Source organism: Oryzias latipes, chromosome 17, assembly GCF_053564925.1.
Source record: "Oryzias latipes strain Hd-rR chromosome 17, Olatipes_Hd-rR_3.1".
Taxonomy (NCBI): domain Eukaryota; kingdom Metazoa; phylum Chordata; class Actinopteri; order Beloniformes; family Adrianichthyidae; genus Oryzias; species Oryzias latipes.
Genome location: NC_136253.1, coordinates 26,083,452 through 26,227,630, shown reverse-complemented (window position 1 = coordinate 26,227,630; position 144,179 = coordinate 26,083,452). Strand labels below are relative to the sequence as shown.

At 40.2% G+C, this 144,179-nt stretch overlaps 1 protein-coding gene and 1 long non-coding RNA gene across 5 annotated transcripts; one reads left to right on the top strand and one right to left on the bottom strand.

Annotated features, from left to right (window-relative positions):
• Positions 1 to 16,333: 16,333 nt before the first annotated feature.
• LOC101168815 (uncharacterized) lies at positions 16,334 to 17,439 on the bottom strand. Its single transcript, XR_910443.4, has 3 exons — positions 17,248 to 17,439; positions 17,044 to 17,161; positions 16,334 to 16,718 (listed from the first exon to the last, which is right to left on the bottom strand). It is a non-coding gene; the product is annotated as an uncharacterized LOC101168815 (long non-coding RNA).
• Positions 17,440 to 39,609: 22,170 nt separating this feature from the next.
• On the top strand, positions 39,610 to 130,604 carry epha4b (eph receptor A4b). 4 transcript variants are annotated; one of them, XM_020710990.2, is made up of 20 exons: positions 39,610 to 39,796; positions 55,942 to 56,006; positions 63,319 to 63,519; positions 64,352 to 64,459; positions 64,551 to 64,902; positions 90,030 to 90,185; positions 93,012 to 93,347; positions 94,250 to 94,362; positions 96,960 to 97,122; positions 99,014 to 99,122; positions 107,874 to 107,951; positions 112,123 to 112,190; positions 112,917 to 113,042; positions 113,338 to 113,523; positions 121,473 to 121,534; positions 123,997 to 124,206; positions 125,247 to 125,396; positions 125,485 to 125,678; positions 126,479 to 126,616; positions 126,773 to 130,604. In XM_020710990.2, exons 1-20 carry the CDS (start codon positions 39,691 to 39,693, stop codon positions 126,870 to 126,872), a joined length of 3,021 nt encoding a protein of 1,006 aa, XP_020566649.1. In that variant the 5' UTR covers positions 39,610 to 39,690; the 3' UTR covers positions 126,873 to 130,604. The 4 variants fall into 4 exon arrangements, with proteins under 4 accessions (XP_020566649.1, XP_020566648.1, XP_078791779.1 ...); XM_020710989.2 differs by having other exon boundaries at positions 126,476 to 126,616; XM_078935653.1 differs by lacking the exon at positions 107,874 to 107,951.
• Positions 130,605 to 144,179: the final 13,575 nt, after the last annotated feature.

Below are 144,179 nucleotides of genomic sequence, written 5' to 3'. Positions count from 1 at the left end.
AGATATTTCTGTTGTTTTACTTACTTATTGAATGCTCTTTTTCAACAGAGATGTTGCTGGTGACACCTAAATAACACTCGCTCTTCGACGTAACGAAACGCCTCAACTATTTATGCGATCCACATGAATCAGCTGATTCTGACATGCCTTTGCACTGAAATGCAACACATTACTTACATGAGGTGGTGGATAACAGAGCAAAGACACTTTTCTCCGCAATAAAATCGACTGATTTAAGTTGGTTGCTCAAGTCGCATATCAGAGTACGGCTGCTTTTCTACGCTTCAGTATTAGCTGGAATTACATTCATTGCGTTGAAGAGTTACGGTAGTTCAAAGAGGGTGTGTTATTTAGGTGATGCTAACAACATTTCCCATGTTGAAGATCCACTCACATGGATTCTGAAATGGAGAAAAGCTGCCTTGTGCTGACATGAAACCCTTTACAGTATTAAAGTGCTCACGCAATCCACGTCAATGAGCGAATTCGGTCCCAGAGAAAAAAAGACACAAAATAAAGCTGGAAATTGCTTATCTGGGCATTTCTTTTTCAAATTGTCGTTAAACGGGAGCATGTGAAAATATAGCATTTTTAAAAGGCCACCCACGAGCTCAAAAAGTACAGCTGGATAGCTCTAAAACTACATGACATTTTGTCGCACCACTACTGTTAGGTTGGGGCTAAGCTAGTGGGGGAGCGTGTGAACAGAGCTTTCAGCAACGCCTTTAAAATACCGGTAGATCAAAAGGTGATCAGAGTGGGACTTAAGCAAAATATAAAAAAACAATTAACATTTTTTCAGACTGATCTGGTCATACATGTTTGCTAGAAGAACAGCTCACAGCTGTTGATGTGTCTCTTTATTCAGTTTTTATCATTGTTTGAAGCCCCTCCAGTGAGGTTAGTCAGGGTCTGAGGCCAGAATGAAAATGGCCACAGGGTTTCACATCGTCAAACAAGGAAGTAAAAGTACCTAATATGGCACAGAGCAGTAGCATTTAATAAAGTCCGTACCAAAACTTGCTTCTCGATTTGTTAACACTGCTGAGGGCTTTTGTTTTGTCAGTTTTGTACACGCCTGAACTTGAGTGTGACTTTTTAAAAGTATCTGGAAGGACACTTTGTGAACCCACCTGTGAAAGCCCCTATACCTCAAACATGCAAAATCATGATTGTTCAACAACACATGTTTTTGCAAGACATGCAAGTGTTTAGTTCTTTAGAATTTCTGAGGTAGCAGAAATGAGTACAGGAGCATCAGATGCACAGGAAAGCACTCACCTCAAAAGCCTAGGCGGAAGCTTCCGTGTTAGAAAGTGAAAAGCACAGTGGAGCGGCGGTTTGCTGACAGCATCATTGAGAGTGGTTGCTGCTGTTTGTTTAGTATTTTACAACTTTTTTTCTACATCCTAAATTGCAAGTTACCCTTTCCTTAAGTGGTGCTAACACTTAATCAAAGTTTACTCTTAAAGGGGTGGGCAGTGACCTCCTTTTCTGTTTCCTTATATGAGTAAGATGAGGCGACAAAGAGCCATCAGACTTTTACGTTCCGCTCAAGCCATGTTAAAATCCTATTAATAGCATTTTCTAACCTCACTAAAACTCACATTCATTTTGATATTGCAAATCAAAGTCTTCAAAACCAGGTCAATAATCCTGTCCCACCTGTGGAAAAATTAGTGACACAACCAGACCACAAACAAAGACAAAATGGGGGCAAAGAGTCAACTTTAGCTTCTGTGGGAGGAAGTTCCAGATTCTTGTCTTTTCACTTGTGAGTCTTTTTGGTGGGTGCTGCAACAAAAAATCTAAACTATGTCAGTGGTCTTATATAAGACGTGCAGGAAAGATTGCAGATCATACTGCATAAGGTGGCAACAATGTCAGGTATGACTTTCTTCTCCCTTTTTTTGGTGGCTGTGCTGCTGTCTCAAGTTTCAACTCAAGGTAAGAAAAACATTGAAACTTTTAATGCAATTTATTTGCCCTTTTAATTTTATTAAATGACAATTGTGGCAACAAATAAATAACACTTGTCACTGTTTTTGTTTAAAGGAGGAATTTCAAGTTGCTGTTTAAAGATTTCACGCACCCAAGTTCATCGAGACTTTTTGAAGAAGTACTATGTCCAGTATCCACCATCCTGCTCCAAACATGCAGTGGTGTAAGTTTGAAATACCTATCCTACTTCAATTCTTTTACAAAGTTTCTATTTTAGCATTTTTGACAGAAAATGTTATTATCTGGGTGTGTGATTTGTTCTCCGTGTTTGACCTGTGGCTCGGGGGAGCAGTAAGATGCAAACACAGCCACACTCAGGAATCATTTGGTGGTTTCTTTCCTCAATCCGAACTCTTAATGCGGAGTCCCAGTTTAAGACTCTTTAGTATGACTCAAGTATGGATTTGAACCCACGACCTACCAGCCTCAGGGTGGACACTCTAGGCCACTAAGTTGATAAATCAGTAATTAGTAGTAGACACAGCTATGATTGATTTTAAAATGCTCACTAGATTAAGAAAGCAATCTTTAAACTGTGTTATTTCTGTGTTTTAACAGGTTTACCACAATCAAAAATGTCAGAATCTGTGCCAACCCTAACTCACTCTGGACGCTCACCAGTATGGCCTATCTGGATGGAAAGAACTGGCAAAATGCCACAAAAATATGATCTTGTGGTGATTTTGAAGGGTTTCAAATGAAATGTACATATTTCTGGCAGAAGAACAAGAAAGCATATTATATGTATAGCTGTGATTTTGCATTCACACCTTGGGTTGCTGTGGTAACAGCTAAAAGCTAATCATAATAATAAAAGTCACACGGTTTTTTATTGTAAAAATATAAATAACTTTTTTGTGTGTTAACTGACATTAATGAATGCTTGCAAATCAGCATGTGACTGTGCTTCAGCTGCAGTCTGTTTAATTTTAGTTTCAGATCTGAAGGAAACAGGGAGAAACCTGCAACCTCAGAACTCAGCACTCCATTCCCACTGATAACTAACCACTGAAAAATGTGACGACATGTGACAGCTGCTTACTGACTTATGTGAGCGTGAGAAAAGATTGATCTGATTAAAAAGGACAGAAGCGACAAAGAACAAATCACTTTCACTACAGGGAATTTAAAAACAAATACATTTGGAATTGTACTTGAAGTGTTTGACGCCTAAATTTATTTCCAGCTATGAAGACAAAATGTTTTTGCTTTCATGTAGATAGATGAAGCTAAATTTGGACCAGAAGTTGTTCGATGCCTATTTGCATCGAGAGACGTTATAAGGGTTAAGTAAACTGAGTAATCTGACAAAACATCCTTTGACAAATAAAGGTAAAAATGAAGTTCTTTGCATTTTTTTTATAGTTTCCAGGATTTGCTGAGTGTTTTGCAGTTTTGCCATGACATGTTTGGACAAATTCATGTTTTGATTTTAAGATGTTTGGCTGTAAATAAATCCCCTACATGATAAGCCGCTTGCTGTATTTTTAATGTCTATTCGATGTGTAACAACCTTACCTTATCAAGATTCATTAAAATTCATAAAAATTGTAATCTCTAATAGTCCGAGACAAGTGTTACAAGCAAATGTGTATAAACAAATGTGTGCATGTGGATGTACTGCTACCTTTCTTCTAAAAACATTGTAGGCGCTTTTGTCTTTTATTATTGTTAACTGTTTAAAATCATATTATGCACAAACCTTACAGTTGTAAAAAGATGCTACTTTAGATGTCTTTTTTTTTACCATTGTGTAAAATGACTAAAAAAATAAATAAAGAAAACAGGCTGTGCAAAGAAATGTTCGTGACCTAAATCTGCACTCTAACCAAACCACAACTCCTTCATGCAAAAAAGGTCATTTGCTGATGGAATGATAATCCCTCAGTTCAAAATGCAGTGCTGTGTCACTCCATTGCAAGTCCTTTTGGAAGCGTTTACCCATTCTTGTGGCCACCATGTTCCCCTTCAAATGTGTGGTGGGCTGTGTGTCGACTGGGTGGAAGTTTTCAGTTAGTGTTTCCAACATATGGGGGCAACAACTCGATGATGTGTAATGTTCTAAAAAAAGGTATATAAAAAAAGTGCGTGGGTTATAAGAGAAAGTACCGTTTGCTCTCGGAGCGTTGTAGCTGGAGGAGGTGTGTGGAGAGTGTGTGAGGCGGTACAAAATTTACTTGAACCTCAGCGTAATGGGTTTTTCCCACCCGGGTGGCCTACCCTCAGCTATTCAGATGAGTGTGATGGTGAACTTTTAAGTGCAAAAATGAAAAATGGCTTACGCTGTGGTGAAGTATACTGTATGTACAAACCTATAGTGCACACTTAGAAACAAAAGTATTTAATTCTCACCTCTAGATTAAAATTCAACTAGTAGTAGCTAATAAATTGTGGAAGGAATCAAATATTGCACTTCATCAAAGGTCCACTAAAGGCAGGTTTCAACGAGGAACAGTTTTCCATTGACTCCCATAATAAAAGGTCACGATTTAAACTAAATTTAAACTTATGTGTAGTCTAGGTTCAATACAGTTTTGATGTATTTTGCTTTATTTATTCTTTATGGCAACATTTTTTTAATCAGTCATTTTTAATTACATTACAGCTCTAATTTGTGTGTATTTAGGAGTTAGTGGGTCCAACTCTTCCCACTCAGTGGAGTGACATTCCCTGTCCTAATGATTAGATTCCATCTGTATGGACTGTGTGGTTGAGGCACTTTAACTTGAGCTTTAGCCCTATTATGAGAGTCTTTTGACTACCATTACTTTTAAACCGTTTACACAATTAACATAATTTCAGTGGACTCTGAAGTGAAGAAAAGTAGCCTTGCACTGATATGCAACACTTAACAAAAAAGGTGTGCTTACACAATTGAAATCAGCTGATTCTGTCACAGAGAAAAGTGGCGTTGTGCCAAATTGCAACACCTTTTGTTAGCAATGTGTTGCATATCACTGCAAAGCAGATATGAAAAGCCTCTTTTCTCCACATAAGAATCAGTTTATTCACGTAGCTCGCATAGATGGTTGAAAAGTTACTGTATGTCAAAGAGCAAATGTTGTTTAGTTGTCGCCAGTGACATCTCCTGGTCTACAATGACACAGTTGATTGAAGCAGATGTGCTGCAGAAAAAAAATAGAATGCAATGACACTAAAGTACCAGAAGTGAGAAATACTTGTTTCTGGCTCTTGACTTTGCACATGGCCAAATAAACTTATCCAGAAATTACTCTGCGTTTGAAGCCCTTATAATGTGTTATAATTGACTTTTTTTTTTATAACATTTGCTTTTCTAACTATCGTCTTGATGTGACTTATACATTACTTGTTTTGCTGCAGCGTCTGCATGATGTACCCACTCACTGAGATATCTCTCAATTTCATCATTATCTACCAAATGCTTCAGCTAGTTTCCTTCCTGCACACTTGTTGAATGTTTTTTAATGTTTAGAACCGTCTTTAAAAAAAGAAAGTAACTAAAATCCAAAGGTCAGCTCCTACTTTTAACAAAAGAGTGGGTTTTAATGAGTTCAGGAATTCTAATTAAAATTTGGTTTATAAAAAGACTCTTCAGAATAAAAAAGGTTACTTTGGATTTTTTCTCAAGATGACAATGCAATTTGTAAAAAGTGTTTTAACCTTCACTATTTGCTAAAAAATAGTTCATCAGGAATCTTGGATGGTTTTAGAATAAAATGTCAAAAATTGTAAGTAATTAGTAATTAAGCTAGACCAGGGATCTATTTTCACACATGATGAAAAGTCTTGGAAAAAAAAGTTTCCAAATAATGGACACTCAAAATGATTTGGTAAAAATATTTATTCAAATGGTGCAGAAAGATACAAATTATGAGTTTTAACAGATTTCATATGTATACTATAGAGAAACCATCAATTTATGTAAAAAATAAAATGAACATTTTAAACAGTTTTTGTTGTAATAATTTAATGATCTTTTTGAGTTTTTTTTTTCCATTTTCCTTTTCACTTATTTTTATCTATAAATCTTTGTTCTACTCTTTTACAGTGGTTAGCTTGCTGATTGTATCAACATGCATAGTGCTGGTGTTATGAGACTTCTTGGTTCAGCTTCTTCTTTTTCATTTTTGTTTTTACTTTCATGCAGTTTCTCCACAAACCTATGTATTTGGAAGCTCCAGTTCTCATTCTGGATTATGCCAGTGTCACTGTGGATGCTGCTGTTGCTGGACCAGGTCCTGGGAGAGCTGGTGTGCACGCTGCAGGTTCCAATTCGGAGGCTGCTGTCATTTTTTTTAAGGTTTCATTTCCGATGTAGCATTTCCTTATACAGATTCTGTAGGTGTTGGTGTGAATATTGTATGTTTTGGTGTAGGTGATGTGGATCTGGCAGGAGTAGATGGGGATGCTCCAGGGGCAGATGGGGATGCTCCAGGTGCAGATGGGGATGCTCCAGGTGCAGATGGGGATGCTTCAGGTGCAGATGGGGATGCTCCAGGTGCAGATGGGGATGCTCCAGGTGCAGATGGGGATGCTCCAGGGGCAGATGGGGATGCTCCAGGTGCTAAAAGGGATGTGGCTGTTGCAGGTGTCAGTGTGGGAGTGGCAGATATCAGTGAGGATGCTGGAGATGTCATCCGTTGGGCTTTAGGTCTCAGTGTAGATAGCAAATGCATTGCTGCAGAAACTGCCCCAGGCTTTTGTGTGGATGGCCTGTGTGTCAGTGCAGACTTTGTTGGTGCTATTCCACTTTCTATTCTCATGTTCTGTCTTTCTACCAGAGCACTCTTCTGCAAATCCAGCTTCTTCATTGTATTTTTTGTCCACTTGTTGTTTGGATCAGAACAAATAGTTTTTCCCCGTACAGTTTTAAACCTGCAATTGAACATGGGTCATTAGCAGCACATTCGTACCCTGTTTTTTTTTTTACTTTTTTCTGTTTTCAGCCAGTAGGATTTGTCAATTTGGCCTATACAGTTTGAGAATGTTAGGGTTGCTAAGAAAATATAATTAATCAAATGTCAAATAATATAGTTCAAGAGAACAGAGGAGCATGAAGTTCAAGATTCAATATCATCTTTCTTTAACAGTCGATAGGCCTCACAAACATTGTAAAAACTAGTCAAGCAGACATATTTCAGAGATAACAGGGATAATATTAGAATGCTATTTCTAGTTCATGTTAAGTGCATTTAGAAATGTGATACAATAAAAGAAATGTAAGATCTGTAAAAGTACCTACTTTATTACTCGGACAGAACATTTGGTCTCTTCTTGAATGGTGTAGCTCTTAATGAGGCTGATATTCACTTTTGTGTCATACCACCTAAGACATTCACACCCCTTCATAGGTCCAATGACTATAAAGATCACAGAAAGGCAAATCAATAACAAACACTATTTTCTTTGCTCTGACAATTATAGAAATCAGTTTTTTTATACTTACATGCATGAACCAAATTCATCCAAGTGGTGCAAAAGAAAAATGTGGCTGAAAGCAGACCAAAATGCATCTTCAGAATCCCACTTGTTAGCTTGAATGATCGTAAAGGCAGAGTGAACACGGCTCTTTTTTCTTACAAATGCCAAGTTGTGTGTGCGCTTTCAAGCTGATGATACCCTCTGTGCTTTTCTGAGGTTTGAGTTTTCATGTCAACTGATATACAAGTTAGCCCACCCTTTTCTCCCCCTCCTCACCATATTCTCACCACAACCAGTGATGCAGTTGCCAGTGGGAGGGGGGAAGGGAAGGAAATAATGTGATCATCTTTCCACATGACAAAGAGACAACGTATTCATCACAAGCCTACCTATAATATAAATCTGGAAAGCATAAATCTGTATCTGTAAGCTTGGATGCTGCAAGTTTACCTGATTTTTTTAAGTATCTATTTTAAAAAAAAAGATCTGACTTAATATTAAATGGAGATTTTTAAACCTAAAATAATAAATTGGACACTTTTTGTATTCTTCCAATTCAATGAAAAATAAGTAAAAACATAATGTTAATGTGTGCTTTTCAGCTTATTCCAAGTATTGCTTAAAAACTAAAAATTCTATATAAAAATAGATGCTGTTTTCCGTATAGACTACGGTGATGGAACACGGTGAGAGGTACTGAACTCTGTTTCACTGTGCCCTTGATCATTGTACCTTTCTATTAGCACAGATATTGCGACTAATGCCAGATTTACACTGGTCTGTCTGTGGTGTGTCTCCTTTGTTTTGCGTGGGGAGTCCCTCTCCTCACGCAACTTACAGCTTATGTTGTCTCAGTTGGGTCTCCGTCTGTTCCCCTGGCTTTTGGAGGACTGGTTTGTACTGTCACCTCCACGCCATCAGAATCAAAACATTTGCAATCAGGCCCCATGCCCTCTTCTTCCTCACAGAGTTCTTGTAACTTTAGTCGATCATGGCGAAAATGGGTGACGGTGTTATCCACGGTGTTATCGCATAGGCACATCCCCTAAAATACAGTATGATATAATATTTGAGAAAGTTTTATTTTGAAAATACAAAAAAAAGTTTTTAATTTTTTTTATTTTTTGAACCCATACCGGTTTCCCATTTTTCCACCTTTTTGCAGCGCAATCAAAATTGTCAATGGACTGGAAATAGATCTCTTGCGTAAAGTTTGCGTTGCATTGTGGAGGGATGGACATCAGTGCAAACATGACAGAGGCGATGTAAACATTCTGATTGACTAATGGACGTTCTTGTTTTTTGTGTAAACGCAACGCAATAGAGACACAATGCAGATGAACCAGTGTAAATCAATCTTTAGTCTGGCTCTACGAAGAATCATGCCGCAGGACCTCAGATCGCGTCTTTAGATTTACTTAACTTTGAAACTTGACACCCCTGACCCGTGAATCACGTCCGGTGTGAATGCAGCTTTAGAAGGAAGAAAAGTTTGATATGAGTATAGCTGTTTACTATTACATAGCAAGCAATTAAAGCGTGTGCCGGTGCATTTGCATTGGTCAAGTATTTAGAGCTGAAATCGGATAAAACATGTTTTTATATAGTTTTATCCAGTCCCTTTGGATCGAATTAACTAAAAAAGTGCCAAGATGTTCATCAAAATGCACGATTGAGAAACAGAGGCCTACCACCTTTATAATTGGTATATTCATTGCAGGGATTTGAGTGTTTTCTTTTCTTTTCTCCTGGCTTTCTCTAAAAGCAACGTTTAAATCTGGTTGTGTTTCTCTCCACTCAACTCTGTCCTAATGTACAATTCATGTATGTGTCATGTTTACATAGAGGTATTTAAATAACTTTTAACTAATGAAACTTGGTGAAGGTTGGCCTACTTTCATGGCACATGTCTGGAAAAAAAATCTAATTGCTTGAACAAAAATGGTGGAAAAAAATAATAAAAACACAATAGCAAACTGCAAAAAAAAACAAAAAAACATTAAAAATAAGTGAAAGAAAATGATTGTTTGGGTTTCCAATACTTTTTACAGCTGATAAAAGAGAATATTGCAATGCAAGTTAAAAAGGTCAGCTGTAGAAAGTTATGTCCACTATGCTGAGCTACACAAAACCTGCAACACCTGCAACAAAGTTTTACATTTTCTAAGAAGAGAGGAAACAAGTCCACAAGCAAGCACTGCCCTCAGTTGCACTTGATCAGGATGTGGTAACTGACGCACAAGTAGGCTAGTGGCAACAAATAAAAACAAACTGTAAAAAAAGTACCCTCTTGATGTCATGTGGTATGAGCAAACTAAATGTCTCATCGCAGTTTGATTCAAGTGATAAAACGTTTTAGATTTGTATGTCTTTGGCTGCTTGCCTTGCTATTTATATGTTTTTATTTTTGTTTAATCGTCTGATTGTGTATTAAATATTAATAAAAATAAAAAAAAACTTTAAAAGAAAAAGTATATATAACTAGAAGGAGCTGCATTTCCAGAAGAAAATGCAGGGTTGAATGCTGTACTGCTGAATGAAAGCTAAATTTGCTGAAGAAATGTCTGAACTGTACTGGAAAAACCTTGAAAAGTTAAATGATCAAAGTCCTAGTAGGAATAAGCTGAAAAAGGTGAACATTGTAATAGTAGAATGTCTAAAATAGGTCAAAATTTGTAGAAGGAGTTAAGCATTAAAGCTGAAATTGTTGAAAAAATGGCTGAACTGTTGAAAATTTGAAGATGTTGCTAAAATGGCTAAAAGTGCTAGCATTGGAATCAGCATCATCAACCGACTCAAAAAACACATTGTTTGAGAGTATCATATTGGTAAAAGCTACATGTCTAAGTTGATAGAAAATCCACTTTTTTCAAAATGGCGGCTTTTCTATTAATTCTATCTCCATAGCAACCATTTTATGTTTAGGTCGCCTGGGGATGACGAACCAATCGACGTCAGTTTCAGACAAATCAGAAAAAGTAAACCTTTGGACGTCCATAGCAACGAAGTTTGTTTGCTAACCACGCCCACATTCCTTATAAGTCCAGATCCAGTGAATTTCAATATGTTCAGTTCCAGCCATGGATGAAGTTAAATGCAATATTTGCTTCAGATTTGGTCAAAAAATGGCCACCAAACAGTAGGTTGTGTCGACATCCCATAATGATTTCTAAACCTATTTTATAGTACAAAGCCTTGTGATCAATTTAACGTTTGAACGGTATCTCTAGCTAAAGGCATGTTGAAGTTACAATGGTTGAAAGAACCAAAGGTTTTCAAGGATTCTCAATGTATTTAAATGGAGCGAAAATCTTGGAAAATCCTGTAATATCTTGAAAAGTTCAAAGATTTGAAGGACCAAAAGTAATAGCCGAAAGGAATAAGCTGAAGGAGTTGAACACTGAAATAGTAGAATGATTGAAATAGGTGAAAGTTTGAAGAAGTTTAAAATTGCCTCACATTTTGGCAAAAAATGGCCGCCAAACTGTAGGTGGTGTTGCCATCCCATAATAATTTTGAGTCTTATATTGAAGTCCAAAACCTTGTGAACATTTCAATGTTTGAACGGTGTCTCTAGCCAAAAGAATGTTAAAGTTACAATTGTTTAAAGAAGCAAAGGTGTGGCCAATGGAGCAAAAATATTGTAAAATCCGGGAATAACCGGGACTATCTGGAAAAGTTCAAGGATTTGAAGGACAAAATGTCATAGCTGGAATAAGATGAAAGAGCTGAACATTTTAATAGTTGAATGGTTAAAATAGGTGAAAAATTGTAGAAGAAGTTTAACTGTGAACTTCTGCACGAAAAATTCTTCATGTATTTCAATGGAGAAAAAATCATGGAAAATCCTGGAATATCTTAAAAAGTTCAAGGATTTGAAAAACCAAAAGTCATAGCAGTAATAAGCTGAAAGAGCTGAACAGTTTAATAGTTGAATGGTTAAAATAGGTTGAAAATTGTAGAAGGAGTTAAGTGCCGAAAAACGGCGGAAGATAGCGTAAGAGGAAAACAAAGGGTTGAATGCTATACAGCATTCAACCAAATATGTATAACGCCAATGGGAGGGCAAGCCCCTGCATGGGATTTACCACCAGACCATAACTGAAGTGGCTGGTATGAAGAAGTCCTACTAATCGCTAGAAGGGGCTGGTGTAAAGGACAACACTAAAGCACTCATCTTGGCAGTTCTGGAACAAGCCCTGAGCACCACAGCGTTAAGCCTCAGATCCACCATCCAGACAAGAGGCAATGTGTTTACTGTGAAAAGAGCCACCTGAAACAATCCAGCGCATAACTGCAGGGTGCAAGATGCTAGCAGGGAAACTATACACAGAGTGCCACAACCAAGTGGCTGGAATAATATACTGGAACGTGAGTGCAGAATATGAACTGGAAACCCCAAATTCAAAATGGGAGACACCACTATACCAGCACAGAGTAGGCAACACCAGTGGTCACTCACTTGAGCGCAGGACATGTGTTCACTGCATTTGCCCATCCCTTAAAAGTGATCTGGGCACAATCTCACCGTCACCCTGGCCCCACTTGATAGCTTAACCCCGAATCCAAACTTTGTGTCAACCAGGGGTCATGTTTGCAGTGTTCCCTACATTTCTAACAAAATATTTGCAGTGAAAGAAAGACCAAAAGTACAAACAAGATTGGAAGGCGTACATTTCAAGGCACACTTCATCTTTTCCTTTACTTACTCCAAGAGTCATGACCTTAGAATCAGAACAAAGACAGAAAATGGCAGAGGGACCAGTACACCTGGATTGGAGCGATTTGGAAGTTTAGACCACTACATAGCAAAACTACAAGTCTACATTTCCAACATTCTTATGAATAGGCTTGTTTTTTTTTAATATAACATAACCAGAATAAAGTAATATTTCAAATTGTCCATTTTGAACAAGACATATTATATGCTAATTTCTTAAAGAACATACCTTTTAAACACATGATTTTATTTAAAATGTAAAAAAAGAAGCACATAATTTTTTTGTGCTTTGTGATGATTTTATGATTTAGCTGAATTAACTTCAGAAACCATCTGTTCAGTCTGTTTTGGAGATTTCATTGAGCTCAAATCCAGAATATCCTTAACAGTTTGTTCATGAATCATGAGATACGTTGTTAGCCCAGTAGAAAAATCTGAACAGAAAAATTATTTTATATTAAACCAACAAAATAAAATATCAAATTGTATCTCATATATTATAAAGGCAGAAGTGCAAACATTTTAATCAGTGGATGTTAACAAACAATAAGATACCAACACAAATTGCAAAGAACAATTACTTGCAGGAGTGTTATCTTGCAAAGCATGTATTTGTGTGTTATCTCTATTCGAATATGATCTGACGTTGTCAGAAGATGTTTGTGCTTTCACAGAGATAGCTATCTCTATATGTTATCGGTTACTGACTTTCTCTTTTTGCATTTGTGTCTCTTTGTTAATACTCTGAGCAGTCTTTTGAATTTCTTGGCCAATTTAATCCAGATTACAATTTCTTCCTCCCTTGAATAATAGAAAGCCCCCTGATATATTTTGGGTAATAACAAAGATGTCTTGCTGAATAACATATTTTGACATATCATATACAACGGATACTATATTTCATAGCTTGGCTGACTTTATTATTAATTGGCTGTGAACTATGGAAGAGGTGAAGGTTGTAGAAAATTCCAAATAACATTTTATCAATGAATGCTCGCTTAAAAAAGACATTTCCTGAGAATGCAAGTAAAAAGTATGGCAGAACGAAATGTCATACACAAAGTGTTGTACAACATAAACTCATGGCCATGTTATTAGATACACCTTATTGGGTTGGACCCCCCCCCTTTGCCTTCAGACCTGTCTTAGGCCGTATTCAGATCGGAAAATTCCTCTGAGTCCACTTTGTTTGGTCTGGATTGAGTCCCGAACCTTGCATTTGGTCTGTATTCAGACTGCTGTCAGGGGACTTCCCTGTTCCAGACTAAGGCTAGCAAACAAAACCATGTCACGAAAGACATTTTCAGTCATTGGCAAGAAATTACGATGGAGGAGCACAGAAACTAGTGACAGAAATTACGGAAGACCTGCACTTTGCAATCCTTGTCGGAATGTTTATATTTCACTGACCAATTTTGAATGTCTGTATCAGCGTCAGCTACAACACTTTTTACTGCTACTTTAGTCCGGCAGGGGAAATAATGACAAGACATTGGCGAAGAAGGTATGCTATATATGTCTATGACATATTGTCAGAAAAACAGTGAGAACCGATGTGTATCATGTTAAAAGTTGTTTGAGCTTTCATTCATCTAACCACATTTCAGTAAGTTGCTGGGTCTCATCGTTGTGGAGTTTCGGCTTTGTTTCTAAGAGAATTCTGTCAAAGAACTACAAGGTAGCTTTTAGAATGACATCTCACCAGTCTGGCCACTCTCCTCTGACCTCTGGCATCAACAAGGCATTTCCACCCACAGAACCACCGCTCACTGGATCTTTTTCCTTTTTCTGACCATTTTCTGTAATCAGCTCATCTGCCTTGTTCAAAGTCACTTCAATCACTTTTCTAGCCCCTTCTGATGCATGGTTTTTACTGCAGCAGACTCTCTTGATCGTGCCTACATACCTAAATACACTGAGTTGCTACCATTTGATTGGCTGATTAGAAATTTGCGTCAACGAGCAGTTGGACATGTGTGCTTAATAAAAAGGCCAGTGAGTGTAAAGTAAATCATTTTACCTAATATATTGAATGCATCAAAATAGCCAGCCAGTTTGTGTTTTAACTCAGATCAAGATAATTGATTCTGGGCTGCATGGTGGCACAGCGGTTAGCCTCTTGCCTCTCAGGGAGAAGGACCTGGTTTGAATTCCAGCTACAACCTTTCTGTGTGGAGTTTGCATGTTCTCCCTGTGCATGTGTGGGTTAACTCTGGGCACCCCGGCTTCCTCACGCAGTCCAAAAACATGCTTCATAGGTTAACTGGTTACTCTAAAGTGTCAGCAGGTGTGCATGTGTGATTGTGGCCCTGCGACAGGCTGACAACATGTCCTTGGTGTACCTTGCCTTCGCCTAACAGTAGCCGGGAAAGGCTACAGCAACCCTATGACCCCAAAAGGGTCAAGGCAGGTTAAGAAAATGGAGAGATACAGTAGATCATTGATTCTGATATTTAACCTTTATATGTCATTTGATTTTCCAGCCACAGAACTTTTCATTCCCTTTTTATGGTTTTGTTTTAAATCACTGAACTCTTACTATGACTTAAAACTCAGTCATACAGCTTGTTCATTGCGTAAAAATGCTTTTTCTGTAACCTTTCTGTCTTTTTTTTTAACTTCAGTGTCACCTTTGGTGATAGAAATAAATACAAAATTAAGAAGAAAAAAAAGGTTTTACAGAATCCTCAAACATTGATTCTAATGTTCCAGAACATCAGTAAACTGTTGTGTGAATGCACAGTGAGTCAGCATCCTTGTCATCATCATTATTTCCACTATCATAGCATTATTTTTGTCTGGATGGATCTATTGAGACTGTAAGGGCTATTGAAGCTTTGTGAGCCCAATTTAATTCACACGCCAATGGCAAACAGTAAAATTCTTTAAACTTTAAATGAAAACTGTGCTTTTATAAAATTACTTTGAGTGCAGAGTGTACTTATAAGCCTCTGAAAATAAATTGACATAACGATTCCGTTCGTTATCTTTCTTGCCAGGTATTTTTCTAGCAATTGTCATTGTTTTTGTCACTAGTAAACGCATTCGTTATGACAAACATCTTTTTCATGAATTTCTTTTCAGAGATAGTTACCATGTACAATCTACGAGATAGAAATGTGAGCTGGTTTTCAGCCTGCAAGTTTTTTGTTCTGAAATCCACTCAGACACAGCAGCTATGAACAAATCTTTATGTTCACCAGAATAGTTTCTTTCACATGATTTCCACATGAGAGGTGTTTAAGACACTTTTATGTGTCTGATTATTCCACTCGAAACACATCCACCTTCAGGATGGAGGCGGAGGTGAGACAATGCCTTTCAAATCTCAGCTGGTTTCAGAATGCACTTGGTGTTGATTCTGGAACAAGAATTATTTTGAAAATAGACAAAAAACAATTGCTAAAAAACATTTATTAAACGCAAACAGTATGTTATAAAATCATTTTTTTGTCTGGCACACATTTCAAAATCTCTCTCTATATTTTTATAAATACATTAACATATATGTTTAGGTGCTTTGAGTATCAGCATATATATTGTAACTTTACATTCTTAAACTCAGGTTTGTGTCCTTTTGATGTATCAAAGTAAGTTTTTTTTTTTTTTTTTTTTTTTTTTTTTTTTTTTTTTTTTAACTTGTCCTGTCCAACAGCTAGGCAAACAGATGAGAGCTGAGGGCCTCTTGTGTTGGACATATTTTATTCTAACAAGAGGGGTTATTCATCTTCAGACAAACCAAAGGTATGTCTGAATAAACCCCTTTTGTAATTGAGGCCAAACTTTATTAATTTCAATCATGTTTGAAAATCTTTGGTGTTGGACCGGACGGAAAAGGAAAGAGGGGAACAAGAGAGAGGGACGTTAGAGAGAGGGGGGGGTAGGAGGGTGATAATAGGAGGGGAAGGGGGGTAAGACCATGAAGCAGCATAGAGCAGGCAGGTTTACTGGTTGTTTATCGTTACGGTACGGTTCAAATGTAGTACAAAAAGGGCGGGGCCTGTTCACACACACTCAAATATTATCAACACACCTGCTAGCCGCAGAAATGTCCACATGTCAACATGCACACAAAACTTATCAAAGTAAGTTTTAATTGGGTAACATTTGTTTGCAGCGAAAAATCGTTTGTAACTGTTTTCTGGCCTTGTTTTTTTTCTGCCATTCCTTCATTCTTCCTTTGTTTTTTCTTCCATTCCTGCCTTGTCGTCCGCTCTTTCTATGTCTTCTATTTCCTCTGTTTTGTTCTTTCTGTTTTTTTTGGCATGAGCTTAGAGTCTGAGCTGATGATGGCGCTGCTGTTGGTTTCAGAGTGGACGCTTCAGATGTTGCCGCTGCTGCCTCTGTTGTTGTTTCTGTTGGTGCCACTGTGGACACTGAAGGGGTGGATGTGGACACTGAAGGGATGGCTGTGGACACTGTCTGTGGGGTCAGCGTTGGGTTCATTGTAGATGCTGCTGGAGTTTTGTTATGTTCTGCTTCTTTTCTCTGCGCCTCCATCTTGGCTTTCTTTACATCCAAGGTCCTCATCCCTTCTTTTGTCCAACTGGAGTTTGGGTCAGAGCAAAGTATCTTTCCTTTGACTGTTGTAAATCTGCAATGAATTTTGAGATGTTAGTGGTGTACAGCACAATGTAAAAATACTTTTTGGCTTTACGCTCCAAGACATTTTCAGCATGAAACAAAGCTATTTTTACCCGCTTAACAATTTCCGCTACACTAAAATTGAAAACGTTTTCATCAGGTTTGAATTTGTTAGCTATTTAGATTAAAAGAAGAAATAGTAGCCCACGAGAAGCCTGCCGGAGTGGACTTCCAAACCAAAAAAGACCAAACTCTCAACATCTTCTTGTAACTTAAAGTGCAGTTTTAAAAAGAGAATCTAAAAAACTTAAACCAAAAAAACGTAAAATACTTACATTACTACTCTTACATTACAGATGCTTTCTTCTTGAATGGTGTAGCTGACCAGTTTTGTTTTAGGAATTTGCGTGTCTCTTGGCCTGACACATTTACAGTCATGCACATGTCCATGGACTAAAAACGATGAAAAATAAAACAGTTAGTTTAACAGTAACAAATAGGAGGCGAGACATTCTTAACCTTTTTTTTGTAGGACTTACCTGCTTGGATGGAATTCATCCATGCAATAACACACAGAAGTGTTGATGAAAGCAGGGTGAACTGCATCCTTTTAAATCCTCCTCAGTCTGAAGTTTAGAATCCTTCAGTCCTCACTCGGATCACCTGGTGTATGAAATCTCCTTCTGAATGAGTCCTGAATCAATGAAGAATTTCTGGCATGGCAGACAGGTTGAATCTGTTCTTCACGCTGAAGGTGTCTACGCTGTTCTGAGCTTTCAGATGTTCATCTCTGCTCTTAATAAATGCAAGCCCCTCTGCCTCTCCCCCCCCTCAACCAAACCTTGTCACAAGAAGCACAACCATTGCGGTTTCAGAGTGGGGAAAGGAAACTCTGAATTTATCCCCCTACAAGCTCTCACCACAAGCCTGCCCACAATGCAACAAGTGCAGACACAAAGACGTCTTACTACATACATTTACAAAGACTGTCATTTTCCGCCATGACATTTACAACTTACTTAAAATTTTAAAGTTTTCAAAGTTAGCAAAGCATCAAATAAAAAAAAGTTTAAACTGTAGTTGAATGTATTTAATCTTCCAGGAAATCAGTTTAATTAAACGATTTAAGTCGGTGCATCCATGGTTTGGACAGTGTGGTGGAGAAAAGCCTGAAAATACAAACCTGCTTGTCTTTTCCCCATTTTCTGATTATGCAAACCAAATTTGCTTAAAAACAAAAAGCAACATTTGAGCAAATGTCACCATCTGACTCCATATATATTTACTGAATTTACATCAGGAATGTGAAAGATTTAAATATACTCAAGTTAGTTAGTTCATGGTAATTAACTTTGGGGGGTTTCAGATGTTTGCAACCTTCTCTTTTGGAATTAGTCAAAGTCCTCATGGGTTTTTCTGCTGTTAAATGAGACCACTGCTTACAGAAAGCAGTGGGCTTGAAAAAAATACATACAGATCTCAGTTCAAGGTGAGAAAAAACAAAAATGGAGGGACTTCAGAGTATAGATACTAAAAAGTAACAATGGAATATTTAAACAGCTACTAATGAATCTCAACCTAAGTTCAGAGCACCCTTGGCGACACATGTCAAAGCGCCCATTTCCAATAAAAAGTCTATGTAAACACACATAAACACGTGTTTCGGGCTTCTGCTGTCAAAGCATTCATGTTCAAGTGTAGCTACGCATGTTTCAACGGACATTTCAGGGCACTACGTACAAAACGTTTGGTCATTTAACACGCAGTGAAAGCTAAACCCTTCGGTAATGACATATAGATGGTGGCCCTTGATCCATTGTGCCCATCCAGAATTATATGTCACTAAGCCTCTCATGAAAGAAAAAGCCTGGAGCAAGATTTGTGAGATTTGCACTGCCTCGACATTTTGCACCAATCCTCTTCCAGCTGTAGGTGGCGGACTTGCACGAGTAAACAGTAAAAAAAGAAATAGAAGAGGAAGCTCCTTCGTGCCCGTCCAGTGTGAACACCATGGACCTAATGCGTATTAAAGAACCGGCGGAAACTCCTGGTGAAGCTCGGGAGCGCTGTGCCTCAAGTCTGACGGTAGGGCTCAATGTTAACAGAGACGTGCGTTCAAAACCAGCAGGGGGCAGACGTGAGCTGACAGCTGCTTTGTAGCTACACTGGTGCCGTAGAAACAGACTATAAGGTTGTCTTTCTCCATTGAAAGGGAGAAACTTATATAAACTTAAGGAAAATAAGGAAGACTTTCCAACAGATCATAGAACTATTTGTAGAGAAGGGTTGACACTTGGACTCAAAAAGTAAGGCCAAACATTTTTTTCAATGTTTGTTTTTTAAAAATAAGTTGGGAGTAAGTGGAAAAAATGTAAGTAAAATAATTTATTTATGATAATTTTCACAGACAATATTTGATAACTGATTAAAGCACCAGAATTTGAAGTTGGAAAATTACCAGAAATAATTACTGAGGGTCAAATGTCTGCTGAACACATCTGTATACTTTCATTTGTTTACAGTATATATGAATAATTTATACACAAGAAGAGTGTTCTATCCATGTCTAGAAAAGAAATATTCTCTGTAGGACAAATATGTTCTTGTGTGTATTTTATAAGGTGTTAGCTGCCGTTGGATGAAAGGTGAAATATTTAGTTCTTTCCTTGTAAATGTGACTCCAGAGGAGTCAGTGCCTCATCAGCCCTTGACCTCACCGCACGTCACTGTTGCTTTCACTGTCACAGTGACAGCCAAATCCCATACACCTGATAAGAAAGCATGCAAAAAGACAGAAGCAAACACACCCACAATAACATTCCAGTAGTTGAGCTTTGTTTTAGCAAAACCTCCAATCCATCCATCCATCTGTAATTCTTTACCCTAGATAGAGGTTTGGATCCTTTCCCAGGAATCACAGGTCGAAGGCAGGCTTCCCCCTGGATAGGATTGGTCACCACTGCATTGCAGGACCTTTGATCTCCATGAAAGACTTATCATTATCATTTATTAACCCTGACTGTTCCTGAAAGGAAATAGGTCTGATCATTAATCCATCACTTATTACTTTTTTTCCGGGGGAGCTGGTGGATTATTGCATTATAACTCAGAACCCTGTGTTCCTGAAGTGTACAACTAAAAAGAATTGTCATTTTGTGTGTTTTTATTGACTCAAAAAGGAACAAAAAGAAAAAATGTGGAGTTTAAGGGAAATGTGAAATACTGAAAAAACCTGTTTAATACATGCAATCATAAAAAGAACGACTGCAGTTAGTGTTACAGAGTATTTTAACTCAGATTGTAACACTACTCTCAGAGCATGCAGGAAAAAGAATACGGAAAACCAGCCCCCCCAGCAAACCACGCATTGCTATGACACTTTTACAAACACATACCACAACATGAGTCACACACACCAAAAACTCTCCCTGGCATTCTTCACCACTTCATTAAAAGTGATTCCGGGGTCGTAGAGTCAGATTGACTCAGAGAAACTGCGCACTAACCTCGAATGGGTTAACACTGCTTAAAATACACAGCGCACCTACAAGCAAAGCCGCAATTGTCACAATACAAATGACACTATCAATTGGAGGAGTGTCTCGTCTGGTGGAAACGTTTGGTTGCTGTGCTTTTCCAGTTTGAAGACATTTTTCTAACGGGTCAGTTTAATTTCTCTCACGTGAACTGCTGTGGGAAAGTTTTGTCATGTCCACCCCCCTCAATCAGTTGTCATGAGTGGAAAAAAATAAATACTTCAAACTGCTAGAAAGAAGTTTATTTTTGGTGAAAATCAGATCTCGAACTAAGAGAGTCATCCAGAAATTGTTTCTATTTGTAACCAGCCGCTAATGTTTTTTTTGGGAACTGTAACTTTTGGTACTTTCAGAGTTTGCTTAAACTTTAGGAAAAAGAAGATTAGGTTTTGGCTACCACACACTAGCCCATTAGTGGTGTTCAGGTGATAAGTGTGCTCTTCTTGTGCACCTGTTGCGTGCTCCTTATGTCCACTATGACTTTTAGAAATGAGGAAGTTAGACAATCTGATCACACTTTGTGTGGATGTCCTACGGGGGTCTTACTTGCACCAAGCTTGCACATCCCATGCACGCAGTCAGAAAGGAGTCAGTATGTGCACCTTACTGATAACTAGAGTGTAGCACAGGGGTCGGGAACCTATGGCTTGCGAGCCATATATGGCTCTTTTGATGGTCACATGTGGCTCGCAGACAAATCTATAATTATACTTTTTTTTTCATTTAGACCAGTCCTTCTCGGGCGCGATGCGATGCCAGAGGTCAGTTTACTATTATTTCACAGAGTTTGTACCAGCCGGAAACCTGTGAATTGCTGTGCCTAAAACTGCGCACTCCCGTCTCTGAGAAAGAGCGCACAGTTGCGGGGACGGGATGTGTGAGGAAGAAAGCAGAGAGTGGGGGGTGGGGGTTGTGGGGACAGGCAGCAGGTGAATCGCGCAGGGATTGTAAAAAGGTTCCCGACCCCTGGTGTAGCACAAGGACACCCATTACTGTAGATTAGTTAGACAAGCAGGTGCACGTCAGAATGGTGAGATCTGCAAACAACTGACAACTTTGCTGCTGAGTCAGTGGTAGGTAAGTGTAATAGAGTTGATTACCAGACATACAAGATTCACTCAGGGGAAAGACCACATCCCAAGACCACAGTCACCTGCAGCTTGTCCTTCTACAACTTCGTTTTGTAAGAAAAGGATCTTATTACTGTAGATACACTAGAAAAAGAAGGTCTCATCCTATCTGTTCACAGCTGCAGTCACATTCTGTCCAGGAAACCCTGCAACCCACTGCATGGGACGGTATTCTCGTCATTGGCAGCTGGTCTAGTTTTTATTAACCCCATTTGGGATCACATACAGGCTAATGTCATGTCAATAACAGCTGCTTTGCGCTCACAGGCTGTTTAATAACAATCTTTTAAAATGTTGATGTTTTAACAATTTGTTGCATATCCAATATGTATGTTTGTATGTTTTTTAGTTGATTTGATTTGATTTGAAATTGTTTAAATTGTTGAAATTGTTTATTTCAAGCAATCACGCAAAAACGCACAAACAATAAGCATTCATAGTCATTTAAAGACGTATCAAACTTAGGATGATTAGATATTAAATCAAAGACTGCTTGAAAGGGAGTGGAAGGAAGCAAACTTAAATAATACCGTCCCTTTTCTACATAAATTATCATTATGAATCATTATGAATTATCATTATCCAGTTCATAACTTTTCATCTGATATCAATGCCTTACCAACCCAGTTTCAGGTCATTACGTATGCCGGCAGGCAATACGTGTCCGTTCGTTGTTGTACTCAAAGTTGCACAATTTCCCAATTAATGCAGTATTCAATAATGCTACCATTCCTTCATTTTCTTCTGTTTAACACCCCTTTTTGATAATTTATGTGTGTCCTCCTCACCAACAGTGTCAAATACTTGACCCCAGTAAGATAAAGTTTTTTTGTGTTTTGTTTATTCAAAGTTATCACCTTTAGGTTTGAAGCAGACAGAAGTCTGAGAGGATTTTCTAAAGCTTGGCCCCTGGTGTGAGCCAAGTGTGCCGTCTGTCAGGAGTTTGGAAAATGGAGGCACCACAAGTCTGAACTCTCATATAGAGCAGATCACTGTTGGAGGGTTTTAAAGGTGGAGATGTGTTTGGAGAAGTAGAGATATTTTTTCATTTGCAACAAAAGAGCCATGTATGCCGATCAATAAACTGACCTTTCTTGAGCCGATTGCATGATATTCTGCTTCATATATAAGACCAAGTCTTGAATCTAGTCCATCACTCCCTTGGGGGGGGGGTTGTCATGGGGTTGCTGGAGCCTATCCCAACCACTGTTTGATGGAGGCGGGGTACACTCTGCACCAGTCGTGTACTACTTTTTTTGTACTGGTCGCCAGTTCATCTATTCCAAAACATAAAAAAAAATAAAAAAAAATAAAAACTTGGACATTGTTGTGATCAAATTCAACAGAGAAGCTTGGGCAGAAGGAAAATCCAAAACCCCTGAACAGTTCCAGACAAGCAGGTGCACGTCAGGATGGTGAGATCTGCAAACAACTGACAACTTTGCTGCTGAGTCAGTGGTAGGTAAGTGTAATAGAGTTGATTACCAGACATACAAGATTCACTCAGGGGAAAGACCACATCCCAAGACCACAGTCACCTGCAGCTTGTCCTTCTACAACTTCGTTTTGTAAGAAAAGGATCTTATTACTGTAGATACACTAGAAAAAGAAGGTCTCATCCTATCTGTTCACAGCTGCAGTCACATTCTGTCCAGGAAACCCTGCAACCCACTGCATGGGACGGTATTCTCGTCATTGGCAGCTGGTCTAGTTTTTATTAACCCCATTTGGGATCACATACAGGCTAATGTCATGTCAATAACAGCTGCTTTGCGCTCACAGGCTGTTTAATAACAATCTTTTAAAATGTTGATGTTTTAACAATTTGTTGCATATCCAATAAGTATGTTTGTATGTTTTTTAGTTGATTTGATTTGATTTGAAATTGTTTATTTCAAGCAATCACGGAATAATGCACAAACAATAAGCATTCATAGTCATTTAAAGACGTATCAAACTTAGGATGATTAGATATTAAATCAAAGACTGCTTGAAAGGGAGTGGAAGGAAGCAAACTTAAATAATCCCGTCCCTGTTTTACATGAATTATCATTATCCAGTTCATAACTTTTCATCTGATATCAATGCCTTACCAACCCAGTTTCAGGTCATTACGTATGCCAGCAGGCAATACGTGTCCGTTCGTTGTTGTACTCAAAGTTGCACAATTTCCCAATTAATGCAGTATTCAATAATGCTACCATTCCTTCATTTTCTTCTGTTTAACACCCCTTTTTGATAATTTATGTGTGTCCTCCTCACCAACAGTGTCAAATACTTGACCCCAGTAAGATAAAGTTTTTTTGTGTTTTGTTTATTCAAAGTTATCACCTTTAGGTTTGAAGCAGACAGAAGTCTGAGAGGATTTTCTAAAGCTTGGCCCCTGGTGTGAGCCAAGTGTGCCGTCTGTCAGGAGTTTGGAAAATGGAGGCACCACAAGTCTGAACTCTCCTATAGAGCAGATCACTGTTGGAGGGTTTTAAAGGTGCAGATGTGTTTGGAGAAGTAGAGATGTGTTTTCATTTGCAACAAAAGAGCCATGTATGCCGATCAATAAACTGACCTTTCTTGAGCCGATTGCATGATATTCTGCTTCATCTCCATCTCTCTGGTTGGAGTTATACTCAGTTTCAGCTGCATGTAAGCAGACCTTTTTCCCACATTTGCTTGACTCTAGGACTTGGTTACATTCCTTTACAATTACAACTGTATTTTTACTTCAAAGATGCACGCAAGAACACAAACTGGCATGCAGAAACAGTTTGCAAATAGTTTAAATTAAGTAATTAAGGTTTATCCTCGACCAATGGTTGTCCCTGATTTATTCCCCAGTGATTCCCTGCATGAATATTGTATAATTAAGGTCGCTGCCAGGAGGTGATATGAAACGCCTTTTGGTCCTGAGAAATGTCATTTACTTTCCAAATAATGTTTCAATTACCTAAGTAATGCCCAATTCATTACTAGAAACCAGCGGAATTGAAATTAAAATGACCCAATGCCCTGGTATCAGTCTCATATTGACCCCTTTCTAATAAAGCTCCAATTGTGGATCAACCGTCCATTTAGGAAAAATGTCAATAATCGACCAAAAGGGGGGACTTATTATCATACCCATTAACATAGACATTGCTTTGTTGGCTCTGGGGTGATTTGAATGTCTGTAAGAGTGACCGACCTGCTCCTGCGCCTCCGGCTCACGGTCCAGAGGACACAGAAGCGCATAGACTCTGATCAATAAGCACTTTAATTATAGCGGCCCCTTCGGCACGGGGCTCTTCACGGTTGGAAGATGCGCGATGCCACAGCTGATCCAGCAAGATCATTTCAGCCGTACTGGGTTTTTTATCGCCTCAGTAATCTGTCTCTGTCCAAAGTCATCAATGACAGCAAAGTGTCCACTCTTCTTCGTAAATTTAGAAAAATAGACCCATTAGAAGGAGTTGAAAGTTCACTTTTTTGTGTGTTCATTAAAATGTCCTTTTTATTCTTTCCTTAAAGACCCACTACATAGAAAATCAGATTTTTGATGTCTTTAACATGTTCTAGTGGCATTCAACTCATGATGGAAGATTAAATTGTGTTTCTGAGTATTTCTTTATTCAAGTTGTTGTGAAGCAAGAGCAGACAGAAAAAGAAAAACAGTTGGATAAAGCTTGTAGCCGTGACCCAGGTGCTACAGTTGACGGACCAAAATCCGCCTGCTCCGCTCCCTTCTAACACTTGCAGACAAAAAAAAACATGTACATCTTTGTTTTCCTCGTCTATGCATCTGGCTAAAACTGTATGGCTGAATAGCTCCAATACTGCTCGCACCCGTAGTGTCTTTTTGGGTTTGTGAGGGGATCTAAGCTAGTGGGAGAGAGTGTAAACAAAAGGATGTTGGGCTGTGAGGGCAGGTGTACTCATTGGCAACAGTTCCGCCCACAACTCAGAGTCAAATTTTCAATGAACTCTTACCACTCTGCAGGAAATGCGTCTTTGAAAACGACTCAGGTTTTTGATTTTGCCCAAAAAAACCAACTTAATCCTAATTAAAAGACCACTGGGAATGCTTTTACGTTTTAACATCCTAAATGTGGGATGTATTTATAAACAATTTTTTTTCGTTTTTGTGGATATTTTCTGCAAATAAGAATTAATTTGGCATCAGAAAAAAAGAATCAGTAATGCAGTAACAACAAAATTATGAACCTTTTGGGGAGCAACAGTTTTGCTCCATATCTCCAGTTTGGTTAATTTCAACATTTTTTTAGAATCAAAGGATTGGCATGGTTTAAGACTTTCTCTATCACTTAATTTTGGGGATTCTTATATTCAAACAAATTGTGTAAAGCTCTGTATCAGCCGTAAACACCGTGTTCTCCGATGTACTCATCTGTAAATACAGATAAATAACATTTCCTTTTTCTCTATGAATTCATCAGACCAGTCAAAGGAAAGTCAAAAGGAAGTTTGAGTCGTTTTTTTTTGTTGACTTTACTCTTTGGTTCATTATAATAACACAGTTTATTATATACAATGTCAGAGACAAAAAATGTAGTAATCCAACTACATATTTTGTTATTAATATAACTAATTAATATAACTCAGACTTTTACTAAGTCTTGTGTCAAGAAGAGTCTTTTCAGTCTTGTGTGACACCAGTTTCTCTTGAGTGACTCGAGGATCCGGTAAGCAACGCCTTTTGGTGAAAATGTCCTGCTGGTGCACTAGATGGCAGACTTTCCCTGCAACAAATAAAGTCTGGTCTCAGCCAAACTTTGAGAGAGTCATCCAAATTCAAGAAAAGTAGTTCAGAGAAGCGGGAATACAATGATTGCCCCCCCCACCCCACCCCAGGTTATAGCTACATTATTCTGCTCTTCCCTGCAAAAAAGTAGCTGTTGAATAATTTAGATGTCTGTTTTAAAAACATAAACTCAGCTTCTGTCTTGTTCTCAATAGATGTTGGGATGGGATGATCTTGTTTTCTCGTGCTCATTTACAGCAAACTGATGAGATCTCTGTTTTTGTTCATTTTCAGGGATAGTCTAGCTTTGCTTTTTCTGTATGTTCTCTAGTAAACATTGGTTTAGGGTTTACCTTCATCACATGATGAGCTCTTTCCTCCCCCCATCCTTCCAGCACCATTGCTTTCTTGTCTTTCTGCCCACATAACCTCCCTCACCCCAAAATTTTCTCCTTTTAGCCCTCTCATCCCCATGTGACATCCCACCATTTGCTCCTCTGGTGGGTTAAGCAGGGTCATTTAGCAGCTTTAATCCCGAGATGTATGTGTGTGTGTGTTCATGAGAAAGCTTCATTCCTCCTGCTCGAGAGAGATTATTCCAAGTTCCTGACCTCCGGTGCTGAGAGGGGCCTGTGTTTGGAAACAGAGGCACTTGTCTTTGTCTCTTCGACCTAGCAGGGAAGCTCTGCCAGAGGCCTCTCCCTCCAGGCCGGTCACAGCCGTGCTCGGCCTGCTCCGGAGCTGCTGCTCCGTCTTCTGATCTTCGCTACGGTTGCTTGAATATTAATATGCCTCTGCTGGGCAGACAGCTGGCTGACTGGGCTAACAGTTCCCGCTTTTGCACACACGCCTACACACAAACCCCAGGATGAATTTGGCTTTCAAGCAAAAACATTGATCCAGAGTCCCCTTTCTGTGAGTCAATCTGGCACCAATAGCCATTCAAGTGTATCTGCTTGATCTGATCTTTTCCGATAAGAGAAATCCGTCCCAGGGTATGTTTGTGCGTGTGCAGTTGTGTGGAGATATTGATTGTTGAGTGACTTGCAGTATAGATCCCAAACAGCTGTTCGGAGTTTAAATAAGGCCTGTAGCATATCATTAAATCACTATGATGAAGTCGAAGGAGGCTCAAGAACACAGTTTGTCTTTTTTATGCTGCTGAGGAAAGTGAATTTTGATCGTTATGTTTCTGGTGACAAACTCACCTGACTATCACGCTATACTTTCATGTACTTGGTTATTTGTTACACCAGAGTCAGGAAAGCTCAGCTGCACGTTGTTTGTGTACCCTAAAGGTATGTCATGTCACTCTAGCCCTTTCATTTAACTTTAACTTTCATGATCTCAAAACTTTTTAGTGAATTGAAGTTCGGTTTTGTTTTTTTCAAGTTTTTTTTTCTTGGAACAGAATGAGACACAGTTTTGAACTGTTTCCATGAAACTTGGAGAAAAACAAAAATTGACCGAAAATACAATCCTACAGTTTTTTTTCTTCTTATGCACTGTTCTTTTTAGTTTAGTCTTCTTTCTTGTCGATTTTATTTCAATAAAATTTTTTAAAGAACTTTTTAAAAATATTATTTTGTTTATTTTTAATATTAAAATAAAACAAATGCATTTTAATTCAATTCAATCTTAGTTAAATGTGACACAGGTTCCTGATAACAGGTAATTGTTTTTATTCAGTCATATTCCTTATCGTCTAGTCTATAAACAGGAAAAACTACTTATGTCCATCCATCCATGTTCATAACCACTTTGTCTTAGTGAGGGTCACAGGGTTGCATGACCCTACCCAGCTACTATCGGGCAAAGGTTCACCTTGGACAGTCCAGTCTGTGAAAGGGCTACACAAACTCATTCTGACACCTGAGAGACAATTCAGAGTCATCAATTAACTTATTATGAATGGATTTGAACTGTAGGAAGCTGGAGTGCCTGGACAAAACCCACGCATGAAAGGTCCAAGCCAGGATTTGAATCAGCCCCTACAATCTAAGTAAAATAAGATTTCAGCATAACAATCTTGAGCAGTGTGATCATCTTCCTGCTGTATAGAATGATTGGAGAAAAACAAAGAGAAATGGCAACGCACAGAACTACCAGACCATGAATCTATTCCTTCCAAAAGATGCACATTGTCTTTAAACTACAATATATTTAAGCAGGGTTGTTTGGTCTCACAAGTACATTGTTTGTTTGTATAGTCTGCATATTTTGGTAGCTGAAAAAACTCACCTGGAAGTTAATCTAGCAAACTGCCCAACTCAGGGTTCTCAATTCACTTGCAACAAAACTAGTCCAGGTGTAGATGGAGCTCTGAAAGATCATTCGAAGAACCAAATAGCAAAAGACAAAGAAATAGAGCATTTAAATAAAGGCTGTGCATGTTGAGAGAAGAGCTAAGACAAGCTTACAAGCCTGAATCAAGCATAGGTTAAAGATGTCTTCTGGAATTGTGTGAACATCCATGTACCTATAAATGTAACAGTTTCTTCTTGTAATGCATCTTTTACCAACTCCTTTGTATGAGATTAAAACACACACAAACACACACACACACCCATATGTAAAAAACGCCCCTTTCACCCTCCGCGGGTGGTTTCTCCTCCAAGCTCGGGTCCTCTACCAGAGGCCTGGGAGCTAAATATACATATATATACCTATATATATATATACATATGTATACCTTTTAAATATATTAAACATCTACACCTGACAGTAATTATTATAAAGTTCCACCAACTTCTTGCTTTATAATGCTTAAGATTTGACCCCCCCCCCTCCCCCCGCCTTCTAACATTCCTCTCTTTTCATCCCCTCTCCTCTTTTCTGTCTGGTCCAACAAAAAACTGTTACAAACATATTTAGTTCAAATTTAAAAAGAGGTTTTTTCAAATACATACTTTGTGCGTCAGAAGATTCATAACCCCATGTTGTAACAGTAAAATACATCCAACACATGAGGCTCAGCTCCAATCTGTTTGCCTAACTGTTGTACAGAACAAGTTAGAAAAAAAAGAACGTGATCGAAACAAGTGTATATATACACATATGAGTTTCTCCCTCTCAGACGTCCTTTGTCTGTTTCTACGGCACCAGTGTAGCTACAAAGCAGCTGTCAGCTCACGTCTGCCCCCTGCTGGTGAGGCATGCCTCAACTAAAGCTTTGTCTGCGGGCCTACAGCAGTATTTTCAGTGCACGTCTCTATTCACATTGAGCCATCAGACATCAGACATGAGGCACAGCGCTCCAGAGCCTCACCTGGAGTTTCCACTCCATCTGTGATTGGGCAACACTGAAATGCAGCAATTTTAACCTCAGAAACTGTGGAAAACGTGTCGAGTCAACTGTAAATGTATATTTAACAAAGATCAGTGGAAAATAATATTTACCTTATTTACCTTTCTAGTTTATCACGATCATGACAGGTGAGGCTACGCCTCACTTGCCTCACCTGACCGCACATCACTGGTATGTGGCTGTATTGCTCAGTCCAAGGTTGGTGACATATGTAGCAGAAAAGGCATCAAGAACAATCACAACCACCACAATATTTGGTCAGAGAATCGTCCTTCAAAAAGATATTGACCCAAATCACAAACCCCAGCCAAGTCAGAACTATCTAATGACATGAAAAGTAGTAACATGAACAACACGAAAAGTGGTCAGCCAGTCTTCAGACTTGAACGCCATTGGACTAACTTGGGATGAACAGAACAGTAAAGTGAAAGAGCAAACTACAAGGTAAAACATTTATGGGAACTTTTGCAGAAGACTGAGAGATAACTTTCCACAGAACATTTCATTTTCTGTATTTTCTATTAAAAAAATAATGCAGGACTGTGGTAAATCTGTATGAGTTTAACATTTTGATCTATAAAGTCTTTTTTTCAGTATTTCTTTCAGTAACTACTATTGTTTTGTTTTTGCAGTACCCTTCCATTTCAGATGCCAAACAACACTTTACACTGAAAACTTTTCAATGAGAAAAAAAAAAAAAAAAAACTAGGAACGTCTGCACGTTTCAGTGGCATTTACGTAGCGTGTCAGTGTGCATAAAAAAAGGAACTGCTGACAAATCAGTCTCACTCCACTCTGCCAGTGACAAAATGGGTTGGAACAGACAAGTGAAGTGCTTTCTTATAAATTGACTGTATCTACTTCCTGTGTCAAAGGACTGAATCATTCCTGTGCATTATAGTTCTTAACCAGCAAAATACAGGAGTAACTTCATGTGATAAAAATTGAGGAGCATTTTCGCTGTTGGTGTAAACAGTAATATCTAAAAAGAGAAATGAAGCAACAAAGTACTTGCAGAAACCTTGAAAAGCTGAGGCCAAAACTGTTATGTACTGATGCACATTTTTTAGCTGAAAAGCTCTAACCTTCCACTTTATATCATTGAGATCTTCTCCAGTAATTCCAGAAAAAATGCCAAGGTTACCGCAGAGCTCCTGAGGCTTTCCACTTTTCCCATTCACTCATGCAGTGCAGACATGTGAATGAATGCAGGAGCCAGCACACACCTCATCCACACTCACAAGCATGCACACATTTCATGAGTTACAGTATGCAATGCAGTCACAGTGCTGACAGACAAGTGTTTTCATCATCTACAGCGGAATTGTTGAAAAAGTGTTACAAAGCAAGCAGAGGTGAGTAGTTGTAAAAGTGAAAAAACAAAAGGCATAGATGGTGAAAAGAAAAAGACAGCGGATGATAAATGACATGAAGCAGAGGAGAAAACAGATACATGGATGGAGTCTTCCTGTCAATCAGATTATAAGTCAATCATTTGACAGAGAATTGCTTTGACCTGAAACTTGGCAGATCACATTCACTCTCACTCACACAGGAACCTCCACAGAGGCACTTAGAGGATTTCCACGCAGCTACATGGAGATAAATGTGTCTCACTCACATCCAGTCTGGTGTTAAGTGCACGTATTAAGGAGTATCAGCATTCATGTATGTGCCCCGTTCGTGTGTGCGCACGTGTGTGTTTGTGTGTCTGGGTGTAAGTAAGTGACTGAGTAATGAGTGGGTGATGGATGGACGATAATGTACATTTGCACACTCTCACGAGGGACGAAAGTGCTCAGACGTCTGGTCTGGCTCACACTCTGTAAACTTTGTGGGATCAAACAGTTTTTTTTTTCCATTGAAAACTTTAATATTCTCATCCTTTACATATGTACACTCCCTTTACATTTGTTAACATCTTTATGCTCATCTGAAACCTTTGGTTTTCTTTCTGTATCTGCCTGTTTCACATCTGATGTCTGCTTCTTAGTAATGGAGCTAATTTGTTTAGCTCACATAGAGTGCCTGTCCATTAGTGCCGGCCTGTTTGTGCCAGGGGAAATGGTGACAAATCATACCAACATGTGAATCTAGCCTGCATGTGTAACTGATTTTTATCTGCAAAGGAAAGCCTATACTTTATTAGAATGATGATGCTTGTAGGAAAAACTTGCTTGATTCCAGCTTGTAGTAAATTGCTGGCTGAAAGGTTTTTGTCATGTAAAATTAAAGTTTTTAACTTGCAGTTGTTTTTTTTAGTGGCTGCCTCTCCCCACACTTGAATAACACTAGTCGACTGGTTCATGTCATTTGTACTTTTTCCTCCTGTGACCAGAAACAACTGAATGTCACTTTGAGACTGAAACAGATTTCACTGGGAATGTTTATGTTTGTTGTTCTTTAAACTTTTCACCAAAAAGTTGCATTCTGGGAGGAAGTACATTCAAAGTAGAAATGTAGAGTTAGAGTTTTTTACAGTACGCCATTAAGTTTGAAACATTTTTTTGGGAAAAATCCAGGTCTTGGTGCGTCAAATTCAAGCAAAGGCCAGCCCAGCTTTCCATGAACCTGGGTTTACAACAAACGCTATTTGCACATCAGGGGCATGCAGTTTCAATAAAAAAAATACAAACGGGATCAGAGTTCCTTTATATGTTGGGCGGGGTCTGGCAGCAGCACGTTTTGGTTGTTGCGCCCCAATTTACATAGTATGGCGCATTGAAAGTTCAAAAATCTTAACTTTGGCATAGAAGACACGTCGCATAAACCCGTGACGTGTTATAGACGTGATCAGTGGGTGGAGTCTAAAACCAACATGGAGAAGAATCTGATTATTCTACCCCTAAACTTTATTTGATTGTTTTTCTAATTTTATTCTTGTTTTTACTTTTTCCCTCTTCTGACTAAAACGGGATAGCAAGTCATCAAACTGGGTCTCAGAGATAGAGACATACTGCTGAAAGTGTCCATCATTCAGATGCAGCTGTAGATGGTGAATGGTAAAATACTCGTAAAGCGCCTTTCAACCTTCCTCGATGGCCCAAAGCGCTTTACACTTTCTATTAACATAAACAGGATGAGTTACTCCATCTGCAGCTGCTCACTGTCCAAAAAAACTCAGCTGTGATGTCTGAGAATGATCTAAGCACCACTGAGGTTGTAATTGTGCGCCTCTTTTAGTGTTTGTGTGTTTATTGGTTTGTCCTGCAGCAACATGGGTAAGTAACGGCACGTGAATTGTGAGAAATGAAAATTAGAAGTCACTCCATGAAACATAGATCATCTGTCCAACAGCATCGATTCACAACCTGTAAATATCGTTTGACCGTTGATGGTGCTTGACAGATTTATAAGATTGCGAAATATGGCATAAATTATACTAATACCATCAAAAGACACTGCCGTTTGAAAGTTGCACTTATGGTGAGTCACCACCAAACTAAAGAATCAAAGCCCAAAGCTCAACTTCGACTTTTGTGGTGAGTCTTTGAGAATTATCTACAACTGCGTCCAAACCTCAATGACCTAAGGAAAAAAACTGTGAAGAATGGTCCAACTTTCCCACACATTTATGAAACGGATACTTTCATCAAAAATTCTACAACTGTTTCACGAAGTTATACAGTGTTTAACAAACCATGCCTTTGTGTGGACCTTGTTTTTGTTGTATAAAGAAAAAAAATATTCGTCTAACACAAAAAGTTGGTACAAAAAAGCCCTGCTGTGGTTTTTTTTATCATCTGTTTTTTTTTTTTATAAAACACAAATATTGTTTTAATCAAAACTGCATTTATGCTGCAATTAAGCATTGCTTAGGAATGTCTTTTGTTTCTGTGTCAATGTCAAATGACCCACCGTGGTACAAGCTGCTACCAAAAAATTGTAACACACAGATTACTTGAATAAAAGTATTGCTTTACTTTGCAATGTTTCTGTCTCATAATCATAGTACTGGGACTCTTGTATTATTTAAATCACTTAATTTAAAACTCTTGTTTGTAAAATAAAAATAGACAAAAGAACATAATCAAAAGTGACAAAAGTACTGCAAAGTATTTTCTTTGTGGTCTAACCCTTGCATGGCAACTCTGCCACCATCAGTGTAACTTTGAGTCTTCATGGGTGAATGGGACTTGTGAATGTATGGTGGTGCTTATGATCTTAATGAAGGTATAAAAGTGTTATTCATAAGTGTACATCCTTTACCATGTATCGTTACCTTTCGAATTTCAGCAGCCTTCTTTCACCTCCACATCAAGTCCACGTTGTAGCTTTTGTCCTTGACCACACTCCAAGCCAAAGTCCACATTACCAACCCTGTGTCTGCCATTGACATGCTCTTAGATCGAATATATGAAGTGTTCTCTGGTGGAATCTCCAATTCTTCTTTTAGAAATTAGTTCAGACTGACATCCTCATAAAGGACTATAAGTTGTTACACTCTAGATCCGACTTCTACTGCTCTGTTTTTGCCACTATCTGAAGACAGGAAGTGAGCAGCATTTGTTGTTGTTATTGTCTGAATCCTTTTAAATACCCTTTAATATTGCTCCATTTTTGTATTTAGTTTACCCATCATTCAGTCCATGAACCTTACTCTGAGTTTACGAGGAAAAACAGTCTCATCTATTGTAGTCTGCCCACATTTATCCTCAATAACTTTCCTTGTGCCTTTATAGACTTCATTCTCTCAGAGAGATCTCAGCCGTGCTCATCTTCTCTATAATCAACCATTAAGTGCAATACATTAGGCCATACATATGATACTTGTTTCAGTATTATTTAGGCTGTCTACAAATAGCCTCCAAGAGAAATACATTAAAAAAATGAGCTTTGCTATTAACAGTTTCACCTCAACCTGGTCATCTGTTGTTGCACATGAACAAAGGAACACAAAATACTACTTAAGAGTCATTAAAAATGCTTTATACTACTTTGTTTGAGCAAAAATGTATCTGTTACTTTGATTCAGCAATGGGATGGCTATGGTGCAGAGGTAGATCAGAAGATTGGTGGTTCAGTTCCCATCTTGCCCGTATGTCTAAGTGTTCTTAAACACTGAACCCCACATTACTCCTGGGGGTTATAGGTTGATGCCAGTGTAAGGCGGCAGAGTTGCAACCAGTTTGTGAGTGTGCATGGGTGAATGAGACTGTGACTGTAAAGTACATTGGGCCTTCAAAGAAGGTGGAAAAGTGCTATATGAGTATTCATCATTAATAATATGCATGCTTTTCTAATGAGTTACTCCCAACATTGATCTCCACACAGAACAAAAAAGAACAAGAAAGGTAGAAGTAAGAAGGACTTCTAATCTCAGGGACATTCATCCCAGGTCAAAGCCATTAAACAAGAAAACATAAAAACAGATGCTCTGACTCACTCACATGAGTGGTTGAATAATCCAAACCTTCACTTTCAGCTAAAGACCCACTGCAATAAAAGGCGTGTTCACATGGTCTAGTAGCATTTTTTTTGTCGAAAAGCACATGTATGAAACCTGTAGAAAATTAGGCTTAACATTGCATTTCTGAATGTCTTTCTTCAATTCGTTGTGAATCAGGAGCACACGAAAAAATGCAGTTGGAAAAAGCTTGTAGTTGTGACGCAGGTGCTACAGTCAGCGAGCCACAATCTCCCTGCTCTGCTCCAACATCCACTTGGAGAAAAATAGATCCATGTATGTCTTTGTTTTTCTCATCTGATCTGGCTTCTGGCTCAAAACTGTGCAGCTGTGTTGCTCCAATAATGCTCATCATTTTTGTTGCATGCATTTTTGTTAAGTTGGAGTTGTGAGGGGCTGTAAGCAGGCTGTAGACAGATGGATTATGTGAAAAGGCAAGCTTACTCGACATGACACCAATGGTCTTTTCCACAACTTAGAGGTAACTTTTTAATGAACCACTGCTGGTCTGCAGAAGCTATGTCCCGGAAAATGACACTTTTTTTTAATTTGAGCTAAAAATGACAAAATCATATTTAACCCTAGAGTTCTATCACTGAGAGATTTTCACCTGAGCAAAACTATTTACATGAATTTCAATGTCACATGTCAAAGAGTTTGTGCCTTCACCAGGGATGTGTGAAGGCACAAACTCCCACTCTCACATTGTCTCAGATGTCCCAGGAATGGGTGGACCAAAGACAAACTTCAGTATCATTTTATTATTTTTTAGGATTTTTTTTCTCTCAATTTCCTAATATTTCTGTAATTTTTGATCATGTTCTTAGGAACTTCCTATGTTTGTCTTTGTCATTTTGTTTCACATACCACAGTTGGAAATAAAAGAAAAACATTCTAATTTATCATGTGTTGATATGTTTTGATCTAATTTTCATGACAATTACTTGTTTTGGGTGTGTTATATCGAGTAAAAATTACCCGGCAAAAGTGATAGTGTGATTTTTTATAGCAAAAGTGTTCTAGGGTTAAAAGACTACTGGGAACGCCTGGTTTAGGCTTTGCCATTTCTCCCACTCTCTATTTCTGTCTGTATTTGCTGTAACTTCTCTTTACAGCCGCATTCTTACTTGAATCCTTTTTTATTTTGTGATGCTTCTTTCATGTAATTTGACAGAAACAAATCAATGTTACAACTCAGTGCAATTCTTTCTAATTTTCTAAACCAAAGATGATTTAATCTTAAATTAAATGTAATTAACATTTAATTCACCTCACAGTGGTGAATCTGCATGCTTCCCTGTCTCTCCCCGTTTAGTAAACTCGAGTGGAAACATGATACACCATGGCAAAGTCAGTTTCCATTGATTGCTAAATGTTTGAGCAGGACACAACTGAGAAGGCACTGACTTCTCTTTCCCAGCACACCTGCAGTAAACATCCTTTCATGTGAGCTCAGGAATGATTCCATACAGCATCCAGTTTTCCCATAAATAAGCACTTCTTGTGCCTTTTCAATGAGTATATTGTTGTAGAGCTGTTTGAAACTGTTCCGCTACCAAAGAAAACACCTGCTCAGCAAGAGCCCCGATAAGAAAACACTAGGAGCAGTGTGAATGTCCTCCTCACTCGCCGTGTCTTTTCGTTTCTCTGTCCGTTTGCCTCTCTGTCTGCTGAGCTGGCGTCAGTCTCAAGGAGAGCTTCTTCGCTTTCCTTTTCTCCATTTTGCGGGCAGAGCTGGCGGACAGCAGATTTCCCTCCATGAATGGCTGTTTTTATTTCTCTCCTCCTCCCTTTATTCCTCACCCTCTTCCTCCCTCTATCTCTGTGGGTGAAAGGCTGTCTGGGCTGAGTTAAAAGGGTTTTCGGGGGCTATAAAGACCTGATGCTGAGATGTTTTGGCAAAAGTCTATTTGTGAACTTATAGATCTGGAACAATGGGTCGTGACTAAGCTCAGGTTCTGCGAACTGGAACTAGCTGCTGCGATTTAAGCATATTCAGATATGATTTTGGAGACGGGTTGTGTTTATGCATGTCGGGAACTCAGCTGCCTCAGAATGGGGGATGATGAAGGAGCTCTTGACTCGTGCGTGCAGTCAAGACAGCGATACAGACGGGGGCAGGGAAAGCTTTGTGCACCAGCCCTTTCCCACACTCCCTTTCACCTTTTGTTGGGAGGAAAAACCTGGTCTCTCCTACATGACGAATTGCTCAGCCTGTCTGACTGAGTCGGTGGAAAATGAGACTAGAGTACAGGGCTGGTCTGTCTGTGTGTCAATCCATGGGTTGGCATGGAATCTGTTTCTTTCTCATGAAACTTGCAGTTGTAAGACTGCCATCAGCATGGAGTAAGAGTTGTTGGTTGTATTGCTTCAAGCTCTGAATGTACAGATCTCACAGTGGATAAGCCAAACGCTGCCACACACACTAATGTAGATGCTTATATGCACACCCATGCCTCTGCCTAAATGCCAGCACCAAGCTGTTGCCCATAAAGCGTTCAGCCTGTCACAATAGAGACATTACCACATGAGTGAGTGGCTCTGAATGGGGGTGAGGGTGTGTGTATACAGAGTGTGGTGACTGAGGGGGAGTTCCTGGCAAGGCAGACGACCCTGTCATCACCTCTGCCCCATGTCAAACAAGTGAACGGCACCAGCGGCACACACACATGCACACGCACTTGAACAAACTCCTGCTGCACTTCCAAAACTTTGTAACTGTCCTTTATTTTGGCAGAGAGAGAAGATCTGGCTTTTAGATGCAAAGTTTTTATTTATGTAAAAGGGGAATAAAAAAAAGACTGACGAGCCAGCCGGTTGCTGAATGGCTGACCCAGCCAGGCCAGGAAGGGTTAGAGCCGGGAATGAAGAGGTCAGAGGGGGGGAAAGGGGTTTAAAAAAAGGAAGAGGGCTGGGGGAGATTTAATACTTTCATGTGGATTTCTTAAATAATGTGAATGGTGCAGAATTAGCATAAATGCATTAGAAGACACAAATTGCAGATCTTTATATTAAGCTGCTGCCATTCAGCCCTGTTTGCAAATTGTCGCTGGATTCGTTTAGATGAGATTTTATTATGCAAAACTGGACGTTTTTGTGTGTTTGTGAACATGCATGTGTGTGGTGGAGGAAGTGACACGGGTTTAAGAGGCCATGTCAGCCTGTCTCTGCAGGAATGCATGACAGCAATGTTTTGTCATTGTGTTGATGGTGCAGTGTCCTGACAGCAAGAGAAGAAGAAGAAGGAATGAGCTAAAGGAAAGAAACAAACTAGTTTTTTCTTCTTCTTACATACCAAAGAGAGGAAATTAGGTCATCCAAGTAAAGCCATTACAAAGAACAAATCGTCATCATAATTGGAGCTTTAAAAACATGTGGAGGTGGCTGCTTTATGTGCACACACACACATAAACTCAAACCTGGAACATGTTTCTGCAAGTACACACATGGGTGGGAGGGGGTTAAACTGGATTTCAGCATAAATCAGAAAATGTTTGACAGTTTTATGGCTCTTTCAGGAGCCTCATTTGAGACAGAAGCGTGATAGAAGAACGTTTCTCGTGGCAAATATAATTGTGGTCACGATCTCACCATAAATCATACTGTGGTTACAACAGATTTGCCTGCTGGAAAGGCGAAAACTCCAGTGCATCAGGTGAAACCCGGGGATCCCTGCACACATTTTCTCATTAGGTTTCTTGGCTTCCTCGCCAGAAAAATTGTCAAACTAGACATGAGGATTTGGCTGACCCTATTCAGAGTAAAAAAAAAAAAAAAATAGGTTAAATGTTTCCTAAAAGTGTTCCATATTTTTTTCTTGCTTTTTTTTAAACACAAACTAAAAAGTTTACTCTTCCTCACACCTTTCATGAAGCAAGTTCTACCTCTTGTTAATTCATACATTAGCAGCACATTCATAAAAAAACAACACAGCCCCACACAAACATGGATGAATAAATCTCCATAAAGTGTCAGCTTCAAATCTGTTGTGCATGTCAGCTATGTCTGCTGCTGTTGGCATCCAAAGGAACAGTATCAACAACTGGAATAATAAAAAAAAAAAAAAGAAAAAAAAAACAGTGGAGCAGGAGGCGAGGCGGAGCAGTAATTGCCATGTGTCATGTCACTTATCAAAATAATTGACAGTGTTTTCTACAGTGAGAGGGAAGCTTTTACCCTGGTGTTACTCTGCAGATCCATAACGCTGGATCTCCTAATGAGACTGCCTTTATTGAGGTTTGTTCTGGCAAACAGTTCTGGTTCTGGTTATTTTCAGTTCTGAACAGAATTGGCCTGAATATTTCACCTGGGTATTCTGGCAGGATTTCATCTGACAGCTGACAGTATAGGCAGCCTTGAAGAGGAAAAAAATCAAAGTGAGTGAAACTCAAAACTCCTTCAACATCAACAGATAGATAGATACATATTTAATTAAAACTTTGTTTGGGTCCAGATCATCTTATGGAACATATTTTTTTACATTTAGGCCTGTACCTGACACTTAACAAAGGTTTACAGGTTTACAAATAAAAGTTTTTTTATTTGTAAACGTGATATATATTTCCCATCAAAGTAATGGATTTAACTGTAGCAATAAAGTCCCATAGAAGTTTTGTTTGAAGCTTTAACATATCCGTTTAATTTGAGCATCATAGTGGTATTTTCAGAACAGCTGTGGAACTGATCCCCACGGGCCTGAGCGCGGCGGATGATCGACAGGACCGTGCTGATTGTGGACCCTCCTTCTGCGCGTCTCCTCTCTCTCCTCTCCTCCTGCCCTCCCGTCTTGCTCTCCCCTTCTCTCTTCAATCGCAAAGCTGCGCTCACCGACTCGACAGGGATGCAGCGAGGGCGCAGCGCAGCCTGAAAGATGGCACCACAACGCGTCCCGTGGATCTATATGTTCCTTGCCCTCGTGCTTCTTTTGCACGCGTTGTCGCCATCGGGAGCCTTACGGAATTACCCGGAGAATGAAGGTGGGTGTGACAGGAGTTAGAAGGGAGTTAAGGATCTGTGTAGGGTGATGGGAAGCCTGACACTGACGCGCTCCTTCCCCGGCACGAGGATGGAGCGCGCTCCATCCTCGTGCCGGGCAAAGGAGCGCAGCGGTCAGACTCCCGTTAAGTGTCTGGCTCAGTTATGAATCATGTAGGAGGAAAAGCGAACACAGAGAGGAGGGAAAGTGTCACGTTTTTTCTCTCTCTCCCGAGCCTAGACTGGCATTAAAATTGCATTAAACACACTGAGAGACAGACAGAGAGTCGAGCTGCACTTTTTTGACTTGATTCCAAATTGATGCGCTCTCCTTTAAAGCGCTCTAACTTATTAAGATTATGCCAAAAGAGCATTGGCATCTCTGTCATAATCTCTCTTAATTATTGAAATCTTCATTATTATACTCAGAGCAATGCTGTTTTTTTTTCCTGCTGCAGTCTCCGTCTGCAAATGACGAGCAGCAATTACAGTAAATTTGTCACACGCTGCTGCAGAGCCTCTCTCAGTTATTATATTAACATCGATGCTCAGCCTGAAATTAGCCAATGCATTTGCTTACTAACTACTCCTGACTGCTCATTGGGCTGAGTTTTATGACTTGGGCTGTTTAATGGGAAGTTAAACATGTACTTAAGTGCAGAATCCTGGGCACAAGTGAAATTTAAAAATCACCCAAGTTGGGGAATTCAATTGAGGAGAGTTTTGCTGTACTTGCTGTCTGTCAGTTTGACTGAAGATGATGGTTTTCTATTTTGTCTGACTGTCATTTTCCAAGTCATGATGTGCAGTTTTGATCTTTGCCAATTTTCTGTCTCTGATCCTTTTTCTTTCTTAGTCCTACACTCTCTTAGTCTCACACATCAACCTGCAAAACTCTAAGCCTGCGTAGGATACATTTAACAGTCAAATGATTCAGTGACAGGCCCTGCAAAGGAATACTGGAGACTCTTGTATCTCTCTGACTGAACAGAGTATACCTCTCTGTGAATGCATGTGACAGCACAGAGAAGTCCACGCAGAACAAAGACTCTGGAGGCTCCAATAGGTAGCTAAAACTAGAGGTTTTCCGCACGAGAATGCATGTGAGGGAGACACCAACACAGCGCTGTAATATTCATTGGAAGTGGCAGGAATGATGAAACCAACTGGAAGGCAAAGGAAACTCCTGGTGATCTAGATAAATGCAGAGAGGCTTGTCAGCCGCTGTGATTGTTTTGCGTGCGTTTGGATCCTAAGAGGTAACTGATAGGCCAGAGGTTCCCTCGTTCATGGAGGCCTTTTAGTTAATGCTGAGGGTAGAGCTTGTATTACTTCTTTAATCAACTGTGCTGTTACAAACTTCTTTAAAAGTCTGCTCATCTTCCACGCTGTGTGTGCACATTGTCTAGCATCACAGTAATTCAATTAAGCCATTTTTCTAGCCTCTGCTCTACTTTGACCCTCTAACCTGCGAGGTTCCCTGCTGTGACCAAACGCTTAGCAGAGGAACTGCATTTCTTTATCCCTGTGGGTGTGTGTGTCAGTGTGTGCTGTTGTACCTTGTGTTTGTCTATGAGTGTGCAAATTCTCCTCCCACGTATCTTTACATTTTTTTTTTAGGAAATCCCCCCTCTGCGTCTGGCAGAAACAAGCCCATGTTAAAAGGAAATTCAAGCACACTGTCCCTGATAATGTCTGAAGGGAAGCAGAATATTTCTGTTGAACTGTCAAAAAAATCTTTTAAAATCAGAGTTATTGATCCACTCAAAGAAATAAGAAAATCTGAAATTCATGATGAAATGGCTGAGCTAAATGTTTTAACAAAATTTCTTTTGCAAACCTTTACATTTCATGATGGATTCATAAAGTTAAGAAAATCTCTAAATATTTTGTCAACAGTAAACAAACAAACAAGAAAAAGAACTGATGTATTCCAATCCACCAGCAGAGGGAGCCCAACTCAACCCCTCTCAGTATCAGGCGGGAACATTGCTGTAATGGAAGGGTGGACGTTCACAGGGCTCCCCTTTTCTGTTGGAGATTTCACATCCTTGTTTCCCCTCTAACACAGTGTAACGGTAGCGTTTCTGAATGGTTGCTTTTTTTTTTTAGCTTTATGCTGTGTGCCTGCCCAGGATCATGTTGGAAAAGGGAGCAGACTATTTGTGTCCCTCCTCTCTACAGCTAAATTTATTCTGTAAATCCTAGAAAATAGGAAGTTTTAGCATTTTTTTTTGAAATTTTCCTGGAAGAACACTCATAAGAAGCAAAAACTGAACGGATTTGTGGGTTTTCTACATGAAACCAAACCTAAAAGTGTTTGAAAATACAAGTAAATGTGGAAACAAATAACACAACATGGACAAAAAGTGGTATTCAGTGGAAATTTATAGCTTTTTATTGAACTGCCTAAGGGTGTGTCAGGGGGGAAATTGCTCCTTTTCTGCTAAAGGTTACTGTGAGGGTGATCAGTTTTAGTGCAGAGGCAAGCATACTATATGTAAAGCATGCCCTCTACTTAGACCTCCACACACACATCTTGTGATTCACACAAGATCCAGACTGTGGCATAATGTTGGGTTAAAGGTCTCATCCGGTTTAATTGCTTTAATCTATAATGGCTGCTTGTAGCTATTGGCAGAGCCATACCTCAGTAAGCATGTGCTCATGTGGATGAGTATGGAAAAAGATTGCCCTCGCCCATGTAGCAACCGTGACCTTGGACCGAACAGGATATAGATCTCCTCTCCCATCTGAGAAGCAGTGAGCACCCTCCTCTTTTTTTCCTTGACTCCAATTTCTTTACAATATCTATTTTTTATATCTGCCCTTTTTATGTTTTCTATCGCTTCAATCTCTTCATCCTCAGCTGCTATTTCTCTTTGTACTCCTCACACTTTGCTCTGCCTCTGACCTCAGATGGATCAGTCAGGAGCTCATAGCCACTCCAGGTTTTCTGTAATGAGGTGGAGCCTCTTGAGCTGCTTAACATAGAGCCATGCACAATAGATGTGTGCCCACATGCATGCACTCACCGCATATTACCCTGCCCTAATGTATGACTGGGGGGCAGTTTGGTGGTCAGAGAATAATGTCGTATATTATGGAAGCTGACTGATAGATAAGGCTATAAATATGAGTTGGTGACAGGGAATGACTCTGCCACGAGCGCTTCATCTCATCATGGAGTCATTGCGCCTGTGCGCTTGTGAGTGTGTTTTTGATGGGTATGAGGAGTCCAGTATAATGTGAATAAAGGAAAAAGAGAGCAAAGACCAGCTACTCAACCTTTGTGAACCCCTCTACAATGTAATGTGTTTAGTTAAAGAAAAATATATGCATTTCCGTTAATAGACTTCACAGAAATTACCACCTTTTTTGAGACCTGGTGGTATAAAAATATAGCAATTTAACATTTCTGATAATAGTCTTTCGTGACATTGATTCATTTTGTTGTAAGATAACTTCCAAGCTCCAGTTAAACTGTCACAACCGTCAAGGTAACACTAAAATTCACAAAGTTTGTTTTATTTATAAATTTTATTTAAGTGTTCTTGTGGTTATTACTGTTGTTTTTCATTAAAGGTCTCAGTGTAGTGTTAAATCCACTTGAATGAAATTAATTTAGTTAGTTGTCAAACAAATTTTAGACCTTAGTTTGGTCTCTTCTCCTTTTTTAACTCCTGGAATTTAAAACAGATGGTGGTTATATTTTCCAAATGAGTACCATCCAAGTAGATCATGATGGTCAGCTGATGGTTGTGTTGTTTTTGAGTTTTTTACAAGTCGTTATTTTTTCTTCTGGTTTTTATTTTACTTCTTTAAAACGTGCTGCTAAGGTCTTTATGCTTTACTTTAACTCTTTTGACAGCCAGAAAAAATCTCTCTACCATCTCATACTAAACCACACCAAGGTTCACTTGCAAGTCAACTAAAACTTTCAAAGGCAAACCATGATGAGCTTGTCTGCTCTGTTCTGAATTGTATCACCTTTTAACGCAATCATTGTCATTGAAAATCATTGAAAAAAAACTTACCCACTGAAAATGATTTTTATTAAAACAAGCCCAGAGGGAGTTAAAAAAAAACATGTTTATAGTTATTACGCTTAACTTTTTTTAAATAGTTAAATGTAGTAAAGCTGACATTGCAGAAGAAAACAGATATGCTACTTCTACCCAACATAAGCAGTTCAAAAAAGATTATAAACTTTTATATTTTCCACACTCACAGATATAGTAACACCCTGCAAACCCAGCATACCACTTCAGTCTCCACTCTTGAGGATGTGTCTTAACCAGCTACAATTGCACTTGAAGAGCTTTCAAGGTTGAATGAATCCCGTCAGATGTCGAGTTCATTAATGTCAAAGAAAGTCTGCTGTCATTGTGGGACGTCGAATGGCTGCAGTGAGCTCTGGGTAAAAGTGGGCTCCCGCTGCTTCAACATCGGCACGTTTTGCTGACCCCCTCCCCCCTTCTGAGCAAGCCTCTAACTGCTGGTCATACCACTGATCAGTGGGCCTTGACCACTCTCTAACCTACAGCCTTAAAAAGGCACTTCTCTTTTTTTTATTGCCTCTGAACATGCTGGTGCTTCTTGTCTTGAGAGTCCTGAATTTGCTATATTCCTGTCTTCTCCTTCTCTTGTGTTTGTTCTGCAAGTTTGACTTGTGCTGAGTCTGTGAGAGATGGATTTACAAACAAACACCTGGGGATCTAAATCATAGATGCGGCATGTTTGCTGACCAATGCTCCTGTTGTCCCCTGCTGATGAGTGGTGCTAAAAGCCCTTTAAGGGCAAAACAACCAAGAACTTAAAAGCTGAAAACCCTTGTATTTGTTGTTTTTTTTGTGGTGAAACTTGTTTAGTCAGGATTACACTGAAATAGTTTATTTATTCAAATGTTCATCCAGAGTTGATGTCAGTCAGTAAAACTAGTCAAAATGAACCTTTAAAAAAAATCAGTTTCCCAGTTAAATTGAATGTCTAAAATGTTTTGTATCAAGGTCTACACTAACAGTAGACCCATCTAAAGACCTTTATCTGACATCTGATTTCATGTCAGCCTTCAACGCTCCGGCTGACTCCTCAGTCTAAAGGCCAATTTATCCCTCTGTGACCAACCACTGTGTGACAGCCAGTGGTTGGTCTGTGTGCGTGCTTGTGTATACCCTCTTGTTTCGTGTTTAGAGACATTTCGATTTTGGAAATACCAGGGATGCTGTTCCTTTGATTCACCTCACACTCATGGGTTCTGGTCTAAATGGATTCTGCTGCGTCAGTTCAGAATTTTCTTCATATGTAAACGATGTGTAGACATTAGTATTTTACACAGGGTTGTTTCTCCTGCTCTTGGTGAGTTGCATGTTGGTAGAAGAAGCTTATTAAAAAAATAAAAAACAAGTTTCTGGATCTGACTGGGTGTCACGGTTCAACATTGTAAGCATTCAACCAGCATGCACTAATACACACACACACTCATCTGAACCTCTTGAAGCTACAGACTAGTGCGGTGCTCCTGTCATTGTCTGTCAGAATATCATCTTTTATATCCTGCTAGTGCTGTCAGGACTAGTGTGAAATGGCAGAAGAGGCTAATATGCTTTCTTCTCTTGTCGAGGTATAAAATCCAAAGCTGACTAGGCTGCAGTGATGAATATTTCCATAAAAATTTTCAAGAATCATGCAACTTTTGCCCTTTTGGGTCACCCGAATTATATTTATATGCATCCTCTTTCTGTCAACGATCTTTCTCGCATGACTGCATTAAAATTTTCTGAAAGACTGTCATGCAGTCTGTCAGTTAAGGACAAGAAACAACACTCAGATATTTTGCAGATCCTCCTATGTCGTTGAACATGAAAGACAACAAAGTGCCATGAAACATTTGATGTGAACACTGCTGAAAATGTATGTTCTTTTTTAGTTTTCTATAGGAGGTTTTCCCCTTAATTGCTTTTAGCCAATAAAATCAGATGAAAACCCAGACAAAACAAACAATAAATGTAATTTACACAGGAGTTTTGAGTAAAAAATCTACCTGACATGTAGTCATACTCAGCTTTAGCGAAGTAGGGTACTTTCTCAAAGTCAGGTTTGGTATGGACCATGGTTCGTTTTTCTCAATAGTTTGCTTCATTTGGCAAGTGTAAAAGCTCACCTTTACTGTGATGTGAATCAAACAAATAGACACGGACTCTGGTGTGTCAAATGCCTGATCTCCCCCTGGTATTTCTGCATAGGATCACTGTTGCGTTGCGTCTCTATTACGTTGCATCTCCGTTGTGTTGGTTCTCCATTATATTTCCGTTGGATTTTGTCTATGTTACGCATCTGTTGTGTGCGTATCTGTTGCATTGCGTTATAGAATGTTCATTAATTAACTGGAATGTTCATATCATAACATTACATAAGGTGGCGTACACACGCGATAACGCTGATTAACACTGCAGATAACACCATCATTCATTTCGCTATGGAGGATGAAAGTTTAGTTTTGGAAGTACAAGAGCATAACACCATGACACATGACACAAAACAGGAATTTTACAATAACTCAGTGAAGAAGGGGAGGGCATGGGATCTGATTGCCAACATTTTGGATGCTGATGATAATTAACTAAGTGGCAGGACAAACCACTCCACTGGAAGCCATCGAGACAATGAAAACTAAATGAAGGTCGTGAGACTCCCCACGTAAACCAAGGGAGATGCACTGCAGACCAGACCAGTGTAAATCAGGTGTTATTGGGAGTGTAAATGCTCCATGCAGTACATTACAAGGAAAGAAGGAAAAGTGGCCTCAAAGCGAACTACCTGTAGGGTAAACCTGATGTTAGAGGAGGTGTGGGCGTGTAATAATATCTGATGGCTTAGACCGAAGGCTAGCTGGACTGTCTGTTTTTTTCTTTTGTGCTTCTTGTTATAGCGCTTGTTATATATAGAGCTTGTTCAATGTCACCAAATCACCTGCTGAGATTGTGAAATATTTTCCAGGTGCTTTGATTCACTTCAGTCTTTCGCTTGCCTCAGGGTGCGGTTTGTAAAAACAGACCAAACTAAAGGAAGGGCTGGACTTTATTAGCATTCCCATCCTTTTTAATATAGACTATCCAAATGCGAAGCTAAATGAAAACTCCATTATCTGGATGTCTGACAGTGACATCACTTGGATGTTAATTTGTGGTTTAACATTTTCAACATAGAAAAGATTTTTTTTTCTTTACATCATTTGGATGTTCAAATTATGTTCATGATTATGACACAAAGCGAAAACTTCATTTTGATTTAAAACAAAAATGCAATTTTTCCAAATATGGTTAAATACCATGGATACACACCATTTCACTTTGAAATTGTCTGTAAAATTCTTTAAATTTTGTTTAAATGATTTGTGTACTGAGTACATGATATTTTAGCATTTTACATGTTATTTTACAAACATCCCTAGAAAGAAAAGTTGCCATCTCAGAGTTTGTCTTTAGTGATGACTTATTATTGTGAAATCCAACAGCCACTAACAGAAAGCATGCATGCAGAAAGTTAATTGAATTTTATTTGCTTTGCATAATCAGCTTTTACCCTTAGTGATCTGCTGGCGTTTATCTCTCAAGTAAATATTCACATTCTCTCATGTTATTATACCTGCTAAGCTTTCCAATATATTTCATTTTAATCATCATTCTTCAACTCTGCCTGCTTCTAAATGTCATTTTGTGCTTTTTAAAATAGAAGTACCTGACATCAAATGTGTTGAAAAGAAGGAAATTTTGCAGAGTCAAAAGGGAATTTGGATTTGAATTTGGGTTTAAAGCCTTTAAATTATTTATCAGTAAAATCATTTTGTAGAAAGTGATCACACAGAAAATAAAATAAAATATTTCCTTAAAAATCATGTGAAATAATTCCCAAATGAAAATGTCTTACAGGAAAAAAGCATTTGATTTGCCAACTTCAAACATTGAAATGCTGCATAACTAAGCAGCTCATGATGCAGCGTGAAATCTGCTAAAATGAAAGCTAATTTCCCAGTAGAAGTCACTTAATTCAAATATAGGAGGGAAGTAAAAAGTGATGAAACAGACTTCAAAATAAAGACCGATTCCTTTCAGTGTGTGATGAACATTGAGAAAACAAACGACATTGGATTATATAATAGAGAATTTCCACCATGTGGAGAAACATTTAAGATAAAGATAAGATAAAGATACTTTATTGATCCCACCTTGGGAAATTGGGTATTTTCTGCTGTCCAACTTGTTACATGCATGTTGTGCATCCATGAATAAAAATAAAGGCTTTTACACTTTCATATCCATTCTGCGAGAGAAAGAGAAGAAACCTGAAAGGAGACATGACTTCAATAAAATGACATGAAAGAAGGATGAAAGCACAGATGAGAGAAAGAAATAAAGGACTGATTGAAATCCTCTTGTGGTTTGTGGAGAGGGGACTGATTTGAAGGCAGAGAGAGTAGAAGTCCACATAGGAGGCACACTTATTTGTAAAGTTCAGATCTGAAGTCTTCTCACTACTTTATCCTCCTTCGCCATCCACTCATTGGTTGCCCTGACAACACCCTCAGCGGTTGAACTGCTCTTTCGGTGCAGTGGAGGCGAGGGGGGAGGTCTTGTGTTGGGATTACTCCTGACACAATCGAAGTGAAAATGTGTGTATCTGTTAATGCTGTTGTTTAGCTGAGGCAAAAAGTTGTCCAACAAAAAACATTTTTCTACATCTATGTCTTTTTGCTAAACAATTTTGGGCGCTTAACCCAGAAAAGCCTGATTCATAAAGGAATTGACAAAAAAAAAAAAAAAAGAATCAAAATTTTTTCAACTGCAGTATCGTTTTTTTTATGAGGAGATTGTCGTATTCATTATGATATGGTTGAGGGATTTAGTAAGTTTTGCTCACAACAAAGTTAGTTTAAGATGCAAAAATATTGACATCAGTGTTCAGGAAAAAAGCCCTTATTTATCCACTGTAACCGTCCTGATGAGTTAAACAATCTTGAACCGTTAAAAAGTGTGTTAAAAAGTGATAATGCACACTTCGAAGGCCATTAACCCGCTTAAACCATGGTCACTTACAAAACGGGCGGCCGTGGTGCAGCGGTAGGGCGGTCGACCCATGATCGTAAGATTGCAGGTTCGATTCCCGCCTTGCACGCCCATGAGTCAAAGTGCCCTTGGGCAAGACACTGAACCCCACCTTGCCTCTGGTGGTAGGCGGGCGCCTGTGTTTGGCAGCGGAACCGCCACCAGTGTGTGAATGTGTGTGTGACTGGGTCTGTGACTGTAAAGCGCTTTGTCCTTGTAGGAAGAAAGGCGCAATATAAGTATACGCCACTTAAAAAAGAAAAAAATATTAACCAGTGTTTAGTCTTTAATTCTTGTTTTTTTCCCGATTTGGATAGCCATTTTCACAAAAACTGGACTATTTTATATGTGGTGCGGCGCCTTGTCATGGTGGTAATGTCACAAGGCGCTGCCCCACCGCTGCAGTCAAGATTCAGCGAAATAAAGCAATATATATATATATATATATATATATATGCTGACTGTCCCGATGGGTGGAATAAAGCATCAGTTTAGAGAGAAAGTTCACCTATTACAGCTTGTTTTAAAGAAGCCGACGCAGTGATACAGAAGATTTAAAATATGTGACCAGAACTTCTTTTTGGGGCGTGCGGTTATCACTGTGGTTTATCACTTTTTAATTCACACCCAGCAGCCAATCAGAATAGAGTATTCACCCGGACCATGGTATAAATAGGGTTGACATATTCATGGGAAGAAAATTATATTCACAAATTTACTGAATGAAGTAAAACAAGTAAAACTACAAGTAAATGCATAGTTTGCATATTTTTCTAAATAAATAATGGGTCCAGTGTTTTCATATGTTATGATATTATGCAATAAAGAAAACAAACAGTGCAGTTTTAGAGGACAAATGAATTGGTTTTCCCTCATCAGTAGAGGGATAGCTTGAGAATTTGAGCTGTAATCGCAGTATTAGTGGGGAAAATGACCGACCTGTCGTTGTTTTCTGGGCATTTTTAACAGGAGGATCTCTGTTTGTTATTAACCAGGTGGAGTTGTCAGCTTGCATTGTGGACAGACTGAAAACAACAGCAACCCCAGTGTTGTTGGGTTTCTTTGCCGATTTGTTTGCCCTTGACGATTTTTTGTTAGTATTTTTGTATTTTACCAAAGAACAGGATTTGCTGTGATGCGGCTAAGCGCTAAGGATTTAAGGAGTTGGTTCAAACCCCAATATTTCAAGCATAAAGCTTTTATGTGTGGAACCAGGGGAATCGGATAAAGCATATTCGTGAAAAACATATTTGGAGAAATTAGGCTTAATCTTAAATGCAAAACATCCTTTATCTGTTCTGTTGTTAAATGGGATGATTATTAGACCTCCTTCATTTGCATGTTCTTTCAATTTTTCTATTAACAGGGGATTGTTATTTTAGCAGAGAGGACTTTGATTAAAAGAAACTTCGCTCAGCATTTTTTTTTTTGCTTCAGAAAACAACTTTTAGTAAGCAAGAAATAAACAGCTTTTCTAATTCCGGAGAAAACAGTAATGCTGTGAAAGTAAAGCCCTCAGTTCCACATCTGCCCGTTTCCATTTACTGTTACGTGTTTAAAAGTTTTAATGAACTCATTATGGGCTATTATATTTTTACCAAGCGCCCAGCCGGTGCAGTGGCCTTTTGTGTTTGCAGCACTGGCACAGTCTTAAGATGTGTGCGGGTTTTGTGTGTGCCTCAGTGTGTTTAAGCATCCTGGTCTCTTTGTGTGCCAGTCTGGCTGTTGGCAGTGCCTTTGATTTTTGGCAGGTGGATCACAGCTTCTTGCAGCCCAGCTGAAGCGGTGGATGCTATCCAGTGAGAGGGTGGCAGAGAGACATAGAAAGACAAAGAAGGGGATAAAGAAAAGAGAAGAAGGCAGGGAGACACATTACTTCCCAAGGGAGGAAGCAGATGACAGAAGGAAAATAGACACACAAGGAGAACAGCAGAGAAAAAAAAAAAGTTCAGTGTTTTCTGCATTTAGGTGTGCACCATTTCCAAACAACATGCATTTTAGAGGAATTTTTAATTCACATATTGATTGCCCACCCCCACCTCCTCCTCATTTTCCACCATCATAATGTAAACCTCAGAGTTTGGCAAAGAAAATCGATGAAACAGCTCGTCGTTGTAACCAGATGCCCCCACAGTAATCAGATTACATGTCCAACGGATCTGCCCATTTATTTTTTTCCAGCTAAAGTCTGTAAAAAATGACAATGTTCCTAGGCCTTGGTTCTATTTTTGTGCCCATGCTGTCCTGAAAAAGCAGCTCCTCTGTGGGTGTAATATGTCACGTTTAGCCGATCACCACACTGGTAATTGCATGTGTATGTCTGCATCAACAAATTAGAGAGGGGCTCGAACATGATCCTTGTCCAAGTGAGCGATGATGAGCCCTTTTTGTTTTTATTACAAGCTGAAGTAGGCCTGGCCCAGGCTTATATTTCACATACCTTCACAATTTAGCAAAGTCCTTGGAGAGATCGAAAGCAACGAGGAGAAAATGTCTGAGGTCAGAGAGAATCCGAGTTTTGAAAAATGCCTACTTTTCGCATTTTCTCTTCCTCATCTGTGGCACACAGACTCACACACACACAAAAGTTATATGCATAGTGTTTGTGTCAGCAGACAGGGAACCCTAGCTAATTCACTATTGATCAGCATAGTCATTGATTAGAGGTGATAAGTGGTATTGACAATAGGTGTGTGAGAAGATAACAAAGTGTTATGTTGGAATATGCATTCTCTGCAGGGTGAAAAATGGCCTTAGGACATGCAGTGATATTTAATGATGATCTGCAAAAATTGTCTTAGAAAATACAGTTTTATACAGTTTTTTTGATTTGGGCTAAAAATGTATTTTCTAAGACAATTTTTGCAGATCATCAGGGGTGTGTTAGAAATTAACCTCTGAGTTGTGGGCAGGATTTTTGCTGCGGAGCAAGCCTGCCCTCATTTCTCATCATCACTATGTTGACACTCTCGCCCACTATCTTACGGCCCCTCACAACCCCAACCTACCATTACCGGTGCAATAAAAACGCCAAGCAATGTTGGAGCCATCCAACTGTACAGTTTTGAGCCAGATGCCAGCTCGGACGAGGAAGACGTTAATTTCTCTGCATTGGAACGGAGCAGACCAGGGAGCTTGGGGCCCATAGACTATAGCAACCATGTCAAAGCGACAGGCCTTTTTTAGATGGCATTTTTTCGTCTGCTCATGAGAATGTAAATAAGAAATAATACTCAGAAACGCAGTTTTAAGCTTAATTTTTTATATATGCCCTCCCACGTGAGTAAAAATACCCAAAAAGTATGTTTAAAACACCAAAAACGTGATTGTTATTGGAATGGATCTTCAAAAGCCTGGAATTTGACCCCAAAAGGAAACCCACAGCTTTGAATCAGCTGTGTGGAAACCTTTTTGGTTTTGGATTTTTTTAAAGATATATTTTCTCTAAACTTACACTATAATAATATTGAAATATGGTAAATATGTTGTTTGAAAAGGTAAAAAATGTTATATTTTTTCCGTCATGTTTGGAGTTCTTTGAAACACACTGGAGGCTGTAAAACATATTTTATCACATTGTAAAACACAACAGCAGTACTAGTATTGACATTTCTGCTACAGCAAGTCAAGTCTTTTTATGTGTGGAAAATGGCTCATTTTTACAACTTTATGTCAAATAACATTTTGCACATCTTAGCAAAATGTAGTATTTCTTGAGTTTTTCAAAGAGTTTTATCATCCCACTCCACTTTTGAGTGGGACTTCTCAGTCTATCTTCCGTTTTAGATAAATGCTTACTGAGGCTTCTATAAGAGCATGCTATTTTTGTAACCTACGGTTTCTCCACTTGAATCCCTCTTCTCTTGCACTCGCATTGCATCATTTCATGGCATCACATGTGTTGGAGTCAAAAGCTTTAGTTGATGGGAGACCACCATGATTTTTCACAGTATTCCTCCACCTCCATGAAGGTAACTTGCAACAGCATGTTTTATGACGTTAAAATTGATTCCAAAACTTCGATTTCTGTATGTCACAGTAATTGCATCTACTTGGAGGTGGACTGGAAGTGAGAAAGGTAGCTTTATTCAACAATGATGCCAGTAACATGTCTGTTTAATTGGTTGTTAAGTCTGCTAATTTTTACCAAAAAAAAAAACTCATCACAGTTGTCAAATATAGTAAGAGCATTTAAAAATGCACCACTGCTATGCCATCAGCGAGATCTTGTTATCTGAACACAAGTCCTACCCTGAATGACTGCATGCCTAAGCAGATAATTGCTATAATTTAAGTTTATTTTGAAAGGTACTGTATTGTCTTCCACAGACGTGTTTTCAAATGTGTGTTCTCCTTTTTTTATTTTAAGAGGAGCCAGTTGTAAAAATTCCTCAGCAAACATTAAACTGACTGCCATGTAAACTAACCAAAAGCAAGTTTATCTGTTTGCAAAAAAGAAAATGGCAGAACTAATTCATAAGGCCTCACACGTAGCTTTGAATAAGAATAACCAAGCTGTATTTTACAAAGGGGTTGCAGTTCCATTTAAATATTATAAAAGAAAAGCGCATACTGAAGAACATTTGTTGCACTTATCTTCCTCCTGCAACATTTCTTACTATCAATAATCCGTTATAATTCCTAAACAAAAAAACAACAAAAAAAAAACATGTTAACTGAGCGAAGTCAAGATGTATGACTGGAATTATGAGGACTTCATTGGTACCGCTACTAGGGATGCCACAATTCACTGTCCGAAGCGAAACTCTGTGTTACACAACTAAACTGTGGGGAATCATTGCATCTCTATTGCAAACCAACATTTTTATGTTGAACGTGTCACATATGTGTTAGGCTAAATTTAAGAACGATTAGTTGTTTATTGTTCCACCAGGCTTAGTTGTTACTTGCTTATTTGCACAAAAAAAAAAAAAAAAAACATTGCTCGGAATTTTTTTGTTGTTGTTGTTTTGTAATAGGTACCACTATTTATGTATTTCCATTTGCTTCTGCTCTAAAAAAATCCATTACAAAAAGGAACATTTTAAATTAAGTGTACGTTTTGTAACTCAGTTTGTTGCAATCCGATCAGCGACACAGATACATACAGTTCATGTTCCTCAAGAGTCATTGTTATATTAGTGCATCAAAATACATTTGATCAAGCAATTTAACATTTTAACTATAAGTATCATGGTCATTCTTTTTTCTTTGGGAAGAAGAGTAAATTAGATACAGCTAGGAGATGACAAGACATATTTGTCCCAAACGGCTCTACCTGAAACGGACAGTTTAGTAAACATTGTCAGTCAGAGGCTTTTATTTCTCCACTAAGATATATCTGTACTCGAAAACAAGGTCCAGAAATTATATACTATTATACCATTATGCCCCATTTCTGCTCACTGCTCAAAAGCCTGTGAACTGAAGAAAGCAGTCTAAATGGTCTTTAGTTCCTGTGAATGCACACATGAGCTGGAGGCCTCTTCTGACCTTTTCTTGCACAGCATCCTTCCTGCTGCTTCGCAGCCCTCTCATTTAGTCTACCTCTTTGCTCAGCCTGATTATTAGTATATTTCTTAGTGTCATTATACAATTTATGTGCAGTTTTCTTTCATAATATTTTCTACTTTCCGAATCTTTCCCTCAGAAGCAGTCTGTGTGCTGTTTGTGCACTTTGCCCATGCACACACTCACACTAACACAGCGTGGCAGCCCTCCCTGCTGTCATGGTGTGTTGTGCTGAGGAGAGCTGATGATCAGCATGAGCTTGAGAAGAAGGGATAAAAAGATAGGAACAAGCTAATTTTTTGTTACCAAACTCTTGCATGCAGAATTTTGTTTGTGAGCTGACTGATTAGTCGAATTTGCAATTAAACAAGAAAACATTACAGCACTATTACTAAATAGTATTTTGCTATTCTATTCGGAAAAAATAAAATGACTGATTAGCAAAATGACCAGATATTGTAAATGTTTGCCATGCTGGTGATCTTATCTCAATGAAAATTTAAGTTTAAAGATTTTAATGAGGACTCCATAGTAGAGTCTGACTGGGAGACGGGAAAAATAGGCGCTGATTGTGTAGATTAGTTAAACGTTAAACATGTTGAAGCTTTGATTCGGAGGTGAGTGTGTCGAGTCTCACATGGAGGACTTTCTCCCGAAATGTAAGCAGGTTTTCATTACGCCTCCTGGTGGTCAGGCTGTCCACCTCATCCTTCCAGCTTTCGTTCTCACCTTCCTCCAGCATCCCCCGACTTCCTACTGTCATGTGGAGATCCCGCACTCAAAACATTGTGCATTCTTAACTGTTGCACTTTGTCCTTGATGGTCGACTGCTTTTTAAGTGATGCTCCAGTGTTCACACTGACTGAACCAACTCTCAAACCAGGCCAGCAACAAAAGACAGCCCACTGCTTTTGTTGCTTTTAGAAAGAACTTTGTTGATAAGAAAGGGGTTTAAAGCTTGGGGTAAAAAATAATTTTAATATCTAAAATTTAAGCCGCCTGACTTTGTGTCTGCCTTAAAAGCAATTGTAATCTTGGAAATCAAAAATTTTGCATTGCTTGGAAATAATATTTTGTGTTAAACACAACATAAGACATTATTGAAAATTCTAAAAAAAAAAAGTTCTAAAAAAATGAATTCAGTGGAATATAAATTTGAAGACCCACTCCAACAAAAATTGTGCTTTTGGCATATTTTGGTAGCATTTTTTGTTATTATGGAGGATATATGTTAAGAAATTTAGGCTTAAAATTGTGTTTCTTAGCATTTCTTTATTCAAATCACAGCATATGAAGAGCAGATAAAAAAAAAAAGCATTTGAACCTCTGCTTCATTTTGATGCTTCCACTCACAGACGTATAGATCCATGTATGTCTTTGTTTTCCTCTGGTTCAAAACTGTACGGATGGATGGAGCCATGCTTGTTGCACTGCTAATGTTTGGTTGGGGTTGTCCTTCCTTCAATTATTTAGAATCACGAACATTTTATTTGTTAATAATGTTTGTCCTCTCTTTTTTTCTGTCACTGCAGTTACTTTGCTAGATTCAATGTCAGCGTTGGCCGACCTCGGATGGACAGCATACCCGAACGAGGGGGTGAGTATGAGCAGTGCAGCAAACACACACACAAGCAAACATCTGTCGTTTTTCCTCTCCATGCATGTTTCTGGCATTTGAAGTATGACTCTGATTGCAACCAGCATGTTGTGTTTTTCTTCTGCGGGTACGGGACCAGGGGCAGGGAGTGTGTTTTAAGCGCACTTGCTAAATGGGGCGTCTGCAGGGGGCAGTTCACAAAGGATTTCTGCTGTGGTGAAAACTCAGCGGCTCTACAGCCTGCATTTACTTTGAGTTGTGAGTTTTGGTAAAAACTGAACAGACATGGTTATGTAGTAAATATTCTTACATAAGAGGAGGCGGTGTGTACAAGTCGTTGGTATCTGCATGTGTACGAGATGGGAGTGTTGCATAACTGGCCTTTTTCAGGTACAGGGGCCAGGGGAGTCTGTAGTGCAGCCACCATGAATCTGAAAATGACAACAGAGAATGCGTGGGGAGTAAGAGTGCAGGGAGCACAGAGGGGAAGAGCGACAAAGTGCATTCAGTGGAGCGCGATCTGTATGTCACTGTAGTGCAGGAGCTTTTGAATGGCACTGAATTAATTCCATTTCCTCTTGTGTCACACTTCTTCTTTTCTTCCCTTTCCACCATTCAGCATCGGTGTGGTAAATTGCAGGATGCCACATGTAGTTTCATGGTTTTGTGCAGCAGAGAGGAAGATGAAGTGAGCCGAGCTGAGCAAGGTTGTTTTCTCAAGCAATCAAGGGTATCAAGTTCAGCAGAATAAAATGCGCTGATTTGTGTGGTCTCATTGTGGATGCCTGTGTACAAGTTGTTCATATTTGAGCAAAATGTGTTTCATCTGTGGTCAAGCTACGTGGTTGAATAAGATTACAAGAACAAGTACACATGCAGAGATTATCGAAAGCATATTTCAGGTTGAATAGAACAGAAAAGCATGTCATTAGATCACAAAGAAAGGAAAGTGTTAACAGAAGTTCAAAGGAGCATCACCTTCAGCCTGAGTGTCTCTTTTCTTTACTGTCAGCAATTCTGGAATTTCCTCTCTGTGCAGAAGAAGCAAAAAAACGTGGTTCTTTGTCCACGAACCTTCACTGTCGAGTGAATATCATAAACAAATACTGAATTAAATTCTGCATGAAACTTGTTTGAGTTAAAGTTTTGATTTTATTGATTTATTTCAAGCATTGTAGTCAAAGCAATAAATAATTTACACATATTTATCAAACCCATTACAGAAATGATGAAATGCATAGATTCAAAAGACAGAAAACAAAACAAAAATGTCACTTAAATCATATATGCTTAATTAAATACAGTGATAATTAACTGAGGTATAAGTAGAGTTTGATTTATTGCTTGAAAAGGAGTGGGAAGAAGCAAGCTTATATAATCCCACCCCTACTGAGTTCATTCATTTGATAGTTTAACAGTGTTTTTAAATCCGGTTCTGATCAGATAGATTCTCTTCAAGTAACAAAATCCAGTGCCTAGAAATGATTGATGATCTTCAGAAAACATTCATTCATGATTTCAGTAAACAGTAACGAAAGTAAAACACTTAAGTCTGTTTTAAAGCCCCCCTCCAATAATCCTTTGATCTATTGTTAAAATCATTCCCGTTTGGTTTTTAGCCAAAAAGAAATAAATAAAATCCTGTTGTTTTCTAGGAACATGTTTCTGCAGAACAGCAGTATCCATTAGAAATTTGCCTCTGATTTGTGGGTGGGACTTTTTGCAGGGAGTAAGCCTTCCCCTATTTCCCATCATCTATCTGTTTAAATGCTCTCCCGGTAGTTATAATAATAAAAATGTCAAGTAACATTGGAGCTGTCCAGCCATTTTTTGAGCCAGATGCCGGCTCAGACAAGGAAAACGAATACATGTATCTATTGATCTACAAGTGGACGCTGATTGTAGCACCTACATCACAGCTACAAGCTTTTTTCCAATGACATTTTCTCATCTGCTCCTGATCCACATCAATAAAGAAATACTCAGAAATACAATCTTAAGCCGAATTTTCTTTAAATGTGCCCACCATTATGAGAAAAAGAACATGTTAAGTGTAAAGTGGGTCTTAAAAGTATCTAAAGTATCTACCACTTTTTTTATGGTTGGAAAAACCCTTAATAATAATGCCTTTTCATCTGCATTTCTCACAAAACAAATACTATATTTTATGAAAAAAACCTTTAAGAGGAATTAACTATTAAAAACAACATATAGTAATTCTTTAATTTTTTTTTTTTTTTTTTTTTGAAGTACGATTTTAAATAAAACTGTGTTTTTGCTTGTGTTACACAGGGGACATGACTTATGCTTTATGTATTCCAACAGATATGCAAAGTATAGCTTACTCTGATCCTCTAATCTGGTGTTTTAAAAAAAAAAGAGATATTTGTTTTCACGAGATAAAAGTTTGGCTTTTAAATGTGAAATTTCTGCCTGAGTATGGATACTGTTAGTAAAATAACTGGTGCTTTGCAGATCTGTTGAAATAGGATAGCTTGATCTTTTTGATGCTCACGTCAAAGGATTATCTAGTTAACCTTTGAACTCAGATTCTGTGGATTATAAATACAAGTCCCACCCGATTTAGTCCAAAATGGCACTTGGCCCTCACAGGTCACCGTTAATCCAAGCGATATGGTGCTGGACATAAGGGAAGCAACCAGCCTCTTGGTTGGAGACACTAAACAGACATGTCACTGCTTGAAAAATAGGCTCCCATCCCTGCAGCTTCCAATAACCCCAGAGGGTCCTCAGCTCTCAAACCCCTCTCTGTTGTCTGTCATATTTTCTTATGTTTGTTTTTACCTCATCAATGATCCCAAAATGCAGATTCTTTTTTTAGAATTTGGAAGCCAATTATGTCATTGTTGGTGAGGCCATGAGAGGAAATGCTGGATTAAGTCTTACCATTAAAAAAAAAAAACACTCTTTGCTGATTGGTGGGTTTTGCAGTGCAATTTTCAGCCCGGGTTATAGTAAGTTTGAACTTCATCATCATTCAACAGCTTGTCCGTTCAAGCATACTTGACTTAAGTGGTTGCAGAGAACGAAAGAAAGAAAAAAGTTAAAGTAGGTTTTGTTTCAAACAGCTGCTGTATTTCTGATGGATATGGAAGCAAGAGAACAGTTTTCGTACCCTTAGGCAAACCTGGGTTTTTCACCAGGCAAACGCGACACTGAGCAGACTCACCAGCTAGGGAAGTAAGTCACCTTCAAGGAAGTGGCAGTAATCCAGACACTCTAAACTTTGCCTGCAAAGAAATAAACAAAGACATTATAAAGCCCTCTTTATCCCTCAATGAGCATTCCCATAAAGGCTTTAATCACTACTCCCTTGGGGCTGAGTTTTGTGAGTGTGGGTGGGTGGGTGTGTGTGACTGTCCTGTGATGTCCGACTGGTCTCAGTTCTGCACAGATGGATGTGTTTAACTGCCAGGCATGCCTGTAATTTACCCACATTCGTTCCTCGCTGCCTTTTTTTCCTCCTTTTTTCCCCTCCTCGCTTGTGTTTTGTTCTTTTAATTGAATCGAGTTGCTGTGAGTCCTCGCTCCAGTTTTACATCCTTTGTGCTGACTGTAATCTTCAAACTCTAAAGTTGCTTTCAGGGACACTTGTGTCAGCTGACTAGAGCAACTAAACAGATTGTTGTTTTTTCATTTTGCCTTTGCCGGTTGCCTTTGTGCGCCTCTTTGCAGAAGGGCTGTTGGGTCAGAATCAGGAAGGAGCTGGTTTTGTTGGCGCTCATCCAAGTGGGGGTTATTGAGAGTAAAAGCTTTTGAACGTGGAAGAGCTGAAGTGAAAGTTTCGGTGTGGTTTTTGGTATTAATAAAATGACCCAAAGTAAACTCAACAAACTTTTTTATAAACTACTAAAATAACATAACTGATGAAATTAATTTGAGAAATCAGCCTTCTTTTAGAAACTATTTAAGTTTCTATAGTTTTTTTTTTCCTTAAAAAGGCATGAATGTGAATCTAAAATATCAATCAATTGAAATAAAAACAGATCATAAAGTAAAAAACAAACAAACAAACTACTAAATCAATCAAATCCACGAATTGATTTTCTTTTCAGCCAAAATAAACTATTTTAAGAAGTTGTTCACATAGAAATTCCTAATCTTTAAAATAAGTTTTTTTTCAGTCAACATTTTAAACAGCTTTGTTAAAACAACACACACAAAAATCTAATTATGTTGAATCGCAAATCTAATCCAACTCTAAGCTTGTGATTTGAAATGGAATTGATTCAGGCCAAATACGAATTTTCCCCCCACCCCTAAAGCTTGTCCCTACAAAATGGACAGTTTACCCCAACGTAAGGAGAGTTATAAAAAATAGTGCCTGTGTCTGAATTCCCACCCTAATCCCTAACTACTAAAAAACCTTAAGTCCGAAGAGTGATGAAAAATATATATTTTTAAAAAAATGCTCTGAATTTTAACTGATTTTAAAATCCTAAATTATTTTATAACCTAGAAAGCAAGAATGTCAAAGTCTTTATGTTTTCACACTGACTAGAATCAGCAGGGACACAAATGCTTTTCATTCTGCATTGACTTTAAATAATCTTCAATAAACATTTTAAATAAAATTGAATCCAGTTTAATGCCAGCTAACAAGACGACTTTTAAGATTTCTTCACATTCACAGAGACGATTCACCAAAGCAAAGTTGCTTTGTCATCTCCAGACTGCACAGACAGGAAATTTAGAATCAATTATCTCCCAAGGACATCTTCAGATGAGAGCAGGCTCACGTTGTTTTCCATTATTGTGGCTTCAGGTTTGTGGGAGGACAGGGAACCATCCGCCGAAGCTTGTCAGATGTAATAAATGGACATCAACAACAATTAAACCAAATCTTGTCTTACCTTTTTTTTTTAATATAGTTCTTAGGATTTATTCTAATTTAATATTATTGTAAAATAAATATTGTAAAATAGCTTTTGCTGTAGCCGCTCCAAAGCTGTGGAATACTTTGCCGCTGGCCATTAGAGAAGCCCCTTCACTGTCCATTTTTAAAACCCGTTTAAAAACCCATTTTTATGCTCTGGCTTTTAACCCAATATGAAGACCACTGTTTTTCTAACTGTTTACTGTTTTTCTATAGTTTTATCTCCCTCTGTGTTTTCCCCCCCGTAACATGTTTTAATGTTTTTTACTGTTGTGTTCAGCACTTTGTCTCAACTACTGTTGTATGAAAGTGCTATATAAATAAAGTTGAGTTGAGTTGAGTTGAGTTGAGTAAAATATCATATTTTATTAGGTTAAGATGGGCCACATGCTAACTGACACACTTTTCCGTAACACAAGTATTCTCAGGAGTTCAAATGTGTGCCACCATATTGAAAGAATATTTCAATTTAGTTCCACAGTCGAGACTTTAGGGAAAATTTTATTGTATTAAAAAAAAAGCGCCAGGCTGTGCTCACAATCCGACCTTGAGCAAACTTCCATATGATATGGATGAGCAGATGTGTGCAAACACATGCAGGTGTGCCTGTGTGCATTTCTATCCACTGAATGTTGTTTTGGTCAGGCAGCTGTAAGGTGACCTCTACTATGGAAGCTGAAGTTTCGGTGCAAAAGATGATGACAGGAGTGCTGAACAAATATGGTGGTCTTTTTATTCCTCACCGCAAACTAGGACATATTCAGTTTGTGTGGCTTTTGGTGTGTGTGTTGAGGAAAATTCAGTTAGCAAGCATGTGACTGGATCGAATGTCCAGAGACATGAAAACCACATGGGTGTATTTTTCTTTTCTTTAAGGAATAGAAATGTTCACTTTGTGTGAGTGTCAGTGCCGGTTGAAAATGTGTGTGTTTGGGTAGATAGAAATGTTTTCCTGCACATGCGAAAAGTGTTCTCAATTACAGCCTTAGTCAGAAGTGGAAACAGATGGTGGCAAATGACGGGAGACAAAGTAGCTCTGTCCTCTCCACTCCTTCGTCTTTCTCTTGGTGTGTCTGTCTCGCGCGCACTTCTACATCTCTTTAGGAAAACGCTCTCTGTGCACATGTGCAACGTGGGCAAAAACATCCCTGTAGTCATCTTGACACAGGTCATCACTCATATTCAGCCAGACATGAAAACAGAGCATGTTGGTTTGCACTAAACCACAGTTCACTGAACTTGGGCCCAGTTTCCCCTTCAGTGAGGTCTGAATCAAGATCTTCTTTGTTCCTTGATGAAATGACGAGACAGGAGCTGAGAGGGGCTGTTGTCAAGCTGACCATGTGCTGCAGATCATCACTGATGATCCACTTCCACTCTGTCGTTGCTCAGAGATTAATATTTTCGTCTGGGAAATTTTCACTTGATCTCAAATGTCTTTTAGAAGCATTTTTTTTTTCTATTCACTTGTTTCTTCCACTCATTTCATCAAACTTTTATTTCAGACTCAGGTGGTCCATAGGAAGAAAAGAGAATAAAATAAAACATAAGATACAAATACAGTATTTATAATAAAAAGTAAAAAGATATAACTTAAAAAGAGTATAATCGCTGTATCCAGTGTTTCCTTAGGGCAGAAGTGTAGCGGCATGAGCTTCTTTTGGGATCAGTCAGAGACATGATAATTGAGTTCTTAGATTTGTCCAGGCGTTCCATGAGGCTGTAAGTTAGCTTACGCAGTAGAGCTTCACAGGTGGGGATGTGAGCGTCCACAAACAGCTGACTGGCTCTGTACCACCTGGGCACCTGTAGCAGAAGCCTAAAAGCATCATTATAGGCCACTAAGAATTTGTGGAATGTCCCACGTCCATAGTTCCACCAAAGAGGGGCCGTATACAGAGGAGTGCAGTAAGCTCTGAACAGCGAACACTTCACTTGAAGAGAACATGCACTGAATTTTCTCATCAGCATATTTGCCTGAGCATAGAGTTTACAGTACTGTCTCTGAATGTCTCTATCATCCCTCCAATCGTCAGTAATGAAATGTCCAAGATATTTGATAGATGATGTTTGTTCCAGAGGCGTTCCACAAAGCTTAAAAACAGGAAAGTTTACATTTCTGTCGTCTTTGGTCCTTACGATCATTACTTTGCTTTTGGAGGGATTGTATTTTATGTCAAAGTCTCTGCCATAGTCAGAACAAACTTTTAAAAGTGTTTGTAACCCAGCACTCATTTGTTCTTCTTAGTTCATACGTCTTCTCATTTGTTGTTGTTGTCTTTTTATTTGCCTTTTGCGACTTTGAAACATCTCAGAATGCACTGCTCTTGTGGTACCTCTCTGACTTTCCCTAAATGTTGCCTCAAATGCTTCATTTCAACCAGCCAAACCTCATTTCCCTCTTCTTATCTTCAGTGGGAGGAGATCAGTGTCATGGATGAGAGGAACACTCCGATGAGGACATACCAAGTATGCAATGTAATGGAAGCCAACCAAAACAACTGGCTCAGAACGCGTCACATCAGCCGGGAGGGAGCGCAGCGCATCTACATCGAGATCAAGTTTACTCTGAGAGACTGTAACAGCCTGCCGGGGGTCCCCGGGACCTGCAAAGAGGTCTTTACATTCCACGCTCTAAATAAGTTGTCTGACACTCTGATTTATTAGGCTCCTGGTGACAACATATTTCCCTCATACTGTGTAATTTTGTTTTAAAATGTCATTCATATTGAATGTGGTTGGATAACCATTTTCTCTGAATATTCATCAAAGGAAATCAAACAGAACAAAGCAAATAGTCTTTGACATCCATTTTTTTCCCACAAAAATGTTAAATGAATGGCAACACAAAGTAGGACAATAAGAACTGAAACAGTTTGATCCCTGAAAACATGTAAAAGCACGATCTAAAGGGAAACAGAAATTGTTCTGCTGTTTTCTGAGCGGCATGCAGGCACTTTGCACATGTCGCCTTGCCTGTGAACTCGAATAGACAAATGGTAAAGATGATTGCTTTCAAAGTCATCTTAGATTGGGCTTAAACCACAACATACTGCAGAGCAGGGAAACAACACGGTTTATCACTCTTAAAACAAGCAGAATTGTTGTTTGAAGCACGGAAAAATAGATGATAAAAACCAAAATTGGAGCATTGGAAATTGTTTCTCAGGGCTTCCATGTATTTTGCAGTTAGAATGTTTTACATTATAAGGTAAATAAAAGCCTCTTGGGGCTACAATTTTTACGGCAATTTGATGTCCAGATTTGATGCTGCAGAGAACAGAGCAGCATGTATATGCAGGTTGAGACACTTGCTGTCAGGTTATCCTGACAGATGCATTCATTTTCCCTGGGAAACAGAGGGACAGCTCCACAGCACTTTCATTTTTTTCTTGAGTACTTGACATTTACCTAACTTGAAAACTGATGCATCGTGTTTGTTTTGCAGACCTTTAACATGTACTACTACGAGTCCAACAATGTCAACCTGTGGTTCATTAAGGAAAGCCAGTATGTCAAGATTGACACTATTGCAGCAGATGAGAGCTTTACACAGGTACCGGCACACAGATGACACAAAAAGAGGGCTGAATGGGTCCTATTTTTTTTTTTGTCATAGAGTACAATGTGCAACATTTTGCCCGCAGGTGGATGTTGGTGACCGGGTCATGAAGCTCAACACGGAGGTCAGAGACATCAGCAATTTGAGCAAAAAAGGCTTTTACCTGGCCTTCCAGGACCTTGGTGCTTGCATTGCCCTGGTCTCAGTCAGAGTCTTTTACAAGAAATGTCCACTCACTGTACTCAACCTGGCCCAGTTCCCTGACACAATAACTGGGGGAGACACAGCCCTGGTTGAAGTCCACGGCATGTGCGTGAACGCCTCGGAGGAGTTCGAGCCTCCCAAGATGTACTGCAGTGCAGACGGAGGCTGGCTCGTCCCCATCGGGAGATGTGTGTGCAAACCGGGCTTTGAGGAGAACAAGGACGTCTGCCAGCGTGAGTTTGGGGGGGGGGAGGGATGTGTGGGATAGAGCTGTAAGTGTGCAAATGTGTTTGACTGTGGAAAGCAACAAACTGAAAGGCAACAGAAAACAGTATAAGTATGAGCAATTGCATCTTTCTTAGGAGCAGTTTAACATTTTTCCAGAAAAGTCAGGGTGGAACTGTTCTCCCTTTGTCCATTTAGATTAGGAGCACACAGTCTGTGTGTATGTGTGAGTGTCATCACTCCAAACACGACACCAACAGCTCTTGCCAAGGAAAGGGTACGTTAGCTTTGAGGCCTGTCCTCCTTTCATTTGTGTGCGTCACAGGCAGAGCTTGCTGTCGTATCGTTCAGGAAAAGAAAAGTGGAAGAGGTATGTGTTAGGAAGCAGATTATTGAGTTGTAAAACTCTTAAAGTTGTGCATTTTTGCCATACGTGCGAGTCAGAAAGTGTTTGCGTCTCTGTGCCTGCTGTGCACGTGTGCATTTTAGAGAGGAAGCCGGATTCTGCATTTGTTACCTGTCCCCAAGGACTCGCTCCCTCCCTGAAAAAAAAAAAAAAAATAATAGATATTCATCTCTGCAAATGTGAAATTGGTGCGCACAATGCAATTTCTCTTGTTTTGGAGAAGCGCTCAGAAAGCTTGGCAGCTGGGCCTGAGAGACTCGTGAACAAGAACAAACTGTGCTCGACGGTTTGCAGACTGAGTTGGTGCACAGATTGTGGCAGAGCTCTGACTGCATCTCAATCATGAACCACAGCCTGCTGAGCTCCATATCTGTCTGTCGGCTGTGGTTACGTGACAGGTGACTGCTATGGCAGCTTTTTACATTTCCGTTTAATCTCCAGACCTATGTACTAATTCATCTGTACTACAACTGGAAGCAGTAAAGGGGTTCACCTCTGTGACCCATATGACCTCATCCGTCTCCTTCTTAAACCTAACAACTCCTAAGAGAAAAACTAAAACAATGTCCCACATTTAATAAGCCAATTTTAACTGGGATGCATCATGCTTGCATCCGCTCATTTGCAGGTGTGCTAAAGCAATGATGGTTTTATTGATAGTCTAAGGTCATAGGTCAGAGAAGAAATATTCACCCCCCATTTTAGCAAGTTCTGGTCAGACAGTTGAGATGTGAGGCGGATATGTGTGATCAATCAAGCCTGAATTCAAATCATTGAAAGCCTTATCTTATGGTGTAATTACTCTGCAAAAAGCATCTCCCAGCAGGGATGTCTGTGCTGCCTGCTCAGTGTTAGGAAAAATGATTTTGTTGGGACCTAGGAAGGATTTGCATAGCAATGAAATTTCCCTCCTCATAATACAGGAGAATTTGCTGTCCCGCGCGCCTCTGCCAAACGCATCCCATCTCATTTTGTTGCGTCTGAAATAATGCCAGCTTTCCTTTTGTTTCAAATAAGTTTTGTGCCTGTGCTGATGTCAGTTAGAATCCAGCGTGCTGGTTAATGCATCCATAATCAGCCTTATTTTAACAGGCGGACTGATAGAAAAGAGGACACAGAGAGATGTGACAGCCTTTTCTGTTGCACTTAATGTGTGCCTGTGAGAACAATGGCCATGCTTTCAAAGAGTCCTCTCAGCTCTCTGCATCAAGTCCAAACAAAGGGTTCCTGCACAGACACAGTATGGAGGTCTTCCATGTGGACAACGCCAGGCTGCTAATGCATTTAAATCACCCTTTCTCATTTGCTGCCATACAAAGAGATACAGGGGGGAAGAAAATAAAGAAGAGTGGTGGAGCGTTTTAATATCATTGTGCAGGTGAGCAAGCCACTTAATGGAGAGCTTCCTTTCTCCTCCTCTTGTCCTTTTTGTGGGGGCTTGCTTGCTTCTCCCATTCAGCTGCTTTTGGTTCTCTTTTATGTGCTCCGCCTGGGTCTCAGTAGTCTTTCGGCATCTCAGTATCACTCTCCTTCACCCCCATGCTCCCCATTCTCTCCGTCTCTCTATCTCAGAGTGAAGCGCTAATGGAATCATTACTACCCTCTCTGTGTTAGACAAACACCAGACACCGCCTATTACGGCCTTTTTTTCTTAATCTCTGCCTCTTTTCTCCTCAGTCTGTTATTTTCAAGCCTTGCTCCTGGGTCTGCTTCTATAATTAGACTATTCTCCACCTCTCGCTCTCCAAAAGCCACCCATTTTTCTCCTCACCCCATCTCCTCTGGAACTTTCTTCCTTTTTCACCTCGCCATTTTTTTCCCTGTCCCCCTTTTTTCCCGTTTCCTTTCCTTATCTCCTCTGTCTTCACTCGTTAAACATTTATAGAGGATGGGCTCATCTTTCTCTTTTTGTCTTTTGCCAACTTAATGTGTCTTAATCTCTTTGGGAGAAGCACGCTTGAATTTCCGTCTGGGTTTTTGTGTGCGGTTAATAACAGACATGGAAGTAGATTAGATGTGGCCAAAAGGGAGTCATACAAGTCACCTCATCAACAGCCTGCCAAACAGGATTTTATATCACATTTTTAAAGTCTGGTTTTGATTTTGAGAAACAGAAGTCAAACCACTGCAGTAAGACAATAATGATTAGTTTGAGTGATCCCTACATCTTTGGAGCATCACAGTAAACTGTAAAGACTTTACTGCTGCAATCAGAGGATTCTATAAAGTTTAGATTAAGATTTATAGACATTCAAGTTTGGGAAACTTTTCCTGTTTTAGATCCAAAAAGATCTCCAAAATGTTAGTATAGCTTGCCATAAAAATAGAAGAATTCTGCATAACTTTCTTCAAAGTTAGACGTTTTTACACACTTAATTGGTATTTAGTAGAATCGCCTTTAAACTGTTTAACTTGGCTTAGATGTTTTTGGGCAGCCTTCCATTAGCTTGTAATATATCTTATTGGATTTTTGGCTCATTTCAGCTGACAGAACTGATGGAGCTGAGTCAAGTGTGGACTTCCTGACTCTTCCATGCCTCCTTAGTGCTACATTTGTGGTTTATTTGTGTAATTCAGGCTTTGGATGTCCACTTTTGCTGTCATTCAGAAACCAAGCTAATTCATTGTAGTATTACTAGGGTCTTTCTTTAGCTGAAACAGCCAATAAATTCTTCTTCTTCTTTTTTTTTTGCTACCTAGTCTTTTGAGCATTTAAAAGGCCACTTGTGCAAAATAAATATGAGCAAACTTTTCATGTGAACATCTGAAAAGCTGTAATATGGCTTTTAAGGAATCATCTTACTGGAGATAATGTACTTCAATTTTTTATTTAAATAAAAATAATGTAAATAAAGTTTAGCCTCAGATACAAAAGGTGTTTATATTAATGTATACCTGTGTAACCAAAGATTCATAACCCCCAATTGTAACAGCAAAATCTGTCCAATGCAACAGGCTTTCAGCTCTCATCTGTATTCTCAGCAGCTGGACAAGACAAGTTAAAAAAGAAAAGTAAAGAAACTGATCTGCTCTTTGTTTCACGTAGAATTTTGATCAAGGTTTATCAGTCATTGGAGAAACTGTCTTCTTCCATGAAATTTTATTCGGATTAATCCAATTTTTGAACAATTCTCTTACTAAAATGATGCTTCGCTTTTTTTTCCCTTTCTCCAACCATATCCAGAAGCCTTCTTGTTGGAACACATGCTTGTTGGGGTTACACCTCCATTTGATTCAAATGAGGCCAGTTAGCCAATCAGAGGCTTTTGACAAAACATCTTGTGGATTTCTTTGAGCTACAATTAGCTAACAAGATAAAATACACATTGAATGAAGAGACTGACCTAAAATATAAAAATTGTCAGAATGAGATTCAAAAATAAGTTTTAGTGCCAGAACAAGACACTTTTGTAAGTTTAAAAAAAAAAAAACTGATTTGACCAAGTTATACAACTATTAATTCCATGATTCTTATGAAAAAATAATAGAAAATAATTCTTAGTTCTTAAGTTGCTTGAAAATGTCCTTTTAGATTTGTTCCTCCTCCACACCCAACACCAGGACTCGTTTGCTCAGTCACCAGAAATCATGGCTGTCTGCATTGTCACCACTGGAGTTTCATAATCTCCTTACTCTGGTTCCAACATGCACCATCTTCCTCTCTGCCTCTCAGGCACATTCACACACTCTTATCACTTCTCCTCCATCTCTTTCAGCCCCATGTTTTTGCCCCCCCACACACACCATCCCTATTCCTTGTTTTCTTTTCGCCTAATGTCTCTTGTGCATTCTGTTCCTTTTTGCCCTTTCTGTCTGCCACTGTTTTCAACAGCGCCTCCATTTCCACCTCATAGTCCCTCGCCCTCTCCTGCTGTTCCTGTCTTTCACAGCTGGTAGAGGCTGCAGTGAATACTCCTCTCAAAGCTCTCTTGCTCTTAGCCCTATGGGGTGCGTGCTGAAGGGCAGGAGTGTGTGCAGACGTGCATGGATGTGTATGCATCTTTGACTGTGTGTGTCTTCTTTCGGACATCAACAATTACAGCCTCAGATAGCTGAGATAGGGGAGACATCTGTCACCTCAACACAAGTGTTCTTGCTCTCATCAACTTTTTCTTAGCATCCAGACGTTATATGGGTTAGCATGACACGTCCGTCTGTGTTTCTGCCTGCTGTCTCATGGTCTCCTTTTTACCCTTTTTCTTCGTTTTCATTTGTCAGCTGGAACACGCCAGCACAAAGCCAGAACTTAGTTTGCCACAGGTGCCCCCTCTAGACACCAAACTGGCTTCACTCAGCTCTCGTGCTGTTCTTTTCATTCAAAGCGAACCATTCACCAAGAAGTCCCGAGTGCATCAGAGAGCTAATCAGCTGTTTGTTCATTCAGATCGCATCAATCCTGAATCTCTATTTCTGTATGTTTAGCACCAATTACACTGCAGACCTTTCACTCAAGCCCCGTGGGTCTTCACTCAACTGGATTTATTTCCTACCTTTGAGATAAGAGTATCACTACAGTGCATTAAATATTAGTTCAGCATTTTCAAAATCAATTCTTGCAAAGCTGCTTTTGTAGTTTAGTTAAAAAAAAAACACTCTCAGGGTTTAGAACATAAGAAGACATTTCTTAGATCATGAGACAGTCTCTCCTGCTGGCTCCACGCTGTGTTCGTGGCTAGTCATTATTAAATTGATTAAGGTCTAATGACAAAAAGGGCAGCTCATAAAAAGGTTAGTGCAGAAGCCAATCTTTACTTAGAAATAAGACATTTTTTGCTGGATAGAAATTCACAGTAATATTCTTCATAATTTATCAATTTTATTTTTTGCAACATTAATGTAATGTAATCATATATTACAGTTAATTTCCACACGAAATGTTTAAGGAAGTGTTTACCTACACAACCATTTTTACACACAAACGTTTAAAGTCCCACTTCGATCATATTTTGATCATCTTTCAAAGTGGTCCCAGTAGGCTTTTACATAATTACAATTGTGCCGTTTTTAGACAAAATCCAAAAACCTGTGTTGTTTTCTGGGACATAGTTTTTGCAGAGCAGCAATAGTTAATCAGAAATTTGCCTTTGAGTTGTGGGCGGAACTGTTGGTGCGAAGAAAGCCCACCCCCACTATGCATCATCCGTCTGTTTACACAATCTCCCGCTAGCTTACAGCTCCTCATATCCCCAACCAAATATTACCAGAGCAACAAAAAGCTATCCAGTTATCCAACCATACAATTTTGGGCTAGATGCACATGTGTGAACAGTTTTTCATCCGTATTAAAGGTATGCCAGTGTAAGTATGTTTGCTTGCTATTTTGTTCTTGAGTAAAGAAAAAGAAACATTTATATTAAAGGAAAGACATTTTATACGATCCATCCATTTATTGCTTCCCATCTATTTGGATCTAAATAGATTCACACCAAACTGAAGAGCTAAAGATCCAGTGGATCAGTGTTAGCGTCTACACCAGTCAACACAGAATTGTAAATAAAACGGTCATGAATGAGCGACTTTACATTTCATTGTGTTGCATTATTTCCAATGACGCATCAACCAATCATGACTCTTTAAGTCGGACATGTCCTCATCCAAAGATGTCTGACTAGGATAATTAAGATGCACGCAACAGCTTCTGTTCTGGAGTTCACCATGAGGTTTTCTTAGGTCAGATTCAAGCTCTTCTGCCATGAGTTTCATTAAACATCTTGACTATTCCTTTTGTTCTGCAGGTTAAGTCAGATCCTTTACAGTGGTTAATTTGGCATCACATAAAAACGAAGCTGAAACCAAAACCTTTACACACTGACTTCCAAATCTTAATCAAAGATAAGCAAGCATGAGAGCAATAAAAAGAGACATTTAGAGTTCCAGTCAAAGGCCTAATTCTCAGCAGTCAGTTGATCAGGCTGGCCTCTGATCACAGGAGTCAATGAACTGTTAGTTAGAGGTTAGAGGAATCGCACACAACAAAGGTTTCTTAAGATTTGCTGCATATGATGCATATACCAAAAAACAATCACAGAGGAGCAGAAATTAAGACAGAAGGATCATCGCAGCCTTTCATAAAATTCAAGTTAAAAATAAAGTTAAATACATAATTAATTTCCTTGGTTAAAAGGTTAAGTCTCGTTAGTGTGACATTTCAAATACTTTTACTTTGCTAATTGAAAAGGATGCATAATTGAAAATTAAATTGAATTGAAAAATTAAATTGAATATGTCAGAAAAAAAACGTGGATATAAACTCTGAAATCATTATGGGGCACAAACTGATCACTTTGCAAAAACGATTGTAGCATGTTTCATTACTAAAAAACTGAGCGATCTGACACAAAAATTGTGTAAGATATGTGCAATAAAGGGGGGGGGGGGGGTATGTTCACCAAATACAGACTTTTGGATATCAAATCTCTCTCTGAATTTCAGATTCTTTCTCCTCTGCACACAAAGACATGCGCATCTCTGTAATGTCTTTGCTACTCGGCTTGGGGAGCTTGAGAGCTTCAAAGCGTGTGTGGCAAGGGTGGGAGCAGCTAACAGAAGGATTTAGACGGTTAGGCCAGAGATTTTAGTGTGTCTACTGTAATAGTGCACATGTGTCTGGTTGTGTACACTCCTGTAGGCACCCAGGCTTTAAGTCTGTTGTGTGAGAAAGCATGATGTTATAACAAGCCATATGTGCTTAAAGGACAAAAGGATATATAGGCCAAGTGAAGACCAGTCATTGGTCCCCCTCACCTTGTGTGAGAGTGTCTTTAGCTGTCTGCCTATCTGACTTCACTCCTCATTTATTTGAGTAATGACAGCCACCTTTTGCCTCATTTCTCCTTTATTCTCTGTTATCTTCCTTAATACATCCCTCTTCCTCAACTTCATCCCTTTTCCCTTCTCCCTCTTTCTCATCACTTCTCTTTTGTGTTTAAACAAATGACACAAAAATCACAAAAGCTAAGGCTTCGACTCTATCCTCCATACACAAGTGGTCCCTGTGTACATACCCACACAGCACTGACCCAGATAATACCTATTTAGAGAGAATCTCCAAGGGCAGCTCCTGTAGCCCAACACTTGATGACTCTCCGAGCATTGGCTGAGTTGCCAAAAGCCATCTTAGCATCATGTTGCTGTTTGCATCTTTGTGGTTTAAAGCAGTCAAACCTGAGGACACAAAGGCGACGTGTGAGTGGATGGATCTTGCGCAGTTCAGCTGAGTCTGGTGCAGTGGGTTGAACAATCCCTGGGAGGAAACAAAAAAAAAAAAGCAGGCCAAGGACTGAGGAACTTCTAATGCATGTTTCAGCTCATCTTGTCCTTATATAGCTTGATTCCCTAAAGAGAGAATCAGTAAAAAAGAAGTGAGCTATGGAGGGAAGAGTGTGACTCATTTTGGAAACGTCCCCCATTCATTGGCTGTGCTCTATAGGCTGTTGAGTTCCAGTTAGGGGTAAATATATGTGGTCTCTGGGGAAAGTTAATCATTTTCACATTTCTGTACTGTAAAATTAGCCTTGCTATTTCTTCATTTTTGTGCATATAGACAGCGGGTGAGATGTACAAGCAGTTTTGGGATCTGCTGTGTAACAAACGCAGTCAGGCAGCCACAGACCCTTCCCCCTTCCCCCTTTCCTCATTCTCTTTTGAGTGTATGGATAGCTTCCAGATGTACAATCAGCCTGTCAGCCTGATTAGACCGGTGCCTTTTGCTCAGCTACGATGAACAGATGTAACCATTGTCAAAGTCCAATTTGTTGCTGCTTTTGTATACATTACAGCTGGATCTTTGTTTTATAGCCAAAAACAGTCATTTGCAAAACTTACGAGTCTTTGTAACAGAAGTGCAGCCAGATCAAAGCACCAAATTAAAGAGGACCTGATGAGATACACGACAGTTCAATTTTTTCAGATGTACTTATATTTAGAACAGCTGCTGCACTGCTTGCGGTTTAAATGCTGAATTTCAGTAAGGAACACACTGTGGGCCGGAATCATGTCTTTAACTGTGAAACATGTTTGTTGTTAACATTTTTTTGTAAAAGAAAGTTTCATAGCAAAATAGCTGCAGCTGTGGGAGGAACCAATGTTTCCCAATGTCCTGAAACAATAGAACAGGTCTTCTTGGTTTAGCGTGCATCATCATCAGGGCTGTGATTCAGAGTGAACTTTGTTTACCAGATTAATCCATCTATTGGGGACAAGCCTAAAAGCCTTGGTTAAACCAAAAGAGGAAGTTACAATTTACCTGAAAAGGTGAGTCAGGATTTTCTGACCAGTAGACTTTGGTGCGGTACAATTGGTACTGGGAATAATTCTGAAGGAAGTTTTATTTTGGAAAACTACTGGATTCTACCCACCAAACCCGACTTATTCTTGACGCAAATCAAGTTGGTCAATCAGATGTCGAAAATCCATTCACTGCTCTCTTATAGTGGCTGCACTAATTGCTAAATTGAAACTCCCAAACTAGGAAAGTTTGCAAAAAAACAAATGTATTTGGAAAGTTTATTTTCATAGAAAAGATCCAGTGAAGAAACAAAAGAAGAGCCTTTAACTTAAAAAAACAAAAAGCTGCATTTAACAGACAAAATATGGAGGAGGAGTCTTCACTCTAAATATGGATGTACCTTGACAGTTGTTCCTTCCCACCATAATAAGAATTCATAATACTTAGCAACCGGCTGTACAATGTTATGAGGACACTGCTAATAAAGTTGCTCAAACTGTGGATTCACGTAATATATTTATGAAATACTAGTTTTAGTGATCTTTTTTATTTTTGTATTTATCCGTTACTAAAAGTTGGATGAGGCTGTTGTTGACCACTGGTGTCCAATGTGATTGTAGATATACTATAGAGCAAAAAACTGGCCTGAAGAAACACACGTTTCTCAAAATCTCTTGTGGGGAGATATGTAAAAGTACAAAGACAGTGTTTGCAAATATTTTCCTAAACAGCATTTGTTGGTCTGCTCTCAAAGGTGCAATGTGAATTTCACTTTAAAAAGAAAAAGGTTGATCCAACTTAATTGAATCACTTCAATTGGTAACACCATTAAGTTTATTCAACTTAAATTTTTTATGTCTATCCAACTCAATGTAATAAGTTGATCCAACTTAAAGGAATCACTTCAATTGGTAACACGTAATTGAAAGAGGTTTATTTAACTTAATTTTTCATGGCTATCCAACTCAAATTAATAAGTTGATCTAACTCAATATATATATATATTTAATTTTGTTTATACAATTTAAATTGACACATTTTTCTAAAGTTTCAACCAGTGGGTCTTGTAATTTTCATATCAAAGACATGAATGACCCAGCAATGTCTCGCATTACAAGGCAGGAGTTCACATGCAATGATCTCCGTCTTTATTATTGGAACATACTGTGTCTTTCCACTCAAGGGGGTTGGTCATCACCCTCTCCCAAAGTCTAACGCATGGCGCAGAAAGAAATAAACATAACAGTTTAAATTACAGAGTACAACAGCTAAACAACAAAACACATGGACAAAAACTTGTCATGGTGCAGGGTGGCTCGAGAGCCGGTTGGACCCAGACGCAGAGGCGGAGGCATGAGGATCAGGGGCAAAGGGGTTTAATGCGAAACCCAAACGAAAAGCGCTGCAGAGCAGGATCTCAGAACTGAAACATAACTCACTGTGACGTGGCAAGAAAACAAGGAACTTGGCATGACAAGACGAGAACACCAGAACAGGAACACTAATGGACCAACACAGGAGGAAGGCAGAGACAAGACTTAAATACAGACAGGGCAGACAAGACACAGGTGGACACGATCAGGGCTGATGGGGACCAAAGGAAGTAAAACTCAAGAAAACATACAAGACAGGAGACTTTCAAAATAAAACAGGAAACAGAAACACGACAGAACAAGGACCAAAAACAAGACAACAAAATCAAATCATGACAGTACCCCCCCCTCAAGGAACCGCTCCGAGGTTCCAAAAGTCACATGAGGGGGGGGCCCCGGAGGATAAACCTCGACGGGCACAAGAGTCCAGAGGACGGCCGGGGGTCCGCGCCGTCCGGCGAGGCAGGTCCGGAGGACGGCCGGGGGGCCGCGCGGTCCGGCGAGGCAGGTCCGGAGGACGGCCGGGGGGCCGCGCGGTCAGGCGAGGCAGGTCCGGAGGACGGCCGGGGGGCCGCGCGGTCCGGCGAGGCAGGTCCGGAGGACGGCCGGGGGGCCGCGCGGTCCGGCGAGGCAGGTCCGGAGGACGGCCGGGGGGCCGAGCGGTCCGGCGAGGCAGGTCCGGAGGACGGCCGGGGGGCCGAGCGGTCCGGCGAGGCAGGTCCGGAGGACGGCCGGGGGGCCGAGCGGTCCGGCGAGGCAGGTCCGGCATGAGACGCGTGGCGGCGTCAGGCTTGGAGGCGTCGTCAGGCTTGGAGGCGTCGTCAGGCTTGGAGGCGTCGTCAGGCTTGGAGGCGTCGTCAGGCTTGGAGGCGTCGTCAGGCTTGGAGGCGTCGTCAGGCGTGGAGGCGTCAGGCGTGGAGGCGTCAGGCGTGGAGGCGTCAGGCGTGGAGGCGTCAGGCGTGGAGTCGTCAGGCGTGGAGTCGTCAGGCGTGGAGTCGTCAGGCGTGGAGTCGTCAGGCGTGGAGTCAGGCGTGGAGTCAGGCGTGGAGTCAGGCATGGAGTCAGGCATGGAGTCAGGCGGGTCGGGCCAGCAGACAGGCTCTGGCGGGTCGGGCCAGCAGACAGGCTCTGGCGGGTCGGGCCAGCAGACAGGCTCTGGCGGGTCGGGCCAGCAGACAGGCTCTGGCGGGTCGGGCCAGCAGACAGGCTCTGGCGGGTCGGGCCAGCAGACAGGCTCTGGCGGGTCGGGCCAGCAGACAGGCTCTGGCGGGTCGGGCCAGCAGACAGGCTCTGGCGGGTCGGGCCAGCAGTCAGGCTCTGGCGGGTCGGGCCAGCAGTCAGGCTCCGGCGGGTCGGGCGTGGAGCCGAGCTCCGGCGGGTCGGGCGTGGAGCCGAGCTCCGGCGGGTCAGGCGTGGAGCCGAGCTCAGGCGGGTCAGGCGTGGAGCCGAGCTCAGGCGGGACAGGCGTGGAGCCGAGCTCAGGCGGGACAGGCGTGGAGCCGAGCTCAGGCGGGACAGGCGTGGAGCCGAGCTCAGGCGGGACAGGCGTGGAGCCGAGCTCAGGCGGGTCAGGCGTGGAGCCGGAAGTGGGGACCGGTCGGGGTTCCGGCGGAACCCCCCTGGAAGCCGGGACGGGTCGGGGCGCAGGCGGCACCCCCCTGGAAGCCGGGACGGGTCGGGGCGCAGGCGGCACCCCCCTGGAAGCCGGGACGGGTCGGGGCGCAGGCGGCAACCCCCTGGAAGCCGGGACGGGTCGGGGTGCAGGCGGCAACCCCCTGGAAGCCGGGACGGGTCGGGGTGCAGGCGGCAACCCCCTGGGAGCCGGGATGGGTCGGGGTGCAGGCGGCACCCCCCTGGGAGCAGGAACGGGTCGGGGTGCAGGCGGCAACCCCCTTGAAGCCGGGACGGGTCGGGGTGCAGGCGGCAACCCCCTGGAAGCCGGGACGGGTCGGGGTGCAGGCGGCAACCCCCTGGGAGCCGGGACGGGTCGGGGTGCGTCCATAACCACCACTGGAGCGGGTTGTGGTGCGTCCGGGACCACCTCCGGAACATGAAGGGGCTGGAGGGCATCCGGGACCACCACTGGAAGGGGTTGTGGTGCGTGCCGGAACACCTCCGGAACAGGAAGGGGAGGTTGAAGGGGACGGCGGGGACGACGGCGACGACGACCCCCCCTCATGGCGAGACGGCTCCCTGTGAGGTCCAGGTGGCTCCCACTCCAGGCATACGAGGCAAACTGGGCCTGGTCAAAAACCCAGTAAGACCTCGTACGCTCTGCTTCCTGGCAGTAGGCCTCTAGTAGCTTCATGTCCCGCTCTGCTGGGTCCAGAGAGTATGGTTGGTCCATTCTATCATGGTGCAGGGTGGCTCGAGAGCCGGTTGGACCCAGACGCAGAGGCGGAGGCATGAGGATCAGGGGCAAAGGGGTTTAATGCGAAACCCAAACGAAAAGCGCTGCAGAGCAGGATCTCAGAACTGAAACATAACTCACTGTGACGTGGCAAGAAAACAAGGAACTTGGCATGACAAGACGAGAACACCAGAACAGGAACACTAATGGACCAACACAGGAGGAAGGCAGAGACAAGACTTAAATACAGACAGGGCAGACAAGACACAGGTGGACACGATCAGGGCTGATGGGGACCAAAGGAAGTAAAACTCAAGAAAACATACAAGACAGGAGACTTTCAAAATAAAACAGGAAACAGAAACACGACAGAACAAGGACCAAAAACAAGACAACAAAATCAAATCATGACAGTACCCCCCCCTCAAGGAACCGCTCCGAGGTTCCAAAAGTCACATGAGGGGGGGGCCCCGGAGGATAAACCTCGACGGGCACAAGAGTCCAGAGGACGGCCGGGGGTCCGCGCCGTCCGGCGAGGCAGGTCCGGAGGACGGCCGGGGGGCCGCGCGGTCCGGCGAGGCAGGTCCGGAGGACGGCCGGGGGGCCGCGCGGTCAGGCGAGGCAGGTCCGGAGGACGGCCGGGGGGCCGCGCGGTCCGGCGAGGCAGGTCCGGAGGACGGCCGGGGGGCCGCGCGGTCCGGCGAGGCAGGTCCGGAGGACGGCCGGGGGGCCGAGCGGTCCGGCGAGGCAGGTCCGGAGGACGGCCGGGGGGCCGAGCGGTCCGGCGAGGCAGGTCCGGAGGACGGCCGGGGGGCCGAGCGGTCCGGCGAGGCAGGTCCGGCATGAGACGCGTGGCGGCGTCAGGCTTGGAGGCGTCGTCAGGCTTGGAGGCGTCGTCAGGCTTGGAGGCGTCGTCAGGCTTGGAGGCGTCGTCAGGCTTGGAGGCGTCGTCAGGCTTGGAGGCGTCGTCAGGCGTGGAGGCGTCAGGCGTGGAGGCGTCAGGCGTGGAGGCGTCAGGCGTGGAGGCGTCAGGCGTGGAGTCGTCAGGCGTGGAGTCGTCAGGCGTGGAGTCGTCAGGCGTGGAGTCGTCAGGCGTGGAGTCAGGCGTGGAGTCAGGCGTGGAGTCAGGCATGGAGTCAGGCATGGAGTCAGGCGGGTCGGGCCAGCAGACAGGCTCTGGCGGGTCGGGCCAGCAGACAGGCTCTGGCGGGTCGGGCCAGCAGACAGGCTCTGGCGGGTCGGGCCAGCAGACAGGCTCTGGCGGGTCGGGCCAGCAGACAGGCTCTGGCGGGTCGGGCCAGCAGACAGGCTCTGGCGGGTCGGGCCAGCAGACAGGCTCTGGCGGGTCGGGCCAGCAGACAGGCTCTGGCGGGTCGGGCCAGCAGTCAGGCTCTGGCGGGTCGGGCCAGCAGTCAGGCTCCGGCGGGTCGGGCGTGGAGCCGAGCTCCGGCGGGTCGGGCGTGGAGCCGAGCTCCGGCGGGTCAGGCGTGGAGCCGAGCTCAGGCGGGTCAGGCGTGGAGCCGAGCTCAGGCTGGACAGGCGTGGAGCCGAGCTCAGGCGGGACAGGCGTGGAGCCGAGCTCAGGCGGGACAGGCGTGGAGCCGAGCTCAGGCGGGACAGGCGTGGAGCCGAGCTCAGGCGGGTCAGGCGTGGAGCCGGAAGTGGGGACCGGTCGGGGTTCCGGCGGAACCCCCCTGGAAGCCGGGACGGGTCGGGGCGCAGGCGGCACCCCCCTGGAAGCCGGGACGGGTCGGGGCGCAGGCGGCACCCCCCTGGAAGCCGGGACGGGTCGGGGCGCAGGCGGCAACCCCCTGGAAGCCGGGACGGGTCGGGGTGCAGGCGGCAACCCCCTGGAAGCCGGGACGGGTCGGGGTGCAGGCGGCAACCCCCTGGGAGCCGGGATGGGTCGGGGTGCAGGCGGCACCCCCCTGGGAGCAGGAACGGGTCGGGGTGCAGGCGGCAACCCCCTTGAAGCCGGGACGGGTCGGGGTGCAGGCGGCAACCCCCTGGAAGCCGGGACGGGTCGGGGTGCAGGCGGCAACCCCCTGGGAGCCGGGACGGGTCGGGGTGCGTCCATAACCACCACTGGAGCGGGTTGTGGTGCGTCCGGGACCACCTCCGGAACATGAAGGGGCTGGAGGGCATCCGGGACCACCACTGGAAGGGGTTGTGGTGCGTGCCGGAACACCTCCGGAACAGGAAGGGGAGGTTGAAGGGGACGGCGGGGACGACGGCGACGACGACCCCCCCTCATGGCGAGACGGCTCCCTGTGAGGTCCAGGTGGCTCCCACTCCAGGCATACGAGGCAAACTGGGCCTGGTCAAAAACCCAGTAAGACCTCGTACGCTCTGCTTCCTGGCAGTAGGCCTCTAGTAGCTTCATGTCCCGCTCTGCTGGGTCCAGAGAGTATGGTTGGTCCATTCTATCATGGTGCAGGGTGGCTCGAGAGCCGGTTGGACCCAGACGCAGAGGCGGAGGCATGAGGATCAGGGGCAAAGGGGTTTAATGCGAAACCCAAACGAAAAGCGCTGCAGAGCAGGATCTCAGAACTGAAACATAACTCACTGTGACGTGGCAAGAAAACAAGGAACTTGGCATGACAAGACGAGAACACCAGAACAGGAACACTAATGGACCAACACAGGAGGAAGGCAGAGACAAGACTTAAATACAGACAGGGCAGACAAGACACAGGTGGACACGATCAGGGCTGATGGGGACCAAAGGAAGTAAAACTCAAGAAAACATACAAGACAGGAGACTTTCAAAATAAAACAGGAAACAGAAACACGACAGAAGAAGGACCAAAAACAAGACAACAAAATCAAATCATGACAGTACCCCCCCCTCAAGGAACCGCTCCGAGGTTCCAAAAGTCACATGAGGGGGGGGCCCCGGAGGATAAACCTCGACGGGCACAAGAGTCCAGAGGACGGCCGGGGGTCCGCGCCGTCCGGCGAGGCAGGTCCGGAGGACGGCCGGGGGGCCGCGCGGTCCGGCGAGGCAGGTCCGGAGGACGGCCGGGGGGCCGCGCGGTCAGGCGAGGCAGGTCCGGAGGACGGCCGGGGGGCCGCGCGGTCCGGCGAGGCAGGTCCGGAGGACGGCCGGGGGGCCGCGCGGTCCGGCGAGGCAGGTCCGGAGGACGGCCGGGGGGCCGAGCGGTCCGGCGAGGCAGGTCCGGAGGACGGCCGGGGGGCCGAGCGGTCCGGCGAGGCAGGTCCGGTGGACGGCCGGGGGGCCGAGCGGTCCGGCGAGGCAGGTCCGAAGATGAGAATATATGTTGACATTCTTTTTTTTCAAACTAAATTAAAGCATTTTACACTATATTCATAGATCCAGTCAATGTTGGGGAACAAAAGACGTAAATGACTTTCCTTCTTTATTACTGCATGTGATTGGCTGCATTCAAATGGGAATCATGAGGGACACCGAACTTCTTAACCATAAAAAATATTTCATGTTCATTAGAAACAAACATGTTTTTGTTTGTTTTTTGTCACCCCTGATTTTATGCTGGCTCCATGTGACTCGTGGATCTCGAAGTTGAAGCATTTTTTCTGCAATACTTCAGCGACAAAAACCTCTGTCTTCTCTGAGGTGAAAAGATACTTTTATGACATAAATGCATACTACCATCTTGAACTGTGATTCATTCGAAAAGGCAGCTTGAGCTTTTGTCTTTCACCCCGGGTGACACTGAGTGAGTCATTCAGCTGTGGATTTTTGTCTTTCCTGAAAGTCTTACTGTTAGCTGTCTCTGCTAAACAGGTCATGCTTTTATCATCTGTTTGGACGCTTGTCCTTTGTCAATTTCTTGCAAAAACTGTTTTTTGATTTAGGGAAAAAGTAAATCTCTTTACCAGATTTTATTTTCCAATCCAATAAAAGATACATGTGTATAAAATGAGCTTTATGCCAACTCTAAGGATAACATTCATCTGAATTTTTGCTTTGCAGGAGCCTTTGACCACCACATCTAATCTAAAATCACAGCTATAAGCAAATAATGGAAGTGAGGTCATTTCTTATACTTCAAGGTATCACGGAAAGGACTGAAAACAATTATTTAGAATGTTAATTACATAGACATTTGAAAAAAGGCTACATGTTTTGTTTCCTTACCCAAAAGCACTAATGCTTATAACCATAAACTCAACCAAAGTTTTTTTTCCTAAACATCAGCGAGGGCTTCCATCTTCATTGAGAATCAGACGCGCCACGGCAGAATATCGTGCCATATCAGTTGTTTGCTTTTATTTTGTTTGACAAAGTAGGTAAATTAAAGACAACAAGAGTATGGCTTTCCACTTGACAGGTACCTCTGCGAAAAGAGTGTGACCGACAGCGTAAAGAGGGAAGGAGCTCTCTGTTCCTTCTCTGGCTGAGAGGATGAATTATTGAGAGTGATGAACTGAAAATAACGCTGGTGAAGAAAGGAGGTGCCTGCTCCTCCTGCACTCATGCCACTGGTCACGGGGCTGGCCCATATCGGCACGTTTACTCCATCGGTGTGTGTGTGTGAATGCGTTTCACTGTCTGCACGTAGAGACTGCTTAAGTGTATTTGTGAATATTTGCATACACACTTGATCTTTAGGTGTTTTCTTGATTTGCCCATTTGTGTTCTTGTACGGGAGACTTTTTCACTTTCCTCTGACTTCTCATCTTGATAGCTGCAGACAGAAGAATAAGTTATTCAGACTGTGAAGCAAACTCCCGACAGACTTCTATAGGCCTGTCATGTTCTCTCCCTCTTTTTCTTCCTTTTCCGTCTCTCTGTCCATCCTTTGTCCATGACCCCTTTCACACACACAGACATGCACCTGGTATCCATTTAATCTGTTTTTAGACTGCAAGACAATCAGATTCAAAATTAGTGAGCCATCAGTTTGGGTTACCACCAAAAAGTGTCTCTGTGTAGGCATGTGTTTATTGTAATTACACTGAAATTGAGTTTCCTTTTTCTTTTTTACCAGAGGGGTTTGTGTATGTGTGTGTGCCTGCCAGCTAGAGAGTAAATATTTGTGCAGGAGCTCTGGAGAAGGTCAGGGTCAAAGTATGACAGACAGCCTACTGGGAAATAAAGACACACATAGGAAGGCAGACTCACGTACCTGTGGCTCAACAAGGGATGGTGAGAAAAAGGGGGAAAAAAGGACACAAAGGACACAGACAAAAACATAAGTAAGATGGACAAGAGGCAAAACAGAACAATATGAACAACTAGAAGCAGAAAAAATAAATAAAGACAGATATAAAGTGATTAGAAGGAAGGGGAGCTTCATGCTTGCTGTTCCCCTTGGCCACTCTCAGTAATTGGCTGGCATCCAGGGTACAGAGAGTGGATCAGACAGCAGCCCGAGTGTACTCATGTGTTTCTTGCAGCAGACATCACAAACCATTTCATATTTGCTTTGACCTGGTGTGCATGCATGAGTGCGGGTCAGGAAACTCATAAGACTTCATAAACAAAATAAAGGTCAGTACCAAAGTACAGACTCAAGGCCATGCCTCTTGTGTTTCACTCACTCTAAACTTTTATTTTTCTTGAGAAAGTCTTTTCTACATCTCCTGAAGAACAAACTTTAAAATGTCTGATTTAGTTTCCTGCATGTTGTAAATCAATATTAATTGCATATCCTTCATTTATATATCCATTACAATATTGTTTTTGGTTGTTTAAGTCCAGAAAGGCTCCCACTCCTGTCATCCATTTTAAAAGTGTAACCAGTGGTCTTTTTAGCATGAATATATTGTTTTTGCAAAATGAAAAAACAAACAAACAAATTGTTGTTTTCTAGAATATAGTTTCTGTGGAGCAGCAGTAGTTCATTAGATATTTGCCTCTGGGTTTTGGGTGGTACTGTTGGCACAGAGCACGGTAAGCTTGACCATACTTCCCATCATCCATCTGTTTACATGCTCTCCTGGTAGCTAACAGCCCCTTACAACCCCAACATAGCATTAGCAACAAAATGGTGAGCAATATTAGAAATGATAAACCCTGAAAACGCCTCTGGTGCCAATGTTGATGAAATGCTGAATTCTGTTACTTCTTGCATCTTGAATGTTCTGGATGCCATTGCCCCTATGAAGGTTAAATTGAGAAAACATAGACAGAAAGCTCCCTGGAGGAACGATGATCTAGTCAGGGCACAGAAACAACAGTGCCGCAGAGCTGAGCGAAAGTGGCGCAAGTCAAAACTCCAGGTTCATTATGAAATGTATAAGGGGGAGTTGTACGCTTACAACCAGATCTTATGCAGAACAAGGGAAAGGTACTTCTCTGAAATCATTGGTAGTTGCAGCAGCAACTCTCGTGTCCTGTTCACAACAGTAAACAGATTAACTAACCCTCCAACCCAGCTACCAATAGAACTGGTTTGCACACCTAAATGTAATGAGTTTGCTGTGTTTTTTAATGACAAGGTTCAGGGCATTGAAAAAGCCATCAACTCCACAACACATATAACTATCGAACGGCCACCTACTCACTCTAAGCTGACTCACTTTGTACCTGTCACTGACCAAACTGTCCAAGAGACCATCACCCGTCTGAGCTCGTCTACATGCTGCCTTGATGTGTTACCCACTAGATTTCTAAAGTCTGTCCTGAACAGTGTGTTGCCATCAATTACTCAAATAGTTAACATGTCTCTTCAATCTGGAATATTTCCAGAGGCCTTAAAAACTGCAGTCGTTAAACCTCTCCCGAAGAAAAGCGGTCTTGATCCCACTGTACTGAATAATTACAGACCTATCTCTAATCTGCCATTTTTTAGGAAAAGTCCTTGAAAAAGTTGTCTACCAACAGCTCACTGATTTTCTCTTATCAAACAATACATTTTGATGTTTTCCAGTCAGGTTTTAGACCCCATCATAGCACAGAAACTGCTCTTATCAAGGTAACCAACGACATCCGCCTGAACACTGATGATGGCAAAGTCTCTGTCTTAATCCTGCTAGACCTGAGTGCTGCCTTTGATACTGTTGATCATGGGATCCTTTTGCACAGACTCCAAGACTGGGTTGGCATCTCTGGATCTGCCCTAAGTTGGCTCAAGTCTTATCTGGAAGACAGGAAATATTTTGTTGAAATTGGGAGTTGTGTCTCAGACCACATGGCCTTGACTTTTGGTGTGCCCCAGGGATCGATACTGGGACCCCTTCTGTTCAACCTCTACATGCCGCCACTAGGGCAGTTAATACGCAGTAATAACATATCTTATCACAACTATGCAGATGATACTCAGATCTATGTGTCACTGACAACAGGTGAATATGGATTCACTCAGCCACTGCCTCCAACAGATCAGTGCGTGGATGCAGAACAACTTTCTCCAGCTAAACTCAAACAAGACTGAAGTTATTATTTTTGGCCCACAGAAACAAAGAGAAAGTGTCAGCAGCTACCTTCATTCTCTGTCTCTTAAACCCTCAAATCAAGTCAGAAATCTAGGGGTAATCATGGACTCTGACCTGAACTTTAACAGCCATATCAAGTCAGTAACATCAGCGGCATTTTACCATCTGAAAAACATTGCCAAAATCAAAAACATAGTGTCAAAGCCAGACCTGGAGATACTTATTCATGCATTTGTCTCCAGTAGGTTAGACTACTGTAACGGCCTGCTCACCGGCCTCTCCAAACGAGCTGTAAAACAGCTTCAGTACATCCAGAATGCTGCTGCTCGAGTCCTGACCAGAACCAGGAAGTATGATCACATTAGTCCTGTGGTCAGGTCTCTGCACTGGCTCCCTGTACCTCAAAGAATAGACTTCAAAGCAGCTCTGCTTGTGTACAAGTCTCTCCATGGCCGAGCACCAAAGTACATCTCTGACATGTTAGTGCCATATAAACCATCTCGTACTCTGAGGACCTCAGGGGCCGGCCTCCTGTTGATTCCCAGAGTCAGAACTAAACATGGGGAATCAGCGTTTCAATATTCTGCAGCTAAAATCTGGAACAGCCTCCCTGAAGTCGTAAGACAGGCCTCTTCTGTGTTCATGTTCAAATCTAGACTTAAAACATTTCTGTTTAGCCGTGTATATGACTGAAAGGTCCTATCTGCACTTTTCTTTCCTTTCCTTCCTTTATCTTTAAATCAACTTTCAATTTTTTTTTTCTTTTCTTTTAAAGTAAATTTTACATTGATTATTTCTATGATGTATTGTGATTTTAATGCATTTTTCTTTTTTGTGAAGCACCTTGAATTACTTTGTGTACGAATTGTGCTATACAAATAAACTTGCCTTGCCTTGCCTTGCCTTGCCAATATTGAAGCAGACAGACAATGGTGCCAGATTGGATAGTTTCCCGTGCAAATTGGGCAGGTATTTACTCAAATTGTTGTTTTTTTTTGTCAAATCTGGGAACACCGCAAACAGACATACGCTGTTCTTCCATGAGCTCCGTGTGTAAATTCAAGCTCTTGACTGTACGTATTGAAGAAAACTGCAACGAAAGTTTTGAAAGTATTCGTCCGATTAGTGACGCTACTTCACCTTGGTAACGATACTACCAATACTCAGATCAATACGCCCACCCCTAATTTCTTTGTCTGCTCCTGATTCACAACCATTCGAATAAAGCAATACTCTGACATGCTATTTTAATCTTAATTTTTATATATATATATATATATATATATATATATATATATATATATATATATATATATATATATATATATATATGTCCTCTATCATGAGAAACACAACAGAAAAACAAATAAAGACAATGTGATTAGAACAAAGGAAGAGTCAAAAACGCCAAAAACATGATTTTGGTCCAACTGAATATTTGAAAGTCCCTAAAATAACTCCGCTTCTTCTTGGACACAAGTCTGACATAATATATAGTCACACATTTTTTTCTTTTAAAAAGAAATGTAGGGATAAAAGTTTTGTGGAAGAAACTCTTTTGCATTTTGAGATGGTATTTGTGTTTTTTTCCCAAATTTTATGATTTATTACAATAATCCTTTTTGTTATGACCTTTAACTTTTACTGTACATAAACAGTTCTTTCATTTATCGATGAGAGAATTGACCACAGATGCACTCTGTATGAATTGATGTCACACAGATCATACCACTCTGTGCTTTGCAGAGCTAACTTGCTCTTGTGAAAACAGCTCAATGAGCAAATCTTGTCAAATGGTTTCTCTGCATGCATATATGTAGCATATAAGTTGGTGTATTTTCATTTAGGCATGTCCAAAGCTCATTTAGTATGATGTCAGTTGGACCAGAAGCATGTTTCACGGGCATGTACACAGAAGCATAAACACACTTTAAAACACACAAAGATGCGACCCCAGTGGCGGGGAAGGACGTCAGACTCAATCTTGTCAGGTTTATTCACTGACGCTTGATGTATCAATTTTTAAGTAGCTTGACTCAACTAACGCCTGCATGCAGAAACACACAAACAGCAACACGGACTGCTCTGTACTCCAGGGGTACTCCAAGGTTTCCATCTTAAAAAGCCTGTTGCCATAGTGACCATTATGGAGCTCATCTCCTGTTGGCCAGCAAGCTTTACACAGCGTCACTCTCTCCCAACTGAGCGCATGCATGCAAACTAACTATAACCCCCCACTGATCTACAAACACACACCCACTCAGCTCTCTGCCCTTTTTGCTAAAACCAGCAGGAAGCCAATATTTGACTTGAAGCAAGTCCTGCAGAAAAACGAGCGCTATACGGCCCTAAAATAGCAAAAATATGTAAAAAAAAAAAAAAAGAAGAATGAATTAAAGCACTTTAGCACTAAGTTGTCCCTGAATTGAGAGAGCCCTAAACACCTAGACGATAATTTCACCCGATAAAGTTAACCATCAAAGCTACAAGCTTCTGAGTTTTGGGAAAGTGTGCAGGTAAAACAAACAAAAGTATATACTAAAGACACTGCTGTTAAAAGTATTTGCTGACTTGTAACAAGTGAAATAGAAATGGAATCCAATCAGTTTATAGGTACTGGATTTTCCCAGAGGAAGAGGCTGGCATGCTCCCATTTCAGTCAGTGTGGTGACTGAGGGTGTGTCTGGAGTTGCAGCACTATATCATATCTAAGAGCTATCGATTGGCATAAAAACACTGATTCTCTCTGGTGACCAGATGAATAATTAATAAGACAATGTATCTGATGTTCCTTTTTTTTTACCACTTCTGTAAGAAAAAACAAGATTTTAACCTCTACCTTTGTGCAGATGTGTGACATAATGCACGTTGTGAGACTTTTACAGTGTTTTCTGTCTTATATCTTGATCTGAAGTATCTGTGTATGTGACCCGGCTCATCTTTTTGCCTCCTTGTTCCCTTTTCATGTGTATGGTGAATCATTAATCATGAGGGAACCAAGTCAAGTAACACACATCCCTTGGGACGGACACATGGAGTGGCTTTGGAACAAGAAGCGGGGGAAATGGGGTTTAAAGGAGGAGCAAAACTAGATTTAGAGTGAGGTGGAAGAGTAGAAGGGAAAATAGTAAATCAGGCAAAGTAGGTTTTGTTCATCTCCAAGCCACCTTTCTTGGGGAAAGTTTTTAATCAGGCAGTTGTACGTACTCCAGGTCTGGCATTGGGCACCCTGTCCGTCCTCTGGGAGCCTGGTCCTTTGTGCCTCTCTGGCTGCTCAGCCAGGGCTCTCCGGATGCTGGATCTCTAAAGAAAAGCTGTTTCCCCCCTCTTTAGCACAGCCAATAGGAGCGCACACACAAACACAGTCCACCCCAAAGCCTGGAAGCTGACATGAGGGAGGGAAGAACAGAAAACCCCAGAGAATTATCACTCCCCTTCTTTTTCTTCTTCATTCTTTTCTTTCTTTTTCTTTCACACCAGTATAGATACAACCTTTTTTCAATGTTCTCTTAGGTCTCCAGGGTATAGTACCAGTGGACTTTACACTCCTATGATGAATGATTTGCCTAAAAATACTCTGCTAGTACAGCATTCAGGTGGAGAACTTCATTCCACAGTGAGAAATCACATTACTTTTAAGCCAATTATCCATTCTGCTATCAGTGGGTTAGCAGCAGCATTGGATCTCTCCCTGCTTAAGAGCATGTGGGTGTGCATTTGCTACTGTGGTAATATACAGCTTTTCTGGGACAAGTGATGACGTGTAGCTTGATTAAATTTGTGACCTTCACCGGCAGCACAAGCAATCAGCAGGCATACACGCGTTCACGCACACTCAACACGCCCGTGGCACACAAACATGCAATCAACACCTGGTTGAATCTGTCGCATCATTGATCCATGCCCACACACACCGTGCATCTATCAAACTGCATTCCAGACACCCTCATTTTACTTACATAGGGTTTTGTGCTCTGGAACACTCTTTCCCCTCAAGGCAGAATAGACTTTCTTACAGGAATACACGACTCATGAATGTATAAATAAAATAATGTGCAATGTAAATTCCCAATGCCAAAGTGGAAAAGCCAGGAATCCCATCTTCCTGCTCAGGATGCAAAAGGGAAATCATTCAAGCCCCTGTGTATTTCAACTCCCATTGAGAAGGATCAGTATTTTCTCTCCCCATTTTTTTGACTCCATATAATGACTAATATGCAGCCACTGTTACAGCAACAGCAACAGTAACATAACGTTATGTCGACTATTACTGTGTCTGTCTGTGTATTTGTGTTTTTTCTTGTTTGTGAATAACTAATGCTTATATAAGAAGAGTGGGAGTCAATCTTCTGTTGCTCCCTGATGTTGCATGTACTCAACCACCCTGTGGTTCCACCAGCTTTCACCCTGATGTAATCCAATCTCACTCAGACCTAATGTCACAATATATTAGATCAAACTTTGTTTTCCTGCTCTGTGCCATGGGTGTTACATGGCACATCGTAGTGTTTGCTTATATGAATCTTTCATCTGTTTTTTTCCTATGTTGACATTGACGTCCTTTATAGAAGATTAAAAGATAAATGAAATGAATTTGAACTGTATATCTTATTGTTTATTTTACCTTGTGCTACACCTCTCACTTTTAGCATCATCTATGTCACTTAACATCCTTTAAACAACATAGAGACAAGAGTATGTCAGTTTTGAAATATTAATAAAAATAATCTATACAATGTTTCTGAATGACAAAGTCTGATCTCATTTTTACATTTCTGACCCAATTTCATTTTTTTTAACCTCCAATGAGCCAAGGTACACTTCTTCCTTGATAAAAATCCCGAATTAAAAATGTAAAAAAAAAGAGCAAAATATTATTGATATTAGTAAAATACAGTCAATATCATCAAAGGGTCCTGAATAACAATAACATTAACTAAAAAAAAGTATTTATCGCATTTCATAATTAATACTCAGCTTAAAACCTGGGCGTGTTTGGATGAATACAAAGTTGATATTCTTGCAATGGTAATGTTTCCACTAATAGGTCAAATTAAATAATTTTCTTTGTATCTGATGATCTGACACTGCTCACTGTAACACTGTCATTGAACAAAATACCTTACCAGGGAACACAAATTTGCGCAACATCCCTACATAATTTTTCCCTTTTGGCGTATTAACCCAGTTCAAAGTAGACTAAATGATCATAAAGCAGTTTCAGTCATTTTATTCTGAGCCTTCATCACAGTCAAACATTTCAAATTTATTTCAAGTGTTGCTGGAGTTGTGACAGCCACAGTAATTTTAATACTTTTTGTTTTTCACTTTTGTCTTTTATGGTAATAAAAACTGGCAATGTATGATGGGATTTAATGATGGCGACGTCATCTAATTTTTCTTTTATATTCCAGCATGCCGACCTGGAACCTACAAAGCTTCTGCCACAGATGCCTTCTGCACCAAATGTCCTCCCCACAGCTCGTCCCCGCAAGAACAAGCCGATGAATGCATATGTGAGAAAGGCTTCTACCGCGCCGAGTCGGACCCACGCTCAATGGCTTGCACTCGTAAGTAAAATAAATAAATAAATACTCAAACATTTCCCTTACATGTGCACCTCTTAACATTCATCACCTTCATAACTCTGTTTACCTTATCAAATAATTGGAATTTATATTTTCATGCTGCTTAATAACCTGCTTATGTTGCATTTAATTACTGTTCATTAAACACTACACGGAAGCCCTCCTTTTATTAATAGTTTTTATTGCCATACACTTTGTTCCTCCACTGTGGTTCGCTCAGTCCTCATATTCATCAACTGCTATTAGTTATGTGGTTACGATCAATGGATATCTCAGCTGAGACAGAAGTGCACACTGTAGAAAGTTTGGGAAATTTTAGATTCTTTTCTTTTGCATCCCACAAGCTGAAACACAAACTAATGAAGATGAAAAAAGATGGACAATTTGGGAGAGAAACAAAGAGATAAGCTTAGATAGGAGAAAGGGTGTGGAGGTGGGACAGAACATGGCAGGATGATAGAGAAACATCGTGGAATATACACACAGATAAGTACTCACACACATACCCAAACCCATTATCAGGTTATGGTAGATTACACTCATTAATCGTTGCAGCAGGTGAGATGTGACAGGTGTTATCAGCTGGAAATGAGTAACGGTTTGTTCAAATATGCATGTGCTCGCGTGCAGACTCACACTTGCACTCTCCAGAGCTGGAAAAGTATGCACCGCAGAGAATTGAGGAGGGAATATGACAAAATAAGGAAAAGAGGTGAAATAGTCAGTCATGGAGTCACAGGAAATGACAGTAAAGAGCTGGGCAAAGAATGAAGCAGTGGTGGAAATGGTGGTCTTTTCGAGTCGTATAGTCTAGGTGTCATAAAGGGCTAATCAGTGACAGAGGTGCTGATGGACAGTTCAGTGTTGCTGAGGGGAGTGGGGAGATGGAAAAAAAGAAATAGAATTAACAGCAAAGCCTTTTGGCAGATTTATAACTGACAGCCTCAATTATGCCCAGCATGCCCTCCATCCCCTTTGCTCTGATGCCCCCATCCTTCTTGAACCTCAGAGACGCTCTCTGCTGGGAAGACTAATCAGAAAAGTCTCAGGCTCTGCCAGTGGCCCCCTGGGGCTCACCTCTTTTCCCGGACCTGATGAGATGTCAAGTGAAATGGGCATCTACTGCAATATTCCCGTATGGTTGAGAAACCTGCATCATGCTGTGCAGTGAGCAACCATAACCTGTGATTTCTACATCATGCAGCATAAATGGCATTTCATGCAGGGCAAGATGTTTTTCTCACTTTGGTTTTTGAGCCCTATTGGTAAACAGATTTGACAAAGTTAGCTACCATCACAGAGTTAGCAAATGCAACACATTTCAGGAGCTCTTTCTGAGCAGAAATGAAGAAGATGAGAGCATGTCTATGCTAATGCTGCAGGTCAGTCAATAGGTGGTATTTATAAACCTTTAGATGTTTTTACTTATTTAACTGCATAAAAATGTAAGTCACGTTTGGTGAATTATTACCTGCATCAATAACTCATTATAACTAAGTATCACAAGAACAAATCAATGAATGGATGGATGGATGGTCTAAGGGCAGGGATGCCAGTTTAGTTTAGTCTGCTTAGTTAAAGTTTAGTATTATCCTATTGAATTCTATGCATTTATGATCCTTTTTGATTGAATGTTTACCTTACAGTATGGAGCCCCTTTTTTGTGAATTTTGGCTATACAAATAAAATTGAATTGATGGATGGAGGGATATGTATTTTTTGCTTAAACATGTATGCAAACTCATCACACTTGATTTAAAACAAGATATCAGCATTCGACTAAATTGGAGATTAATTTTCCTTTCAACAATTTAGCAAACACAACATGGAAATTACAACAGAAAGAAAGACATCTTACATTCCATCGAAACAACACACACTGTCAGAAAAAAAGAAGCCATGATATGTACTGGATCTTTCCTGTTCTTTATTAAACCTTATACATGTTTTTTTCTGGCATTGGAATTTCCTCAGAAGCTTATACTTGTCTGTAATTGCATCTGGCACTGCTTCCATTTTTTCAAATGCATCCATATTTTATGCTTAAAGGTATTTCCTGAGAATAAACAGGACACTAAAGACTAAAATACAATTTGAGATAAACTGTTCTTTTTTGTCATAACTTTGACTTTTTTAGGTTGGCCTCTCAGTCAAATCCAGAATAGTGCACTGTCACTTGTAAAACTTTTAATGACCAAGCTTTGTGCTGCGCTACACATCTCTAGCTTCTATTTTCCCATCATAACAGTGAAGATCTGCCACCTTGACCAAGATGAAATCATCACAGAGAGACAAGAGAAGTAAACCTGCGACTAATGGCGTTTACCTTGTTACTTTGTTCCTGATGGTTCTATTTTTCTTCCTCAAATACTCCACAAGTCCAAAAAGAATAGCTAGTAATACAATGCCTAAAGTGGTGATTGTAAAAGCTGCTTAATCATCAGCGTACTTGGTTTTTCCTTGACATTTATTATAGGTCATCTGAGAGTATGTTTAATTGATACCAATTGTGTTTCAATGTGGAACATGTTCTTTCTTCTTTTTGATTTTGATTTTATTTGGCTCTTGGTAGAAAATACAGTGCTGGAATGATTGTCTTAACATGTTTTTTCTTCAAGGGTAATAGAGAAAAGCTCACAGAAACCCTCCTCACATTCACTACATTCAATTCTTAGCAGAGTGAATGAAACCCCTTTCTCAGAACATATAAAATGGTTTCACAGCCATTCTCTCTATTTGGTTGTAGATACAAAGAAAATTATATGTGTGAAGGTGCAGAGGAAAATCAATACCTTCATCTTCTTTCAGGTCCTCCTTCTGCCCCAGAGAATCCCATCTCAACAGCGAACGAGACCTGTGTCACCTTGGAGTGGTCCTCGCCTCGAGATACAGGAGGCAGAGGAGATATCACTTACAGCATCCAGTGCAAGAAGTGTTTTGGAGAGGCCAAGAAGTGTACACCATGCGGCAGTAGTGTTCATTTTGTTCCTAGACAGTTTGGTCTGTCGTCAAACACAGTGTTGATCACCGAATTGCAACCGGACTCCACCTACAGCTTTATCATTGAGAGCCAAAACGGCGTGTCGGACTTAAGTCCCATACCAAGAGGGACTGTTGTGATAAACGTCACAACGTCGCAGACAGGTGACACAAATTTATATCAACTTTTTTAACCAGTTGCATATTTTTGCACTCCACATTAAACTTAAGGGGGCCAACAGCTTAAAAAAAAAAAAGATTTTGAAGAATTCCTCTAAAATCTTCCAGGGAGAAGACATGATTCTTAGTTTAAACGATTTTTTTTTTCCAACGTAAAACTGATTGAAGCGCAGTATTGAGTTCTCTCATGAGAACTTCAGCGTTGCTGCTGTGAGGCGTTACACAGATACCACAAAGTGACACCTCTGCACCCCTGCCGGATAATCATATGTGCATCTGTCACAGTGTGGGACTGTGGGGAATTTGTGAAAGAGAGGTGTGTGTGACAGGGTGCCGATGACTAATAGGCCTCATCCTACAGATGTTTGTGTCATATCTGGCAGTGAAAGGGGTGTTGGAGGTTGTTAACCTCATTAAGATCTGTACATGTTATTCACAACCACAGTGTTTCCACACCCATGCACATGCACACACACTCACACAAATAAGGTTTTATTACCATGCAAACACCAGACGCAGTAGCAAACACGCGGAATCAGCATGTGTTCCAGGGGGTACTGTGGCACAGGAAGTCGCAGGTTTCTCGTTGTTCAACACTGAGAAAGCAGAAGGGTCACACTGATGACACAGATACATGGTAGAATCTGGTTGGCATGTGTACTGTATGTCACACCTTACATGCTGGATAATTAGCAAAATTACATCACCCGCACCTTGCAATGTGGGTGTAAGGACTATAGCAGTGCAAACATGCATCTAAATTCTTTCCTTTTGCCTCTTTTGCTTTCAGGTCTTTGTCTCCTGCTTTTTCTAAACTTTAAGAAGACGCGCCTTGTCTTTGTTGCTCACACAGATCCCCCCTTTGTTCTTTTTCTTTTTTTTTGTAGTCAGTGTTGTGTTGAAGGAAAGGCGGAGCAAGGACAGCGTGACTTTGGCCTGGCAGGGTCCGGAGAGACCAAACGGAGCAATAGTGGAGTATGAGGTCATTTATTATGAGAAGGTGAGAGTCACATTCATTTTCAAGAAAGCCACTCAACATCATTTATTTAGTTAGTTAGTTGAGTTGACTGACTGTGTATAGTGCCACAGCAACATGCTTAGAAAATAATTATTATAAAGAAATTCAGAGATTGAGAAAAAAAATGTGTTGCAATAGATAGCAAAGGTTTTTCTGAAGGTGCATAAGAAAAAGTTTCCAAAGTAAATTAAAGGGAAACGATAAAAAATGTGGATGATGGATGCGACGCACTAGTTTGTATTTGATTTGAATCTCGTTTTTCAGAGCTGTTGCTCATCTTGACTAAACATGACTTTACAAATCCCACATTTTCTGAAAATAGATGAACAAAATATTACTTTAATTGGTCAAATGTAGCGACAACAGTAAAATAAAGTTTTGTCCTACAAGGAATTTCAGTCGTACAGTTGGACTTTAATCAGGATTAAATATGAGGGTTTCTGCTTAACGAGGAACTTATAGGTTACTCTGTATAATGAACTCTAATTTAGAAGTCAATAGATTGATCTAAAATATTGATTTTTATCAAAAGAATGAATGTTTTTTTGACATAATAAAAAAAAGTTATAAAAGGCTTCCTATCACTGCTATATGTAGAAATATTCGTAAAGAATAATAAAATAATAGACAGCCATGCACACTAGTGCCAACCTTTAACCATCAGGAGCATATTAGAATCTGGTTTGCGAGGACAGGCAAGTGGGCAAAGCGGGAACCGAGCTTGTGATCTTCTGATCAGTGGTCGACCGCTCTACCTCTGCACTATGGCCACCCTGTGGTGTAGAGGTAGACAGCTGATAAAAGCCTTAAAAGAGAATTTAAAGAAGAAACTAAGCTGTTCTATTGTCTTATATCACTCAAAAAACGTTCACTTTGAATGAACATAAAAAAATTATGGAAAGGATTTCCACATGATTAGATTGCGTTACTTGAACAAAAATGAATCATGTTGGTCCTACTTAATTTATTTAGGTTGGCTCAACTTAATGTATTTAGGTTCAAACTAATAAATTTAAGTTGATTCAATTTAAATAGAGCAGTTGCACCCAACTTTAAATTGATATTGTTGCTCACTCTAAAAAGAAAAAAGTTGATCCAATTTAATTGAATCACTTCAATTGGTCACACCTAAGTAAATTAAGTTTATTTAACTTGAATTTCTATTTATTTCTTTAATTTTATTTATTCATCTGTAATTGATATGTTGTTCCAAAGTTACAACCAATGGGTCTTTTAATTTTCACATCAAAGACATGAATTACCCAGCAAGGTCCCACATCACAAGACAGGAGCTCAATTACCGCGAACTCTGTGTTAAGTATTGGAACATTAACAGTTTGCCACACAAGGGGGTTTGGTCTTCATCCTCTACCAAACTTTAACTCATGGTGCAAAAAAAATAAACATAACAGTTTAAATCACTAGTTAAAACAGAGTAAAACAGCTAGACAATAAAACCCATGGACAAAAACTCACACTTAGACCCCAATCTGCCCAGATAGACAAAGAAAATGGTATCCCACAATTCCTTGCGATTACTAATGCATCCAATTTAATGGTATCATGTTGGATCAACATGATTGAAATTAGTAACTTTTAAATGGATTATTTTTATGTACAATCGACATGATTCATTCACGTAAGATTTACAAACATAAAATTTTCTGGTTGAAATGACAAGTTACTTTCTTGTTAACTTAATTGGCTGGTAATTTCCTTTTTTTGAGTGTAGAAGACAATAGTGACAAAAGTTATTTTATAAAGTACTTGTCTCAAAGTTATATAAAATGTCTTAGTTGACTCTTGTTATGCCAAAGACTGTGTTTTTCTAAAATCATCAATGTAAACAATTCTTTTAAGGAAACAGTAAACCGTCTGAGGAACCAGTTAACAGCTTCCCTCTACTTTGCTGCTTCCTTTTTCTCTCGTGCTCCATCTACATTCTGGCAGGAAATGTGTTTAGCCTTAGGGCACGTCTCTAATGACTTGTTCATCACAAACATGTCTCTATCTTTCTGTTTCCTCTGCCTTATTCCTCACATCTCCGCTGCTGCTCACATCAAGCTAATTAAGCACACATCTGTTGAACAAACCTTGTAAAACACAGCCAAGGTGATGAAATTAAACTCGCGCATGTGTGAGTGTTCTAACAGCAAAATGGCATTAATCCGCCTCGTCTGTGTCTTCCATTAGGTAAGGCATCCACCTGTCTGCAGGGAATCCGCTTACTGATAAACTCACCTATTCAGAATTCATACTGCAATGCATGTTTGCACATAAATCCATGAGGCTGCTGATTTTTACGCAGCACAGTGGGTTTGGTAACCACATATTGTCCCAGAGTGTAGAAAATGCAAGATATGTGACATGACAGATGCTCATGTATAAACACAACCAAATGGTCCAGTGATGAACAAATCTAAAATAGCGAGGCGTCTTTGGCCTCAGGAGAAATTAAATTTTCTGGTATTTCTATCTGTCTTGATAAATTAACTCTGCATAAAAAAAAAAATCTCCATTTCTTTGTCTGATAATTAATGTTATTCTCCTAACATTGACTTTTTCTGACTTCACCCCAGAACCAGCGGGAGCAGAACTATACAGTTTTGAAGACTCGCTCCAACATGATGACGGTGGATGGGCTAAAACCCGGGACCACCTATGTCTTCAGGGTCAGAGCTCGAACTGATGGAGGTTATGGGAGCTACGGTGGAGAAATTGAGCTGGAAACCAGCCACGAAGGTGAAGAATAATTATTTGACCGACACAAATTGGTCATTTCCTTTTTCACTTGTTTTTCCTCATCTGTGAACTCATTCAATCTTTTTTTTGTACTATTTTCCTGAGGTTTTTAGCTGGAAATTGACATTACAGGCGAGGTTGAACTCACAATTCATTTATTGCTGTAAACAGTGTTTATCAAAGGAAAAAGTGCAAGTCAAAATAAGACAAAGAAGAATAAAAAAAGGGAAGTTGTCTTATATTACCCGGGCTACAAGCAAATGTATTCCTCCCACATTGGTATCCCACACAGAAGCTTTTGCAGTTCTGCTGTCAGACAGAGGCACCCTGTCAGCTTCACAGGTTGTCGTCGGTGCATCTGAATCGGAGGCTTCAAAGTATCTAGGAAAACTTGTCAGGTAAAACGATGACAACTCAGTTTGTCGAAGCAAGAGAAGATGGTTCATCCCTGGATTGGAGATCTCAATCCATACAGAGGACTGGAATGACATTTGATGCATAAAAATATCTTTTTTCCCCTCTAAAGTCCCACTCCGATCATCTTTTGATCTAATGTCAAAGTGTTTCCGGTGATCTTTTAATTACTCTGTTGGCACAGAGTAAGCCCATCCCCATTTCCCATCATCCATCTGTATACATGATTTCCCGCTAGCAGGGAACAGGGTTGCACCAGTAACCCCTTTAACAACAAAAATGGAGAGCAATGTTAGAACTATCCAGCTGTACAGTTTTGAGCCAGATGTCAGCTAAGACAAGGAAAACAAAGATGTACATGGATCTATTTGTCTGCAAGTAGATGCATCTTAATTAAGTGGAGCAGGGAGCTAGTAGCCTGCCGATTGTAACTTTTTCCAATGCCATTTTTGCTTCTGATTTACAAAAACTCGAATAAAGAAATATTCAGAAATGCAATTTTAAGCTCAATTTTCTTCTTACATGTCCTCCACTCTCAGAAAAATGCCACAAGAACAAGTTAAAAACGCCAAAAATATGATTTTCATTCTCTAAGTATAGTTAGCACATGCACTGAGGACAGGTAGCCATTGTGTAAATTTCAAGTTTCCTAAAATAAAAATGCACACCACTTTTGTCAGAGCTCCTTGCTTTCAAAGCATCTTATTTAGCTCAAGAAACTGCACACATTGAATTCAATTAATCCTTGATGAGAGAATCGCTGCTTCCATCCGATTGTAAATCCCATCAAGGCAAGCAAATCCAAAAGATGGTATTGATTGTAAAAGAAAGCTGAGTAGGTGTGTGCCGCCCACAGCAATAGAAAATCAATGCTCGTCTTGGCTTGAGACTGTCTATTAATATGCTTCATCAACACAAGCTCTCACCTACACAATCATACATACAATCCCAAGGAAGAGACTCAGCTAAGCCACGGAAATGCTGGATTTGTTTTGAGTAATGGCTTGATTGGTGTGGTCGAGGAATCGATGCATCTTTGCAGAAAGTTCTTGGAGGTATCCTTATTATGTGCAGTGTTAACATATCCATTTGGACAGCGCGCCCAAATGGGACTGGTTGTCACGTCCTTTTTTCATACCTTCATCAGCGATGCAGAGCGGGAGAGCGCTTTTCATCAAGAGCCTTACTTGCTATTCCATCCGCCTCCTCTGCTCTCTTGTACTGGTTTGCTGCTCTCTATTTTCCACTTCTTCAGCCTCCGTCTTTTATCTCTTTTCTATTGCAATCATATTTCATGCTCTCTCCATCCTTCTCAGTGCCACTTTGCTGTCTCACTTGCCGTCTCTTTAACTTCCAGCATCCCTTAATCTTTCCTCTTGTCACTTTCCTCCTGACAAAATCTTCTTGGAGTGGTTTCCATTTTCGTTTGTGTTTGCTTAAATAAATAAAAATAAATGTTCGGTTTTCCTGCTTCCAGATGTCTTGGCCATTGGGGATCCAAACCAGTCGACCATTTTGGTTGTGTCCATCACTGGGGGGATTGTTGTCTTTGTCTTTCTGGTGACCTGCTTTGTTGTCAGCAGCAGGTAAGGTCAAAACAACATCTCATTAGTAAAGTGATTTATTCCATAAACATGTTTTATTGTTTATTTTTCCCATGCAAAAATGTTCTAAAAAGAGCAAACATGATCGGTTTTGTGTTGACATGTTCCCTTTTTCTGTTTTGATTTTTTAATTCAATACACAAAAGTTATGTATTATATAAACTATCTAGATAATTTGAATTGTCTGAATTATGTTTTTTAGGGGCCAAAAACAATGTAAGAATTCAAAACATATGGGTCTAAATTGGTTTTAATTTTGTAAAAATATAAGGAAAGCCATTGTTTTTTTAAACTGAAGACATTTTCAAATTTAATACAGACTTTTTAAGAAAAGCTTTTAATCTAAATTCCAGGCTCTTCTGTTTTGCCCTACAAAGTCTTTAAAAAAGTAAATAAACAGACTGTACTTTGAGTCTAACTAAGTTTGTGCTTCAATCTGCCATTAGCAGGAGGATAATAATTTGGTTTTACATATCAGAAAAAACGTAAGTCTGCCTTTAAATGTCTGTTTTTCTAAGTGATAAAATAGTGCCAAATGTTAATATGCCTGCTAAAGTCAGACTAAAGGTCACGTCGCCTTAAATGTAAAAAAGGGTGCACTTTTTTGGTCACATTCTTTGAAGGTGAGACAGTTACGAATGTTCTCTCTCAGTGAAGGCTAAAGATGAGGAGAGGAGGAGATAAAAGGAAGACAGGAAAATAGAAAAAGAACAGCGATCGGCGAGAAGATGAAAGCGCGTGAGTGAGGAGAAGGCTCTTTAGAGAGGAAGAAATGGATAAGAGGAGGAAAAGGGATGACAAGCATTTGTGATTTACTCTGCCTGTAACCTAATGTTTATCCTCCACAAGTTTTAACTAGATTATCCACATTTTAGGGACTGCACACACATGCAGGCAAACATGCACATTCTTAGGCACACTCACTGAAAACATTAGTATTGATTCAGGTGATTGCTTATCAGGCTGAGTGCTCTATTCACTATTGACTAGCTGGGATGTAATCAGCAGATACACACACACACACCCTCCAGCAGGTGAACAGGAGCACATCAACATGTTTTTAATCAGAGGGGGATTATGAGGTTGTCCACCTACAAAGAAAAACAACCTGTTAAACATTCTGTCTTATGAACACACTTGATGACACAAACGCACACTTATCTAATCAGGTTTCACAGACTGGGGAGGTGTTAACTAGGTTTTACGGAGGGGGTCGATGCACAACCATCAATTTCAGGTCACCGCCTCTTCCTGTCTCTTGGAGGCTATGAGGAGGAGGAGGAGAACGGCTTTCTATTAAACTGCGTATTTCAGAAAATGCATATGCGAGTTCAGGTGTGTGACCGGGGAATGTGGCGGGGATCAAAGCCACGTCAAGAGAGCGCTAGAGGACAATTGCTCTATAAACATATAGGATTGAGTGACTTCAGCAGGGGATGTGGGGTGGGCGTTACTTCAGAAGAGTGTTGATGCCACTAGAGAGGCACATTTTTAGATAGTGTGAAAGATAGAGGGACAGAGGTTGAAGCTTGAGAGGGATGGAAAGGGAAAAAAAGGAGATTGATGGCGGCAGGAGGAGAGCCAGGGGAAAGAAGGGGAGAGGTGTGAGGAGCAAAAGATAAAAAGCTGGATTGCAGGCGTGTTTCAGAGAGGAGGGGTAAAGGGAGATGATGGGTGGGCGATTGCTCTGCGAGGGGCAAATAGAGCTTGTCATCCTTGAGATTTTTGAGGAATTGGTTGAAAATCCGAAAGTAATCTCCTCCTTGTGTTCTCCTCTCTTTTCATCTGTTCCATCTTATCTGTCTTTCATTTTTCTGCTCTCATTTCACCCTCTCAGCCGGTGCTTTTCTCGTCATTTTCCTCTTCTTTTGACTCTTCAGCCTTCATTTCCTGTTATGTTTTTGAATTTTTCATTTAGGCGAATGTATCGACCATCTGATGCATTTGCTGCAACCGGCTCAATGTGGACAATGATTACGCTGAAACTGACACTGAGAGTCAGTCAGGTTTTGATTGATTTTCCACCAAACATTTGCAAGTCTCCTTTTCCTCCCTAAATGCCAGCTGCTGAATGATCATTAAACTCACAGGGAAGGCTCTTGTTTTCATGTTTTTCTGCGATTGAGTCCACAATCCTGATCCGATTTAGCACAGCCTAATTGAGGGTTTTCATGTCTAAAACTGTACGTCTTTTTCGCGCACAAACCTACTCGTTCACATTTACTGCTCTTGCTGCTTTAGCTGGCAGCACACTGAACATCTATGCCTCATAAACAAGCTGATTTGCAGGCTATTCTGTTCTCGCCTGTTCTCATTTAATAAAGTGCTGTTATGCTATTGTTACAGCAAGAGGGAAAACATGAAAAAACACCCAAAGCTCCTCAGACACAGCACGCTGCTGACAAATCACACCAGTTATTGCTGTGTGCGTGCCATTATTGCTCTGCGAGTGCATGCGCCCAAGTGTGTGTTTGTGTGGGAAGTTTGTGCTTTTGTTCCTCTGAGGGTGCTTTGGCAGGCTGGCAGGTGCAAACGATCGGGAGCTAGCAAGCAACTGGCAGAGCCACAGATTCAGCAGATGGCCTTTCACTCAGAAAGCGTTCTCCCCTTCGGTCCTCACTTTCTCTCACTCCTTGTTAAAGAAGTTACAGCTTCTGCCTCCCAGCATCTATGTGTGTGTGTGTTTGGGTCTCTGATTTGTCTGCACTCTAATGATCCTCTAGTCTTACAAACGTTTCCTTTTCCTGCATAGCTGCAGGCTTTGGTTAAATGCCAGATCCTTGTGTGTTTTTTCTGTCTTTTAAATGTGTGAGTTCTGCTAAAAAGTCAGCATGGATTTGTTCCATCTAAGTTGGCAGTTTCTTTTTTAGCTGTTTCATCTGATCTCTGTCTCAAAGTCGGCCTGGGAGTGCATTTGTTGTCGGCGGATATTTTGAAGGAGCTTGAGGGACACGAGTGGAGAAAATCACATAAAAGTTATTGATTTGGCACTAAGTTTAAAATCACTTTTGCGAGATGTTTTGATCTAATAAAACAGGGCTTTTTTATTTTCATTCACATAAAACTACCATAGATTTTATTATAAACTTTATATATATATATATATATATATATATATATATATATATATATATATATATATATATATATATATATATATATATATATATATATATATATATATATATATATATATATATATATATATATATACACACACACACTCACATATTGTTCAAAAGTAGTGCTGGGTATTGCTGCCAGAACTTTGGAATCATAAAGTTACCATTTTAATTTATAATGAAAGTTTTACGCATTTAACAAGGCAATATCTCCCACATTTCTTTTAAAGACCAATTTTAGCTAATACAATATGATTTTTGACAACATAATATGAAGTGAAAGCAATTTTACATTTAAAGAAATACAAGAAATGCATTCGAAGGAAAACTGACCATTAGATCGGATTAATACTGATCTGATTCTCTGAGTAGAGAGTGATTCATTGAATAATTGAGTTCTCAAACCTAACCTGAATGTTAAACCCGGGAACATTATAAAAAAACTTCAGGTGGAGAGCTCAAAGAAGCAGCTTAAAAATTATAAGATGTCAAACACACTCATGATTTCAGACATTTGTCAGTTTCCTCAGCAGAGACATCACCCTCTTAAAAGTTTCATACTTGCTTTGTATTTGTGCATTTAAGACATCTGCTGTGCAGCCCAGGGCAATTCCTACAAACTTATTAGAAAAAGAAAAAAACCAGATGAGTGTTTTAATAAAGACGTATCACTGGAAGAGGAAGAACATGTCAAAAATCAATCAGCAAAAGAGTGCCAACCAAAACCGTTGTTGGAAATACCTCAAACAGTGAGTCTGTTTTTGCTTGTTTGAATTCCAAAGACACTGAAACTTCTGAGAGTTTTTTTTTCACTTGAGTCAAAATTATCAAGTAATGGAAGAAAAACAGGAAAAAAAGGACCAAGCAATAGACACGGCAACAAAATGAGGCCAACAGTAAATTTGGTGATAATCAGCAGTGCATTCATTTCCCTGTGGGTGTTGTTGGTCTGTTTGCTTGATAATAGCACTAATAATGATTTAGCAGCCAAAAAATTCACTGAATACAAATTTGCAACAAAACAACTCAGTGTGGGGATGTTTGTGTGCGTTACAAAATAGTGGCGAGGTGTGTATAATGTCATTAGGCAGATTTGTGTGTGCTGGCTTTCATGATGTTGCTTTCAATTAATGCAGGAAGCTGCAGGGTGTAGCCAAATACAGCTTTGTCTGCAGAAAACCTTGAAAGTAGCTAAGAAACGGTGCAATAATAGCATCAATGCAGGTGCAGGTGCAGGGCTGCTTCACACAGGCTTTATGCAAATGAGCATATGTTGCAGAGGAGTTTAATCAAATGTCCTACAAACATCAAGCATTAAAGAAAATCTAAACTGTTTTCCTGTCCGCACTTTTATATATCATTAGCACCCATGCGCCTAACAAACACGCAAATGCTCATCTTGACCTAATCAAGTGATGTCATTAGTTTCACACAGATTTCCATGCATGAATCTGTTAACAGATGTAAAGGAATACTTCAATTAATAATGCAGATGAGATGCTCATCTCCACCTCGTTCCTCTCACGTTTGACCTTTCAGCGGGTCATTATAAAGTCTGCTGCATCCCACCGATTACCACAGTGCAGCTCTCCTCCTTTTTCCCCCCTCTTCCTTTAATACCACTTTCTTTAATGAGAGGCTTCGCAATGAAACGTTTCCAAACAGGGTGTTAATGAAACACGGACAGGTTTATTAGTCATAACTCTTGAGTTAATCATTTACCCCTACTAATAATCAGCCCAAGTCGAGTAAATCTTTTAGGACCGTGGTCAGTGATTATTGAATCTGTGCCAGACACAGCCAAGATGGAGAGTGCCAGAAGAAACCTTCTCCACCTCGGATCCTGACGCTCACTTCCATGTCTCACAGTTGTATTGCGGCGTACATCCACACTGAGCTTTTCTAAACCTCTATGCTTATTAGCGCTCAGGCAGCGAATGTGTGTTGTTTTTCAGGTGATGAAGGAGGCTTAATTTTGCTGTGAAATAATGAGACCAAGTTTAATCCATTGATTTCATTCACAGTAATTATTTTTTATTTAATGGCTTAATGTTAAATGGAATAACCATTATTGTGAGTAATGATGAGAGAAGATACTCGCAGCAGGGTGTGTGTTTATCAATAGGTGTGTGCGAGAGGGGAGCGATGGATGAAGTAGGTTAGAGATGTCGTTTCATTGTTCGTTCTGGAAGGGTGACTAATGATTTACTGATTTCCTTTTTCTACTCATCCTGATTAGCAGAAGAAATATAATGTGGAGAGACAGGAAATGAAGGACGGGGGGAGAAAACATAAGATTAAAGCTGGCAAGCAGGAGAGTAAAATGATAGAATGAGGTGAGCAGAATGAAAGGAAACCAACAAGTTTGTTGTTTGTGTGTCCATCTATGCCTTTTTTTTAAAAACAGAAAAAGAAAAAAAAACTCCTGTCAATCCGTTTTAAAGTTACTGGACATTTGCCTTTAAGCTTCTCTGACACACATAATGCTTTTTGTTCCATCCTGCCAAAGTTTTCTCCTTTGATCTCCTTTTTGCCTCAGTCTTTGTTTCTTTCACATCATTTCTTTACTTGGGTCCAACTTTTGCTCACTACTTTTTTGTTTACGTTTCCTCTTCACACTTGTTTCTGCCGTCCTGTTTCGTCTCAACATCCCTCTTTCAGATTCTATTCCTCATTTTTCTCCTGTTCCTGTTATCTTATTGTGTTTATGTCTTCGCTGGTATGTCACTTTCAATGTTGGGGGTACGGGTGACACGTTAAAAAATGATTACTGTAATTGAATTACTTTAGTCAGTAATGAAAGACTGTAATGCATTACATAACAATTCATTTGAACAATGATTTGATTCTTATCATAATTTCTGGTTGATTATATGATTCATAGTCAATTCTCATTTAGAACGATCAGATTCACTGACCTAAAATTGATCCAGGACGTCTTTAGTCAAAAATTCAACCAGTGAGACTCAAGAGATAAATACCTGGTATTGAACAGTGCAGGTGAAGTTTTCCAGATTCCTTCTATTTCTTGCAAGCTAATCAAGTGTAAATTAAATATGCATACAAAAAACAAATCAATAAGAATTCATAGCAAATCCATTCACATTTTAGTTCAGCCCACTGTTGTTTTTCCATATCAAAATAACACACACAGAACAGTATTAGAACATTCTACCACACTGGATAAAATTCAAAGTGTTTCCACGCATTGGTTTGTTACGATGACCATTGCTGTGATGATACTTGGTAGTTTTTACATTATAGTAAAATAACCAATCCAAATAGTATTTTTCAACATCCCTGTAATCAATTGATTTCATTTTAAAAGGATTTTATAATGTACAGTATAGGTCGATTTAATTTACAACCTGCCTGACAAATCGACCTAGTTGGATTTTAAGAATAGAAATTAAGTCATTGATTACACGATTAATAGTTACACACCTAGAATTACAGTAGGGTCTGGGATTTTCTCTCAGGTCAAACAAACAGAGATCAACTGAAAAAGATAAATAAACAGAGTTACTGATGTGTGTGCGCTAATGCAGGCTTGGAGCTCGGTCAGAGTAAAATGGAGGAAGAAAGCAGATAGATGGGCATGGACAAAATTGTAGGAGCATTCGGCAGGTGGAGATATTTGCATCGTTTCCAATTTGTTGAAAAGAAAGGCAAAAACATTTCAGTTAAGTGCAAGGTGTGTCTTAGAGATAAACTGCTTTTCACAGTGCCAGTGAGCAACGTGTCCAAGCACTTGACAAGATCGCACCTTCACACCAAACTTGTGGAGCAAGATGGCCATGGCTGCAGCAACAATATTTTTGTTATTTTCCACACTGTTGTCTGAATTATAGAGAAACTATGTTATGCCTTGAACCATGTTCATTACTTTGCACAATGTTATTGTTTTAAAAATAAAGTTAAGCAGACAACGGGAGCTTGTTTGTGCAAGCTTTGTCCTTTAAGATTTTTTTTATGTAAGAAGGAAAAATAGTATTAGATTGTTTTTTAAAATAAGTCATGAGTAAAGTAAGTTCATTGCAATTCCATGTAGTAACTGAAGTAAAATAATCAATTACTTTTTATGGTAACCCAATAGTTGACCAAAAATACAACTCATAAAACCCTGAATTTGGATCCCTATGAGTTCTCACACTGCAGTTTGTGTCATCAGGACTCACTTTAAAAAACAACAAGAGGTAAAATAGCTAGAATTTGTTTAAATAAGCGCAGAGTGCAGTCAGACAAGAAAATGGAAGCTAACATGAACTCCTCCTTCTTGAGTCAGACAAGTGAGGCATGCGAGGCTCAGGCTAGCAGACTAATAAAACCAAATTAAGATGGAAATTTTCTTTATCACATGAAACCCATTCTCAATGCCTTGAATAGTAGTTCAATAAAAAGATATGAATATATGCAAAACTGAATGTTTAAGTTTAATTTCTCAGTGCTTTTTCAGCATTTGTCCGAGGACGGATGTCCCTATAGAGTAGTTTATGTTTTGTTTTTGTTGTTTGGAATATGTTTTGAGTTCAGGGTATGTTCACTTTTCTACACCCTCACTAGTCACATTTTTGATTTTTTTCTACCCCAGCTGTTTTTAATTTGGATTTTTTTCTGCCCTTCAGCTGACTAAGGTCAAATGTTTTTAGTTGCTTAGTGACAGGTCCTGTCTTTTATCACTCTTTCCAATAGTTTTCTGGGGTTTTTTTTATTTCAAAATTTTGGTTACTCTTAATTAATTGGCTATTTTTATGTTTGTATTTTTTCTAGACTTTTAGTTTCTGTCAACAAGCTATCTCCTGCAAAAAACAAGAAATACTATTGTCGTTAAAATTCTCCAGAAGATTATTGGAAAAAAAATGTTTTAACATCAATAAGGAATGAATGTGGACTCATGATAACCAGCCTATATAAGAGAAACCTGAAAATTCAGAGTGTTTAATAACTATTTAATGTGGAAAGTTCCACTCTGATTATCTTTTGAAGCATTGTACTGTTTTTAGCCAAAATAAAAAATAAAAAACTGTGTCGTTTTCTAGAACATAGTTTCTTCATCCAGCTCAGATGAGGTAATGTTTTCATACAATATCAAGCTTCATTTTTTTCATGTCCTCCGTCATCAGAAAATTATCAAAATGCCACTAGAACACTTTAAAACCACGCAAGTGGGACTTAAAAGGGTTTAAAATCTTTATTCATCCCCTAACAGTGTAACTATGGTAGAAACTGTTGATTTTGAGTGTCTTTCTAATTTGAAATGAATTAAAACTGATATTTGTTTTCTCTTTAGTCAAGTGTCTCTTTTACGTGTAAAACTGATAGGATCTTAAAAACTTGAGTTTAGTTTTATTTCTAAAAATCGGCCACTATAGACAACAAATGTAGAAAATGTTCTCAAATCAAACAACCAAAACACAATGACTTTGGGCAAAGTGACTCCAACCATTTCAGTTTCAAACAAAGAACATTTCAAATTAAAAACATGATAAACTTCTGAATCATTCTAATCCTAATGTTTTCTCTATTGCTATTCTATTTTTACTTTTATTTGTGCTCATGTTAACCAAACACTCCCTAATCTCTCCTTTCGGCTTCATCACTTATGCTATAGCCTTGGAGTTCGCCCCCCCAGCATCGTGGATGTCTCCCTGCCTCTCTTAGCTCCCTCCCTTCATCTGATTGCTTTTAGGTTAGTATGCAGTCTGAGACCCCCATTGTGCAATCTTGCCTGTCAGCACTCTCTTTTTTCCTTCTCCTTCTCTCTGCTCCTGTTTTTTTCAAAACTGCGGTGTCTGTTAAATAAAAGACTTACAGAAAGACTTACAGGACAAGGCTGTTTCCAAGGGACAAACTGGAGGAAACAAAACAAAAATAAATAGTTTAAATATGTATTTTGGACAAAATTAATGTTTTTGCCTTCAGAAAATAGAGAAAAAAGAAAGTGAAAGAGAGAACAATGTAGGAGGAACTACAATGACAGTAATGGATGGACGGCGGCTTGCTGGTAGAATGACAAATGGGTCTCGAGTGACAGAGTGTTTTATTAAAAAGTAAATTGATATGCAAATATAGAGCATGCAGCTTTGGCCGACAGGGATAGCCAGACTAAAGTGGTGCAGAGAAGCACGGAAAAATCTGGATGGATGCACAGCAGAGGTTAGAGTGTGAGCTGCTGAAGTGTCAGGATAGCTGGATGGCATGGAAAAAGTGTCTTCCTCTTTTGCATCAATGTTTTTCCTTCAAAAAAAAAAAGAAGAAACAAGTTACTGATTGAAAGCAGTGACAGGTTTGGCCCTTGAGAAAATGGAACAGTGCTTTAAAGAAGCAACGTCTACTCTGTGAATTGTTTTTTAATTGTGTTGGCTTTCAGAATTACATTTCTAAGCAGCAGTGTTGGATGTTAAAAATTAGATCTTTTGCGGTCCAGAGGTCCTCTACCAGAGGCCTGGGAGCTTGAGGGTCCTGCGCAGTATCTTAGCTGTTCCTAGCACTGCACTTTTCTGGACTGAGAGGTCTGGGGTCGTTCCAGGTATCTGTTGTAGCCACTCCTCCAGCTTGGGGGTTACTGCCCCGAGTGCTCCAATTACCACAGGCACCACTGTCACCTTCACTTTCCATGCTTTCTTCAGTTCTTCTCTGAGTCCCTGGTATTTCTCCCATTTCTCATGTTCCTCCTTCCTGATCCTTCCATCATTTGGTACTGACACATCCACCACAACGGCTTTCCTCTGTTTTTTTTTATCGAGAACTACAATGTCTTGTTGGTTTGCCATTACCATCCTGTCAGCCTGTATCTGGAAGACCCACAGGATTTTTGCTCTCTACCACTTTTGGAGGTATTTCCCATTTTAACTGTTTCCCATTAGATGTGAGAACAGAGAACAAACAAACACACATACATATTATATATATATATATATATATATATATATATATATATATATATATATATATATGTATAGATCGATAGATTGATAGATATAAATTACATCCTTTTCTATGTAAACTATGAGCTAACTTAATCTGTGACAGAGACTGGCACTGACAATATCGTAAGCATGGTCTGTGCATATTATACTCATAAATTTTATTTGCACTGTGGAAATTAAATATAATATCCTCACAACATTATTTACAGCTTAACAACCCCCTTAACTCATAATTTTTTCACATGGGACACTGTCTTTCTTTTTGTTTGACACAAATGGTCAGACCAAAAATATTTGATCTTTTCCTCCTAGATTTCAAAGGCCTGTTCCCAGAATGTCATTCTGCTCTTGGCAGAGGACTACGGTCCCCTAAGAGTACTGAATAATTGTCAATTATTTTTTTTTGGCACTTGTTGCTGTCTTGTTGTCTTAGTTTTGGAATCAGGGCTTCTCCAAACAAACCGTGATCAGTGCAGTTTTCTGCAGCCTTGTTGCATATTCATTTAGGTCATTGTTATGCTCAAAAGCCTTGGTTTATGTTGATAAAGGAAATATCATCACCAATAAACCTGAGGAAAACACATGTTCCAATTAAACAATGAGATTATCCAGATTAATTCTTACATAAATAAATGTATATTTTTTATTTATTTTATTTATTCATTCAATCATTGAATTAATTCAATATTCAGTATTGAATATTGAATAGGCAAAGAATTTTATGACTTAACTTTTGAAAAATAAATATTTGCCATTATAAAAGACATATTACAGATATCGTACAGATTTAATGTTTACCAAATGTAAAAAGTATGTAAATTCTTAAAGGGAAAAAAAAAACTTTTTTAATTAAAAAAAGTGAGATGAACTCAATAATATTAAAAGTTTAAAGAAAAGGTATAGAGTTAATATTTAATGCTTCTATTTAGGAATAAAAAAGAAGAAATTCACGTCTACAGTGTGACAGTATGGTTTTCATTCTTTCTCCTGGGTCCATGTTTTTCCCCTTTGGTCTTCAGCAGCTGAACTGGGGTCAGTTGCATTCATTTGAAGGTATTAAATATCTTTTGGTACAAACTCACCCAGACACAGCTGTCAGGGGAAACAAAAGCCACGGCCATGTCAGGTTTTTCAGCGTGTTTAAGACTGTAGCACTAATGAGTCATGACGCTTCTAACTGTTGAAGAGGAATGAGCTTCTCTGTAATTACTATGGAAATGTGTTCATTTCCCATCAGACACACATACATATGCAGCCACCGGGACTCACACACTCAAATTAACACAGAGACACATGCAGCCATGGCAGGGCAGTGGGTTGGGCTTAACATGAGTGTGTGGGTGTTAGTGTGTTTGCATCCCAGAGGAGTTCTCAGGGTTGGAGCAGAAGTGTCACCCATGTCCCATTATCCATATGCTTTAGGCGCATGCCCCAAAGCGCTGAGTATGTATGATTGTGAGTCAAGGGGTGTAATGATAGTCCCTTGGTGATTGGCCAGCCAGAGCCCAGCTGATGACCAGGTGGGTCCCAACTCCTCCAAGCTTAGACCCCCACCTCTAGTCCTCAAACAGCAGCAGAGGTCTCCAGCCTTTTTAACATGTGTGCCTGTGTGTGCTTTTATTCCCCAGACAGTCTATTGATGCATTCAGCTGTGTAGAATCAACACTAGGATTAGGTACCAAATGACTCAAACTCACTAAGCACCATTTTTTTAATGTGTGCATCTCGTTGTCTTGCCTGTTCTCTACTTAGTATTCTTCTCCGATCATTTTTGTCTTCATCTAATTTCTTTCCTTTTCTTGATCCAATCTTTCATTTCAGTTCCGTTTCCCTTCTGTCCTTTTCTCTGCTGCTTTCCTAAATCGCATACCATCTGTGCTGCAGATTCCCAGTTACTCCTGGCTCCAAGCCCGCATCAATTTATCCTCTTGATGGACAGACAGACCGACTGGGTTATGCTGGACCTGTGGCCCTAAAACCAATCATCTCCTGGCCTAGATACATAAATAAGTTATAGCATGAATCCCATACCAAATTAAACTCCAAATGTGAGGAAACAAAAAATCCCAAAGTAACATCTGCTTAGCCTTTTCTTCTTTATCACAATGTGCAGTTTTTTCTCTGCATCAAAGAAAAGATGAAGGACGCTACAGTATGTCTGTTCTAAAGTGTCATGTGATGCTGCTTTTGTATTTAAGCTTTTCTGTTTAATTCAAAGAGAGAAGTGCAGGATGAGGACAATTTTATACATGATCAGGACCTTTAAAACACTTCTTGAAAACAGAAAGAGCATAAGTTTTCGGAAACCAACACCATCTCCAACCAACACAAGCGGGCAAGAATCCCCCGTAGAGGTCTGTAAGGCAGAACAAGTTTAACACTTCCTCACAGCTGCACTGCAGGTTTAGGTCAATCAATTTGTCAATATTTCGTATAGCTCTTTGGACTAACCCTGGCTGCGGGGGTGCATGCAGGAGGGTGTGAGTAAAAAGCTTAAAGAGGTGAGTGTGTAATGATCAGAGCACACAGACAGCTTTAAAGAAGTGTTTCATTGCTTCAGAATGAGGGCGGACACACTCAAACAGCGATTTAATAAACATCAAGAAAAAGTACTATAGAATGAAAGGAGATATGTGGTAATAAAGTTTATGTTTTCCATCCAGACAAGTCAAATTTAGAGGATGTGATGTTTGAAGATAAAAAGAAGTTGCTCAAATGCACAGCTTTTGGCACTGGATCTGAACTTCCTGCATATAACTTTATCGAAAATGCAAACAGATGTGTGCTCATGGAAGTAAGGTGATCTTCTACACATGTCCTCTGAAGGGTTTACTTAAGTTGGCCTGTTTGTGGCTGGAAGGCTGTCATTAGTGAGCGCCCAGTTTAAGAATCTGTGAAGCACCATGATGCAGCTGTGTGTCTCATTCTCAGGCATTGTGGATACATCAAAGCTAAGCAAGACCCGGATGAGGAGAAGATGCAGTTCCAGCATGGCCGAGGTAAAGACACCAGTACTCACGGAATCTGCAGAAACACGTCTGTCCATGACGTCAGACTTTGTGCTCCCATATGGAGAATGACCCACACTTATGAAGCACTTTTATTAGCTTTTTTAAATATACCTGTCAAGGCTAGATATATGCATGGGCAAAGGGGGGGTCACCCCCCCCCACCCCCAAATGCTGTGGCTGTCCCCCCTTCCAAACGTGATAGCCCGCAAAAATCCAAAACTAAATCCAAAACTAAAGAAATAAGACTTACTGTGCTTTATGGATAGATGAACTGATATGATGATAGCATAGTTTTCTGGGCATTTTAGGAGGTTGGAGGGATCTGACACCCCAAACTCTCAGCGCACCCAGACTTTCTCTTTTCTGATATTTTACTGGAACCTCATGGTGGGGCTGGCTAAATCCAGGCCTGGTACTTGTTTTTTTCATCATTTCCCCAACTAGATTTTAATTTATTTCAATTTGCTGTAACCCTTGTGCTATCCTAGGCACTTTAACATTGGGAGTTGGGTCATCTAGACCCACTAGTCATGGTAGAGATAACATGTCGATGTAAGGGTGGGATCATAGGATGGCACATGGGTTAAAGGAAATCATCGGAATGCCAATTTCCCAAAAAACATACACATTTTTTTTTAAAAACAGTGATGCTAATTTGTTGTTTTTAACCTCATTAAATATATATATATATATTTTTTTTAATCTACCATGCAGTGAAGCTTCCGGGCAGCAGGACGTACATCCATCCTCACACCTACGAAGACCCCAACCAGGCTGTCCGAGACTTTGCCAAAGAGATCGATGCTTCCAATATTCGCATAGAAAGAGTCATTGGCGGTGGTGAGTTGGCAGTAATGCTGAGGCTAAATACTTTATTAAGTCAGAACTCAGTAAAATAGTTTATATGAATTTACCAAAAATGTGTTAAAACCTTTAACAGCAGTTTTTCACATTTTTTTTGGAATATGTTTGCTTGCAAATTTATTTTGTGCTGGATCTAGTAAAAAACTGTTAAATTTCCTTTCAGTAAAACAGCTCATAGATGTCCCCCAATCTCTTATAAAAACGAAAAGTTTAATTTCCTTTTCAGGGTTTGTTTAAAGTGTGACTTTTGTGTGTGCGTGTCTGTGTGTAGGAGAATTTGGGGAGGTGTGCAGCGGCCGACTGCGTGTCCAGGGGAAGAGGGAGATCTATGTGGCCATCAAGAGTCTGAAGGCAGGGTACTCTGACAAACAGAGGCGAGACTTCCTGTCTGAGGCCTCCATCATGGGGCAGTTTGATCACCCCAACATCATCAGGCTGGAGGGTGTGGTCACTAAATGTGAGTGAACGGCACGTGGTTAAAACTTATCAACAAACAGTGAGTGTTTACTGTTCATGTCCAAGCCCTACAGAGGCTTGTGATGTTTGAGCTGCTCCTCGATCAGAGAAACTGCTCCATCACCGTGGTAACACCATTGAGATTGAGCTTTGCAAATTTGTGACCATCCACCTCTCACACATCCACTTGTTTACTCCACATGATTGTGCTTGGCCAATTAGAGCGAGTCTGTGTTGATGCAGGTGACATAGACATAGGTATGGTTCAAAAGAATCTTTATTCATCTTGGTTCTTGCTCCTCTCTTTCAGTCACTCCACGTGATTTCTGCTTATCTTTCTTCTGTCAGAATAGAGATACCAAGCAGTCAAGGCTTTGCATTCCATCGTCTTTGGCAGCCCTAAATCAAAATTCCAGCTCGGCATCAAAACAAACAAAAAAATAGCGTTTCTGCGCAACAGAGAATTTGTGTCTTTATGACCAACTTTCTTTCAAAGTAGGATAACAAAACAGCAAAAGTCAAGTATTGAGCCGCAGAGTAAGTGGATAATGATAGATCTTGAATTACAATCAACAAACACATCACTTCAACCCCTCCACCCCTTTTTATTTCTATCTTTTTCCAAATGTATAATGACAGGCAGTTGAAGAGCTGAGTGGCAGAAACAAGAGCCAGCACTTTTACTTCCTAATTAGAAGATGGAATATGAAAACAAAAGTAACCTTGGCAAAATTACTAGAGCGCATGTTACTTATGAGCAAGTTAGTCAACGTTCAATCCAGTGTCCAATAGGCAGACTTCCCAGCAGAAACAATCATACACCGTGGATCCAAAACATCAACCACAACATTCCAGTTTCATATTTTTAAATAATGTTCCCCCACGGTCCACCTTTCACACACTTGTTTGGCGGATTGTTTTCAGAGCAATTTAGCATGTTTTTGTCTCGTTTAACAGCGCATTGTGTGCAGTATCCTGTATGGCCATAGACCTCGTCAATCAATCTCCTCTGTGCCTTGTCTCCTGTACAGAATGCATTCAGTTTGCCAAATCTATATAAATCTTTGATCGTGATCAGATCATGAAGTTTTAACTTTGAGTTTAAGCAAGAGAGAGATGTGTTAAGATGTCAATGTCTGTGTGAGAAAATTGTAGTAAGTGTGTCCTGAGCCTCAAGACATCTATAATTCTCTTAACCCAATCTCTGGTTATTTTTTAGAACACAACCCCTGGGATAAACAAAGGAACACAATAATTTATATCAAATTAAGCATTTTCTTTTGATTGACAGATGGTTGTGGAACCATTAGGATTTGAAGTCAAAGTTTGTTGTTCAAACAATTGATGCGTCTGCCCGTTTTTAGAATGCTAGGGGTTTAAATGTTTGTCATGTCTAACCAAGTTGGCTTTAAAGGACCCCAAAACAAACCAGAGTGTTACTGGACAGCTGGGTTTCTCCATCTGTCTTATTCCTATGGACATCACATTTGTCAACTTTATTTGTTTCTTAAAATCTGTAACATCAGAAATGTGTTGTTCAGATTCTATATCACTCTAGATTTTCTTTCCTTACATCTTAATTTTTTATCAAATCAACAGATAAAGAAATGTTTAAGAAAAGGGTTACGTATTTTATTATTCATGTATTCAGTCTCCACCCTATACATTTAGTCTTTTAAAATGCATGAGAGCAGCTTTACCTGCAGCACCTCCTTGGCTTCATGCAATTAGATGTTGGCACTTTACATTTAATAAAGGAATGAATGCAGTTTTTCACATCTTTCAGCTCTGGGTCACTCTCTGGTATGAAATGCAAATGCTGACTTCACTGGGATACATGAGATGTGTGACAGGACTAATTCAGAATGTTGACTTTTTTCACTATATGCGAAACAGTAGAAATAGCCCAAACATAAAAGGTAATTGCTAAACCAAAGAATGGAGACACATTTTTTATAATCCTGGTTAGAAAGGATGGATCCTGATTCCTTATCTGTGAGTTTGTTTTTTTGTTTTTTTTACTCCTGTTTGCCATATCTTTGTCATCTTCCTGTTCCACACATCCAGTTGTTTGTCAAATATTTGCAGACATGCAAAAGTGAGAAGGAAAGATGGTGCAAAAATCAGGGATTTGAACAAACAAATCTCTGCTTCCCCGCTTGTCACACTCCCTGCTGTCACGCTCTCAGATCTTCAGCGCATCTCTCAGCTTTGCTTGGTGGTGCCTGGGCCAACAACAAAAGAGCAAGTGCATATGCACAGATGTGAATATTAATACTTCAGAAACTTAATTGGATGTGCTTTTTTGCCTCATAAATATTCAGCGGTGTGCATATTATGACTGACACCCTACTGCATTTCTCATTAATTTTCCTGCTATTGTTTCCCTCTTCCTGTTTCTCTTCCTCAGACGCAACATGTAGATGTGTAATTATGGCACCCTCTTTTTAGGAACTGACAATTCTGTTTGGAAAAACCAAAATAAATTCCATAATTATGATCAAGTACTTGAAGTGTAATGCTGGTTGACAGCAGAATCAGCTAAATAACCAAAATGGGAAAAAAAAGAAAACAAACTGTTTTTGACTTGACAGGGTATTTATTTTAGCAAAATAGACTTGTCTCTAAGCTCTTATGCTTTTTGGATGAAATAATTGAAATGGTTTATTTTTTTTTCAGTGTCTAATAAGAGCTTCCCTCCTTCATTTCCTCGTGTCTCCCTCTTCACCTGTCTTCACGGCACATTGAGGAGCTGATAGAGCCTCACAGAAACAAATCTCACTAGCAGAGCAGTAATTTCACAGGTCACAGCCCAGGGTGTGTATGTTCCAGCAAAAGGGGTGAGAGTTGAGATGGGTCAATAATTCCTTCAGGCCTTTTTCTCTGGCACCAGCTGGTCCCTTCACACCGGTCTCAGTCTAATCAGACTGGCTAGACCCTGATTGCTCCGGACTCAGGTGTGCTGGATCGGTTTGTGTAGGTGTAAAGTAGACACAGAAGTAGCATTGGTCTAAGTAAGGCTCCAAGTAATTGCTTTTCAGCTGTGGTAGGAGTCTGAGCAGCGTCAGCAAAAGCAGAAGTAGCTGTGGTGGTGTAAAGTAAAAAGCAGCGGCCAAAACAATATTAACAACAGTTGCAAAAAAAATATTAAAAATGCTTTCAAAAGCAAGAAACAGAAGACAGGCCCAAATTAAAGGGTAGGCCAAACACAAACATAAAAGGAAGTGCAAAATCATTAAATACTATGATACAAATTATTCTGATTAAGATTTTATAAATTCCCAGAATGTTTACAACATAGTAGTTTAGAACCTGTGCTCAGAGGTAAAACAAAAATGTTAGAAGTCTTGTTTTTACCATGAAATCACCATGAAAACTCCTGGTCTAAAAACAGAATAAAGGACACTAAACTGAAGAAAAAAATCTCTTTAATGTAGTACATTTTTTTGTCCATGGAGCAAGTCATTTTTACTTAACAAGAAATATTATATCCAAAATCTAGAAACAAGTAGCTCCACAAAGCATTCACAAAGGGGAAAGAGCTAATAAAGCTCACTGTTACTGTTACTGTTACTTAAGATTGAACGATATACAGTGAAATAATGTGTATTTTTTTGCAAGGTCTAAGTAATTGGATGGTATTTTTTACCTTTGTATGTACCTACTTGTGGTTATATGATAAGTGACTAAATTAAAACAAAAACCTCATGTTTCCAAAATGATGACAATGAATGCCAGTCTAACTTCTCACCATTTATTAAGCTGTAAAAAAACTTCCTTAAAATTGAATCAAAAACGGTAGTGCTTCCCAGTACCTTCAGAAAACAAATAGCACGTTGAAATGTGTAAAGAAAATTGCATTTGTTCTAATTTTTTAAGCTTTAAATCAAGTTTTCTTTTGTCAAGAACATGGAGCAAAAATGATTGTGACTCGTTTTAATAATAATTTCCTTATATCTAGATCCTAGATCTTATTGAGACAAAAAAAAATCTTGACTGTGCAGATTTTGAGAAAAGTTTGGAAAGATTACAGTTTTTAAAATTTTGCAATAATCAAATATTTTGGTTACAACATCAAGATTACTGCCTTTTTTATTGCAACTAAAGCCAAGCCTGCAATGACTGAAGACTGCTAGTTTAGATCATTTCAAGAAGGATTTGTTGCAAAAATAAATCTCAATAGTATTAAAAAAGTTTTCTGATATTTGACTAAAGAATTATTATTGATTAAGTTACATAGTGGCTGGGTGGCTCGGTTGGTAAGGTGACAAGCTACCATGCAGGAATCCAGGGTTCGATTCCCGGAGGGGAATAAGCAATGGTACTGGGGGGCAATTACCATATCAATGGCGAGCAGTTAACATCACCCAGTGGGGGTCCTTAGGCAAGGCCCTTAACACTACTGCCTCCCGAGCGCGGTTCAGCTGCAGCTCACCGCTCCCCCAGGGGATGGGTCAAATGCGGAGAAGAATTTCCCCATTGAGGGATGAATACAGTATAAATTTATTTATTTATTTTATTTTACATAGTATGACAATCTCTGCTCAGCTGTGTTTTAGGTTTAAATCTATTTTAATTTGTTTGGCTGATGAATGTGTGCGGAGATGTAAGCCCACCGCTGCCACCATGGGCCACTTTGATAACCTGCTCTGCTGTCTGTCGCGTGATTGTTCCCATTGTCAGGCTGATTAGACCCCCACATGCAAGAGTGGCAAAAAAAAGATCTCTCTGCTTTGTCTTTCTCCTCATCAGAAAAGAGCAGCATTGTGCCCCCACCCCATCCTGCCTCTCTCCCCAACACCTCCTTATCTTCCCTTTATCACCCCGGTTTCTCATTTTATCTATCAGTCTTTTGTGGGTTTTACAATCACAGCAACAATCGGCTCATTTGGAAAACCCTCAATTACAGAACTCCATCTCATCTGGTAGCACACACACATATGCATGCATACACACATATGCACATTAAAGAGCTGCTCTACAAAGGTGCTATTAAAATTGGTGAGGCCACGTTTTCCAGCCATCTTCTATTTAAAGAAACTAATGATTAGTTTTCGTTGTGCGTCTTTGTGCTCTCAACAATAGGCATTTCAATATTTCCTGTCAGCGCTTTTGAAAGTAGTCATGTTTTGAATACGCGTGCAGATTTGAAAAGTGGGCCTGAGTGGAATCGGGGGGTGTGACCGCATTGGATGTGCAGCTGAGAAGAAGTGGGGATAAAGATGAGACTGGATAAATATGGGCGGAAAGAATGGCAGCTGGACGAGAGGAAAGATGGCGAAGCGACAAACGTGAGGAAATGAGGGGGATGAGAGAGCAAAAACAGAAGAGAGGAGATAAGGTTATTGAGTTTCTGTCTGTTGCAGTGCATCCACTACCTTGCATGGCACTTCCCAGAACAGAGATCCGTCTTGTGTTAAAAGCTTTGTATCATTTAGTTCAGACCCTTAACATTAATCAATACTGCAGTTATTTCATTTTCTCGTTTGTACCTTGGGCCGCCTCATTCAATAAAGTGGTAATGTGGCCCACTGGCACACTGGCAGATAGCTTCTCATAACATGATTGTCCAGATGTAGACGGAGTCTGTCGCTTTCATTTGACACACTGAAACATCCTCTCATAATGCAGTTTCAAGCACAGACTTTACAGTTTATAGCCTCGTATTCATAGAGATTCACATGCATACGCCTTCATTTCTTGCTCTTGGAAAAAAAAAGCCATTTTTGTAGCGTTCCTTAACACAACCAACTTTGAGGCTTTCCGTTCTGCACAGGGCTGCGTTTTTTTCTGATGAATGTAAAAGGCTTGCAGTTAAATGAATGCGAATGTGATTAGTTAATTATGTTCTTTCAGCGGCAAACTGAAGACCGCTCCCGAATGTTTGGCTCTGTGAGACTCCATGACTTGAGCCGCCATCCTGTCAGTGTGTGTGCTCGGCCAGTGAGGAGCACGTGATGATGCTGCTCCGAGCGAAAGAGGATTCATTGTATCATGAGTGTGTGGCTGTGTGGGTGTGTTTGGGCTGCCAGCAGACAAAAAGAGATAAAACGAGCTAATATACAACATGAGGGTGCGTGCGGTCTCTTTTATCAGTCACCTCTGTTATCTTTTTACTTGCAGGGATAATTCTGCATGCCAGATAACAGCAAAAGATAGCAGTGTGAATGTGTGTGCGCACATGCCTGTTTCACATCGACCTTTGAGCCTCCGTAAGACGATGAGTGTGTTTCATTGTCCTGCACTCGACTGCATCTAACAGCTTAGACCTGAGGGTGATGCTCTCCATCAGAGACACAAGCACATTTTCAAACACAAACAGTGAACAATAAGAAGTCAAATTAGCTTGTAGGGTTCTTCAACAAATTTGGGAGTAATTGTCTAAAAATGTGCACATCATGTATGCAGGATCTGTCAATCTCTTTAAGTTTCAGCAAATGTCCTCCATCTCTGATCTGAGCTTTAGTCATCCCTGTGAGATCTGTCCCTGCAAGTGGCTTTCTCCCACACACACACACACACACAGACACACGCACACACAGGGTGACACACAACAACCAGTGTGGAGATAAATGTGACCAGCAGTCCTCACCCCTAGCAGAAGAAAATCCAATTCCCTTTCACTTTTATCCCTGAGACTAATGTTACTGTCAAAGAAGACACCACAACCAGAGAGCAGGCGACTCTGTTTGTGTGCGTGTGTGTGTGTATTTGCTGCAGTGAGATAGTGAATTCATTTAAGGTGATGTATTGCTGTCTTTACCTACAATCTTACTGTAGGCCTCGGTGGTGTTGTTCCTGCCTTTCCTGACACCCGCCTGACCCCCTCCTTCCACAAGTCCTCATTCTCTTTGCTCTGTCTTCATGTCTCCTTCTTACATTTCTTTTTCTCCAACACTTCCTTGAATTTCTGTCTTTTCCTGTCGTTACTTCATTTTTTTCCTGCCAGCTCCAACTCCTTCCTCAACTTTTCCCTAAAGCTACGTACACACTAGGCATATGATGGGTTTCAAGAATGCAATGAGCGCAAGTTTTTGAACATAAAAGATTGAAACACACATATACGTGCGTTTACATAGACTTTTTATTGTAAGTGGCCGCTCAAACGCACATTTACGGATGTAGCATAAGTTGCATCTTGAATCATACATTTAGATAAGCTCAAAATGTTGTTATATCTAACGCAAAGTTTTTTACATGATTACAAGTAAGCATACATTTTTTTTTTCTTTTTTACCATTTTTTTAAGCGTTTCCAACTCCCTTCCCGCTCGTTTTCCCTCCTTCTGTTTTCCTGTCTTTATCTCTCCCTTAGGTTTTTCTCCCAGCATCACTGAGGTCTGATTTAGGAAACGTGAACTATTCATCATAACTGACACAGTCTGTGTTTACAAGCTGTGCACACTCAAACACACACACACATTTCTAAGTGCACACAGTGTGTTTGTGATTGGCAAAGCCTGACTGTGGTGTGGGGGTGGGGGGAGACAGGCTGGTGTTTTTTCGCATGGGTGTGTGATTGCAGGCACTTTGTTAATCATTTGTAAGCCCCAACAGACGCCATGCGGGGGATCATAGTGCATGGGGCATGTCAGTCACAGGCACACACTCATGCAGGTGCTGCGCCACACAAACACAAACCTCCTCCCTTGAGGCTGATTAGTATTCATGAGATCTCAGGACCCCCATCCCCCTAGAACATGCGCACTCAAACACACATATTCTAGTGGACTGGTCTATTCTAATTATCTCCTGGCGTTTATGGAGAGGGCTGATTAGAAGCTGTCAGTGTGACTGATGACGACATGCCATGTTATCCTCCAGAGAGAAGCAGGGAGATGGAGAGATCGTCCGGTCACAGCTGAGGACTCTGCTTCTTCTCTGCCCTCGTTTCAACATGGTTTGGGCATTTATTTCTTGTAACTAACTGTCTTATCTTCTGCCTGTGTAGGTAAGCCGGTGATGATCATAACAGAGTTCATGGAAAATGGATCTCTGGACACTTTTCTCAAGGTGAGTCGTGCCTCAGGTGGAACAACGGCACTTGTGTGCCTTCCAAGGCCAGAACCATGAGAACAAGGAGAAAACGATTTCCCAACTGGAAAGATTTTATGAGCAGTGATTGATGTTCTGGAGGGCATATCTTTTTAAAATTTGATAAAAAGAAACTTAAAGCTAGTGAATTTAATCAAGGTAAAAGTTTGTTTCATTAAAAAAAAATTGCCTCTACAAATTTGAGCGTTCCCTTTGTGTTAAGGGAGCAAGAAAATTCCCCTAATCCAGAAATAAATGAATTTTAGATTAGTGACTCAATGTCAATAATCCCACTTAACAAAAACAGACAGAGAAGTAGACAGAAACATTTGAGCTGCTGTGGGTTCTCTGGTTTTTCATTTTTCATGGGTCTGTACCTGCTGTGCTAAATGTCCATTTCCTCAGGACATAACTGCAGCAGACTGCTTACAAATGGGCAAAACTCTTTTATTTTTATCTTGGTACTAAAGACCACTGCAGAAAGACATTTGATTTATCCTTTCTAAATAAAATGCAGCAAAAAAATACCTTCGGAAATGTCTTCATGAAATTATCATTACAAAGAAAGAGAATTTTAGAATTAAATCCCCAATAAATACTTAAATATGTCACTGCTTAACACCTTCATGCCTGAGTTTATTTCCAATTATATATTTTAAAAATGCTGACATTTTTTTCTCTAATTCAAGTAATGCTGAATTAAGTGGAGTCCTGGATTTAGGGATTTGTTTCAAATAAGCAACATATGGAGAGGTTTCTTTTTTTTTCCTTATCAGGAGATAGGTCTTTATAAGTTGCTAAACAAGTTGAAGTGGCGCTACCTTATTAATAAAAAGTAAAATAATCGACTTTGTATGTAACAGTAATTACTGACATGAATTAATTTTTAAAAAGATAATTATCCCTTCTTGGTGTCCTTTCATAAACCTTCAAATTTATCAAACTAGCAACTGGTTTGTGGTTTGTGAAGGTTAATTAAAGCACAAAGGATTTGTGTGTGTGTGTGCATGCAGTGGCAGATACATTAGAAGGACACCGAGCTGTAAATCTGATACTTTGTTCTATTAATCTGTAAGGGCTCAGGTATTGATTTAGCTGAGGAGCCTTGATTTGTGTTTTGCATAAAGCCAGATGAATGGCGTGCTGCAGTCCTGTTGAGCCTCACGGTTGACATCCGTCTGATTCATATTCGGAGTTGTTTGTCAGCCTGTAAAATCACTGCGGCGCTGCAGAGCCATTAAGGCTGTGATTATGGGCTGGATGCTAAATAGATGCCAATCCCATCGGCAACACTGAAGTACAATTAAGTGACAAATGCAAAAAGCCTAAAGAATAACATGGAGTACGCGCATGGACAGTCGATCACAGAAGGCCTCACACACAACAGATGCATGTGCTTTAATACACGATGCATTAAGGAAACAGGTCTTCAAAGTGTCTGCAGTGTTTCCATTGTTATACGAAAGTCCGTTTTTTATGTCCGAATTTCTGCTTTTCCTCTTTAACCGTTACCCGTGGTCCAATTTTTCATTTGCTTCAGTTTTCTCATTAAAAATAGCAAAGTTAAGTTTTTAATATTTGCCAAAAATATGAAAATGTTCTACCTCTGCCATCCAGCCTTTGTGTCCTACATTTGTCCCCTCCCTGCCTCCCTGTCATGCCCACCCATCCTCCTTCTTCCTGGCAATGCAATGTGCTGGGCAGATTGATAGAGGAAGTCTGTAGGTTTGTTAGACAGTCCAATCAATCAGCATCTCACAAAACCACCGGCTAATTAACTTACTCCACAGCTGCTGAGGCAGAGGGAAAGAAGACAGACAGAGAGGAAAGGAGGGCGGTCCGCAGATGCAGAAAATGAAGGAGGATAGATAGATGGAGCCTGAGTCAAAGTATTACAGAGTTTTGCTCTCGAAGCCAACAACTGAGGAGTTAGGGAGATGGATGGAGAGATTGGAGAAGAAGAGATGATATAAAGGAGAGACGGTGACCGATAACATGAATGGGTCTTTAACAGGGGCTGTTGGCCCGGCGCTGAAATAATTGGCAGAAGAAGGTGAGCTGGGCAGTCATCGATCAGCAGGCTGTACTCTCTGCCAAAGACAGCGCAAAACTGAGCTCCGCGTGGGCACACGGTCAGTGTTAAAGAGGAAAGTTTTGTCTGATTTGTCAGATTCAATCCTCTGCAGACAGGTTTCCTTTGTTTGTGATCCTCCATTGATCCATAGAAGGAGAAATTTATCTTTTACTTAACACCCTCCTTAGGGAGGTCAAAGGATGGGGTTAGCAGAGCTGAAGGAGGTTCAGAGTGCTGCTAAGGGACTCTCCAAAAGTGTAAAATGATGCTATTAATTTGTGAGTCCTGGCTTGGACCTTCAACTATAGCTGGATGTCAAAGTTTACTTCAATGTACATTTATGTATTTATTTTTGTTTATTTTCCAGAAACATGATGGCCAGTTCACAATCATCCAGCTGGTCGGCATGCTGCGCGGCATCGCCTCAGGTATGAAGTACCTGTCAGACATGAGCTACGTTCACAGAGATCTGGCTGCTCGAAACATCCTGGTGAACAGCAACCTGGTGTGCAAAGTGTCTGACTTTGGATTGAGCCGAGTTCTGGAGGACGATCCCGAGGCGGCTTACACTACAAGGGTAGGAAAAAACGGAAATTGAATTTATTGTAAACATGGATGAAAATAACAGCCTTCTCACAATCTTATACTGTATTACCAAGATCAGACTTTTGCACAAAGAACAAGTTTAATCTTGCAGAAATGCTGAATTAAGGGAAAGCTGCACAGACACACTGTTCCTTTAATATTTTTACTTTGATGCAGTCAAATCAGTCATTAGTGACAGCAGCATCCTCTCACATAGCTCAGGGATGAAGGCGAAACACAAACATCAGTGAGTCGAGCCACTGTGGAGTAACTCATCTAAAATGTCCACAAGGAGATGGCGTTATTCATATTCATAGGAAGTGTTGAGATTGTCATTCTTAATACGGTATTAGCATTGCCCCTAGGTGGAGTGTGCGAGTAGCTGACTGCTCTATTGCAGTCTCACAAACTCCCTCTGATGTCAGTAGACCTTGATGGAGCTGGAGGCGCTTGGGGGGGGGGGGGGAGTGGGGGGAAAACTGAGACTTAGATCCAGGGAACAGGGGAAAACAGAAGAATGATCCAATGAGAGCATTCGGGGGGGAAAAAGATGGTGGGGGTGGACAGGGAGTGGTGAAAACAAAAGTACAGTGGAGCCAGAGTGACTTGGCAGCTTTGTCTTTTATTTGACTTTCACCAAGCAGAGATGGAGAATGCTACAGGAGGTGGTGCAGAGGTAGCTGCTGCATGTTAAAAAGCTGAGGCAAGCTGACAGAGGTGTGTTAGAGTGAAGAAACAAAGGAGGAGGGGGTATTATTACCCGTTTGTACATTCAGGAGCCAAGGAATAAACCTTTTGATCTGTGCATCAACAACAAAGACAAAGGAATAAGAAGAGAAGAGACAACATGGCAGAGGGAACACTGAGAATACTGTGTCTGCTTGTTCAGAGCATTATGAGAACAGTGTGCAGTTTTGCTTAGTCGTATAATCTTTCCCCACTTTGTTCTTAAGCAGCTGCACAAAAGTGACTGGGCAGCCTGTTGACATTCACAAGTTCAGTGTGACCTACTTTATGTGTGAACTCTTTTAGGGGGGGAAGATCCCCATCAGATGGACCGCTCCAGAGGCCATAGCCTACAGGAAGTTCACCTCAGCAAGTGACGTGTGGAGTTACGGAATCGTCATGTGGGAGGTGGTCTCATACGGAGAGCGACCATACTGGGAGATGTCCAATCAGGATGTGAGACACCCTGGCCATGCCAGTGTTTTACGTTAAATCCAGCATGTACAGTGTGCAACACTTTGTGTATTTCGTCTTCACTGTGTAGGTGATCAAAGCAATAGATGAGGGTTACCGTCTTCCCGCTCCTATGGATTGTCCTGTGGTGCTGCACCAACTCATGTTGGACTGCTGGGAGAAGAGCCGCAGTGACAGACCAAAGTTTGGACAGATTGTCACAATTCTGGACAAACTTATCAGAAACCCAGCCAGCCTCAGAGAGCTGGCTAAAAGCCTAGTATGGTGAGTCTGAGAAATGCACAAACTAAAACTGGCAATGTGTCCCATCACACAAAAACAAATCATGCACTAAGCAAACACAGTTGTTTGATAGAAAAGTTGTTGGAGCTTTTACAATAGATGCAAAAGTTGAGCTAAAAATAATTCAATAAAAATAAAAAGATATAGGGTTGGGGTTTGACATATCTTGTGATTTCTGCCTTCACTAAACCTCTAAATTCCCAAGTTGTTCTGTATGCATCTACAGAATGTCTTTTATTTCTACATTTACACTTTTTTTTTCACCTCAGGCAGAGAGCTGATGCTGAGATTCAGATCAGGCCATGTTGGAATCCCTTTTCAAAACAGACGTTCTAAACAGAAAGAAAACAATTCCCAGCATAACTGAGCAGACAGCAAAAGCTCAAAAACATCCCCCAGACAGTACATAAACGAGGCACATGACAGGAAAACAGAGTCCTACACAAAGGATTCTTCTGTAAAGACTTGTAAAAAGAATTTCAGAAACGTAGAAGTGTAATCTGTTTCTTGGGGAAAAAAGTATATTTTCCAGGTTGGTGCACATAAAAGACCCACTTTGATCATCCTTGGGTCTTTAAACATTAATTTTATAGATAATTTCACACATTTCAAAACAAAAAAGTATATTGTTAAAAAATTAGCAAAAAAACTATAGATTTTACTCACTAATAGAATTTTTTCTGTAAGTAAAGCAAAAATTCCTGTTAAAATGCAGTTTGTTGTGTTGTTTTTACATGGTAAAATATCCATCATTGAGTAAGTTGTTTGTTGCGTCCCAGCAGTGAGGACCCGTCCAGCCCAGAGTTCAGCGTGAGTACTGTGGATGAGTGGCTGGATGCCATCAAGATGGGCCAGTACAAGGAGAATTTCTCCAGTTCGGGATACGTCAGCTTGGACTCCATCCTCTACATTAGTGTCAGGTATAGATGTGCAATCTCTCAAAATGAAACACTCAAAATGTCAATCCTGTCAGCAGGACACTTACTAGATTCCATTTCACAACAGATACCTATTTTCACAAGACCTTTCTGTGCTGTCCTCTGTTTAATAAGATTTATTGTCTGCTTTCTGTGTAGTGAGCTGGTTAAGATGGGAGTGACTCTGGCTGGCCATCAGAAGAAGATTTTGTCCAGCGTGCAGAGCCTGCAGACCCAGGGGACGCACATCCAAGTATAACAGTTTTCCCATGAACACAGTGAGACTGGATGCTCCTGTGAAGGGTCTCCCCACTGAAATGGATTAGCAATGGATACTCTGCGCTTTAGCCTCCATTGATTTTAAGACACACTTAGATGGAGACAACATGGACGCTTGACTCCTTCACCACCTTGTGCTCCCTGTCCTCTGTGGACACTTCTGGCTTCAGCACTCAGAGTCCCAGCAGCACCATCACCATACTGGAAAAAACAGAGAGACACGTTTCCAACGGCAACGTCACGCCTTCAGCATCCAAGAACATTTCCTGACGTATCAGCTTAAAAAAAGAAGAAGAAAAAAACGAAAAATTAAAAAACGAAAAATATAAAAAAAAAAACATTCTAGTGATCATCATTGTTCGTGATGTGTACAGTTGGCTTTTATCGCCTTTTTTGTTTGTCTCTGAGATATATCACAATGAAGGATTTAAAAAGGGTCAGATGATACAGTATGTATTTGTGCAGGAGTATGTTAATATGGGCAGCGTGTGCCACAGCCGTAGAAATGGACCTAACGTTTGTATTGGTGGTGACGGTTATACTGCTCAGCTAAACACAGGAAATATCACTCTGTGTATTTACAGCCTCTTCTATGGCTCTCTGATCACAGAAATGAGCCAAAACAGTTGATGACATGAATGTGCTGGGGGTGGGAGGGTAAAGTGAAACTGGACCTGAGGGATGTAGATTTCGCTAGGTAAGATGGCGGTATGATTTGTTTCAAATAGGGTATTTAGCCAGGACAAGGGCTTCCTAGAGATTGCTTTCAAACACGCTTCCATAGCAACTAGACATAGTGTACGATAAGTAGTCTGCCTGCACATGCAATGTGACTGCAAACATGCAACAAAAAAGGATAAGATGTTTTTCTTCCATTGTTTTTTCTGTGTTTTACAGTACAGAGTTTTCAGGACGTTCTCAAAGTTTTGCCTTTCTGTATATCAGACGTTTTAGGATGGTTGGGGGTTTGTGGAAGGTCATGCAGAAGTTGAGGGTTTGCAGGCTTGTGCCATGTACAGCAACCTTCTTCATCTGGATAATGAACCGCTACCCCAACTGTGAGCTTTCCTTTCATGAGTCCCTGTCATTGAATGGTCAACACTAACAATGATTAGAGTGATCTGTGTTTCCCAAAAAACTCTGCTTGGTCAAATGGAGCCCAGTAATGGAGCCCTCTATCAAGATAAAGTGTTTTTTTTTTAGATGTGCCACTACTCTACCAGAAGGTAAATCTTCCTTAAAGAAAGACGTGTGTGTCATGTACAGTCTCACTTTTTTGTTGTTCTAACAAATTTGAATTCTTCATATTTTCAAACAAGATAAAGTCTCAAAAATAAGTTTACAGTAAAAAAGAAGCTTTTATCCACATTAGAAGGAAACAGCTGCTTCTCACAGCTTTATGTAAAAGGATCCTTTCTTTACACACAGTAATAATGACCCTGAGCCTGCGTTTGATGTATTGTAAAGCTCTTGATTCATGTGGTGACCAGTAGGACCAGTGGCATAAAGTACAGTGTATACCATTGTATCATAATGTAAAATATGTACAGTGTTGATTTCCAATGGTAGAATGTTTGTAATGATAACAATGATGTACTTTTATTGTGAGAAAGAGATTTCCGAGGTTCTTGTTCAGGGGCAGGAGTTGCAGGAGGAAAGTAAAGATTTGCTAATCTGAATAAAGGAATGTAGCATGATGCAAAGCTTCAGCCTTGATAGACAGGGGGCCGTGACTGCAGTGTCTATGATAGCGTTAGAATGAGTAGAATGGACTCTCCTTATTCATGCACTTACTATATTTCATATCCACCCTAAACAGTCAATAGTTGCAGTTTTCAGCCAGAGTTTAAACACTTGTTCTAAAGACAAAAGGTGAAAAGGTGAAGGGGAAAATTAAAAAAAGAAATTATTCAACCTTGCCACCTTTTTCTCCATCTATTATATCCACTTCCAGATTTAGGTCATGCTTGAGTTGCTGCACCTCAAATCAAAACTCTTTTTATTCTGGTCTTTTAGAGTTTAGTCTTCTTTTCTCAGTAAACATTATACTTTGTGCACTTAAAAAAAGATTTTGGAGTCTAAATCAGTGAATTTGTAAAACTGGTCCCCCAAAATGGGTCTATAAAGAAGTCACAAGGATAGAGGATTGATGGTCACAAGCTGACCAAAGGACTGTGTTTTAAAGATGGATCAGAACCAACTGTCTGGACAGAGGTAACATAAATATTTAAGGATTAAAATAGGTGGATATTTATTTTATAGAGATAGTTTGGGTGTGGTTCTGTCAATGTAATCATATGTACATGAGTTCTCAGGCTTGACAATGTAAGCACCCTCATATGGCAAAAACAAGCTTGAAAGATTATTGGCATCCAACTGCTCTTTGCATAGTTTCCAAAAGCCAACAGTCTCAAAAAAGGAACGCCCCATGACGGTTTGGAGGGGGGAGGGTAGGAATGGAGCTGAGGAGGTCTCTCCATCCTCTAAAAGCAGCAGTGTTATAGCATACAAAATGCAGAAACCAGAGCTGTTGAGCTTTGTTTTGTCTCTGTGGTATTTTTGACCAAAGCATGTCACGGATACTTGATTAAAACCTCAGGAAATTTCACCAACTTGAAAGCATGTTTATGTCCTTTTGGAAAAAATGCCGGACTCAAGATGTAAACCTGACAATCTCACCTTTATGATTATGTTCCATCTTCCATGCGATGATGGGTGTTTTGGCCGACGTAGCAGTTAGTGTTTAGGGGTTAACTGCCAGTAGAGGGCAAGAAAAAGTAACATCTGTACTTGTGTTTTTCTACCCCAGTGTTTTATAAAAAAAAACTTACCCACTAAAAATTAAGAAGAAATTCTCCTTCCCAAACACTTTCACCTCTATTTCACCTCATCAGCTGGAAAAACTAAAAACAAGCAAATGAAAACTTGTGAGAGTGCAAAAGTGTTCATTCTACTCTTGCTAACTCTATGATTTCCTTCTAGCGGACAATGTTTGACCGCTGACCTTTTAGATGCCTTATTTACTCAGCTGTTGTTATTTTCTGTTGTCATTTAGCTTTTTTAATCAACAATGCTATTTATCTCAGCTTAAAGTGGAGCTCACATCACCACCGTCATCTCAGCCCTTCACCATCCTCTTCCTCACAACACTTTAAATTCTGCAACCAAAATTAAGTCATCCTAAAATACTTTCAATCCTATAGAAGACCTGTAAAATTGAAAGACTTGAAGACCTTGTTTTCAATTATAACTGGCTTGAAAATGGCTTTTGTCATCAAGGGAAAAACACCCAATGAATCATTATAAATGACCATAAAATAAAGTTCTGTTGTAAGTTTCCTTAATTTTACAGAGCTTTTCAACTTTCTTCAGTAAGAGAGATCAGACATGCTTTTCTCTTTTTGTCACAATTGTATGTCCAACATTTCCATTGCCGTTGTGCCAAGGTTACCTGTGTGGGCTGGTTTGCTTGATATCAACTAAAGTGTTTGTTTCCATTTTTCCCCTTAAAAAATCAGTTATTTCCACAAAACAATTTAGAGACTTTTGGCTCACTGTCTCCTTTGTCCCACTCTCTCTTATTCTTTGGCCACCATTTGATGCATATTTGTTTCCATGCCAGTTTCCTCAGCGCTGCTTGTTGTAAAGGGTGTAGGCATTCTAATGTCTTTCATGTTGCTGTAATAAATATGCTAATATTTCTAATTTCTCACCTGAAGGCTGCTGTGTCTTTTTTGTTTCCCACAGTCTGCTGAACAGCATTCAGCACAGCTCACTTCAAGAAAGTAATGGTGCTGAATTTAAAAGTATCTTACTTGTCACCTAGCAAACTATCATTTGATTTGTCTTGACAGCCACTATTAAACTGCCTATTAGGCTTTACAAATGTTTTACGAAAATATAATTTTCTAAAAATCCACACATTTTTTTTCCTAAGACCCAGAAAAACAGTTTCTTTTGTGGTAAATTTGTTAATAGCGCTCTGATCCTATTTCGATCTATTGTAAACGCATCCCTAGTGGTCATTTACTTATAATTATCTGTATTTTGGCACAATCACAAAATGTGTCGTTCTGTAGGACATAGTTTCTTCAGAGCAGCAGTAGTTCATTAGAAAATTAACCTCTGAGTTGTTGAGGCAGTAGTATTGGCGTGGATTAAGCTCACTCCTTCCCACTAGCTTACAGCCCCTAACACTTCAACTTGATATTACCAGTGCAACAAAAATGATGAGAAATATTGTGGCTATCCAGACAAACCGTTTTGAGACAGATCTTTTTTTTCTATAAGTGAATACATCAGAATTGGGAGGAGCAGGCTTTTGGTTTTCTGTAGTACTTTGCATGTCACACTTACAAGCTTTTTCAAATGGCATTTTTGCATCTGCTCCTGATTCACAACGATTTGACTAAAGAAATATTCAGAAATGAAAATTTAATCTTTTTTTTATTTATATGTCCTCCTTCACCAGAAAAATGGCACATAAATATGTTTAAAAACACGAAAAGCACAATTTTCACTAGAGTGGGTCTTAACAGACTAAATAACAGTGGTCAATAACAGACTCAAACATATGTACACCTTTGGACATTATTTTAACATCTTGATTTTTTTTATTGTTATTTAGTGAAGAACTTATTTCAAATTTATAGTTTTTTCATTTTAATAAAGATGAATACTGCATTTACTACCAAGGTGGTTCTTTTTATAGAGCACACACATGTTGAGTTTCTTTCAAAGAAACCAGAGCAGCAGTCTCATATCTGCTGATGTGTCTGGCAATTTTGTGACTGACACATAAAATGGCAGCCAAAGCCAAAAGCCCAACATAAAACAACAATGACAAGGACAGTAAACAAATAAAACAATGAGAGAAAGAGTTTGAAGGACAGAGAGTATGTAGAGCAGAAAGAGAGAAGAGGTACATCGTCACATTTAGTGGCAAGTCCAGGTCCATCTCTTCTTTTCAAGGTATGAAATCACGTGTGATCAACCAAAACCTGAAGACTTTTATTCCAAACGGATTAAACAATGAGCTCTCATTTCAATTTAACCATTCCAAATTTTGCACCTGATCTTATTGCATCAATCTGAGAGGAGTTGGATCAATGATTCCATCTGCATATCCTGCAGTGCAGTCAGTGATTCTTACTCTTTAGTCTGCAGCATCATGGAACTAACTTTGCTAAAGATAACACTACATTGGCTACAGTATAGTCGAAAAAAGATTGTGGGCTAGTTGTACTTGAAAACATATTGGGTTTAATAATTAGCTCAACGATTTGTTTACATTTTTTTCAGCGAGTTTTCTTTCTAGTTTACTGAAATATGAGTAATGTACCACTCTTGTTAACTCCTTGTGGTTAAATGGTTTTCCTGTCACCATTTCAGGACCGCCCAAGAGGAAACAAAATCCTGTCCCAGTGTTCTGAATTGCTGAATCTCCGATCCGAGCTCAGAAATGAAGATTTCTGTTACCCAGATAAGCTGGTTTACATCTACTATGACACTAGACATTGTTAATGAATAAAAGAAAGAAGAACAGAATATAGTCTGATCACTGTTTTTGATCACCAGTTTGGAGTATCTAAATGAAAATCAAGACGTCATGCTGAAAGAACATTTTTAAGACCTGGGAATAATGTGTCAAGGTGTCGTTCTTGCTCATTCCGAAATGAAACATGTTAGGAACCAGAGGTGCCCACTGAGCTAATGGTCACTATAAATCAGATGTTTTTCTTTTTTTTGGAATGGGAGAAAGTGAGAGATGGAGAACAACCACCACTGCAGCACTCTCTAAGGCCCTCATGCTGCAGAGAGCAGAATGAAACCATTCCTCACTGAAAGATGCCAGAAGGTTACAAAAATGTGGATGATGTTTTAGAGTGTGGCAAATAAAGCACAAAATAGAAGGATCTAACTGTAGTTATTGCATCTTTACAAAGAAGGGGAGAAAAAATCGTTTATTTTACTGACAAGTTTTATGTGGAACATATGGAGCCTGCGACCTGATGTGGGTAAAGAAATAATTAAATCGTTCCATCGAAATATTAATTTGTTAGAACGAAGAAGTATTTAAAATCCTAAAAGCAGACTTTTATTTTTAGCACAAACCAGAAGAAGTTACTTGTTGCGTAATCTCTTTTCTGGCTAGCTTTTGTGGAAAATAAAGTTAATATTCTCATCTACTTTGTTTGATTTGCCAAGTTTCACTTCATAAACACATTCATAAACACGGTTGTGAGCAATACTTGGATTTTCAGCAGATACATTCAAATTCCTGTTTGTATACATTTCATCATAATGCATGGAAGACACCGAGGATGTTTAGAGATTGGATTTATTTATTTTCAAAAGCTTTACAAAAACATCGGTGATCACGTCTTCATGCTTGGGTTCATGAAATCATACAGAGACTCCTGCTGCAAAAGCTGCTTTCCATTGCTACATCTGTCTCTGTAACCTACATTAGTTTGAGGGAGGAAAAATAAAAACAGGAAACAAACCAGGGGATCTTTTAACTATTGTTTCGATGAAAATATGAAAAATATAAGATTTAGAAGGCCCGCGCAGGCTGTCTCTCCATTCCACAGCTCAATCTGCTAGCCAGCCAGCCGCCCAGGTGATGGTGTTGCATCAAGACATGCTTCCACTGCCAGAATTTGTTCCCCTGTCTCTGACATCGTTGATTTGTTTCGTAGCACCCATATTTTGCCCCAAAAAGAGTTAAAAGAAGGTAGATGTTTATGATATACTTTATTCTGAGGCTATTGGGAATTTTTTTGTCATATTTGCATTGTTTATATGTCAAACAGCTTTGAATTTTGAATGAGAAAATAACTTTTGTTTGGCTAATTTTGAATAAAAACGCAACCCATGAAAGTGACTTTAATATGGAAGTATTTAACAATGGACAATTAATAAATAGTTGTTTCTTCTACTGCAAATAAATGGGGTGGACCAGATTATGGCAGGCTGAATCAGCAACCTGACAGAATCTGTGCCCCCCGAAATTTTACGTAAAATACGTAGGGAAACATTTTCAAAAATGGCAATAAACTCCCACAAGCCCGAGAATAAAGTACATCGTAACCATTCACCTTCTTTTTACGCATTTTGGAACAATATATCAGTGCTATGAAATAAATCAACAATGCCAGAAGTCATGCAGACATGGGTAACAAATTCTGGCAGGGAAAACGTATCTTTGCACAACACCGGCATTGCAAGCAAACGAGCTCCGGCAGTAGCCGGAACAGTCTCTGACAACACAGTGGCCAAAGTGGGTTAAGAAAATAAATACAAACTGTTTACCTGTTCAGAGTTAGTCACGTGACTCATTTAATTAAAAAAAAGTGTTTCCATTGCAGTTTTGCAAAATATGTCAACTTCAATACCCTGCAAAATATATTTTATTCATATTATTACTTTAAACCAGTTATCTTATATACAATAAGAACGTAACCGGAATCATTGTATTGAAACTACGGAAGGTGGAAAAGGTCACATTTATTTTGAGGCAATGATTGATCATTTTTTGTCATGTCAGACCACTGGCCGTAGGGACAAGATTTTATTCAGTCTCCCGTGTTGAATATGTTTTATTCAACACGGGAGATATGTTGAGATATGTTTTATTTTAATTGTATTAAAAAGAGAATCCAACAAAAAGAGAAGCCTGAACATGGCTAAACCAAAACTTTGCTAAACTTCTGGTTTCCTTTTTAAAACCTTTTACTCTTTAACTGATTTAAAAAAAATATATATATGCAGAAAGTCAAAACTGGGAAGCTGGATGTTTTTTTTAACAAATATATCGCCGATAAGACACCGAGAATATGAACAACTAAGAATAAATGAATAAATTCCCTCAGCACTGCAGTGTGGTTGGTTTCTTCCCAGCTCTGATAGCGCAAAAGAATTTCCCATCGTAACATTCTTGAATGGTAAAAAATATAGCAGCCTGGCAACCACATCTTCATTATCTATGTGTGTGTGTGTGTGTGTGTGTGTGTGTGTGTGTGTTCCTTCCTGAAAGATAATTCTGTCTCAGGGGAGAGAGGTCATAGACTCCTGGCCTTGGTTAACCCCTTAATGCACTGGTCCAGTTGCTGTCACTCTATGTTACTGCCATTACACCTCATTTAGCCCATCATATTAGGCTCCACATTTGTCCATCCCAAACCCCCATGCTCCACACACACACATTCACACACAGCCTAAAATTTCTGTGCCTGTTCTGCTTTTCCTCAATATCTGCCTCCTGCCACTGCTCCCAGTTTAATCTTTCTGGAGCTTTGTCCTTTTTTATTGTATGTGTGTCCCCTATTCATTGTCTCAATTTCCTCACTTTCTTTGCTTTGTAATGCTGTGCACCTCCATCCAACATCCATCCAAAATGTGAGGTTCACTGCCACTTTCTGTCCCCATGCTTCACTGGTGTGTTTCTTTTCTCCATTAAAACCAATCCATAAGTTTGGGCTTTTATCTGCGGGGGTCTCTACAGGGGAACTGTCATCTCTCGTATTTACTCTGGATAACAGAGGCTACCAGGAGCCAGAGGCTCAGGCGATTGATTCATCATGCAGCTGCTATTGACATCATGTGAAAAGGTCAGATGCCCCTATGGAGAACACTTTAAAAGGCCATTGGTGACTGATGAGCCTGTCATGTTTGCGTCTCATACATGTACAAGCACTCTGTCTCTCACTCTCCATCTTTGCTTTACTTTCTGTTCCTCTCTTTCTGTAACTCGCAATCACAGACAAGCGCACACACTCTCTCAGGGGAAAGATAATTGGGCCCCTCTGTCATGCTGTCAGGTGTGTTTGAGTATCCCCTCATGTGCAGACATTAAAGCAACACAAGAGACCAAACAGCCATAGATCCCCCCTGACCTCTGTAAAGGGTCGGCCACATGAGTTTGTTTGTGTCGTGTGCAAAAGTTACTTCTGCATTTGCAATACTTTGGACACCCAAACCTACACTCAAGCTGGTACCAGTAAAGTCAGTCACATTGGAAAAGAAGATTAAATGACGTTACAAAGAAATCATCAGTCATTTTTAGCTGAAATTTCTAGAGTTCCTGCTCTTGATTGCATTGCATGTGTTCCCGCTAATCAAATATGGCCGTGTTTAGACTGCCGCAGTGTTTGCCGCTCTGCACACACAGACATGAGCACAGCAGTGCCTTTGTGTCTCATGAGGTTTTGCGTTTGCTATCAAAGCGATTTCCTGTCTCAAATTTTCATCAGTAATCAAAGTTCCTGATTGAATTTGAAAAGTGATCCCGGCTCAATAAATCACATTACATGCCTCACTCCCATCATGCTTGCTCTCATCAGCCACGGGAATCAGGCGCCATCCTGGGTGTACGTCTGTATTGCGGTCTCAGTATGTGTTCTTTCGGATGAAGCGTCACAAAAAAATAGATGCAGACAGGGCAGGGATTGGTTATTTTCAAATTTTGTCAAAAGGGTGAGAACAGAGGCATGTGAAAAATGAGCAAATGGCAATCTGTGGTCCTTCCGGTTATGACCATTGTTGTGCAGCAGCACAGATTCAAAGCCTCTCAAAAAGAAACTGTTGCGTTTATCCAGAGTGATTTCACTAAACATGATTCAACAGCAATCCGGCAGCAGTGTGATGCAACACCCCTTACACACCTGGATTCTTTAAACCCGCTATGGCCTGAAATAGTACATTTACAGACCATAACATTAACCATCAGGAAAAAGACCGGTTTGAACCTCAGTAAATCCACTAATTTTGCCAACGTTTACAGAATATAATCCATATAGGAGTTTTTTATTTTTATCTTTACACATCTATGGTAACGGTGCAACAACATATGACAGCATTTAATTTATTAACTCCATGTTTATCCTGATCCCACAAGTTCTGCAGAGTCGAGCCTGGTAGCTACTTTACTTTAGATTGTGTGAACAAACTCTTTACGCCATTGTTTTACCTTGAGTTTCAGAATTATTAGATTGTAACAAAACCCAACAAAAACTCATGCTAGCACACATCCCGAGTATTGAGTAGAAAGTGATTTTAATTTAAAACAATTAGCTGCTTGAGCATAAAATGACAGAAATACATGTTTTTGTAGACCTTTACATCAGCTCATACTTCAGCACTGGGTGTTTTCCAGAATTCATCTCTTTAAAATGACTTTTATCAAAAATATGGTTGATTTTCCCACAAACACTGAATATTCTCAGAAAACAACTGTCAAGTCATTCTTAAATATTTTTTTCTTTCTCTATCTTTTCTTTTAACAACTCTGCATTACAGAATAGAATTGGGAATTAACTATGCCTTGTTGAAATTCTGTTCCCAAATTTTTACCAGATGCAGGAGCATAAAAGATAAACAGAAAGTTAGACGACACAGGCAGAGGGGAAGTGAAGATCATTTAAAAAAATAGTTTGGAATCATGAAGAGAATACAGAGCAGATAATATAGATAACTTGTCACAGAATTGTAAATCACTGTGAGGCAAACGGTCTACGGGGCTGTGGATGTTGGCTGACACAAAAGGCACTTGGAACAAAGACAAAAAACAGGACGGGTTCAGGAGAAAATTTGATACAACCTAAAGGCAGTCCTGCAGAAAAGTGAGAGATATTGGTGGATGAATCACACAGATATTCTGAAGCAAGATATGTGGTCTTTCAAGTCTAAGCGACTCATGAAAGTCTATCAGTCCAGGTTCTGTAGCTTTTTCTAATTAGGATCATACAGTTCAGCATTTTCTGTGGCGTCTTCAGGCCTAACTCAGTGCAATCCTTTTTATGATGTCTGTGCGTGTTTGAAGCAGTTTTCTATAGGAACAGTGTCTGTGCTGGAGAGACACGAGTGCTCTTGAAGCACCGTGTGCTTTCTATCCACCATAATCAAACACAGCTCTTCCAGTGCCATAATCAAGCTTTGATGTTCTGAGGAAGACTTCAGAAACCTCAGCAACCCCCCCCCCTCCACGAGCTGGAGCGGGGCCAAGGGAAGCTCACATTATTGTTGCTGCATCCCTGGGAATTGTTTATTTTTTTAATTAAATGGAGGTACAGAGATTCATATATAGCTCCATATTTTTGCTACCAATCAAATATCTCTTTGTATTCTGTCATGTATGAGCTGAAACACACGTCTCTGTGATTAACGTCTTCACCTTTTTAAATATTGCAGGATCAAAATATTGAGGTCGTATTTAATGCAGCAACCTTCATGCTGGAGAGTCTTGTTTGTCTGTTGTTCATCTTCAGCATCTTACTAAGATTTTATTTCTCACGAGAAGAACTACAGGTTCAGCAGTCCTAACCAATACTGTAGATCAACGGGAATACAAAACTCTGCCACTATATTCACTAGGAAATTTGGAAGTTATTAGATATATTTAGCGAAACCATGAAAAGCAAATCTAATAGGCTGATAGACTTTTATTGGACTACTAGGTGGTATTTTGCAACCAAAGGTTTGAATGGACATTTTTGCAATGCCTGTCAATGATGTGACGTGAAGGTCTCAGGAGAACATCACTAAATCACGACGACTGGAAAAGCCGAAACAAAAAAACTGAGTGCTCTCTGTGACAGACGCTCCAGTTCCCACTTACAACCATTCTGCTTTAACTCTGCTTCCTCTACTCTTCCCTCCACTTTTCTTGTCATCTCTATAATGGAAACAATTGACAGGTGGGCATGGCAGCTTGGCATTGATTTGTGGAAGTCTCCGGGGAATTTGACTGGTGGCATAAGAGCAAACAAAGCATGGCTGAGTAGTGCCGTGTCTCTGTGTGTGGGTGTGTTTGGTAAATTGTACGGTGGGATTGAGAAAAGTTCCCGTTGTGAATTAAAAAACCGAAACACATAAAACTTCTCAGAACTTCAGTGATGCAACCATACAGGAAACAGGTTTTGCAAGGTTTATCGGAAGGCACAAACGACTTCCTGTAAAAGGAAAATTAGGTGAGGGCTAAATGAAGAATCGACTGGTATGTCTGACAGTTCAGTCAATGAGTTTATGTTGATAAGATAGATTTCTGTCTTTTTTGAAGGTTGAAGGCCAATAACCTATTCAAGATTTTATTTAATCAACAGGATCAACTCAAAAACAAGAAACTGTATTCTCTGCACTATAAGTTGCTCTGGAATTTGAGTTGCAGCAGCCAAAAAAAAATCCATAACAAAGAAATAATCATATAAATGGCACCTTTCTTCCTACAAGGACGAAGTGCTTTACAGTCACGGACCAATTCACCCAGTCACACCCAGTCACACACATTCACTCACCGGTGGCCGCTCCGCTGCCAAACACAGGCGCCCGCCAACCACCAGAGGCAGGGTGGGGTTCAGTGTCTTGCCCACGGACACTTCGACTCATGGGCGTGCAAGGCGGGAATCGAGCCTGCAATCTTACGATCATGGGTCGACCACCCTACCGCTGCACCACGGCCGCCCCGAAGGTCACTTCCAATAAAATTTCTATGCGCATGTGTGCATGTTTTTTATATAGGGGAAAAGAGCTGTGAAAGAAAACGCCAGGAGCTAGTCTCGCCAGATTTGCACCACTTTGACGACAGACCTGTGTAAACCGCCGTTTGGCACGTTCTTCTTCTGCACTGCTGTCAGTAGCAAATACCAATACACACACCTACAGTGCCCTCTAGTGGTTGGTTTTGTTCTTATACTGTCAATGTCTCACCCCTTCCCTTGCCAAATTATCCAAATTATGTAAAAGAATGCAATTTATACTCTGAAAAATACAGTATGTTTCTCATGCCTCTTGCCAACATAATTGGGTTATATTATTTGAATTTCAAACAAACATAAAATTTACATTCAATTTTTAATTCCATTCCTCTTTGAACCTTCCCTATTATTCAGTAATCTTTTGTTTTAAATCAGAAACCTGCTGACCTCAAGATATTTCCCTCAACCTTAATTCTGTGTGTTTCTAAAAAAGTAATTAAAAGTAATGAGAACAATTAAGATCCTCAATTAACAAAGAATATAAATTCAAGACAAATGGAAATCGACTGCATGCAAATCAATCAACAAGTTTACCTTCCAATGTAATTTCTCTGAAATACTTGTACTTCAGATTTCTGTCATGTTCATAGGTGATATAGGACTTACAGTGCTTCTGGGTGTGAATGACTTACAGCTCTGAGCCTGAAAGCCTCCCTCTGATGCAGCTCGGGCAGCAGAATTGCTACCCTGAAAGAAGTCTCAAATGCAATCAAACTCAAGACAGCAGTTTCTTTTCTCTGAACCTATGTTCTGTGAGCTGAATGATTCAGAGCTGTGGAGTCCATCAAACATAAAACCACTTATCTCACTTTACATACACCTAAAGCAGGAATAAAGCTGCTAAAACAAAAAAGAAAGAGTGAAATGTTCCTTAAGATCCAGAGTCACAACAAAACTGTGTCTGACTCTCATCTTTACTACCAAAGCTGAATCCTTGCTTTATTTTGTTTCCACGGATGAATATGAATTCTTAAAAGCAAGGTTTATTTCCAGAGACTAACTTCAGTTTCTCCAATAAAAAACTGACTTCTAGTATGATTGAATCATAATTATTGATTACGTTATGTAATTAGCAATTACAGGGAGTCTTTACGAGCCGTTTGAATCTTCTAATTAATCAGATTTTCCATACTGCTACAATGTCTCCCACAGATCTTCAGCTCAGCACAGATGGAAATGGCTTTAAACAAAAGTTAAATTAAAATGAACCGATGAATGCAATAATCCAGATTATAATCACTACATAGAACATTCAAAAGGGGCTGCTTTTAAGAGGAAAATCAGATGTAACATTTTAAAATGGGATTATTAACCACATCGCAGTTTCTAGGCAAAAAAAAAAAAGACTTGTATTGTTTTCTGTTTTTTAGGACTTGGAAAGCGACATCAGAAATTCACCTCTGAGTTGTGTGTGTATGGGGGTGGGGGTGGGGGGGCTGTTTGCATGGAGTAAGCCTGTCTTCATTTCCTATCATCCCTTTGTTTGCACTCTTGTCTGCTAGTTTCCAGCCCCTCACTACCCCAACCAAACATTACCAGTGGAACAAAAATAGTGAGTTATATTAGAGCAATCCAGATGTACACTCCTGAGCCAAATGCCAGCTCAGACAAGGAAAATGAAGATGTCCATGGATCTATTTGGCAGCATATGGATGCATCAGAAATATAGCAGAGCAGGGAACCTGTGGCGTGCCAATTGTAGCACCTAAGTCACTGCTACAGGTTTATTCAAACTGCATTTTTTTATGTCTGCTCCGGCTTCACAAAAAATGCCATTAAGAAATAATATAAAATGCAACATTTAAAAAAAATAATTTTAAAACACCAAAAACACAATTTTCAATGGGATGGAACCTTACTTCTTGTTTTACCTCCTTGCATTTTTGGACAAACAGAAATCTGTAGCAGGTGTTCTGATCTGTTCCGTGTTATAAGTGATTTAATATGGCAGTTTTTGGAATGACTGACAGACACATGTTGCATGAAATGATGGCAACAATGTTTTGCACGTTCCATTCACACAAATTACTGACATTCAACAGTTGTAAACATATTATTAGGCCCGGCAGGAGAAAAAAATCATAGACATGTGGAATGAAAACATTAAACAGCAGGACAGTCAAATTACAAGTTTTAAAATAGTAATAAAAGTTTTAACAATTGTCACAAAAGAACTGTTTACAACATTGGATCCATCTTTAACACATATACTGGGCAGCCACAATTAAAGGAACAAGAGTGCTGTGATTACCCTTGACCACACATGAAGGATTACAGAGAGCTGACTCCATCTTCTTGTGGTCTGTTCATGGTAAAAACCATTTGGATGGTCTTCCCCATCTTCATGCGCTCCTAGCACCATGTAAACAAATGTTTATTGTTTATTTCATCCCAACATTTGTCAGGGTGTGTGTGTGGTTTGCCTTGCACACATATACTGCACAGGGCTGAGGGTGCGAGGTAAAGCTCTAAATCAGCCGCATGCTTACTAACAGAGGTTTGACCTAAATAACAGAGTAATTTATGAGGGCTTTTAGGCTCCCAGGCAGCTGTGGAAATAGAACAAAGAATTATGAGTCTGACCGGAGTTTCATCACTGCAGTTTATGTCCCAGTCTTTTACTAGGACACTTGTCTGTGATTCTTAATGACAGAGAAAGAGCGTAAACAGGCTGTTAATGGAGAGTGGGTTTACGAAGACGAGCCTAAATTTTTGTTCACAATTAAAAGATTTGCTCACACACTGGAAAAAAGCAGGTGGCAGTGATGAAAAGCAGAAATAAAATGCTAAAAGAAAAGGGCAGAAAAAGTGTAAATAAAATACATTATCGTTTGTTTTCCACTGCAGGTGTTGGCCCTGTAGGGTCAACGACCAAAAATGACTTTTTTTTGGTGTCTTATTCAGACCCACAGAACAAGTTAAGACATCCTCAGCCTTGGTGGGCTGTAACTTCAGTGTAAGTGTGTGTGCATGTGTTTGTAATCCCGTGCACTCCCCTGCTGGTGTAGCAGTGGGTCATTTGCCTCAGCGGTTGAAGTGGAAATGCAGTTTTGAGGATCTTGCTCCTGTCACCGCTCCACTGATCACAGCACAGAGCAACAGGATGCCACAGGAGAAGAGGAGGGGTCAAAAACAGGCAAATGACTCAACATGAGACTTTTCCCAGACGTTCTTTCACTTCTTTCTGTGGACTGAAAAAGATGGTGGCACCACAAAAAAGTGCCACAGACTATACAGCTGTTTCCTTAGACTCTATGTAATAAAATGCAAATGGGACTCATTAATATTATTTTTCTGTGGCTGCATAAAGACATTATTTAAATGGTAATTTTGCCATTTAAATGTCTTTTTTTTTTTTTTTTTACATTTTCCCCCCTAATGAACTCATTATGCTGTTTCTGTATTCTTGTTAGGGAAACAGGGGTCTGCAGGTGATGCAGATTTTACCCGAACTGTCGTCTCCAACTGCAGTCTGTTCCTTCTTTTTTTGGGGCTTTTCTTAAACCTTTTTATTTTTTACTTGATTTATTTCTTTTAAAGGTTTTTGTGCTCTGCTACACTTAACACTTTGTAACATTCTAACAAATGAAATCTCAACATTCCCACACAGTCTCTTTACAAAAACTGTTTATAAATTAGATTATATTAATTACAACAGAACAATGCTTGTGATGTTTGACTATTTTTATTTGCACAGATAAACAGATTATTTAATTCCTGCAGGCTGTCTGCTCGGGAAAATCAGAAAAAGGAAAAAACAAAGTGGGTAGACTGCAGAAGGAAGAGATGATTTTCACCTTCACAGATTTAATTCTGATTTATTATCACTGCTCAGGGCTAAAAAGGTCAGCCGTCAGTCTAGGCTGGCATAGAACCTCATGGACAAATAAACACATGCACTTTGGCATGAGTCAACTTATTTCAAACAAATCTGGAATCCCATCATAACAAGTAAAACAAAAGGAATTAAAGCTACAAGTAGCATTTAGCGGGCCCGAGCACGTGCCACCGCCTGGCACGAGCGACCGCCCCGTGAGCAACGCCCTGCTCGAGCCATTCTCGTCGTTTTTTCTTGTCCATTCTGGAGCTCCAAGCTAATGTTAATATGACAGCAGCCTGTGGGGGGGGGGGGGGGGGGACTATAATCTGTTGCCTTAAGGGACAAAGACTTATGCATATAGCATTAAAAAAAAATTCTTAAATCTAAGCCTCGTTTAGACCTGCTCATTTTCTCATCAAGTAGAAGAAGGTTTTTATCAGATTAAGAAACAAGCAATGATGATAATTGCTATCACTGTCCCTAAGGATGAGAACAATAGAACTCATTCAATTTTCACTACAATGTCTAGATGAGTGTCAGCTATGTCTGATAACTTGGCGAATTAGCTGGACCGGGATCTTACAAAGTGCAGGTGGTTTAACGTCCAGTGTGATGAGTCTGTGGACGGCAACAGTACAGCATAGCTTTTGGTTTCCACAAGAGAAGAATTCCTGACACATCTGCCCTAACAGACAACAACAAGAGGAGTTGAAATGTATAACACGGTGAAGGAGTTTTTGTGCAGAAAAAGGTACCATTAGAAAAGCTGGTAGCCATACCTGCAGACGGGGCTCCTGCTATGATTGACCGACAAACAGGTTTCATCACTCACTGTAAAGCTGACCAAGACTTTCCAAAATGTCTGCATTACTGCTGCTTCTTTCACCAGTAGGCCTTATGTGCAGAAGTGATTGGCTCTGGACATATAATGACT

Bases quoted from the DNA above. Each gene is read 5' to 3' on its own strand.
- epha4b (XM_020710989.2), top strand. From the start codon at position 39,691: ATGGCACCACAACGCGTCCCGTGGATCTATATGTTCCTTGCCCTCGTG. The intron at 94,363-96,959 runs GTGAGAGTCACA...ACTTCACCCCAG, and splicing joins AGGTCATTTATTATGAGAAG to AACCAGCGGGAGCAGAACTA. The intron at 126,617-126,772 runs GTATAGATGTGC...CTTTCTGTGTAG, and splicing joins ATCCTCTACATTAGTGTCAG to TGAGCTGGTTAAGATGGGAG.